At 39.5% G+C, this 144179-nt stretch overlaps 6 protein-coding genes across 8 annotated transcripts; 2 read left to right on the top strand and 4 right to left on the bottom strand.

Annotated features, from left to right (window-relative positions):
• Nucleotides 1-12401: 12401 nt before the first annotated feature.
• On the top strand, nt 12402-16376 carry LOC119885827 (14-3-3 protein beta/alpha-1-like; the record flags this gene model as incomplete). The annotated part of the gene is made up of 3 exons (XM_038696082.1): nt 12402-12552; nt 15608-15771; nt 16299-16376. Coding segments are annotated over 3 exons (393 nt in total), but the record flags the coding sequence as incomplete, so codon positions are not given.
• A 7769-nt stretch (nt 16377-24145) lies between these two features.
• On the bottom strand, nt 24146-33952 carry LOC119886013 (mitochondrial import receptor subunit TOM34-like). 2 transcript variants are annotated; one of them, XM_038696451.1, is made up of 8 exons: nt 33670-33952; nt 31869-32018; nt 31196-31295; nt 30925-31077; nt 29823-29995; nt 28612-28759; nt 27894-28020; nt 24146-26228 (listed from the first exon to the last, which is right to left on the bottom strand). In XM_038696451.1, the coding sequence occupies exons 2-8, from the start codon at nt 31996-31998 to the stop codon at nt 26127-26129; spliced, it is 933 nt and encodes a 310-aa protein (XP_038552379.1). In that variant the 5' UTR covers nt 31999-32018; nt 33670-33952; the 3' UTR covers nt 24146-26126. The 2 variants fall into 2 exon arrangements, with proteins under 2 accessions (XP_038552379.1, XP_038552380.1); XM_038696452.1 differs by lacking the exon at nt 31196-31295.
• Nucleotides 33953-36869: 2917 nt separating this feature from the next.
• LOC119886962 (protein-glutamine gamma-glutamyltransferase 2-like) lies at nt 36870-51766 on the bottom strand. Its single transcript, XM_038697978.1, has 15 exons — nt 51587-51766; nt 49121-49291; nt 48020-48274; nt 47703-47821; nt 46691-46819; nt 45472-45649; nt 44498-44633; nt 43018-43127; nt 41644-41759; nt 41335-41461; nt 41103-41245; nt 39902-40076; nt 39584-39747; nt 38904-39037; nt 36870-38444 (listed from the first exon to the last, which is right to left on the bottom strand). Exons 1-15 carry the CDS (start codon nt 51609-51611, stop codon nt 38297-38299), a joined length of 2130 nt encoding a protein of 709 aa, XP_038553906.1. The 5' UTR covers nt 51612-51766; the 3' UTR covers nt 36870-38296.
• Nucleotides 51767-54493: 2727 nt separating this feature from the next.
• Nucleotides 54494-64850, bottom strand: ccndbp1 (cyclin D-type binding-protein 1). Its single transcript, XM_038697475.1, has 11 exons — nt 64699-64850; nt 62975-63034; nt 62079-62158; nt 61617-61698; nt 61168-61264; nt 60259-60332; nt 57701-57777; nt 56921-57180; nt 56009-56069; nt 55181-55227; nt 54494-54808 (listed from the first exon to the last, which is right to left on the bottom strand). The coding sequence occupies exons 1-11, from the start codon at nt 64784-64786 to the stop codon at nt 54700-54702; spliced, it is 1035 nt and encodes a 344-aa protein (XP_038553403.1). The 5' UTR covers nt 64787-64850; the 3' UTR covers nt 54494-54699.
• An 815-nt stretch (nt 64851-65665) lies between these two features.
• On the bottom strand, nt 65666-71507 carry LOC119886860 (H-2 class II histocompatibility antigen, A-Q alpha chain-like). Its single transcript, XM_038697834.1, has 4 exons — nt 71262-71507; nt 69651-69908; nt 67941-68222; nt 65666-67195 (listed from the first exon to the last, which is right to left on the bottom strand). The coding sequence occupies exons 1-4, from the start codon at nt 71335-71337 to the stop codon at nt 67077-67079; spliced, it is 735 nt and encodes a 244-aa protein (XP_038553762.1). The 5' UTR covers nt 71338-71507; the 3' UTR covers nt 65666-67076.
• A 25895-nt stretch (nt 71508-97402) lies between these two features.
• pmepa1 (prostate transmembrane protein, androgen induced 1) lies at nt 97403-139249 on the top strand. Of its 2 annotated transcripts, none has more exons than XM_038696951.1 (5): nt 97403-97975; nt 126931-127085; nt 129508-129561; nt 129708-130066; nt 131254-139249. In XM_038696951.1, the coding sequence occupies exons 1-5, from the start codon at nt 97879-97881 to the stop codon at nt 131564-131566; spliced, it is 978 nt and encodes a 325-aa protein (XP_038552879.1). In that variant the 5' UTR covers nt 97403-97878; the 3' UTR covers nt 131567-139249. The 2 variants fall into 2 exon arrangements, with proteins under 2 accessions (XP_038552879.1, XP_038552880.1); XM_038696952.1 differs by lacking the exon at nt 97403-97975 and adding an exon at nt 123896-124144.
• The last annotated feature ends 4930 nt before the right edge of the window (nt 139250-144179 follow it).

Consider the following 144179-nt stretch of genomic DNA (forward strand, 5'->3'; position numbering starts at 1 on the left):
TCCCCTGCTTGATCCCTTCTACCTGACCAGCATCTCACCAGCATCTGACCAACACCTGACCAGCACCTGACCAGCACCTGCGCTCCTCATCGACCCGGTGTTCCCTATCAGAGCAAATACCGGCTCGAAAGGGGGGACTGTTGTAAACTCAACCAGACGCACTTCAAGAGGGAGGGAAGTTTTCCTCCCCGAGAGTTGACCTTTTCACATGCAAAAACCAGTGTTTGGTAAGGACTGGCAGAGACTCAATCAGACAGTGCGTCGCTTAAGGATTATGTATTCAAAGAGCCTTAGTGAACCTCCCTAACCGTAAAGGTGTCACTAGAGACAGTCAACAGGACAGCAAAAGGGGCCATGTGACCCCTTTCTCCCTCCCGCAGGTCACCTCCACAGAATGGCTGAGCCATAAACCACCATTTTGTTCGTTAAATGCTAATGTGTTAAGCCAGGAATGCAAAGAAAAGAGACCATAACAACCCCTGTTTGTCGAACCAAGCAAGGATTATTGTTTGTTCTGTTTAAATAATAACCTTGCTAAGTGTGCAGTGGCGTTTGCCTCTGAGTTTAGTAAGTAATGACCCCATTGTTATCCTTTTAGTGATGTTTGAAAAGTAGCAGACCCATAAGAAAGTAATCTTGAAGAGTTCCCTAACCTCTTTCTGTTTTGTCTTAATTCATCCCTGTTACTCCTTAGTAATCACTGTCTGTTCAGTATTAACTAATGCTTTAGTTAAATGTTTCATATACACTTTCCTACTAAAACATCCATTGATACGCCTGTGTGTATCACCAGCCTCTCAGTTAAAGTGGTAAATCTCACAGTGGAATTGCTACTGTTTTCTCGTGTGACCCGAGCGCCACCAAGGGGACAGGAAAGGTATAACACACAAGTGTTTAAAACTCAGCTTACACTGACAGTGATCGCTAAGTACCTATCACCATGTAATTGCATAAACGAAATTTTGCTGCCACGCTTACATCTAAATTGTCTCGAGTTAAAACCAGTAACCAACAAGTATACTGAGGACATGTAGTTAAGCTTTGTTACGTTTTATATAACCTTTTTTTTTTTTTTTAAACCTGTCCTGCCCAGCAGCCTGGTATAGAGTATAATGACCTAGATACCATATTGTGTCAGACAGATTTTACTTTAACAAGAGAGTATTAAAATACTCCTTTGTCTGTTTTATTATTTATTTAATTATGTATTGATTTGTCACCGGGCCGGACAGGGGGATGGAGGGGCACAAACAGACAGCACAGAGAAAGGACAAGACCTGTAAGAGAAGGGGGAAAGGGGGATGGAAGGTGGGGACAACAGGGAAAAGCAGTGGGAAACACCAATTGCAGAAAGCAACGAAACCAACAGACAGGGGGGCTTGGGGAGGAGAAAAACACAACAAACAAACACAAACAAAAACAAACAAAAAATAATAATAATAGTAAAAGACAACCAGCCGAACAGCAGCAATGAACAGCTGACATAGTAAGACAACTAAGAGAAAAATGAAAACGAGAAACAGTCACACACACTAAATAAGCAACACAGCACAGCCAGGAGAGCTGGAATAATAATTAATTAAAATAAGTAACTGAAAGAAAATCATCAGGAATAATTCTACCAGGGACAACCTAAATTTGTTTGTGTCTATGTTTGAGACTGATTGTGTCTGTGTGCGTGTGGGTGAATGTGTCTGTATGTGTGTGTGTGTACATGTGTGTGCGCATAAGCCTGTTAAAGAATGTAGTTGTTAGTGAGAGTGGGACGCCACGACTGTGCCACACCTACCCCAGCAACAGGCAGGCAAGAACCCCAGTAGCCAACAGGGGTGGAAGAAAGAAAAAGAATAAATCAATCAAAAAAAACAAAGACTCCCAGATGCACCGCGATGCAAACGCGGAAGACCCCGACCCAAATGCCAGTTGACAACATAATGCCGACGGAACGCAAAAAGCGTAACCCGCGGAAGAGCAGCGCCCGGACCGACCGCGGCACGTACACAACACAGACCAGTGCCCCCCCACCCAGCACCCCACCGCCGCGCAGCGAACAACCAAAATGCCCAAATGCCACGCAATCATCAACACCAATGCACAAGTGATGAGCCCAACGCGCACACTGCACGAGCACGGCGGCACCCAATGCCCAGCAGCCCCCCGCCAATCCCGCGTGCGAGGTCGGGCAAACGAGAGAGAGCAAACGGAACAACACGACAGCGAAAGCCAGAGGAGAGAAACACCAGCAGCAAACGCGCCGCACAGGTCACCGTGCACCCGCCAATAAAAGTCCGCCGTCCCCCCAACCACCCAGCCCCTGTCCGGGGATATAACCATTAACCATTATATAACCATTATAACCTTTTTCCATATTGTTTAGCCTCGTTTTAATTGTCTTTATCCGAATGTATAATTCAATTTTCAATTCAATTCAATTCAATTTTATTTATATAGCGCCAAATCACAACAACAGTTATCTCACAGCGCTTTTCATAAAAGAGCAGGTCTAGACCGTACTCTATGATGCTATTTACAGAAACCCAACAGTTCCCACCAAGAGCAAGCACTAGGCGACAGAGGCAAGGAAAAACTTCCTTTTAAGAGGCAGAAACCTCGAGCAGAACCATGGCTCAGGGTGGGCGGCCATCTGCCTCGACCGATTGGGGTGAAGGAGAGAGAGAGAGAGGGAGAGGGCAAGAGAGGAACAGAGAGAAAAAGAGAGAAATGGAAGGAGAGAGAGGGGAGGGAGGCAGCCTACACAATATACACACACAGAGGTACAGACAGTAAAGGTGATGTTGCTATAGACTAAATGAAAAATGGTACAGATATTTATAGTAGTGTTAATGGTAACAGTCGTAATGTTAATGATTATAATAACAATAATAACAATAGGACTAGTAACAATAGTCGTTGTAGCGAAGGGTGTCGAGCAGGAACATGAGGGCAGCAGGTGACCCGCAGCCACAGATCCAGACTCCACAGCTCCAGAGCCAGAAAACCTGCAGGAAGTGATAGGAGGAGAGAGGAGAGGGACGAGAAAGCACAAGACTACCAGAAAGGGGAGAAGTTGTGTTAGTAACATGCAATAATGGGATGAGGTTGCAGGAGAGAAAGTAGAGGAGAGAGGAGCTCAGTGCATCATAGGAAATCCCCCGGCAGTCTAGGCCTATAGCAGCATAACTAAGGGATGGTTCAGGACTCACCTGAGCCAGCCCTAACTATAAGCTTTATCAAAGAGGAAAGTCTTAAGCCTACTCTTAAATGTGGAGATGGTGTCTGCCTCCTGAACCCAAACTGGAACCTGGTTCCACAGGAGAGGAGCTTGATAGCTGAACGCTCTGGCTCCTAGTCTACTTTTGGAGACTCTAGGAACCACAAGTAACCCTGCATTCTGGGAGCGCAGTGCTCTGGTGGGATAGTAAGGTGCTATGAGCTCTTTAAGATAAGATGGTGCCTGACCATTAAGAGCTTTGTAGGTACGAAGAATGATTTTAAATTCTATTCTTGATTTTACTGGAAGCCAATGCAGAGAAGCTAAGACAGGAGAAGTATGATCTCTCTTCCTGGTTCCTGTCAGAACACGTGCTGCAGCATTCTGGATCAGCTGAAGAGTCTTAATGGACTTTTTCGAGCAGCCTGATAATAAGGAATTGCAGTAATCCAGCCTAGAAATAACAAATGCATGGACTAGTTTTTCGGCATCATTTTTAGACAGGATGTTCCTGATTTTCGCCATATTACGTAGGTGAAAAAAGGCGGTCCTTGAAATTTGATTAATGTGAGACTTAAACGACATGTCCTGATCAAAGATAACTCCAAGATTCCTCACAGTGTTGCTGGAGGCCAGGGCGATGCCATCAAGGGAAACTATATCTTTAGATAATGCGTCACGGAGGTGCTTAGGCCCCAGAACAATAACTTCAGTTTTATCTGAGTTTAACATTTAACATTAACAAAATTACAGGTCATCCAGGTTTTAACAACCTGAAGGCACATTTGAAGTTTAACTAACTGATGAGTTACTGATAGATATAACTGAGTATCATCTGCATAACAATGAAAGCTTATGGAATATTTCCTGATAATATTGCCTAAAGGAAGCATATATAAAGTGAAGAGGATTGGTCAGAGGACAGATCCTTGTGGAACTCCATGACTAACTTTGTCATGCATGGAGGACTCATCGTTAACATGTACAAACTGAAATCGATCTGATAAATAGGACATAAACCAGCTTAGAGCGGTTCCTTTAATACCAATGAAATGTTCCAGTCTCTGCAATAGGATCTGATGGTCAATGGTATCAAATGCAGTACTAAGATCTAATAAAACCAGTACAGAGACAAGTCCTTTGTCTGATGCAATTAGATTGTTAGTAATTTTCACCAGTGCTGTCTCTGTGCTATGATGAGCTCTAAATCCTGACTGAAAATCCTCAAATAAACTATTGCTCTGTAGAAAATCACACAGCTGTTTAGCAACTGCTTTCTCCAGAACCTTAGAGAGAAATGGAAGGTTAGATATAGGTCTATAGTTGGCTAAAACATCTGGATCAAGTTTGGGCTTTTTCAGAAGAGGTTTAATTACAGCTACTTTAAAGTACTGTGGTACATAGCCTGTTGATAAAGATAGATTGATCATATCTAGTACAGAAGTGCTGACTAAGGGTAAAACATCTTTAAGCAACCTAGTCGGGATGGGGTCTAAGAGGCAGGTTGATGGTTTAGATGAAGAAATTATTGAAGTTAGTTGGTAAAGATTGAGGGAAGCAAAACAGTCTAAACATACAGTGGGTACGGAAAGTATTCAGACCCCTTTAAATTTTTCACTCTTTGTTTCATTGCAGCCATTTTCCAAAAATCAAAAAAGTTCATTTTATTTCTCAGTAATATACACTCAGCACCCCATCTTGACAGAAAAAAACAGAAATGTAGAAATTTTTGCAAATTTATTAAAAAAGAAAAACTGAAATATCACATGGTCATAAGTATTCAGACCCTTTGCCGTGACACTCATATTTAACTCAGGTGCTGTCTATTTCTTCTGATCATCCTTGAGATGGTTCTACACCTTCATTTGAGTCCAGCTGTGTTTGATTATACTGATTGGACTTGATTAGGAAAGCCACACACCTGTCTATATAAGACCTTACAGCTCACAGTGCATGTCAGAGCAAATGAGAATCATGAGGTCAAAGGAACTGCCTGAAGAGCTCAGAGACAGAATTGTGGCAAGGCACAGATCTGGCCAAGGTTACAAAAAAAATTTCTGCTGCACTTAAGGTTCCTAAGAGCACAGTGGCCTCCATAATCCTCAAATGGAAGACGTTTGGGACGACCAGAACCCTTCCTAGAGCTGGCCGTCCGGCCAAACTGAGCTATTGGGGGAGAAGAGCCTTGGTGAGAGAGGTAAAGAAGAACCCAAAGGTCACTGTGGCTGAGCTCCAGAGATGCAGTCGGGAGATGGGAGAAAGTTGTAGTAAGTCAACCATCACTGCAGCAATCCACCAGTCGGGCTTTATGGCAGAGTGGCCCGACGGAAGCCTCTCCTCAGTGCAAGACACATGTAAGCCCGCATGGAGTTTGCTAAAAAACACCTGAAGGACTCCAAGATGGTGATAAATAAGATCCTCTGGTCTGATGAGACCAAGATAGAACTTTTTGGCCTTAATTCTAAGCGGTATGTGTGGAGAAAACCAGGCACTGCTCATCACCTGTCCAATACAGTCTCAACAGTGAAGCATGGTGGTGGCAGCATCATGCTGTGGGGTTTTTTTCAGCTGCAGGGACAGGACGACTGGTTGCAATCGAGGGAAAGATGAATGCGGCCAAGTACAGGGATATCCTGGAAGAAAACCTTTTCCAGAGTGCTCTGGACCTCAGACTGGGCCGAAGGTTTACCTTCCAACAAGACAATGACCCTAAGCACACCGCTAAAATAACGAAGGAGTGGCTTCACAACAACTCCGTGGCTGTTCTTGAATGGCCCAGCCAGAGCCCTGACTTAAACCCAATTGAGCATCTCTGGAGAGACCTGAAAATGGCTGTCCACCAACGTTTACCATCCAACCTGACAGAACTGGAGAGGATCTGCAAGGAGGAATGGCAGAGGATACCCAAATCCAGATGTGAAAAACTTGTTGCATCTTTCCCAAAACGACTCATGGCTGTATTAGATCAAAAGGGTGCTTCTACTAAATACTGAGCAAAGGGTCTGAATACTTATGACCATGTGATATTTCAGTTTTTTTTTTTTAATAAATTTGCAAAAATTTCTACATTTCTGTTTTTTTTTCTGTCAAGATGGGGTGCTGAGTGTACATTACTGAGAAATAAAATGAACTTTTTTGATTTTTGGAAAATGGCTGCAATGAAACAAAGAGTGAAAAATTTAAAGGGGTCTGAATACTTTCCGTACCCACTGTATATCTGGTTCACCAGCTGTTTCTAAGGTTCCTGAGTTAAGAGATGAGTTGGTGCCAGTTGAGGGCAGGTCTTGGTGAATTTTGTGTCTAATAGCTAGAATTTTTCATTAAAGAAGCTCATGAAGTGAGAGCTATGGGAATGCTTGGCTCAATACAGCTGTGACTCTCTGTCAGCCTGGCTACAGTGCTGAAAAGAAACCTGGGGTTGTTCCTATTTTCCTCTATTAATGACGAGTAGTACGCTGCTCTGGCATTACGGAGCGCCTTCCTATAAGTTTTAAGACTATCTTGCCAAATCAAACGAGAATTTTCCAGTTTGGTGGTACGCCAATTCCTCTCAAGTTTCCGCAATATTTGCTTTAATTTGCGATTTTCAGTATTATACTATGGAGCTAACCGTCTTTGTTTTAGTATTTTCTTTTTTAGAGTAGCTACAGAGTCGAGTGTCATTCGCAGCGAGCCTGCAGCACTATCAACAAGATGATCGGTTTGAGAGGGACTGAAATTAGCATAGGAGTCCTCCGTTACTTTGTGACTTGATAATGAATTTAGAGCTGATGGAATCGCATCCTTAAATTTAGCTACAGCACTATCAGACAGACATCTTGTATAGAAATTTTTGCCCAACAGGAGATTTAATTTTTGATTTTTGTTTGGAGCTGCCTGGGTGAAACTTTCCCCAGACCTGTTTAATCTCAGCAACATTAAATAGCCTATATTCCCGGGGCCTTGCGAACCTACGGCGAATGTGTGAGTTTATTTGATTTTGTTGTTGCAACCTCATCCGATCGTTTCGAACAACTTTGGACCAGAAACTCAGAAGCCTTCATTTATGGCCTTGAATGAATGAAACCTCAGCTCTGACGACAGAACCCGGAGTGGGTTCCGCTATAGCGACACCAAACGAACTAAGATCAGAGTAAAAGCCTGGGCTGATGGCCCGTTGCTGCAAGCGCTTCCCACAAAGGACTCAATACTATAATAGGAACAAATCCACCGGTTTCGAACTCAACTCGAAAACGCTGGGGTCGGGCCAGAACCAACTCCACAAGCCAATCGGCAGTCAAGCCTTGCTACGGGACCTATGGCAACGGTAGGGCAAAACAAACCACACTCTGTGACTCGTTGGTGTTCTCTAGTTGGCTCCATCTACAGTTAACAAACCCCTAGATTAGTCAAACTAAATCTACAACATAGTTTCGGTCATTCGTTCCCTCATACTCGTAGAATTCTCTCCCTCTACAATATAAACTGAAATTCAATCGAGCCTTACATAGGCTACCCTCTTCATTACCTCCTGGTTGTCATATTGACTGTAGTCCCTGTAATATTACCACATTTACCCCACTATTGTACTCTCTTTTGTTAGTTAATAAATTCACCTTGAGCACAGTGATGTTGTGTGTGTGTGTGTGTGTTATTAAGAATCTAGAGTCCCTATACATAGAACTCGCCCTCAGATTTGAGATTGACTGATTGACTAGAGTTTACGATTTCAGTATAACTGAACCATTAACAACTAATTAATTACTAGAAATTCATGTAATTCTCAGGCCTAAAGCCTTGGGCGGACAAGCAAATCTTTAGGTGGTGCTCCTAGTTTCGAGGCATAAATTAATATTCCCGGAAGTATTCATTTTCATAACTGTATTAAAATTATACGTAGCCTAGATCTGCTACAACATGGTCAAGGAACGGGGTGGAGATCACAGAGGGGGGTATCGAACCTGCGTTACCGCCACAACAGTGATGGGACATTCCACAGAATTTCTACACTGAGTTTCACCCCTGGGGAGAAGGATGTTTACTCTTGTTCAGTGGAGCATCAAGCCTTACAACAGCCTCTCACCAGGAGCTGGGGTAAGACAAGGAGATCTAGTGTTTGTTTTTAAAATCTCTGTTATAAGTGTTATTATTAAGGGGGGATGCTGTTAAACTTATAAATACACGTCTCTCACACCAGAAAGGTTAGACAGAGAGAACTACACACAATACACCTGTTCTCTGCAGCTGCAGGTATGTTTTCTAACTAACAGTCTCCTCATTGCCTAAAATGAGAGAAAGATTGACTGTCAGACTGTCTTCCATGTAAGTCAGACGTTGTGGCTCTATAATAATGCAACCAGACTTCCTCCCTTGTGCCGATGGTCAAGAGAATTACTACAGCCGCTAGAGGGTTTTGTTACTTGAATGTAAACAAATGGTTCTTTGGTTATAAGCAGAAACAACTGATTTTGTTTCACTTGGAAGGATGGTCACTTTAGTTAGGAGACACATTTCTAACATCTAATTTACAAAAAACTAAAAAGAAAACCAAAAAAAACATATGTACTTTAGCAATGAGCTCACTTGTAGTTGTTCATTTCGGTGGGATGCACTCACAGTTGTTCATCTGGTGTTTTTATACACTTTCGGTAAGTCCCTTTGAAAAGCTTGTGCCAATTGAATGTAATGTAGCCTATATTTTGATTCAAAAGCCTACTGTTGGTTTGAACACACTTGACACATTTTGTGTCATAAAAATCCTGAAAAACTTTTTTTGATTCTTTTTGTTCCATCCACAGTGCCGATGGAGAGGAAGAGCAGCGTGAGTCCTGCATCTTGGTTCTTCGGTGCGAGCCTTGTTTTGTGCCTGTTTGGAATCGGGACCCGAGCCTTCTTTGGGGGTTTTTACTGAGAGCAGCTCAACCAGCATTCAGCTACGCGCTGTTTTTTTTTATAAATGCATGTCCTTTTTTTTTCAAACACAGATGCTGCTAGAATTTTTTTTTACCATTAACTGAACAGGTACCCAAAACAGGCAAGCCTCTTCTCCTCAATGAGAACCAAAACCTTTACATGAACTCATCATATTTTTCAAGCATGTTAGGCTACACAGATGTCTCATGTCTAGACCACTGGACTTCTCCCACTCATAGGAAAGGTGATCAAATGTTGACTGCGTTTCTTAAGTTTATATTCTTTTTTATTTTTGCCTGACTGATATTGTATTTATATTGTGTGGTTTTTAATAAAGATAGTGTTGGATTAGATGTTAGAGTTGTTATAGGACCAACAGTAGGTTTATGTTCTTGTAAGATGGTAGGATGATAACATAAATACATATAGACATCAATTTGGTAACATTTCTCCTTTACAGTTTGGTCAAAAATTGTAATTGATACAGTTAATCACTTGATGATTTACTGTAAAATACAGCAAACCTAGCATAATACAGTTTTTATTGTTGAAACAACAACAACACAATGTGGGATGAAAACCCACTTAAAAACAGAGAAAACATGCAGACTCCACACAGAGAGAACTGGACTCGGAGGAATTGCACAGCGGTCCTTCCTGCTATACGGCTGCAGCTCCAACCACTGAGCCACCATGCTTTACATAAACGACACACTACTTCCTGCATTGGAGCTAAATGTTGCCACTAGACACAGATTGTGGCATTCAGCATCATCCAATATGCCAATACAAAAATTTGCTATACCTACACACCTGTTGTTTTCATATTCTGAAGACACTTGGGCTAAGAAAATAAATCTAAGAATGATATCCAGGACAAAAAACTGTAACCTTAATCTAGAAGCTGGCAATAGCAAAGATTTAATTTTTCCCTCCATTATATTTGTTTCATTTTGAAGTGGGGCAGATACTGTTGTTGCAATTTTCTTATGACATAGTTAACATCTGATCTGCTATGGTGGCCGAATACGTCTACTGCGAACAAACATGATACAGGGAACAACCAGAATAGGTCCAACGCTGCTAGAATGCCCCACAACCTGGTACAGACTGCTGGATGGCAAAGAGAGTGATGCTTCTGCTTGTCATCTTTTGGTTGATCACACTGCACTTTTGTTGGGCGTGTTAGCCACTGCAGACCTCTGGCTGTTTTTTTTGTGTATAGTTTGTTATGCTGAGTGGGCACTTTGGGGCAAATGACAAGGTCGAGATGGATAAAAGTGTAGAGAAAAAAATTCTGAATGAGTTTGACAAAATGGATAGATGTCTTCGAGTAGGAGCCCACTAGTGTTATTTTATTATCAAATGAATGAAACTCCCGTATAGTGGCATAAGTCAGTCCTGCTCATTGATCCAAACATTTAACATGCAATCGTGATTATTTTTGACTTTTCTTCTTGCAAAATACTGAATACTTAATTTCCCCAAAAGCTTTCATGTCCACACTAAAGCTATAACATGTGATGAGGAGTCAGAAGTGGATATTGCTTTACTTTAATGGGTCACAAGCGAAATGCTTGGGAACCACTGTTTTAATACACCCAGGATTATTAAAGGCATAGCTGACACTATAAATGGTATAGGAAAATCCGACAGTTATGATTTTTATATAATTATATAAGCCAACCCAATTGTCAGTTATGTTTGTTATGCAAATTATTTCCGGGAACTAGATCTATAATTTTTGTATTTTTTTTGATTGTTTTTTTTTTTTCAATAAAAAAGTGTTTTATGTTGTGTGCTACTGAGCAGTTTTCGCTCTGTAGATGAAATTACCTGAGGTAGTTGCACCTTCAAACATTTAGCTTGGGATCGCATGTAGGCATTGCTTTGTTTTAATCACTTGGAAGTAAAAAATATATATTGAGACCCACAGACGAAGAAAACGTTAAATATATTACCAGTTAGTATAACGCTGGAAGTACTGGCCATGTAAATTCAGAGTGAACTGAACTTGCTTTCACCAATTACAGAAAGTTGTAGAATAGAATTGTAGAACCAACCCTTTTTCCTGCAGTGTTTAAAATAATTATCTCTACAGCTAAATGGTGAAAGGTGAACAAGTTGCTTCACATAAGCATCTTCTTCGTAATACTTGCTGTTTTTAAGCCACACTATAAGTGTTGATTTACAGCTGAGTCATCTTAAACCTGGTGATTCCAGCCTGGTTTAGTGTCTACATTAAATTCCCAGGCATTTGTTATTGGAGTCTTCTCCATGGTTGAAAGGTCTAATCACTGAAATAAAGCTGGTCGGTTTCACCTCAGTCTGGCTCAATCCCCCAGCCAGTACATGAGATGGTCAATTCATCACTTATCAATTTAAAGTTGCTTTTGGACCATTACTTTGCCAAACTGTGGTTGAAGACATCTGCTTCTAAGCTAATTTAGCCTGGCTTGTAATGGTATAGTAGCTTGTAATGTTAACAACCCTTCAGAAACGGCGGTTATATCGTGAGCTTCTATAGATATTTGGGGCTGACGAAAAGCAACTTTAACTCTAAACAGAAGACACACTGGGAGAGCTTCTTGCATTGTTCTACACTAGCTGCAACACAAGTACCCACACAGTGATTCTATAGTGGCAAACATGTTCGTAAGAGTGAAAAGCCAGCTGTCATAGAGAGGGAAGAGACGCGATGTTGTTTGAAAATGTGTGCCTTCATCCTCCTATTCAGAAAGTTTCTCCTGGAATACATTTACTGAGTTGCGCTCAGACAGTTGTCATTTCATGATGCTTTATCATCTGTTAATTTAAAAAAAATATTTGTACACAAACCCAGAGTGCTTCTCACCTCGTCACAGCTGACCGATCCTGGCTTGAAGGGTGTGAATGTCAGATTTTGGGTTTCAGACAGTTACAGAAATGGTGGGACACAGTCGTTGCTACTTTTTAATCATCAAAAAGGTCTTGGGGGAGTGGGTTTCCAAAGCTATTCAACTATCTGAAGAAGCATACCGACCGCCAGCTTCCATGCCTTCCCACTGGAGACTGTGAAGCCCATCTGTAGCTGCTCATGACTGTCGCTAACCACTCCAGTTAACACTGAGGGGTTAAAGTCAGCCAGTGGTCCTTATGTGTCAGTGTTCTATTAAGCAAAGGCTGCAGTGCAAAGGCAATAATGTAGTGTAGTCAAGGTTTCAATTTACTTGTGCCCTGACAGGTTTATTTGTGTGTTACTCTGCTATTGCCGTATAAATACAAAATCTACTGGCCTGTTTTATTTTTCTGTTTATGAACCCTTCTGGTCGCCTGTCTGTTTCAGAATCTGCTCGACAAATTCCTCATTCCCAATGCATCTCAGGCGGAGAGCAAGGTGTTCTACCTCAAAATGAAAGGAGACTACTTCAGATACCTGTCGGAGGTGGCTTCTGGGGACTCAAAGAAGGGTGAGTTTCTGGGTCAATTTTCTCACTGTTCTTTAACTCTGACTTTGTTACGGAAATGAGCAAGGCTTTCTTCCCTTATTAAAGGGGGAGCAAGATAATGTAGTTGAACTACAGTGCAGCTGCCCTGGTGTTCAGTGGGATTCAATGTCTTGCCAATGGATAGTTGAGCAGAAGGATGTTTTTGACTCGGGGGCGGGGGGCTTGAACCCAGGGAGGATTTACCCAGTGTGGCACTGAGCTAATCGGAGCCTAACAGAGTGTCGGTTTTATTGCTCAAACAAAAGTCAGTTGCTGTTTGCTGTGCTGTTCAGAGTAAATACTCTCTAGTAAATACTAAACATTTTTACTGCTTGCAATAAAGACCATTTTATTGCTTAGAGCTAGAAGTTCCCTTTTAAGTAGTTATCCACTGATGCTGCTGTTGAGTCTGCACCAACCATCATCACTGGTAGATGTAAATTCTGCAAATATACAGTGGAAATCAGGGGCAAAATAATATATTGTACCCAGCCCTGACTCTGTAAATTGGACCATGCCACAACACCATTCCAGCCATGATTTATGTGTCAGGTAATGTTAAATGACTTAACCACAGACATTCAGCTTACTTTCTAGTTCAACAATACATGATGTTGTAGCTATAGCAGCAAGAGAGTTGTGAGTATCACTGTCTGGAGCTGGTGTGCTATGCTCTGGGACTGTCTCATCCTCTCTGCATGTTTGCTTCGCAGCAGCAACTGTAGCCACAGTTTGTTAACCCACAACTTCGCTAATGCTAGTTACTTGTGGTGACTTTGTTTGCTATCATGGTATTTGTCATGATACTGGATTTCTATTAAATCGTATACCCCATCTTAAAGGTTCAATGTGTAAGTTTTGGTGGTAAGGGTTGTGAATACAACCAACAACTTACTCACCCCTCCCTTTGCAAATGCGTAGGAAAAGCACACGCTCTGTTGGCTCTTACGTACTAAATAATACGTGTGGAGCTCCATTTGTCCTAATTTCTCTAAACTTCTTACTTCTAACAAACCAGACGACCACTTCTTCTTCCTCCTTCTTCTTTGTTTGTATTCAATGTAGTGACGAAACGCCCTCTGTAGAGCGGCTTGTCTGTTAAGGCTCATGTAGAAACATGGCAACTTCCATGCATATGTAGATAGAAATGTCTCATTCTAAGGTAATAAAAACACAACGGTTCATTATGTAAAGTCTGTATACACCACTGAAAACATAGTTATATAAATTGCATTTCTGACAACATAAATATTACACATTGAACCTTAAGAGGAGTATTTTCAATTCACATACCCGTTTTGAATGTTCTTATGTACTGTAAACGAATAAGGCAGTTACTGAAAAGATTTCTTTCTCTAGCAGTCTCTAAACTGCATTTAAATTGCTTGAAGGCACAAACTGAGAGAAATACTTGAGAAAAATTCAGCCTTTTATCATAATCCCAGATGGTTTAGGAAATGAAAAAGAATAAAAATTTGTATCATTTTGTTTGTCCTCAGTAAAGTGAAAAGATGGCAGAGAGGGGTTAGAGGATGCATGAAGCATCAGGGTTTATAGGAACAATCTCAGTCATGTCATTTGTTCACATTGGTCATACTGAGGTTTTTCAAGTCGGTGACTCAAATGTTCACATACAAATCATTAGAGATTACAGAAAAATACATAATTATTTCACCAATTGCTGTAAAATATATTTTTTTGCTAAAACTCCTGTTAACGGTACAGACTAATTCAGTCCGTTGCCAAGAGACAGTAACACATAATGCGTTGTTGATGGGGTTATCAATCATCTGACTCTGGTTGTCATGGCAATAAGCCAGTGCACCCATTGTAGAGATGGGGACAAAGTTAGCACTCAACTCTCTCTACTGGGTTTACTGGCGGCAGATTGACCCTGACGTGCACCAATTCTTATAAAACAGAGTTTTCATACGGTAAATTCTACCGTGGAACTAACTCCAGGTTTGTTATTGGATAGGATTTTTGTTTTGCCATGCTAGCGACAGGGCTCTAGTCCCGCTTGTTCAGTCCATGGCTGTCCAAACTGAAATATCTCAACAAATTATTGGGCTGATTGCCATGACCACCAGCTAGTCAAATTCTCAACTCAATTTTTCCACATCCACGAGACAAATTTCGCACAAAATCTGGTACAGACGTTCATGATCCCTCAGGATGAATTTAATTTTTATACCTGTAAAAGATGTCTATGAAGATTCTCAGTCATCCAGGTCATAGTTATCCAACGAAGGTTAAAATCAAGGGCAACTGGACTTGGTTGAAGATACTGGAAGACGTTTCGTCCCTCATCCAAAGGACTTCTTCAGTTCTGACTGACTGGCAGGGAAACTCAGCTATTTAACCTCAGTGGGGTCGTTATCCCGGGTCATCGATACCGCTGGTTCGTTAGTGTTCCTTGTTGCTGTGACGACAGTCGTTACAGTCGTTAAGACTACCTGTGGCCAAGACTGAACGACCATCGTTGGTATCTTCACCTGAGGTCAATAGGTTACGTTTGTTGAGTTTCCTGGGAAGTGATGAAAGGACAGCATTGTAAGTGGGGGATAAGTGGTGGCGTAGACCCCCTCCCCTGTTCAATGACGGCTTCTCAACCCTGGTGTAGATGGCTTCCTTGACACCTCTAAACAACCACTACACAAACGCATGGCTCAACACAGAAGGGCCAACTCCTCAGGTCAAGACTCTGCAGTCTACTTACATCTGAAGGACAGAGGACACTCGTTTGAGGACCACCAGGTGCACATTTTAGACAGAGAAGATGGATGGTTTGAAAGAGTAAAACTGTAAAACTGACATTGCCATCAGCCTCAGCTGTACTTTGTAGTATTAAGGCTAATTAGCATGCTAACAATGTGGTTGGTTGCTGCTGTCAGCGGTCAGTACTCCCTGCAGGTCACAGTAAACAGGGTCCCCATTGAAAGGCAGTCCCCTTTGTACTAGGTTTGTTGATTTAAGTAATTGAGATAAATGTTCAGGATCCAGCATGTAGTGACTGGTGGTTATTTGTTTTGTAAAGACACGGTGGAGAACTCTCAGCAGGCCTACCAGCAAGCCTTCGACATCAGCAAGAAGGACATGCAGCCAACGCACCCTATCTGGCTGGGCTTGGCCCTCAACTTCTCCGTCTTCTACTATGAAATCCTCAACTCGCCCGAGCAGGCCTGCGCTCTGGCCAAGCAGGTAGGTGCATAACACTGTTTGTTTATGTAAGAGCACTGAATTTTAATGTTTTATGGTAGTACAGGTTCTGTGGAAGAGGGGACAGGTGGCCACTCTTCCACAGAACAGTCTGCCAGTTAACAGTCAAGATGGAGCAGTGTCTCACCAGCTGCTGAACTGTCAGAAATCAAAACCATAAAACCACAACTAAGGAGATTGAGAAAGGCGCAGTTCAAATAGGCAGGCTGTGCCCACGGTCAGGACGTCTCTTTGTGAAAGTGGAATGTCACACTACCTGACAGAACCGCTCGAGTTGAGTGAGTAATAACAAAAGTCAAGCAGCTCTGGAATGAAAGCTTAAACAGGAACCCAACTTGATTGAACAATAACAATTAATAATAATAAGTGTAATTTAAAAATAGCTAAAAGAGCTGCTACAAATTACAAACGCCCTTTTTATTCAAGAACACCCAAAAGAGCAAACATAGAAATGGAAGAGAACATTTTCAGATAGTTGCATCTGTGAACCTCTCTGTTCCTCCCTGCAGGCTTTCGATGAGGCAATCGCCGAGCTCGACACCTTGAACGAGGACTCCTACAAAGACAGCACGCTGATCATGCAGCTACTAATAATAATAATAATAATCCTTATTTGTAGAGCACTTTTCAAAAACAAGTTACAAAGTGCTTTAACAAGTGTAAAGAATAATACAAAAAAGATAAGAGCATGAAAATTTAATATAAAATTAGTAAAATACAATAAAATAAAAGGGATAAAATAAAGTCAAATAAGATCGGGAAAAGCTCTCCTATAAAAGTATGTTTTAAGAAGGGACTTAAAAGAGTTCACCGACTCAGCCGACCTGATTTCCTCGGGCAGGCTGTTCCAGAGCCTCGGGGCCCTGACAGCAAACGCTCTGTCCCCTTTAGTTTTCAGTCGAGACTCTGGAACAGACAACAGACCTCTGCCCGAGGATCTCAAGGTACGTGCTGGTGCGTATGGGACTAAAAGGTCAGAAATATAACAAGGTGAGAGGCCATGAAGAGCTTTAAAAGTGATCAATAGAATTTTAAAGTCAATTCTAAAACATACTGGGAGCCAGTGTAATGAAGCTAAAATAGGAGTAATGTGGTCATATTTCTTTGTTCTGGTTAAAAGCCTGGCAGCTGAGTTCTGGACAGTCTGGAGTCGATCAATAGATTTTTGGGTTAAACAGGTGAAAAGGCTGTTGCAATAATCCAGGCGTGATGAGATGAAGGCGTGTAAAATGGTGTCCTTAAAAGTTAACATAGATCGAATTTTAGCTATATTTCTAAGTTGATAAAAACATGATTGAACAAGCTTTGTGGTGTGCTGCTCGAAATTTAAATTACTATCAAACCAAACACCAAGGTTCTTTGCCACAGGCTTAATGTGATTTACTAGGGAACCAGCAGATGGCAGTATTTGATTTGCCAGCGAAGAAACGGTACTGGAGGAACTCCAGTATCACAATTACCGAGCAGGTAACTGGGTCCACCGCCCATTCTCTGCACCAGGTGGTGAACACATTCCACTTTAGGCCATACATCCTTCACATGGACGCGGCCTTGGCCACGTCTGCACCATGGCATCCAGCCCTAGCGGGAGTGGAGTCTCCATTCCACAGGCCTCAGCCCCTGTCTCGACAGCAGGTCTGCTCCTTGATTCTGGGTCCCAGGGATGTACATTGCTCTAAGGGATAGCAGTCTCTGCTGGGACCACAGGAGGATCTGATGTGCCAGTCTGCATAACGGGCGCCAGCGCAGACCCCCCCTGGTGATTCAAATAGGCCACCACTGCCGTATTGTCAGTTCTGACAAGGATGTGGCGACCACGGAGGGCGGGCAGAAAACTCTTCAGAGCTCTGAAAACCGCCAACATTTCCAGGCAATTTATGTGCCAAGAGAAATGATGCTCCTCCCAGGAGTTTCTCGCGAAGCGGCCGTCCATGACCGTGCCCCATCCCGTGAGTGAGGCGTCTGTAGAAATAATTGTTCGGCGACAGATCGCTCCCAACACGGGACCTTGGGACAGGAACCAAGATTTCATCCATACAGACAGGGAACGAAGGCACCCGCTCGTAAACCGTATCAGACGGAGCGGATTTCCCCTCGGGGAGAATCCCTTGGATTTTAGCCACCACTGCAGGGCTCTGATGTGCAGTAGCCCGGAAGGTATTATACTGGATGCTGCTACCAGGAGACCCAACAACCTCTGAAAGTGTTTTACAGTGATGGCGTAGCCTAACTGCACTCTGGCCACTGTGGACAAAATGGACTTGACGCGTGCGGGAGACAGGTGGGCCCGCATCGTCATTGAGTCCCATACCACCCCTAGGAACGTAGTCCGTTGGGCGGGTGTCAGCATGCTCTTCTTGGCATTGAGCCGCAGCCCCAAACACTGAAGGTGGGCGTGGACGACATCTCGATGCCGAACCGCTAACTCTCGAGACTGGGCCAGGACGAGCCAGTCGTCGATGTAGTTCATTATGCGGATGCCCTGGAGCCTCAACAGGGCCAGAGCTGCATTTGCATTTGCATCCATGCATTTGATGAACGTGCGGGAAGAGAGTGCTAGGCCGAACGGAAGAACCCGATACTGGTAAGCCGTGCCCCTGAAGGCGAACCTCAAGAACTTCCTGTGAGAGGGACGGATGGAGATGTGGAAATAAGCGTCTTGCAGATCTATTGTGACAAACAAATCCTCGGATTGGATGTGACTGATGATGGCGGGGATGGTAAGCATCCTGAACCTGAATCTCCTCAGAGATTGGTTCAGCGACCGCAGATGCAAAATCAATCAATCCTCCGTCCTTCTTGGGAACCAGGAAGTATCGGCTGTAGAAGCCGGCTTCTCTGACCGGCGGGGAAATGAGTTCTATGGCCCCTTTCCTTAGCAGAGAGCGGACTTCCTGTCGCAACACCTGGCTCTGTTCTGCGTGTACTGCAGTCCCGACCATCCCGCAGAATCTGGGGGGTTGAACCCGGAACTGCAGCCTGTAGCCATCCACTACTGTGCGCAGGACCCACGGGGAAATGTTCGCGAGGCTCCGCCAAGCTTCCGTGAAAATCCACCAAAGCCGCCATGGATTGGCCGATGGAACGGGCCGTTTCCTTGGTCACACGGAGAGCTAAGTCCGTCGCTCTACGGAGCTCAGTCAGGTCCTCCTCAGAGGGACCTCCCCCTACGTCACAGTCCCGAAGGAGATCGGCCTGGTATGCCTGCAAGACAGCCATCGTGTGCAGGCTAGCACCAGCTCAACCCGCTGCCATGTAGGTCTTGCCCACCAAATCGGACGTCATCCGACACGGTTTGGTGGGGAGGACCGGTGTCCGGAGGGATGAGGCGAGTTTGGGAGAGAGGTAGCTAGCCAGCCGTGGCATCGCTGCGTAGCCGTGCTGTCTGATCTCCGTCATGTTGCCGTAGTCCAGCCGGGGGGACGTAGACAGCTGTGCAGAGAAAGGTTTGTTCCACAATCTACACAACTCGTTGTGGAAAAAATGGTAAGGGCCGACGCGGGGGTGAACAACATACTTTCCCCCGTTTTTACCCTCCTTGTTTAATCTTTCTCTTCCATTCCTTCTGTTCTTACCTCACTCCTCTTCCCTCCTTCCTAACATCTCAGTATGTTCTCGCACCCTCTTCCCTCTTGCTGTGTTTGAACAGCAGTGCAATTCTGCTGAGGTCTATACAGAAGGGTCCTCCTACAGGGCTGTATTGTGACACTGACAAATTTAAAAACAACAAACAAAAGTGTTCTACCTGCTGTGTAATCAAACACTCATTGTTTTCTATTTTGTTTTCTAACCATGACCCGAGTTTTATTTGACATCATTCTACATATTTCATAGTTCAGAGCTAAAACTTCAGTTCAGAGCTAAAACTGAGCTAAAATGATTAAAAGCTTTAAAAAACCAAAAGCATACATTCCATCTTAATGTTTGAGAAGATTTGACATTTTCACAACAAATTGGGACCTACCTGCTTCCTTGGATCCACCTCCTGTCAAGGTGCTGTCAAACATCAGTAAATTCCTAAGGTTGTTCATTTCCCTTTTGCGATTGCTTTTCTCTTTTTTTTTTGGGGTGTGTGTGTGTATAACCAAATCCCTTCAAAACCCTTCTTTCCGGTTTTTGAAAACTGTAAAACATTTTTAGAGCTTAACTGTAAATCTGTCTTTTGGAAAACTAAACGGTTTGTCGATGTTGTCCGTTAACACCTGCTTGCAATGAAAACCTTGAAGTTACAGTCAGCTGCTGTTTTATGCTTTGGCATTTTTGACAATCTTATTTTTGGTACTTTTCCCCCCCTCTTCCTCCCCCAACCTCTTACTCCCCTTAATTGCTTGCACTGACAAGTCTAGAATATAAAGTCCACTTGCTGCTGAATGGTGTGATCTGCCAACAAAAATGCATGTCGTCATCGCCATGTAAATCAATTCACAAGCATCAAGTGGGGAATTGTACCTTCTGAAAATTAACACTTAAACTTCCTGCTTCCTCATTTCCAAACTATAAACTGTTTTTCCAGTGACCTGATTGAAAGACTTGTCAAACTCAGAGAAAGGTGTAACCAAAACCATCAGTTCGATTCAGTACTTTTTGCAAACTGTGGCCTTTTTTGGTCAAATCCAGCTAACTTATATAAACAGTCAATCTCACGTCAGGGAAAAAAAGAAGGAAGCAGTGATTTTAAGTTTTGCCGTTGGTGCAGTTTCGGTCCACAACAGGTACGTGCGTTAAAAGAGCCAAATCTCCCGGCAGCCGATCAGCCAATCATCTGTGGAAGTGAGAACCTGTAGTTTGGATCACGGTTAATGTATTCAGGCTAGAGCTGATAAACATACTTGCGTGTTGAGTTGACCTTTGGATTATCTATCGAATGCATTTAGAAAAGAGAGACCACTCGATCAACGGTACATTTTCGGGTTTATTTTCGGATCGGATCTTTTCCAGTGTGAATATTTGAACTGGCAGAAATTGGGCTTCTTGAGAATTCTCATTTTAGACTACGCCCCGTCAGTAGCAAGATGTTCAAAAGCAATTCAAATTCCTAAAATCTTGTCCCAAATTTTAAGAAATATCATTAACTTTTTCTTCCAAAGTAGAAATAGTACAATTTTTATTTCTTCTCCACTCAGTGTCAAAATAACCTTGTCATTACCATTTCGACATTCCACTCTACAGGTGTAGAAAAGTCATGTGTCTGTTTTTTTTTTAAGAAAAAGGCAGTTATTCTACGCTTTATAAGGGAAAAAATGATGTGGAGTAGTGAATGTGGCACCGAGCCTGTCTATATATCTGGTATCTCAAATCATTTTGTTTTTACTGACCAGTATTCTGCTTAAAATAAAAATGGGAGAAAAAAAACAAACCAAAAAAACAACAAAAAAGTTTGCTTCTGTGACGGTTTTATTGCTTAGCGCGCACGTGGTTGTGAAAATTTAGACTTAGCTTAAGGACATCAATAAAAAATGAGAAAATGACACAAAAAAATCCCTCAACACCTCCCCCTCCCCACCGTGGTTGATGTAATACTAGATTTGTGTATGTCTTTTAAAAAAAATTCCAACTAGTTTCACCTTACATGTTATAAACAGGACAAAATGTAAAAGACAATTTAAAGTGAAATAAAGGTTTTATCAGTTCCGAATCAGCCCTGTTCTGTTTATTATCACCTCTAGCCTGTTAATGCCGCATGTTTTTTTTGTTTTTTTTTCTCATATTGAGTAACTTGATTAAGGATGCATGGCATGCAGGAAGTCTAAGCTGGTCTGGAAAGAAAGGAAAACACATTTAAAACACTGGACTAGCGTAAAAAACATTTGAGGTGTTGAAATTCAGAGAATCTGTGGACATGTGACAGTTTATTAAAAGGTTTGGGTATCTCCAGTGTGAACAATTCATGACATTTGGGACAGAAATGCAAATATTCAACAGGATAACAGGCGGCTGCCATGTTCTCCAGGATAACATCTTTATTTTTTAATTTTCATTTGGTTTGCACAGAAGACAAGGAAGCCGACTGAAAAGTACTAATGTGCATACGGGCTGAAGAACCTTAATATACCGTTCAGACAAACAGAGCGACGCCTCTGCGGTCTATCGCAACGAGTCAGCCCACCGCTCCTTCATTAACAGGGTTAGACATAGGTCAGATGCTGTCTGGCTTTAATGTACTAGAGTTTTTTTTTCCTTCAAGAATAAAATTAACTTAAAAGGAATGGCGCTTGAACTTAATTTAACCCACTCCCCAATTAGAAAGCACAGCCGAGAGGGTTGACCAAACATGTCGTTGGTAAAGATTCAATGTAATGAAACTGACTGCAGGCTGGAGTCTCTGCTAAAGGCAACAGTATGCTTCAATTGAACAAGCTGCCAAACACTAATAAATGTAGTTTTTGGCCCAAGACAACCTGTCGTAATTGTGCCGTGCTCCTTCTTAAGTGTGAGTGCTTTCTTCTTAAAGTTTGGCTTCCCCCCTTTGGTTTGAATTGACCAGATGAACAAGAAGAATCATGTCTGAGTGCAGAACCTCGTTTTTCACTTCGTCGCCCATGTTAACAGGTTAGAGCAGCCACTTAGCCCGTGTGCAGTGGATTATCATCTTGAAATTTACCGCGTGCGGGTCAGTGAAAATTATCGGTTGATGGTCATCCATTTCACAATAGTTTCAATGTCTCTGTAAAATCTCTTGCCAAGACAACATTTTTAATTTAACCTTACCTGTGTCCGTTTCAGATCAAAGCAACATTACGCAAGATTGGGATTTTTGTGCCGGAAACTATCAAATTGACAATATTCTAACACAGCCAAACATCAAGCAAGTGTGACAACACAAGACAGCAATATTATTTACAATCATTACATTAAGTCCAAAAGCAAGGAAGCCAGTTCAGCATCTGTCTGTCATCCTTTCAGCTCTTTTAGCTCATGGCAACTAATAAAAGCCAGTCAGATATTTACTCTGGTCCGGTCTCTTGCTCACTCTCTCTTCCTCAGACATCATTGTCTTCAGTTGTTATATAATGTAAGTATAGAATGAAAGTTCTTTGGAAGAAGCTAGCTCAGTATTCTCAATATGAATATCATGGCAGAAGGTGCGAAGAGACTGAAGACTAAGTCTGTCGAACAGAGAGTGACTGAGCAAGAGGCCAGACGAGCATAAATATCTGACTCTTAACTATACTACATAATGTTGCTTTAAAAGCCCTCTAGTGGTTATGTAGACAGAATACCTTGTTAACAATGCTTTTATTATATTTATCAAAGGCAAACTCAATGTGGATAGATAACACTGTGCATGTTGACATCACGTGTGTGAGGTAGCTGCAATAAACGTTAGAGGTAGGCAGGGTGGTCCAAGAGTTAACTGGTTTCCTGGCTCCTGCACAGAGCCACGAAAGTCTGGTATACATTACCCTGTAAAACTCAGTAGTTTTTACACTTAATCAGGTTAATTAGTGAGCTTTAGAGGTGCTGGTAGTCAGATGTAGTTCCCACTAAGGGTGCGAGAAAAAAATCTATTCTTAGATGCATCGCGATGTGGACGTGGAAGATTCTGACTCTATTATAAAACGTCAAAAAATCGATTATTTAAATGTTGACGGAACGCAAAAGGCAGAACTCGCAGAAGTGCAGCGGCCATAATGTCTGTGGCGTGCACATAACAGAAAGACCAGCGTTCCCCCCTTGTATTCAGCACACCACCATTGCGAAGTGAAAAACCACCCTACTTAAATGTCACACAATCATTGATATCAATGCGCAAGTACTGATTTTTTTTTTTATCTCGCACTGTGCAAGCATGGTGACACTCAACAATTGTGTATCCTGTGTGTGAGGCCGAGCGAATGAGAGAGAGGGAGCAGCAGAACATGACGGTGAAAATTAGCTAGTCACAGTGTTTCCCTTACTAAAAGTCTGTAGTTTCCCCAACTGCTGAAAAAGTGAAGGCTGTGCTAGCTAACATCTCCCCCATACAGCACGTTTCCGGCTGTTTATAACATTAGTTAAATTAGTAAAGAAGTATTAACACAGCTGTTTCTAACTAACCTACTTGTTAAGGGTTGAGAACATCAGGCAGAAGCTTAGTAATTATCCAGAGATCTTGTATAGAAAAAAAATAATTATGCACCGATAATCGTTTTATAATTGCATTGCAGCCCTCTGAATCTTAAACGTGAGGTGCCAAAAGATTCCCACCCCTGGTTCCCACTGGACAGAACTAGGCTAGCTGTATATCTGTTTCCAATTTCTAGCTTCGTCATTAACAGAACAGTTGTTTCCATCTTTTCACCTGTCTTGCCATCAGAAAGTGAGTAAGCATATTTCCCAAAATGTAGACTTAAATATGTAGAAAAGACAGTTAATCTAGGTCTGTATATTTCTTACATTTATTTTCAGTTTAAACAGAAGGTTGACAAAAACAGCAGAAATGTGATGAGATAAAACAAAGGATCTCAGTTTCCAAGAGGTTGTTGTCGCACTGTGCAGCTTCTTGGCTCGAATATGCAAACATGAATAAGTGCAGGTGTTCCCAAACTTCCCTTGCATGATAACTGGAGGTATGATTTCTGTGTTTGTTTTAAAGCAGGAACTAACGTTTTACATTGCAGCTGTCCAGCAGAAACTAATCCAGAGCAGCACATGGAGGATGAAGACAGGCACTTCAGGCAAGATGGAGATTGCCAGGATCACCGATGAGAATTCTCATTTCACAATATAATAAAATGGGGGGGGGGGGGGCTTCAATCACAGAATGAGACAGTACTTTGTATGTGATAACCCATTTGAGGATAGTTTCACTTGGTTCACAACAAAATGGGAGCAAACTAATACACTGATCCTAAAAGTAGTAAACAACATACATAACTCAGTGGAGTGACACACACATTTCAGATGTCTAAACCAAGGAAGGAAAGAAGGCAAAATAGGCAAATGATAAGAGACTGATGCTACATTCACGTCATATCAGAGATATCTCACCTACCAGTTTGACTTGTAAATAGGGTTCACTTAAACTCAAACTGAGAAACTCCAGAACAATCTGGAAGTGCATGAAAAGGCAAGGAAATACTGTTGCCTCATATCAGGTATCAAGTACGGTGTTCAAGGTAAATAAACTGAATTGAACATGCTATATTGCCATGGCATGCTACTTAACACTACACGACCAACTCTGCATTCATACAACCATCCTGATGTTGCCTGATGTTGACACTTGACATCTCTACCACCTGTCCCATATGACGTGAGCATGGCATGAATAAAATAAATTTCAATCCACTGAGAAAGACATTCATACACAAAGCCTTAGAAAGCCAAATATAGCATAAATAAGTCAACTACCTGAGTGTAGAACATTATGTGAAAAATGGCTGTTTACTTGTAATTCAAATACAGAATAAACCTTTACAATCACCAATGTTTAGATGGGCAGGTTTCCTGATGAAGTGGGCTTCACATTTTAAAACTGTGTGGGCGGAGCTGCAACAATTAATCGATCTACAAAATTTGGATATTTGATACAATCTCCAGGAATGTCAGGTTCCAGCTTTTCACATGTGAGCATTTGCTGCTTCTCTTTGTATGTGATAATATAATTGATAATCTTGGGTTTCAGACTGAAAATGTTACCTTGAGTTTCCAGGATACTGTGATGGCCATTTTTTCCCCCTCACATTTAACAAATCATTAGCTAATTAAGAACATAATCAGCACCGTAATATAAAGTGAAAGTAATTCCTAGTTGCAGCTCTAGTGAGTACTGAAACGACAACACGCAAAACATGACGGTATAAAAGGTAAGACTAGGTAAATTTGTCAACTGACATTTTGCTGTACTGTGGTAGTGTTCAGCAGGAGGTTCCAAATGATGGCCGATTACCTGCTGAACTTCACTTTTACAAATCGGTGATTGTAATGGCTTATTCTGAGTTAGAAATACGACGTCTGTGTTAATAATTACAGCTCTTATAAATAACCATAAATACTCAGTGACTTAAAACTGACAATAAAACTGGTGAAATCCAAACATTTCCAAAGATGAAAATGGCAGCACCCCTCCTTCCCAATACACCTTCAGTTCTCACCGATCGGAGCTGCGTTTTCCAGAAGTGTCTCGAGACCAAACTCATGTTTGTTCAGTGAGAGTGATCGGATCAAACACGTGTTCAGTGTCAGGGAGCTTTTGGGAAACACAGGCCCAGTCTTTGACTGCGGTTGAATTGTGTCACTGCTCGACTGTTTGCCGTCGCCTGACTCTTATCTAAACAAGTGATTCGTCGTCGTCCTTTCTGTAAGCAGCGCAGTGACAGATCCTTACCACCGTCTCAAGAGGCCCTGATGCGTTGTCACTTCTTCTTCTGCACCTCCTGCAGCATCTTCATGGCAGCCATGTTCTTTGGTTCCACTTTGAGCAGGGTGTTCAGGTCGTCCACACAGGCTTTGATGTCCTGCAGGAATGACAACAAAAATTTAGTTTAAAACTAAAGGTACAGGAGAACGAACAGTAAATTTGCAGGCAGATTTAGGAATTGTAGGTGCCTCCACAGGTTTGCACCATGTGTGCCCTTTTATAAATTTCTATTTATTAATTCTGTTTATCGTAAAATGATAAATCTCTCTCATGAAATACCAAACGGGTGGATCAGGGCTGTGCTTCATGATTTAATCTCAGAGAAAACATAAAGCAATAGGTTTACCATTTATTAATAATGTTGGAAAATCTATTCTTTAGTGCGCTGATGGCTCTTTCGCTCACCGCTTTTCATCCCAAACACTAAACTGAAGAAAACAAATCTCTCAACCTGACAAATGTTGCCAACTCGGAAACATTCACATTTAAATGCTTGGCAAAATTCTGATTCCATCTGCACCTGGCATGAACATACGATCTGTATCTTGATGTTATTTAGATCATTTACACCCGATATAAACAAGCGTTCTTGTCGTGACATTCTTTCTGTGATTGTGATCATTGTGATCAAATCTCAATGTGCAGATTAGGAAGGCAGCTAGCACACTTGTGGAAAACATGCTGTGACCCAGGTTAAGGGAAATGACGTTGCTGGATGGATTGTACTTAGACCTGTAGTCTACCTTCATCGATATGCATAGCGTAGACAAAATATTAAACAAACCCGTTGTAGTTGCTCAGTCTAATACTGAGGGCTACTGAGGTGGTTTAGCCCAGGAGTGCCCTGGCTGACGCACTGTACCTTTGTCTGTGTGTTACCATACTGTATTGTTTAAGAATCTCCAGGCTTTGTTGTGTTGCTGATTAATAAGTTTATTTGTTTTACCGTGCAGAGTAAAATGTTTAGCCTATCCAGTTTCAACGGCAAAACCATATCCATGCATACAATAGACTGTCAAACAAAAGGTTTCTGCGCCAATGCCAGCGCCACAGTGTTCAAAAACCCTTTGCCCTTCCGGGTCAAAAACACCTGCCTCCAACAGTTTGGATGCTACCTATATAACCTTCACCTCAGGTAATATTAGAGCGACACCCAATGTATAAACAAGAAACAACACCCAATATCAAAATGCACAAAACACCACATTTGGCTCCCACACCCATCTTATGCGATTCAATTCGACAGCACCACAAACTACAGGATCTGAAATTACTATAAAGTTGAATCAACACTTTGTGCAAAAGCTGAACAATATAACCTTCATGAAGGTAAGAGTTCATTAACAAGTTCTTTTTCTGCTCCAGGTAAGTTACCCAGATAAAGATGTGTGTTAAAACCAGGTGGAAACGGGCTGAAAATCAGAGATTAGCTTTCTGTGGCTATTGACTGTTGTGCTTTCAATAAACAAACCAGATCATAATGGCTCTTTTCTTGCCATATTTACACAACTCAAACCTCCAAACAGAGTCGACAGTTGCACTGTGCGGAGCTATGAGTGCCGAGCTAACCATGACCTTTTATGTGTGTGGGATACTGAAAAGGAAACGGTGCCTGGGGAAACATCGGCAATTATCAAGGCAGGAAATCCTTTTATTTTGTCAACCGCCCTGAAAACCTACAGACAGACACTGAAACTAACGTCTGATTGCTCTGCGTGGGAATCAGAAACTGAAGTACGGTGACGAAGATTCAGGCTCTCACCTTGAGCTCCTTGTGAGCCTGAGCCCTCCTGTAGAGAGCCTTGATGTTGTTGCTGTCCATCACCAGAGCCTCGTCACAGTCTCTGACGGCGTCTCTGTACTGCTTCACTGACAGGTAACACAGGGCCCTGATCTCACACACAGAAAACCATAAACATCAGAGAGCTTATATATTATATAAAGGAATTTCTAGACACAAAGCTGCTGGGCTGTTCCAACCGTTAACCCAAAGAAACTCACTTAATACACAGAATGATTCTGAATACAGATCAGTATTACAGCCATAATTTTTATTTACTACCTCATTGGCTATCAATAGTGTTGCTTTGATATATGATATGGTCCTGTATAAATGATATGAATATGGGAAGCTTTTAATCTGAACTCATCCCTTACATACATAATACATTCTGATCACATTACACTCACATATGGGTGGATGCCAAATTGTTTCACAGAATTTCACTAAACATTTATTTATTTATTTTTTCCATCTTCAGCCATTTTAGTTCCAAAAATACTGTATGTGTTACATAATGTGGGCAATCCCCATTATTTAATTACAGTATATTTCTCATATCTGATAAATGTATTGCCACTGAAATTTCTGATTGGCTGGGAGGTTTTAGTAAAATTTTTAAAAATGACACCTCAAACATCGTTCCAATCAGGATAACCAAGGAAAAATATATGTATGTGTGAATGAAGATCTGACCCACCGGTTGGTGAAGGTTGTGACCTCAGTGGGGTTGAGTTTGAGGCTCTGGCTGTACTTCTCTATGGCCTTCTTATGCTCTCCTTTCTTCACCAGGGCGTTGCCTTCTTCTTTCAGGAGCTGGGCTTTCTTTATGTCTTTATCACTGGGAGCTAACGTGAGGAGAAGCAGGGGGAAGAGAAGTATGTGATGGGTCAGTGATAAAAATTCTCATAAAAATGTTTTTCATAATTCCAGTTTCACATACATAGAGCTGAACACATACTGCTTTAACATTTAAAGATCTCACTTTCTAACTGGTTATCACTACAATAAATTTGCTCCTACAAATGAGGTATTTTTAGTTAAAGAGGTGGTATTATACTCATTTTCAGGTTCATAATCTTATTTAGGGGTTGTACCAGAACAGGTTTACATGGTTTAATTTTCAAAAACACCATTTAAAAAAAATGCTGCAGCTCCTCTTTTCACCCTGTGTTGAAGGCTTTGTTTTAGCTATGGAGTGATACATCTGGTCTCTAAATGATCTTTGTTGGGAGTTGCACATTCGTAGTTAAGGACTACAAGCCAATCGGAAGCAGAGAAAGGCGGGTCAGCGAAAAGCCAGTAAACAGCTTTGTTTCAGCTGTGCATGTTGCCGACCTGCTTGGCAACATGCACAGAGTTTCAGAGTGGTGAGTTATTAATCTGTAACAAATGTATCTTTCATCCATAAAGTTTTAACTGAGCTCTGTCTCTACATCACAGTAACAACTTTATGTCCATTGACTGCCTGGAGGGTAGCTAGTGTTTGGAAGGGAGAGGAGAGGTGTGTGCTGCAGCTCAGTGCTTTTCCACCGGTGTTTTTGAGGGAGTGTTGGAGCAGCCGCTTGGCGAGCATTATATGAGCCGCATTTAGCTTTCATCGTTGTGACGTGACAGGGATGAAAGTGAAACGGCTGAACTACAAACGAGCTGTTTTCATGCAGTTCAGAGCAGAGTTTTCTGTGGGAGATGGGAACTCCCTTTGGGCTGGACAAAGGTACTATCTATCATATATATACACACATACACGCTTTTTCACTTTGCAAACCCATTACATGCACAACTCAACTCAATAAAAGGAGAGGGAAAAAGCCAAAAAGCCACCTCTTTAAGTAAATATGACAAATCCAGTTAGAAATTTAAATGATTAAAATTACATTCTGATTAGCAATACAACAGAAATCTACTTACCAGGTTTGTTTGTTTGTCTGATGCCGTTCTGTTTTGGTGCAGGGTTTGATTGTGGAGCAATGACTGTAGTTTGTGAGGCTAGTTTCTCTCTTACAGACAGAGGAACTGTGGGGATGGGAGGAAGCTTTTCTCTCCATGAGAGACCGTCTGCCTCTGTGAGCGCCTTAGACATCCTGAGAAACAATAAAAATACAAAAAAACACAGTGAAAAGAAGTGGAATCCAAAACACCTTGTTCAGTCGTTTACATGCACTGAAAGATGCCTGGAAATATACAAAATCTGGCGGGTGTTCAAAGAAGTTGACAGAAAGAACCAGAAAACAGATTTTGCTGGTGTGTTGTTTAGGACTGACCCCCAATAGTCGAAGATTCAATGCTTCGATGAACGGAGCCTCATTCGACTGTCAATCTCACAGTCGAAGCTTCGTTGAGAAAAAAGGATCATGCCATTTGGCAATATGGGGTGCACAATGTCTGATTTTACATAGAACTACCAGTTTTCTTCCAATAACTTATACATATTTCAATGTTTAATGCTGTAAATAAACATGCAAAAATAATAAAAAACTTTCAATAAATGTTTTTAAAAGTGGCTAAATAAATCCAAAATTGTAACCCTAACCCTGGGTCGTCAGTGCGCATGTGTAGGCGTAGCATGTGTGTGGTGGCGGAGGAGGAACACTTGCTGAAGAGACTGAGCCCCGGCTTCACTGGTGTTATGCAGAGTTGTCCGCAACCTGTGGGACTTGCGGGTAATTTATAACCGTTGAAGAACCACACAAAGAATATTTTATCGTTTTTAAATAGCCGGCTACTTGAAATAGACCCGCGAGGAACCGCAACATGCATGTAGTTGTCAGCAGCACAGCATGCACGCAAAACTCACACAAGACCGGTGAATGACAGGCGAGAGAGAGAGAGAGAAAAGGGTATTCAAAAAGCCTCAGTTTAGCTGGAAATTTACAGTGTAACTTGAATGAATAGAGACGGCAGCTCTGCAGCTTTTTCAAGATTAAAGCGGAGCTACCGTGTGTAACTCCCACCTTCCCTATTCTGATATTTGACACGCCATCAGCACTCAGTCTGCCTACAGCCCAGTTACCTGTTGGTGCCGTCGTGAGCAGCTGCTATGTTACAGTCGATCTGCAGAGCAGTCTTGTAGTCTACGTAAGCCAGTCTGTAACGCTCCAGAGCTTCATAGGCAGAAGCGCGACGAAGCAGAGACTTCACATTGAACGGGAACAGCTCCAGAGACCTGAGAGACAGTATGTACAGTTTACACGTTAAAGTGATATTTGAACAACAAAACTAAATTTAAGACAACTGCACAGAATTTAAAAATCAATCAATAAAAAATTTAAAAACCCACTTACATATTACAGTCTTTCACACATTCCCCACAGTTGCCATCTTTCAGGTAGCTAGCTGCACGGTTTGAGTACAAAATGCCCAAATCCTCTGGGTTCTTCTTGCCTTAGAGGAAAAACAGCATTTCACTAGTAATATAGTCTCAGTCTAAAATCATTCTGCTATGTTCATTTAGAAGACACACAAAAGAGAAATAAGAGAAGAGTCAGGACACATAAAATTACACCAACAAAAAACGGTGGTATCCATGATAGACAATAGTTTCACTATGAAATACTGTGAAACTGTTGACAGTGACGTCTGTGTATTCACTGGGAAAATGTTGCTAGAAAGACACGTTGTTGCTTGATACAGCAGATGTTGGTGAGAAAATGTTTGAGGATTTGTTTGCAAAACACATTTTTTTGTCTTTGTTTTAATATGTTTGATATCAATGCATTATCTACTACTGAAGGAGTAGCCACTCGGTGGGTATCCACAGAACCTCAAACGTATCGGCTTACATACTGTTGTGGTAATAGCTGTTTAAAACATCTTCTATTTAAATGTGTAAATTGAAATTAGCATGCAGACCTTTAATTGATGTAGTAGTTCAATAGCTGTGCACCTACTGTACTGTGCAGTCAATATTTCTCAAAGTGCACTGTATGTATCCACAGGTTATTAAGTAACACTTACTGGACTTCTCCAGCTCTTTGATTGCCTGGCTGTAAAGATTGGTGGCCTCTCCATACTGGCCTGTTTTGAAACATTCATTTCCACTTTGTTTCAACTCCATCCAGGACTTGGACTTCTGTTTCTGAGGCATCTCTTCTTTTTAATGGTTATCTGAAAAGATTAAACGCTGGTTACCATCTGTACATGATAATAATCTTTGAATCCATTTGGCACTGTGATCAGCTGACAGACATTTACCAGAGGAAACTTCATATACATCCTTTATATGCCTCCTTTTAAAGTACTCAGGGTCTCTACAACAAACCATGTTCTGGCTCCCAGCAAAGAGGATTGTGGATCTTCTTTAAGTGTTTGTCAAGGATTCATTCTGGTTGAAAACAACTTGTTATCCCCTGACACCAAAATCTGAATTTGTGTAAAGAATTTAATATCCTCCATTTGCATCCATAAACTTTTGCACTTACAAAACCGAACTGTGCTAAGAACAATTTCTCAGGTATCTCAGGGACACCTTAAGAGTTGAAAAAACATTAGGGATGCATAAATTCTGAATACGTGCCGATACCAAGAACAACTACGACACTGGTGCTTCCCTCTTCCCATATTTAAATACCGCTACCTCAAATCGTGGAAGTCATTCAGATAACACCTATGTAAGGTAATACGAGACTGTAACTTCAGATAACTCATTTACTAAAGGTGGAGATGTTTATAGATTATTTTAAGGCTTATGCAAATGTTATTATATTTGATCTGATCAGGTGGATGGGATCTGTGCATCCAAGTATATGGATACATCAAAACATGCGAGCAATAATTGTATCTGTAGATGTTAAAGAAAATCTGAACACCCATACATTAGCTGTCTTGTTACAACAGCTCCACTCCAGCTATGACAAATGTTGTGTCCATCAAATGCAATGTGTGCTCCTGAGCTACACACTGAACCCACACCTGTCCCCTCAGTTCAAACTGCTCTGGATGACACTATACATTAAGGACATCTCAACATGGAAACTGCAAGTCATTCTGACTTTCTGAGCTGTACCTTAAATCGACATCAGACAAAAAAAAATGGTGGTTGAGGGAAAATCTGGATTCCTGATTAAATCTGCACAAAAAACATTAGACTCTTTGGATCCAGTTAACTGGGTGGTTTTAGTTACAGAGCTGTTAATTTCACCTTTACGGTAATGTTCAAGGCTGTAATTTGTGCTACTACCTCTCACTGCGTTACTGAGGTGTTTCTAACATTTAGTAGAAGTTAACAACAAAAACTAAATTCATTAAAAGGGTATCATTTCTTGCCAGGCTGTTGTATTATACTGATTCAGTTTTGGCTAGGTGGACTCAATAAACTCACAACTGTCAGTATAAAAAAATAACCAATGTATATGCTAATGATATCCACCCACATCATTTACCAGCATTAGTCTTAAATCAATTTAACTCTATTTTACCTACAGCTTATCCTAAATCCATGTTAGCTTAACTAACAAGTTGTGCGGTCGCCTGTTACCTTAGTTAACCTAGCTAACTAACTAATAGTTGCTGCAGCAGATTACATTTTTGACACTTAAAGTTTAACGTTAGAATAACACCGAGGCACACCTGGACTACGTTCTCGAGTTTGTTTTAACAGGCGTTAACTTCCACCCTTTTTGCTGGTCAAGTGCTAAGTTAGCTCGCTAGCTAAGTTATGCTAATACAAGTGGAATTTGAACGGTGTTTTAAAATAGCTAACTTAGCAAGCTAACCACACCGCCACTGCTAGCTATGCTAACGTTAGGCAGCTTCTTACCGGGTGATGATTCTGATAGACAACAACGCAGCAAGGAAGTCCTCCTCTTCACAACACCAATGACTTGGTCGAAACGTCTGAACGGCTACCGGCACCTAAAACTATCTGTACCCGTTAGTACGTTATTAATACTGTGTACTTGTTTTCTCCTGGCTGTTCAGACCCACGAGGTTTTCATCTGCCCGTGCGGGGGTATTTGAGGTAAGGAACTTGCCGGCCGGCTCTAGTAACTTCTCGGTCTTGTTCTTAGGGGGGCTACGGTACCGTATCGGTTTCGCTTCGTTTTTCACGCCGCGTTCATGTACTGAGGAAATTATAGGACTTTGGAAGAACGTAGTGCGCCCTCTGGTGGTCAAATGGGATTTATGTTAAGCGGTTACAGCATGAGTCAATCAATCAAAAACTTGTTTATTATAGAGTCGTTGTGCAAATCTTACCCACAACAATACATAAATACATGCCCACACAAACACACATGCATATATACATATAAAAACACCATAGTAAATCATAATATCCAAAGAAGGTTCAAATCAAGGGCAACTGGGTTTGGTTCCTTGGATAACTATGACGTGTATGAACCGTCACAGACAACACAGAAGCCCTGAATTAATATATAGCATAATACAAATAGCATTGAAAATGTTACTTTAGTACAGTAAAATAATACAAACATAATGCCATTGTGAGAAAATTGCACTGAAAGTATCAAAAGTAAAAGTAAGTAAGTCATTATACAGCAAAATCACTCCTGTCAGTCAAGTTTTATAATGATTCAGTATACAAGTGGATTGTTTTTGCTTTGGAAAATCCACAATACTGGAAAAAAAATTGGTCCATCATCAAGCAGTGTTCACTGGTTAAACGCAGAGAAGCGTCTTCAATACAATACATGTTAGGGTGCCACTCAAAAATAAAGTTTCTAATTTTCATCTGCTCACCCCCCAAATGTGTTAAAAAACTAAGTTTCCTAATAATTTTTACTGGTAGCTCAACACTGACAATGTTTTACAATATTCAACATTTTTCCAATTTTATCATGTAATATTAACTTTAATATCACAAGTTAGAATAATAAGTGTCCAGAGAATGACTGTATTGCAGCTCAAAAAACAGCTGCATGTGTTTTGTTGTAGGCTAGCTCTCCAGCTCACAGAGTAGCTGCAGATTTCTATGAAGTGGACAAAACACATGCACATGTAAACCAGACAGACTTTCAGATAGACCTTAATTATGAAAGTGGCATAAGTGGGCGGCTTTGACTCAGGGTAGAACGGTCGTCCCCTTAAAGGAAGGTTGGGAACCTGAAATTGCTCCTGGTGGTTGTGACATCAGTGTGTGAATGAGTTAATTTCTGTTTCTGATGAGCAGTTGGGTCTCTGCTCATAGGTGGGTGAATGCGATGTAGTGTAAAGCACTTTGAGTGGTCGAAAAGACTAGAAAGGTGATATACAAATACAACCCATTTACCATATATGACAGGTCATTCGGAATTGGGGGCGAAACCGGAAAATTTTCAGACTGTAGCCGCTGAATCACTGAACCCGGTGGAAAGCTCTGAGAGCCTAAATGTGTACATCTGCACTGCGCTCCAACAAATAGAAGTGACAGCTGCAGAAGAAGCTCTTGTTAAGTGACTTCTCTCGAAGTGTCCTTCTTTACTGTACCAGAAAATAACATATATATAAATATATAGATTAACATGACACACAGATGTGACATGGTGGTGCAGTGGTCAGCACTGTCACCTCACAGAAAGAGGTTCTGTGGATCGAGGTCCAGGCCTTTCTTTGTGGAGTTTGCATGTTCTCCCCGTGTCTGTGTGGGTTCTCTTCATGTTCTCCTGCTTCCTCCCACTGTCCAAAGACATGCACAGGTTAATTGGTGACTCTTTGCCCTTAGGTGTGAACCTGTGTATGACTTGTTTGTTTCTGTGAGTTAGCCCTGTGATGAACGGGCAACCTGTCCAGGGTTCACCAATGACAGCTGGGATTGGCTCCAGCCCCTTCGCCACCCTGCCCTGAGTTAACTATACTACTGACTACGGCTGCAATATTGCTAAGCCAAAAATATTATTCTGATTACATGGTATTTAAACCAAATAATAACAAATCAGAATATGAAAAAGAGCAGTTAAATGATATAAAAAATTACAACAATACATACTCAAGGATTAATTTAGAATAAATTAAAAGAATAATTAAAGAATACATTTTTAAATTTTGAATTAAATAACATTTTATTGCAATGAAAGTAAATATAAAAACATTGAGCCCATTGAGCTACCAGTAAATATTAATATATCTGAATGAAACTTCTCACAGTAACTATGCATCATAAAAGGAACAGAATGAGGAGGTGGGACCTGGAAAATGTTGAAAAAAACATTGGCCATTACATTGAGTGGCACCCTAATACAGGTGCATCTCAAACAAAAAAAAATTAGCTGCACCTGTAAGTCTAGGCATTCATCAAACTTTGCAATCGGATTTCAAATCCAAATTAAATTCGTATGTACATCCTACTAGTTACAGAAAATGTGTTTTCTCACAAACCAGACCAAAAAAACTACCTTTTCTCAGAAAAAACGTTTGAGATGCACCTGTACTTTGTTTAGTTAGGGGTTGCATGTTTTATTTTCGAAGTGAAAACTCCCACAGCTATGAACACATCATTGGGCAGAAGTCCATTGGTTTCTATTTTAGAGAAAGGAGGGTCAGACTGACAGACTTGTGATCACTTTCTCTTTTGCACTTTCATGTCCATTATTAGGCTACATTTGGGGCAACTTTTTTTGCCTATTTTGCTACATTTATTTAAAGTTGATTTTGCTTTCATTGTCTTTCTTTTGATTTTTTTAAGGTTGCTCGGATGCAAGCACATTGGAAGCGAAGCACTTTGAATTGCCTCTGTTTGAAAGTGCCATTGTATCTATGTTTCCCTAAAATCCAGCACACTGTATCTCCAACTTAACTTAACCAATAAAGGTGTTTTTTCGCCTGTTAGTGACTTTAGATTTGTATGAACCCTCATCACACCTTAGTGTGGACAGGAGTTTAAACCAAAGAGCTATTTATCCATCTTGGATTGTTTCTTGTGAAGGTAAAAGTGTTTAATATTTTGAAATTTACAAGACAAATGCAATAAAATAAATAAAACCATAAAACAGTGCAAATAAAACTGACCACACACAGTCCAGATTACATAGCATTTGGCCTTTTATTTTGTTTAGCCACAAGGACACACTTTAACACCATCTCATTTCCTCACAGGGGCAGTAACAAGCATATGTAGAGAATTAATGGATGGATTGATGGATTGATTTTTTTGGTGCAGTTCAAGCTAAGAGTTAAGAAGACTGCAGGTTCAATTGTAGCCTGAACATTCCTCACAAATTGAGAAAACAGTTGTCTGTGTGTATCAGGTTTAGCTGCATTCTTCTGTGATGCAAACTTTCAATTTCCTGTTAAGACTTTGAACCCAAGGTCAAAATGTAAAGCAGGCTAATATTGGTTTATTAAATATTTTCTGTCGACAAAACTGACAAGTAAAATGTAAAAAAGTGTATGTAAATATATATATAGACAGCTTCAGCACTACACTGTTTCTGCAGCAGATTCCACTTTCACCTGGAAACCACTGCAGCATATACGAGCTTGTGGTGCAGCATCATAACTATGGAGATATTTGTGAAGAGTCAGGTAGGAATTTTTTTTTTTTCAAATGAAAAATGTCCTGATTCCACTGCATATCTTTGGGATGGATCACTTGTTAATGATAAAGATTCTGAAGACAATCTATAAAAGTCATCAGTACCAGATTCAGTGTCAGATGGTCTCTAACTCAGTTCTTAAAGAAACAGCCACAAATATTAACAGCCTCACTATTCAATCAGTGCCTCAAAATATAGTCTTATTTATTTTAGCAAATACAGCGTTGTCTGATACTTAAGTGGCCATTGTATGCAACATCATTACAGCAGATCCAACAGGGCAACAAACATGAGCAGTCAGACGACCAGAGAGGTTGTAAACACACCATATTATATCCAGATATAATCCAGATTATCTAAACCACTTTATTTAAAAGCAAAATAGAACGTGCGCCTGAAATGTTCGTAATAATCTCTTAGTGGACAGAAAAACTGTGCATAACTACAGTAAGCAGAAGAGGTCAAAGTCCAAGCAGGAAGTGTTTTGAGTGTTTACAACGGACAGTTTGGCTAACAATTTTACTGTTTGCTTTTCTTGTCTAAATTTGGCTAACCTGGAGGTTTGTTTCCAATCTGTATGATCGTCTGACTCGTGTTTCTTGCTAACATCAGCTTTGCCAAATTCACTATTTCCATGACTCTGTAGGGATGAAGGAAATGGAGAGCATCACTCCTGAAGTGGCGTCCTTTTGTCACTTACAGGATTAGTTTGGTGATATTCTATATTTTTCGTCTTGCAGGTAAATCTCATTAAAAGACCAAAAGCAACAATGAAGTGATTTTACTCAAAAAGGATTATTTGGTATGATTTTGTCCCAAGGTTCCCTATCTGAGGACTTTTGCTTTTGTGTGTTGTTGTGTTTTATTACAGAAAGTGTATGAAAACCATGATTCTTACTCAGCGATACTGAGAATTTACAGCCTGACATTGACACTGCAGCTACCCTTGATGTGTCTGAAAGTGGAACAGTCGAAGTTGGCCACCAGAGTCTTGTCGCCAATCTTGTTGGGAACAAAGAAGAACTTGACGCGTATTCCGTTGTTTGGCTTCAGATCTGGAAGCCTGTGGGTAACACAAAGAGTAGTAAGAATAACAATAGTTTGAGGGTCACACTGTATATTTATATTGACTGGTGTTACCCAGATTTTGGATGGCAGTGTTGTGCAGTAAAATGTCTCAACTGTATTGAACCACAATAACATATTGAAAACTGTCAAGTACCAAAAGCTAGTTTCCAATCTCTCATTAGATTCATAATATTGTATGCTTATTCTTTGATCTCAGTTCCTGATTTAAGTCAAATTTTTACTTTGGGAAATTCTGGTTGCTTATCAGACCAAGTTGAAATTGAAGTCATCACTTTGTAATTATTGGTGACATTTTATAGACTGTAAAATTAATAAAGATAACCCACAGACTGATCCATTGTAAAAACAATTATTTGTTATTTGGACCTACTGTAAGCAGCATAAAACTTTATACAGGATCATCCCCATGACGTTATCTTAGACACACACTCACGTGTTTACAATCTCCTCTTTCAAAAGGCCACTTCCAGTTAGAGTCAGGGTGCAGTCCTTCAGCGTCTCGTCAACTGGGTTCATAAAAACCACTTCCCCAGATGCCTCACAGTTCCATCTGGTTGGACTGGAAACCTGGAACACACACATTTTAACAGATAATTCAAACACACTCAGTCAGGTAACCAAAAACAATTAACCTCATTGCAAACATTTTTTTGTCAGTAATGCTTTATACTATTCTGGTTCTTAGTGGGACTAAACTTATTTTCATAAACATAAAGTACATGTTTCTTTGTTTATGTGTGTGAGGGCAAACCCTGCAGCAGCACACTGATTTAGCTCACACACTGAACACATTGCACTTACATAATAATCTTACCAGTGGGGAAAAAAATATCAAAAAGTAAGACAGCCTGTAGTTTACAGGTAAAACCAACACATATATTAGTAAAACAGCAATCAAAAAAATACATCATCACAGAGCTGCGCATGGCTGTAGAGTCCTGTTATATGGTCTTGTTTATAAATTGTCTTGTTATATATATATTTATAACTAAGACCCAGACTTTGAGTATGATAAGAGATACTAACAGCTCTAACTAGTGTAACAGACACCTGAACAAAGTCTGATGACAGGTGATAGATAGATAGACAGAGAGACAGAAGTTTTCTACTGACGGTGATGGAGATGGGAGGGTTAAGCAGCACAATGTCCTGCACAGCCAGGTATACGTTATTTGGCTTCTGTTTGTCCGTGACCATGACTGAAACCTTCATGCTTTCACACTTCACCATGTGTTTATTGTAAGCCAAGAATGGGACCAGGATAGGGATGGATAGATCTTCAAGAGACAAGAGGAAGAAAAGAGAGATTTCACATCGGTTCAGTTTCACAAAAACATACAGTACTTTGAGATATCTGTCTTTGAGAATTCTGCATCCAAAATTCAAAAGCAACATCTCTGTCCAGAGTAATATCTACAGACGAAGATTCACCTCTCCCAGGCTGCAGTGTCTCCTCTTTCACCTCAGTCTGAATGGTCACAGCTGGTGAGCCGTTGTACCTCATGGCTTGGACACTGATGTTGATAGACAGCGGCCTGGCAGCATTGCCCTCAGTGCCCAGCACCAGCTTTAGGCTCACATCCCTGCCGTTCATCGGTTTGGACACCTGAAGCACCCCACAATGAGAAAAATAATGAGGTACTGTCATACACAGACCTATCCTGTATACAGGGATATCACCCCATTGAAGCCTGTGTGAGCCAGTACTATAAACAATTTTCAGTATAGTATAAGTGACTAATCATCTGCTTTATTTACCAATTTATTTTAACCAAAGTCCTAACCAGTGGGTTGCAGAGATTCTTTGAGGGATGGTGGCAAAAATGAAAAAACGGCTCCAACAAGGACACTAAAAATGATCAAAGGAATAATTTCTACTGGGGATGGGGGAACATGTGCACCTCACTTTAAGAGTTTCAGGTTGGTTTTCTTATTTTTTCTCTTTTTAAAAAAAATTAATTAATTTTTTTACCTGTCCTGCCTCTTAACATTGGCTGTCTGTGGTGCTCCAGAGTATGCTGAACCACACTTCAATGTAATTTGGCATAATTAACTGACCATAAGTAATGCTGAATATATGCCAAATAAATAAATAGATCCCAGCAGCCTACGCACTTCTCAAATGTCACAAATTTTACATCAAATTTATCTTCAATAAACAGTGGTTATGATAAAAGTAGTGCAGACTTCAAGATGCAATAATTACGATGCTCTTAGCTTTTGACTAGTGGGAATGAGGCACTTACAATCATTTCTAAGAGCATCTTAAGTTACAATGCTTCTGGTAAACACTTATGAAGTCTGAAAGATGAATTTTATAATCTTCATAATTATTTAGGGAAATGCTGCCCCATTGAAACAAATGTCTCTCTCTTTGAGGAGTTACTGTAAAAATCACTGGAAGGATAATTTGTGACAGTCCCCCCAAAGGCTCCATTGTCTTTTGTGTTCATCATCTACATGCAAAATCTTAAACTCCACCAACTATACAACACTACCACACATACATAATTACAGTTATAACACCAAAAAGAAAAACTCAGAAACTAAGAAAACATTATTTCACTTAAAATAAGATATAAAACATCCTGTTCAATAACTCTAAAGGGAAACTTTGGGTACTGTGACGAACCTCTTCAAATCGTATGGACAGTGGAGTGATGCAGTCTGGGGTTACTTCATCATTCACCTTCATCGGTCTACTCTCGACTGGCTTTACATTGGGGGAGAGTCTGCTGACAGCGTATTTGAAGACAGACCTCTCCTTCTCTGATCCTGTTAGGGTAGTAATTCAGTCAATTTCCACCGTTCTTCAGTTGCTACAGCTGAAGTTTGTGTGTGATCTGTTTGTCAGATGAACCCACCCTCTCTGTATTTGTAAGAGTCGGTGATGTCCATCCTCCTGTTGGAGCCAACAGACTTGGTGGAGATATTCTTACCAACTCGTTTAGTATCAGACAAGATATTCACTTTTGAACCGTCAGCTTTGATCTGACATGACACACAAACACAGACAATAGAAACAAAACATCTGAAACACAATTAGCTTTTTGAAATTTGCTGCAGACCTCAAATATATATTTGATCTATCTCTCTATCTCTCTATCTATCTATCTATCTCTCTATCTATCTATAGATATAGATATAGATATAGATTTGAGCTGCTCACTGACCAGCCAGTCAATACAGTCGGCATTGACCTCTGCAAAGACAAATGGTACGTCATATTTCAGGTCTGTGTCTCCGTTAAGAATGGCTGTGACCGAGGCAGGACCGCAGCAGTATACACCTACAGGAGGACAGACAATTAAAATCATAAAATGGAGTAACAAACTTCTCAACTGACATTGAAGGTTTTTGTTCCACAGAACAGTTTTCATCCTGACCTATTGTGTAATGCGACTTTAAGCCACTATCTGTAGGATTTAAAATGTTCTTACTTTGGTGCCACATGGTGGTCGCATGATGAAAGCTGTGTTTGACTTTGATCCAAACAAAAACCTATGCCTGTGCCATCATAACTTGCTGTAGTCACATAGAGCTTGTAGACATAGTCCTGTTATACAACAGGAGTACTATGGCAAATCAATAAAACGGGCAGCGTAACTGTAAGTGTAGAGCTAAGAGGATTAGTCGATTAGTCATCGAGAGAAAATTTATCCACAACTATTTTGATAATCGAAATATTGTTTTAGTCAAATACCAAATATTTGTTCCAGCTTCTCAAATGTGAGGATTTTGGGCTTTATTTGTCCTACATGTAAGCAAACAGGATAAGCAAGCAGGATGATGTGGGTGTGTTGTTGCAGGTGAAATGCAAAACAGCAAAATCAGTTTGAGCATTCTTTTATTTATACTCCTTTGTTCAACCCTGAACCCTTTTTATGTGTGCTTGTACATATTTGATTAGCCACTGCAGTTTGTTTGTGACTTTGTTGCACTTCCTTGCATTCACTTCCCCATGTGTTCTGCAGAAGCAATGATGAGGAAGCCAGAGTTTTTTGCTGCAGTGATGTTAATCTTCACTACTACTTCTATCCAGTTATACACATGCTTTGTTTCGTATATTCATGCCCCCCAGAGGATCATTGTAATGTTTTCAATGATTCCTGATCTTGATAGCACCATGAGGTCAAAGTTTCCTCTTGAGCACAAGAAATATAAACATCTGTCAGGCAGATTACCCTGATATTTTCTGAGAACAATTATGAACCCCAAAGGATGAAACCTTTTCATTCATCTCCATGAGCTTTCTGCTTGTGCCACCAAAATGTTCAACTGTTCACACAAGACATCTGAAGTTAAATCATTATTAGAAACTAAGAATATGCTTCTGGAAATGTTAATTTGCATGAAAAGATAAAACCTTTTTATTCTGAATCCCTATTTGGATGAAATTGGATTTATTGAATTTAATGGATTTATTTTACATCAATAAAATCTCAGATTAGAAGGTCAGCATGTACAAATAGGACAAGAAACAAGGTCATTAGAACAGGAAATATGTACCAGTTTAAGTTTATGGAGATAAACAAGTGAGTCTGTACCATCGCTCTTCTCCTGTGGTGTTGGGTCCAAAACTTGCCAGCCGTCATATTTGCCATCTTTTGCCAGGTCTGGCCGCCTCATCCACCCCTCCACCCACACGTGGAAGTTCCTAAAACAAAAAACAATAGTCTGATTCTGCAGCAGTGCAGTAGGCTGAGACAATCTATCAGGAGCAGCTTCATCTGCTCAAAGTACAACACTGTGGTCATTGTAACTCTAATATTTTGGTTTGAAAGACGTGTACATACTACAGCACCTGAAATTATATTCAACAATAATACACTTTCTTTAAAGAACTGCTCCGAACATGTTTTAAGACTTAAAAATACATTGAAAAATAAGTTCTGCCCCTTCAGCAGATGAATGTGAAACAGTCTTTTAGTGTCAAACTCTGCACATGCATCATTCTGCACAGTGAGGGTCCAACATCAAGTGAATAACTATAAACAAAACACATTTAGGATGTCTGGGATTATTGTGAAAACTATTGAAAACGTAATCTAATTTAATCAATATTTTTATATTGACAATAGATCACATTACTGCTTATATGTAAAAAAGGTCACTTGTATTTTTTTTGGTTCACTCTCACCACTCTCATAGTGTCGTTTCCAGCCTCAGGATGCTGCTGTTTTTGATAAAAAAATAAATAAAAAGCTCTTAAATCCCCTCTGTACACTACCTGCTCTGCACCAAACAGCAGACATAGTTAGCTGTCAGCTGGAGAAGAAAGTGGATAATTTAGCAGCTAAAGAGCCAGATTAGTTTGTGGAGACCAAACCGGAGCTAAAAGGAGAGAGAATTTGAATAAATGCTAATATTGCACTGTGCCTGCTGGATGCATGTATGCAATGCATGTATGCATTCCTAACACGTTTGTCAGTTTTGTGATTACAGTGTTTTTCCACTAACACAAATATTTGCTCTTCTCCTTAATGGCAGTAAAGCATTACCTTCAACAGTCCTCATGCTGCACATAAATGACTTTTAAAGTTCACCTAATGTTAACTTGAGGCTTCAGCAGTCTGACTTAAGTGAAGATGCCTACTTGATTTGTTGACTCAGACTGCTAGAGCATTATATTAGCTTCAGCTGAAATGCATTTTTGCACAAAACAAGGAAAGTAAGACAGCTACTTTGGGAATATGGGTTTTTTCACAGCCAGTATTGACAGGAGGAATGATAACAGCGACCAACTCTTTCAATGGACATATGGCATGTGATTATTATCTATTTTATATTTACTACTACTACTACACATATGTTCCTATGGATATATCAGTCACATGACAGATGTATGTATGTATGTAACTTCTATAATGAAAAAGGAAACAAAGCAAGCTAACCGAAAGTGTTTGGTGAATAAAACAGAGTGGTGCACTGGAGTTGTGCAAGTTTGATGGACTTGAAGCTCACACTGGTCTGCATCTTGCCATCTGTGCATTCTCAAAGTAAGAAATTGTAGATTCTTTGTCTCACCAAATACTGTCAGGGGATTCTTTCTCTCTCACTCCGTAGTCGGCGTGGTACACGTCGATGATCAGATTGCTGTTGTTGTCATGGGCTGACTCGAAGTTGGAGACCACACGGCAGGGGATGCCCAGCAGGCGCATTACTGGAACCACACACAGAGATTTGAGTCATTCAAATAAGTTCATTTAAAGTAACTACAGCTGTCACATAAATGTAATAAAGGTAAAAAGTACAATATCACTCTCTGAGATGTAGTGGAGTAGAAGTGTCATGAAAAGAAAATACTTTACTAATAGTAAAGTACAAATACCTTTTTTTTTTTACTTAAGTACAGTTCTTGAGTCAACATACTTATTTGCTGTCAATTTTTCAATTCATTTCAGCTACATATAAATTACAAAACAATTAATTTCATACATTTCATTAAATAAGTAAATAAATCATTAAAGGTGTGTGTGTGTGTTAAATAATAATAACAATAAAATAAAATACATAAAGTAAAAACAAATATTAAAAAATAAACATAAATAAGTAAAACAGTAAGTGTGTGTGTGTGTGTGTTGCTAATTAATTTCATATTGTTCATCCAAATGAATGAAATAAAATAAATAAAACAGTAAAATGCAGCTGTTATTTATGGATGCAAGCTGTTACATCCAGAAATCCATCCAATCCAAGTGTCATGTGATCAGTGTCAAAATAATGACTTAATAATAGTAATAATTACTTGCATTGCCCAAACAGTCCCAGACCCACATACATTCAATTTGAAGCAATAAAAAACAGAGAAAAGCAGCAAATGCTCACATTTGAGAAGATGGTAACAGCCAATGTTTGGGATTTTACCTTAATGAATGGCTTAATTAAACAATCCATCAACTGACTATATAAATTATTTGAGTAATTGTTTCAGAACTAGCATTTATCTTTACAGATGTTGTTCCAGGTGTGAGGACCTGCAGAGTCAGATGTTACTGTACCTGAGCACATCACACCGGCGAACACCCAGCACTGCCCGTACTTGACCGGGCGGCAGTCAGTATTTATCCACTGCTTAAGAATGGCATGACTGCCATTCCACTGAAAGGGTGGGACCCCGTCCCAATATGAACCGTCCCAGCGTCCCAGCAGGACACCACGGTCGTCATTACAGTTGATCTGAGACAAACAAGGAAATTATCATAAGGTGACTTTTTTCTCAAAATTACATTTTCATTCTTCCCCTCCCAAGAATGACCCAAACACACCAAACACTTGCCATATATATTGAGGATTACATCTTAAACTCTACCTCGTCACTGTCCTCTCTCCTTCTGTCACTTTTTGCAGGTATTTCTACCTCCGGAGCTGTAGAGTCTGGATCTGCGGTTGCAAGCCACCTACCACACCTAATCTTCCTGCACTATACCTGCTGCTGCAATTGTTATTATTAGTCCTATGAAATGCTTTATATTTTTTTTCATATTTGTATTATTGTCACCATTACTATTAATGGCGGCTGTGGCTCAGGAGGTAGAGTGGGTTGGCCGTTAATCGGAAGGTCGGCGATTCAATCCCTGTCTCCCCCAGGCTGCATGTCGAAGTGTCCTTGGGCAAGATACTGATCCCCGAATTGCCACTGGCGGCTGTCCGCCAGTGTATGAATGTGTGTGAATGTCAGTTTCTGTTTGAGCACTTAGGCTCAGTGTATGAATGTGTTTGACTGGTGAATGCAGATGTAGTGTAAAAGCGCTTTGAGTGGTCGAAAAGACTAGAAAGGCGCTATACAAATATGGAGCATTTACATTTATTATTTTACATCTCTATGTGGAACCTGCATTGTGCTACTGTGTGCTCTCTGGCCTCTTTCTGTACTGCACAGCATTGATTTGAGCTAAACGCTGATCTAGGCATGCTAACATGCTCACAAAGATAACTCTAATATTTTAAATGTAAAGTTGGTATAATGTTTATCATGTTCACCATCTTAGTTTATGTTAGAATGCAAACATTTGCTAATTAGCCCTGAAGAAGTTAAGCTGAAAATCTCACTTTTACTGTCATCTAGCGGTGGAAAGTTTCATCGCATCATTGCTGGATTTTGGTACTCAAAAAACTCAAAAATGTCCCTTAAAAAAAGCCCATAAATATCTGTGAAACATTTCTTTGCTGCTATAAAAGGTTTATTGAGGTATGTTTAAAACACACAGTGTGACCTACCATGGCGCTGACCACACGGCTGACGTAGATGGGGTTACAGCGCGCAGAAACATCGTCAGCTGGGTCATTCAAGTGTTTGTTGTTCATGTCCAACATCTTCAAACAAATGTCCACCATGTTGTCTTCAAACTGGGCAGAAGGAGACAGGAAAAGAGGAGATGCTCTTATATTGTATTTTATTTATGGTAATACATTGGTATTAACTGCAGATGTTTATAGTATCAACTGCTCAGCAGTAAGTTACAGTAAGTTGGTTAGTTAAAACTCCATTCAAGCAAAACATATTACAAAACAGTTTCCCTTGTAGAAACTGTTTTATATTCAAATTGCTCAAATTCAATAAGCTGAAGTTAAGTCAGTAGCTCAAATTGGCCAGGTAAAGGTCAGAAACTAAAATATAAGACATCAAATTCTAAATTGAACATCTGGAATACTAAGGATACCCCTGTCTGGGACATCAGACAACAGATAGATGGATAGATAGATAGATAGATGGTTTTTCAAAGTGTTTCCATGATATACCTTTAATGGCATTTAAATGTCAACAGAAAGTATTCAATAGTGATTCAATTTTACAATTAGGTATTCAATTCCTTATAAGCATAAAATCTTTATGGCCATTACGTGCTTCCAAAAAACTCTTCACAGGATTGAAGATGGGGAGAGGTCTGTGTTTAGGGGATGAAATAAGCAAATTGGCTTTCACAACCTCGACAATCCACTATGTAAAATAAGTATGAAGTATGATAATAGTTTATTTTATGATGCAAGAGCGCCACTGGCCACAAAATTACCTATAAAACATTAAACTGTGCTGGCACACTCTGGGTGCTCTGGATATGCCGTACCTGATTGTGATTCATGCCACACGTGTTGAAACGTAGAAGAAGAAGAAAAATGTCGTTGATCAACAACAGTGTTACTAATGTGGCCATTTTGTGGTCTGACTGTGCATTGGGTTTAACGTCAGTCAGTTTTGTCTATGTATGTGTGTATATGTGTGAGTGAGTACCTGTCCGTAGTCCCAGCTCATAGGGGAAATGTAGCTGCCACTTCCTCGGTAGATGATTCCTTGTTCATTCATTACATACTCCTGCCTCTGCTCCCCATTAGACAGAAACACCCAGTCATCTGCAGAGAGAGTGAATTAATTCAGACAGACAGACAGACGATAGGTCAATAGATTAGATAGTATATATGTTATAAGTTCAGATCTTAACTTAAGTAAAAGTACATCATCAGCAAAAGGCACATAGATTATCAAAAGAAGATATAGATAGCAATATATATCAAAATAACAATCTATATAACAATAGACTGACATCTTACCAGGACACCAGGGGTTGAAGAGCACCACCGGCGTTGCCAGTAACATTTTCTCATCCCTGTGCGTCACATACATCAAGTACTCCCCTATGGGGGTGTCGGCCGGGGGCGTAATGGTCAGGTTCAAGAGGCCTGTTAGTGGGGAGGAACTCTTGTGAAGCGCTATCTTCCACACTGCCTTTGCTGATGGTGAACCCTGCACTCTGTCTGGGACACTGAAGAATGACATCGTCCCCCGAACATCGGATGGGTGTTTTCCTGAGGAGAGGAGACACAGAGGGAGGCAGACATTCATTTACTGTTGTAACAAAACCATCTGTTGGTTTTTACTGACTGTTGGTTTTTTTTATTCCCTCATGGTCAACAAATCTCTTAAAAAGGCCACACCCGGAATACTTACACTACAAATAAGTATTGTTTATTATATTGTTGTTACTGTGTCGTCAAAGCCTGACATAGCTGGGTTTTCCTCTATGCCTACTGCTCTACAAAGGCAGAGAGCGTTGACTGCAAAAGTATGCAAATTGAGTACAAATAATGTGACGTTTTCAGGCTAGTGAAAAGTACACCTAAAATGCAGAACTGCCATTGAACAATTACCAGGGGAAACATAGTATCTACAAACTAAATGTGTTCTGTGCAGACAGGATGCCGAATCGCTGTGAGACCATGCAAGTCACGTCATCTGAACACCGAATTTGAACTCATGTCCAACATAGCATGTTATGAATGTGTCACATTTATACTCTCAGGACTTCACGACCTGTTCCTAAACACTTGAAGGCACATTAACTACATATCGTGACAATGAAATTGTCTTGTATCTGATAAAACTCACTGTCAGTTTAAACAAATTATTATTCTGAGTGATTGGAAAGTCTACTATAGGCATTAATCGGATACATTCTTTAAAAAATGTTTTGATGTATTTATTTACTATTCCTTTTTTGGTTTTAAATGTTGCAAGTTATTTTGTGTGAATGGACTGGTGTCGGCATAATATAGGATTTTTGTAAATTGCATATTCACACAAATTGTCATTCTTTGTTCATTATAATTTAAACCAGAAAAAACATTCATTCATTCATTTAATAAAGGACCAACCTGTCATTGCGACGATGTTGAGCGGGTAAAGGTCCGGGTTGAAACATTGCGTCAGTTTTAGGGTCAGGGTGAAGGGCTGGCCTCGCCTCACAATCAGCCGATCCACAGAGATTTCACTGGTGTGGTGTTCAGTGTTGTTGGTCTGACAGTGGAGGTCCACTCCCTTATAAACTGAAAGAGATTAAACATACAAACATTAACAAGTGACTAGAAGCTCTTAATAGAATATGAGTACATCAGGTTACTCAAAGAGAAAGCAAGCTATGAAAAGTTCATCAACTCTTTAATATAAAATTTATTTATTTATCACTTTTCTTATAAATAGCAAATCCCCAAGTAGAAGAAGCAAAGACCTTGTTCATCCGTGACAATAAGAAATCATTTAATTAATTTGCTTCGATAAAATGCAATTTTTATGATCTTTTTCATGTTCTGAACTTGTGTACAAGGGAAACATATCAGATATAATTACTATCATTTTTATGGTTACCCACAGTGGTCATGTAAAAAAGTATGTTAGTCATACTGTAAATTATTAAAATACCATTAAGTTGTCATTCTGTCTGTTAGTACAACATGTTTGTAAATATTATTTATTACATTATACGTTCAAATCTTTTATTAAATTATAGGTACAGACACAGTGCACATAATGAGTTTGTATTACATTTTTTAACACAACCCCCCCCCCGCGCCACCTACCCCTCAGCGCCACCTACCCCTGACACTTTACACTCTGCTGACTACTACTTTTAACCACCTGATACTCTACCTGCCCTGCCCCTAGTTTCTGCCACTACTGCTACAGCATAGTAACCGTTAACATGCCGAGCCAGTTTGCTGAGGCGAGTCCAGGTCTCTGCACATCCTCAGTTGAGTTAACTGAGCGTGACCCCTCCCAGGCTCAATACAAGGGGCATTGAACTCAGTATCTGTCTGTCTGAGACAGATTTTAAACCACGCCATTGTTAATTTCTCCATTTTACATTTTAAGGGGCATTAAGTGATCTGTGACCTTGTGGAAACTCATTGTGTAATAACGTTATGCAAATTGTATGTCATTGTCTGTAACATTGTACCCAGTATAATGCATAATTTTGATCACTTGCAGGTAAAACATCCAGACAAACATCCAGACATACAGGTTAAAAAGGTTTTAGACAGAATAGAAGAGAATACAACTTTAGAGTGTAAAATGGTCTTTGTCTCACCAAAACATAAAAGCAGCATGAGCACAGGTAGGCTAACATGTAAAACCAGTGACCTATCAACTGAGACAAGGCTAGAGTACAATACAATACATAAGAAAGAATATAGATAAAAAGAGTGCTGAGTCCAAAACAGATAAAAAAGAACAGATGAGAATGATTTGTTAGACTCCTTTGTCCTGACAGTATGCATGATCATATCTTAAATCTTATCATCCCTGGTCTATATATTGCTACTTTTGCATGAGAAAAACCACACCCTGAGGAGCATCTGTAGAGAGCAAGTCAGACATTGTTTCTCTGATACAGACTCTCTGTGGTCAATTAAATTAAGTCACCATTAATCCAAAGATCGACATGTCTTTGTTAAAGGACATGTGCATTTAAAAAGTTAAAAGCTTTGAGAGACCCAGGTTCAATCCCACACTGTGACCCATTCACCAGTGTGTCCATGAGAAAGACACTTAACCCCTAGTTGCTCCAGAGGCATGCGACCTCTGACATTTATAGCTATTGTAAGTTGATTTGGATAAAAGCGTCAGCTAAATGAATAAATGTAAATGTATATTTCTGTGCAGTTAGTAGTGATTTACAGTGAAAAATTGTCAAGTTAAATGGCAACATGTAACCTAGACGTTCTTCAACCTGCATATCATCAAATCACTGCTCATAGTTGCAGACACATACTGTAATGTAAGGAAATTAATTTTCCAACACATCAGTGCAGCTACATGATACTGGTACTGCTTAATATTTTCAATTTTAAAACACAATGCCTTTACATGCATCATTATATTAAATGGTAAAACATTAAAGAAGTGAATAATTCTACATACTTTACTGTCCCATAGCTTATTTTGCATAGCGTTTTATCCCATATTTACCCACAGGTCAACATCAGACATTTGGCATTTTTAGCATGTTAAAACATCTACTGTAAAGCGTCCTGCTCATCACCAAACAACCAGACAAAGTTAGCAACTAGCTGATGAGAAATGTAATCTTACAACATTTTTTAAATTTAATTTCAGTCCACATTGACTCCTAAAATATGAAATTTCTGCTCACTAAGGAAAAGTGTATACTTCTGCCCAAACATATGTAACCAAACACAACATTAAGGAATTCATTCATTCACATACAATGTATGCAAGCAGGTTGATGGTGTCTCACTGAATGCAAAGACCCACACAAGACAAGATATGATGATAAAGTTACTTAAATCAGATACCCATATTAAAAATTCTGGTGTACTTACCATTTTTTTTCATGTGGGCTGTCATCTTTCCAGAACTTTCTCTCTTAAAATAGTAGATGTAAAGACAGGAAAATGCACAGTGACAGGTGACTTAGTGCTGATTGATTTTAAAGCATCGTCCTGGCCCAACCCCTTCTCAAATTAACATATAACAGGTCTTGCAACCTGCATTAATTTCCTAGGAGCTTAAGTGTGTGTGTTTCGACTTGTTACAGATGAATCAATCAAGTTAATACCACCATTGCAACCATTATCTCTCAAATGATGTGACACTGATGTAACATCTCTTATTACATGATGCTGACTGACGTGATGACAGGTGTGGAATGTGTCTGATAGATGTGTATGTGTGTGTGTGTGTGTGTGTGTGTGTGTGTGGAGGGGGGGGGGGGGGGGGGGTGTTGTTGAGGGTTGAATTGTTTGGATTCTGAGAAAAGCAAGACTCAATGATTTATCAGGGAGTGTTATCAGCCGTTGGTGATGTAACTGCTGACTAATAATTCTCTTTTGCTCTTTAGAAAAGTGATTTATAAATCACATTAAATTACATTACGCTGTACACACCCTAAAAGATGCTTTACCGTTTCTAATGTTTCACAGGACCTTTTCTAACACTGGTTTTCCTACGGATCTAGAATTTGGTGTAAAGACTAAAAAACTGCAATGGATATTGCATTGTGCAAGTAGTGTGATATTAATTGCACTATACAATATCTCACAAAAGTAAGTACACCATTCACATTTTTGTAAATATTGGATTATATCTTTTCAACACTGACAAAGTGACACTTTGCTACAATGTAAAGTAGTGAGTGTACAGCTTGTATAACAGTGTAAATTTGCTGTCCCCTCAAAATAACTTAAACCACTGGCAACAAAAGTGAGTACACTGCTATGTGAAAAGTGTCAATATTTTGTGTGGCCACCATTATTTTCCAGCATTGCCTTAACACTCTTGGGCATGGAGTTCACCAGAGCTTCAAAGGTGGCCACTGGAGTCCTCTTCCAGTCCTCCATGATGACATCACGGAGCTTGTGGATGTTAGAGACTGGTTTCTATCAGATCATTTTGTAAGTATCGCAAGTTGGGTCCATCATGTAACAATATACGAGAAGAACACACAAGGCTGAGCGAATGTTCCTTTATATTTAAATAAATAGAGCCAGGCTCAGCTTTCTGAATTAGAAGTTGATTAGTCATCAATCTTTCGTCATAAAAATAAAGGTTGCATCTTATTTTATCATCTTTTATTTGTTCAATACATTGTATTTGCACTTTCATTTCATTGTGAAATACTGTAGGTGGACATATTTTGAGCAACAATGTCCTAGTTATTAATTTAAAAGCTTAATATTCTCAACAGATACTGGTCTCTTTTTTCCCCCATCTTTTCTCTTTGCATTCTCTCTGAAAGTACAAAGTCATGGTTAAAACAGAAATTGAACGATCTGCTCCATTTATTGAGCACAACTTTCTGGAATGATTTTGTCCTCAGTCCAGCCAAGCCAAGCTGTATTTTCTTTTCACAAATCCTTTTATTGCAATAAATGCCCTTTCAGTTCTGCCTTCAATTCTCATAGAGTTATTATTTATAATGTATTTAAAATAGATGCCGTATATAATGTCTCAAGGTAATACACACATACTTATTGTACAACAAAAAATGTATTACTTCCAGCTAATAATGAATTAATTTCCAACAAAAAATTCTTAACTCAGATTGGCTGGAGGGGACACCTTACACTCAAGTTTTTGATTGTCGTCCTGTTCCATTCATTTAGAAATGAGAATTATTATTGTGCGCAGCAACCAGTAGGAAGCAGTGGTGTGCTAAGTGTTAGACAGCTTGTTAGGCAAGATGCTTGCTTTTACACCCTGACTGGTTGGACGAGTGATTAATGCTCCGTGACAACAGACAAAGGACTACTGAGTAACTTTCCAGTGAAACAAGGCAGAACATATACACTGCATATTTTACTTATCAAACACATGTCTCTAAGTTTCAAAGGTAGGTGGACTTACAAGACCTGGCTCTTAATCAATAACACTCACCAGTCCTTTTGATTTTAGTGTACTTTGGAACAAAATTCTGCGTCTGTAGCTCAACTTCTAGAATAAATTCAAGATAAAAGATGAATGTGTTTGTATGTCTGCAACAAAGTTTCTAAAGCATGGCCAAATGAAAAATTAACAGCTTTAGGAGACAATAATGACATCCTACACACAGAGTGGCCACTTAATTAGGTACACCTGTACAATCTAATTACACTGTCATAGACGTGTCAATTCAATTCTAAGTTTTAGCATAGAGATCTTTCAGTAAGTGATGGTTTTGTAGTGACTGCATTATATTGAGAGATTTCTAATATTATGAAATATATTGTTATACTCTGGAATTTACATCTATTTGTGTCAAAGTCTGAGCTTGCTGCTGACGTACAACATGCTGCCAAAAGTTGTCTTTGGCTTTGTTTATGGCTTGTTGTTTTTGATCTATGATCTGTGCTTTTATGTGTCTGTTTTTGTAAAATTAAGAAATGTCTGTCAAGCTCATCCAAGACATTTCTTACACTAAAAACAAGCCATCTTTATACAACATAAAGATGAAACCAATTAACAAGCACAACAGTTATTATACTCATTATCTTCACTGTAGTTTTACTGTTAAAGCTTAAATTTGTCTCTTAAATGTATCTGAACTCATCTTTGTGGAAAGTCTTTTTCTTGCTGTTCAATTCATCTTCATGAACCCACAATTCAAGACAATATTTAAAAGATTTGCTCGTGACTTTAATCAACCCAGTCGGTACACTGCAACACAACTGTTGCTTGAGCATGTTGCGAGTATTTGGTAAGCAGTCGAGCAATGGCATGCAGAGTTACATAATGAAACTTCTTTCCACAGATAACTTCATGTACAATGTCCTTTTAATTCTTATATGTTGTACATGCATGTGCTTGTAAACTCAGTGATACTCTCTTCGAAACCCAAATCTCTTATATGTACACACACACACGCACACTGTAACCATTCACTCCATACATTGGCACATCAAACCCCACACAGACACACTTCTAATTGCAGAGAAACACACACACACACACACACACATTAGCTGTCCTGCTGAATAAGGTCTTTGGCTTTTTGCAGGTTGTGATCGACGGCTCCATCTAAGAACTGAACCCAGGTCAGCTGTGATTCCCCACACACATGACTGGATCTGTACAGGTTGAAAAGAGGGGAGGGTTGTGAAAAAAATGGCAGCAGCAGGACAGCAATAAGCACAACCTAACTACCTGCGCACACTCTGTCCTTGCACCCATCGTGCATGAAAATTTTGGGGGAGCGTGTGATTTTTTCTGTTGGAGACTTTCGAAATCTAGCTTTCTCTTTATAGTTTCTCCGTTACCTAGCTTTACCTGATGACATGTCAGATTTACAGACACCACAAGTTTCTCAAACTGATCTTTTTGATCGGTCCACTTTATCTCAACTTCAACACGGGGGTTCCTTCATGATTTGTCGATGTTGCCCAGTAATTACAAACTGAATTTACAGAAAACCCACCGAACTGTAGGTGAATCAATCTTACCTGATGATCTCCAGAACTTTCTTTAACAGTGCTGCCAATTTAGAGACCTGTAGAGAAACACACTTTTGTTTATTTGTTATATATTACTGCATTTCATTAGCTCTGTACCTGTACTTTGCATAATGACAATAAAGTTGAATCCAATCTAATCAAATAATTATTCATTTAAAAAAAATATTTGACAGCCTGGGACGTGTAACTACATTTTAAAAAAACAACATAAAATTGTGTAATTTACTCTATGAATTGAAAAAAGTCCAAATGTCCATCATAGTTTCCAAGATTTTTCAGACTTATTTTGTTGGACCAACAGTGCAAAGATATTCAGTTCAAAATTTTTCTGTCATGTCCCCCCTTTAGAGGACCCAAAAAGTTCAAGCTGGGCAACTTAAAACCAAATATTCAGGTTAGCAAAATAGTCTTTCTTGCAAGAACTCCAACAACACTGGTACTTTTAGTAGCTGGATTTCCTGTGCAAACTATGAACTACCATGATCAGAGATTGTGATGCAGCACATAATGAGTGGTTTTCTGTAAGAGAGGAACAGCAGTCAAAGGCATTTACTTACCTTGATGACACGCTGGAGTTTAGACTTCACACAAATTTTATTGACCAATCAACTCAAGTTCATCATCTAACATCACTGTGGTTGCTGCATGTTTTGTTCCTTCACTGCAATATTTTTCTCTTAAATAACATTTAAATTAGTTATCAAGTTGTAATTTGAGTAACCTGTACAACACTTCTGGAGTCAAAACATACTGTCAATGATACAAGCAACTCAATGAAGCTATTTTTGTATGTACGAGTGTGTGTGTGTGTCTTACGTTGGTCTCAACTCCACTGTAGTCCATGGGCGGGTAGAGACAGAGAGCCAGATCATCAACACTGCGGAAAAAAGCAAGAGGCAGAGATTTGTTTTTATGACTATATTAGTTTTTAAACTCACTGTAAAAATTTATATATTTTTTTAAATAAAAACCTTTAATAAAAACAGCTTATTGAACAAAGGGGTGGTAAAATGTCTCATTTGAACATTTGTGCAGACAAAAAATAAATGGCATGGGAAAAATATTTTTGATGCCTTAATAATAATAATAATAAATTGAATTTGTATAAGCGCTTTTCACGAACTCAACGTCGCTTAAGAACACTTGAAAACAGCCTGCTTGCACAGAGTCTGCACTTTAATTTAACTGTTGAGAAGAAATATTTGAACTATTTTAGTCTATCATGACTTTGTTAAAACTGTTGAGAATTTGGTTACCACATTTACAAGTTGAAATTTACCCATTCTGTTTGGTGAGTAGACACCAATAAAACCAAGAACGTTGTAATTTATTCTAACTACGGTATTTTCTGCTGTGATTTAGTGCATTTCACTTCCTTTCAGTTTTCAAGTTGGCAAACCAGTTTCTAATAGTGCAGTACAGATCTAAAAAAAAAAGACATCAGCTCACTTGATAACACGACAGTGATAACAGTGTGTGTGTGTGTGTGTGTGTGTGTGTGTGTGTGTGTGTGTGTAAGGGGTCTATACATGTATATAAATAACTGTATATATTGTTATATTTTATTTTTACCATATTTTATTATACACTTAATTATTATATGTTAAGTTGTGTGTATGTAGCATGAAGGGACTACAAACTTCATTTCGTTATACAACCTTGTGCTGTAAAATGACAAATAAACAACCTTATACCATGCACCGTGTGTGTGTGTGTGTCTGTTCCTACCCAGGGCTGATATCCTTGACGATGTCAGCCAGGTCGTCGAGCTGAGCCAGGTTCTGAGGTGTGGTAACGTCACCGTTGGCTTTGACGGCCGACATCAGCTTCCTCAGGCACGCCGCTGCCGCCTTCATCAGCCCCTGGCATGGACCGATCACGCGCCGGTCATTCTCCGACCAATAAGTGTCCTGGTTGCCTCGAGGCTCACCCCCTTCCTGGTCATCGTCAAGGACGTCGCTGAACGGGTCGTGGGCCTCGGATACAGCCTAGGTGGGGGTGCAATAACCTTTTTGTGAGCAAGATTGCAGCCAGGATTTCGAACTGCTATAAAATTTGTACATAAAATCATAAGAGCTGTGGATTGTGGATATTAATGATAAAGCTGCAACTAACACATAGATCAATTTCATTATCGATTAAAGCATAAGGCTGATGATATTTTATATTTTTCTTATAGTCAACAAATCCCATGACAAGACCAAAACCATCAATGGATGTTTCTCAGTAACAAGTATTGTCTGTGTATCCAAAGCCTGATATATCATATTCCTCTGAGCCACAGAGCTCCACTGTTGTCCAAAAAAATATTACAAACACACCAGTAAGCCTCAAAGTTGTACTGGGTGACATATTCCTTCATTACTGTGAACACACACCATCCTGCTGCTGGAAATACTCACCAATAATTTATTAATCTGCAACTATCCTCTATTGGAAATAAAGGCCTGGAGATACATACAGATTAGCCCTGGCCACCATTTCAAAATTCAAGGTGTGCGTGTGTACCTGTTCAATTTCCTCTATGGCGTCTTTCACAACTCCAATCTGAGCGGACAGAACCACGAGCACAGCTGCCTTATTGTCTGTTGAACACACATGCATTTTTCATTAATAAACGTGTAATTAAAATTTTGCAATACTCCAAGACAAAAGCATAGATATAAAATACAATTTTTACTTAAAGGAGAGTGTAAGGACACAAAAGAGGAGCCTCACATTTTTCAAATCCTCTTTGAAATAACTGCTGATTCCCACACCAGGAGTAGGTATGAAGAATCCGATTCAGCTGTAGAAATTAGAATGTGCCACACCTAAACACATATTTAACATTACATAAACTTATTTATGTGTGTAATGACTCTACAACTCTACAGCAACTATAAGGAAGGGCTGCAAATAAAAATACTTAATTAATTAAAGCTGCAAGCAGCGTCGGGTGGGCCCTGGCACTTGTAGCGCGTCTGGGTGTGAGCCGGCCGAGTTGCATAATCTGGAGCTCTGCCAGTGCAGCTGTGAATTTGCTACGCGGTTCAGATGCCGCATGAAGGTGTTATATGTCTCTTCCTGTGTCACCTATGTGAAGCTACATAGCACTTGCCGCTATGAATATAAATCGGTATTGGTGTGTAGATGTCTGCGGGGTGGGAGAGTTATCAAGCACGTAAAGTTTATTTCAGATGTGAGCACGTACACTGAAGTTTTTCCTGTGTCATGGCGAAGAGTTGATCTTTGACGCCACGCCACAGACACGCCCATTGACGAAAACTCACAGATAGCACAACTTTTCATCTTCAATGCCTTTAGAAGGCACAGCAGAAATTTGAAGTCGGTCGGACTAAATCCCTCGGAGGAGTTCGTTAAAGTATGGAGTGTGTAAATCATCCATAAATTGCTGTAAAATTCAAAATGGCCGACTTCCTGTTGGGTTTAGGCTATGGCTCCAAGAGACTTTTTTGTGCGTCTGGACAAGATACACGTACCACAGAAAATTTGTGCACGTAGGTGAAACATGCGGCGGGGGCTGCTTCGTTAAAGGTCACTTCCTGTTGCCAGCAGGTGGCGCTATGACTGTGGGTGAATGTTGGCATGTACATGTGTTCAGGGTGGGACTCTCATCCTACATGTACAGTTTGGTCCAGATGTGAGCATGTACACTGAAGTTACAACAACTTCCTGTTTCATGGCGAATCATCGACGCCACAAACACGCCCATTGACGAAAACTCAAACTAAATCCCTAGGAGGAGTTCGTTAAAATACGAAGTGTGTAAATCTTCCAAAAATGGCCGTAAAATTCAAAATGGCCGACTTCCTGTTGACTTTAGGGTATGGGTTCTTGAGGCTTTTTTGTGCGTGTTGATATGATACATGTCCCCAGAAAATTTCGTGCATGTAGGTTGAACGTGAACGAGGGGCTAATTTTTTACAATATTCTAGGTGGCGCTAGCGAGCCATTTTGCCACGCCCATGCGCAAAACCCATAAAATACAAAATGTGTGCAAAGTTTGGTGAATTTTCAAGTATGTTTAGGTCCCCAAAATGGAGCTTACATTGCAGATAAAAAAATAAAAATAATAATCTTTACAAATTCAATAGGGACCTTACACGGTCATGCTCGGGCCCTAATAATCTTTACAAATTCAATAGGGACCTTGCACGGTCGTGCTCGGGCCCTAATAATCTTTACAAATTCAATAGGGACCTCGCACGGTCGTGCTCGAGCCCTAATAATTAACCATTAAACTGTTGGCTGTTAATACTGGTATTATGAAGTCTGCACTGCCTGAACATTTATGTAGACTTATTGCCTCCATAAAGAGATCACATCTTTGAGATTTTAAGTAGGCAATTCATTCAAGTTCCATAATTTCAAGGAGATGAAGGAGTCAGCAGTACACAACTTATTATTATTATTTAGTAGTGATCCACTGTTAAATATTTCACATTTGTACAGACTCGTTGTCCAGTGGCTTCATTAGCAGTGACCAGTTCACTATTAATTAACAATAATGTTTTTGTTTATGGAAAAATAGAATAATTCAAAATGTAAATATAGTGAGTCAAATTAAAATTACAGCCCTACCGATAAATTGCTGTGTCTTGCAGAAAGTGCATTTATTGTATTGAAGAAAAAGTAAATATTTTCTGTTTTTTCCTATGTTGTCCTCTGGCTGCTCTGCCTCAACCCTGTGATTTATGAAGTTTCCTGAAAGACAGATTGTTGCTAACACTACAGTAATCGCTAGCTGCTGCTGTTATCAGCTGGCTCTGCCTGAGCCAGCAGTTCAAAGCTCTTTTACTAACGTTATCAAGGAAAGTTGAGGCAGAGCTGGCGGAGAACATCAGAGGGAAAACCAGAAAATATTTACTCCATAAAACATCACCCAGTTTCACCAAAATCTGTAAACAAAGTTATAAAGTTGTGTTTTTGTGTAGTAATCAGTGAGGCCTAGTCTCGCTTAGACCAGCCCCATCTCCACACATCGATTCAGCATCGCTGTGCCAAATGGCATAAAACGGGACCTTTAACACTTTTTCTTTTTTAATCTTGTCAAGTCAACTGACCTTGTGGCAGATGGGTAAACTGGTCGCAGGCTGACCACACACCCCCTGTTGTCGTCAACTGTTCCTGGGTCAGACTAACGGTGAGCAGAAGATGAGGAAGGGAGGAGGAGGAAGTCAGATTAAAAGAAAACAGAGAGAGAAAGAGGGCAGACAATTTTCCTCATAATGTACAGTTTGTTTTGATGAAAACTGAAAAGAGTCTGAACAACATGTCTTAAAGTTTACTGTAGATGCTGCATGATTGCCTATAAAATATATCAAGTTCATGTTTCATAGTTTAAGAACTAAATCAAAAGTAGATTGATTTAAATATGGCTTTTTTGATCCTTTAATGTCAAAGTGAAAACAGATCTCTATCAAATCTAAATTCATAAAATACATGTTTGTGTAAGTAGTCACCACTTCCAAGTCAGTATGTAGTAGATTTCTAAAGCCAGTTAGAATAATAATTTAGGTGTGTCACTTAACACTTATGCAAACATGTATTTTGTATTTGTAATTAATTTGTCTGTTTTTACTTTGACATCAACAGGAATTTTTCTGTTGATCAGTGTCAAGAAAGCCAAACAAAAAGTACTTAAACTCATTGTAAAACAATAAAAGATAGGTGAATACTTTTTTTGGTACGATATGAATAACGATGTGAAAAAGTGTTAACAATGACGCCAGAACATTGACACAAATACAAAATGTATGATTTCATTACCACATACTGATACCACAGATAACAGAAGAATCCAGTAGATTAGATGTCAGAGTTCAGAAAATTCAGTACAAATTTCAATTGTATAATAATAAAATGAATAATAAACTACTAATTAAAATTTCAGGTAGTATGACAACACTAATGAGCGTCTGTATTGTTACAATGCTACATTATATTAACTTTGTGTTTGTGTGTGCATGTACCTCTGTAGCGGTGAGCTCAGTATGGCCTCCACAAGCTGTGTGACTCCCTCCAGGACCTCGACTGTGGCGTCTCTGACCTGTCGGCGCAGACTGATACCTGAGACAATAGAATCACAGAGACGAGATACTGACAAAGATTTTACATCTATTCACACAATCTCAAACAGCAGACACAACAAGCTTTGGGCAGCATGTTCTTGGTAACATTAAGTCTAGTCTGAGCTTCATTGGAGAGTTTTTACACCCTGTGAAAAGCTATCGTCTTTTATTATAGTTATTAATACTGAACTATCAATCCAACATGAATGACCCCAAAGTATAGAAAAGGAGTTACTGCAGCAGAAGCAGAAGACAAATATTAGCAAATATTTATATAAATGAGAACAGAGGAAACACATTGTTCTTCTGAACTGGCTGAAATGAGCCAATTCCTGGACAGGTGGCATTACCTTGGCTCTTAGGTAGCCAGTAATACACTGTAGACAGAGTAAGGACACTCTTCAGGATGACCTCTGCTAGCTTCTCTACATCCTGCAGAAAGGAGAAAAAAAGAGAGACAGAAAATGCATACATGTGTTGGAACTTTGCAATAGAAAGTTTATGAGCCAATTTAAGAGCGTGGGAAATGTTCCTAATGTGATAGTCACCATGAAGGTGGTGGCACAAACTGAATGAGTGATCAGTAAGGCTAGTCTAATAGATTAGACCAATGAACAGCACACCACGCTTAATGTTTGTATAATCTTTGTATATACTAGTTCATATTCTAGTGAAATTCCTCTGAGTGTCTTTATGTTGTTTGTTTTGTGATTCTATCTATTTTAACTCACACTCACTCTCACTTGATTTTATCAAGGTGTTTTGTTGTGGATCATACCCATACAACATTATGATATCAATAATAATCTGACCTGTTGTGATGGCAGCGGGGGTTTGGAGAAGGCCAAGCTGAGTTTAGTGGCTTCCTGGGACACTGCCTTCACTGCCTGGTCTGAGGATAGAAGAGACAGTTACATCACATCAAAGGTGGGGTAAGATATTCTAATCCAGTACAAATACAAAGAATTTTTTTGTCAAATTTAGTGAATGTCTCCTCATGTCATGCTAGCTGTCCATTCTGTGCATGAGCTGAAATAAAAATCCGGTGTTTGTACACAGCCCTGGCTCTGTAAATGGGAGACAGACAAAGTGGCTGGCTCCACGCCATACAGCACTATTCCATCCATGATTTGTGTGTCAGGTAACATGAAATGACTTGCCCACTGACTTTCAGCTAACTTTCTATTTTGCTAAGACATGCTGTTGTTGTGTTGTTACCAATAGTTGCAGGAGAGTTGTATGTATCGCTTTCTGGAGCGGCTGTGCTTCTCTGGGACTGTTTTGTCATCTCTGCATGTTAGCTTTGCAGCGGCAACCCACAACTTAGCTAATGTTGCCCACCTTTAAACGTCCGACTAAATAGCTTTGAGATAGTGGTTTAATTCCATGGTGGCTTGATGTGTTTCTGTGTTGAACATGAGAGCGATGGCATTGGAACTTAATATAAGAAGGAATATAAATTAAAATAGATGAAATAATATTTGTCACGAAATATTGAGTTATTGGAAACAGCACCCTATCTAAATAAATAAATAGAGGTCACAGAAACAAGTACATCATTATTATAAAAGGCACATGTTTGACATATAAGAGACTTGTAATGGCTTGTAGCAAAACAAGATATCCAGGCTAACAGTGAATTTCAATCTTAACAGATGCTGGAGAAGGAACAGGACGAATAGGAGGATCATGAAAAACTATACTCAACTCAGAGTCTCCCAGAAGTTGGAGAGGTTGAACGCTCCATCTGACTCATTAGACTCTCCATCTGTGGTGGAAAATGAGCATTCGTTAGGAAATCTTCCCCCTTCCAGGTTAAAATCAACTGTCATAATCCTGACATCTAAAAACCCAGATTTTGTAATTATTATAATTATTAAGAAAAAATGAATATTTTTTATATCTGAAGACACAATTTGTGATCGGCATTTGTATCTGTTTTTGACATTTAAAAAAATGTATTGACAATTATAACTGACCAATGAAAAAAATGTTTGTTGGCTACAGGCTGCTCTGGGTGGCATTATGGTATTAATAAGTTGTAAAAACTTAAGCATTTATGAATTTTTGTCAGAATGGCGATATTGTGTTCACTTGACGTTACTCCCCCTGTATGCTTGTCTTTTGTAGGTTTCTTAATTATTGTTGCTTTTGATCACATACCAGTGTTATTATGTTGGCCATTATGTGTTCTTTTGTTTCCAGTTTGGATACAGAGATTTAGCCAAATTGTTTACACCATAGTGTAACATTATTAAGCCTGTATGTGCTATAATTGCATCATTGTAGCAAATGTTTCTTAATTTCTCATGCATTTACTTCACCGGATTAAACAAAAAACAGGCATTTCCCTCTGGTCATAAAAAGTTTTCCTCATCAATATTATATATATTGTATACAAAAATTACAGCAGATTTGAGAGAAATTACACTCTCAAACTTCAAATGCACACTCAGTGGCCAGTTTCCAAACAGTTGACAAATGACAAAACTAGGGCTGACAACACACGTTTCAACAAGTTCACACGCCACACCTGGTATTTCTCATGCTGTGAGGTAAGGGATGACGTGCTAAATTATTATTGACGCATTTCTTTATTTTGGCTCATTTTCATTGTCCATCATGACTGTGAAAATGACTGTTTAAGTGAAGTGGGAGACATCAAAATACAAACAAACACACACACACAGCTTGACATGCATGCATGCTCAGAGTTCTGCAATCCTACTCTATGTGTACAGTATGTAAACTGAACAATGCAGATATACTATAAACAACAGGTAAAATTTGACTACAAGCAAGAACTAGGTGGGGCCGCAGGTATTTGAGGAGCTCCTCCCCTAACAGATGTAACTTAATCTCACGCCAAACTTTTAATAAAACTTGCGATCCCTGCCAAACTGTTTATAGAACAACTTTAATGTCATGTGAGGCTGCAGTTTTTGCTGTTGAAGTGCATTACCATATACTGCGATGTTTCAATCCAACAACACCACAAACTAAAATGACAGCCTCCAAAATGACCACGCATTTGAAGCAACGTCTTTAAACAGTTGCTAAAACAGTTATATTTAACTAACCTTGTGCTGTTACCTTATCTATCGTTAGATTTTAGCTGAATGTAAGTTAGTGTTAGGTGTTTATGTTGACCTGTAACAGAGACTAGTAGGAAATTTGACAACGTGTTTACAGTTTAGCTAACAATCAGGAAAGCAAAACTGTAGCATAAAAGTCGTAAGCAGATAACACAAACGATTTAAAAACAAAAATTCACAGGGAGAGACCTTGTTAAGCGTATGTAAAAAAGCGTTTAGTTTGAGTTAAAGCAAAAGTTAGCACATTTAGCTTGGCGCGAGCTAGCATGCGTATAGCTGGATTAGCAGTTAGAGGCTAACTATTTGTGCTTCGTTTTATCTAACGTGTCTTATTTACCTCTGACTCGGTCTCTAATACACTGGATGGAGTTCAGTAGATTTCGTAAAGGCACAGACACATTTCCACCACAATTATCAGCACTCATGACACCAAAGCTTTTGGACAGCTATATACATGCGTGTTGTGGAACTACAGAGGGGAAATATGTTGATCCGGGGACAATTATAAAGGAGGCACCGAAACCGCAGCCAGGTGTTATGGCAAATTTTGCCTGCCTGGCGAGAATTAAACGCTATAATAGTCTTTGTGGGGTTCATCAGTGGTGTTAAATGATTCGAAGCATATATTTTAGGAACGTTTACAGTCTTTAATATTTTAATACACTTAGTAGAAGTACCATTCCTTGACATTCAGTAAATTTATGTGGTAATAACGCCGTTTGATCAATGAGCACAGGAAAGTGTCTGAAAAGGACCTAAAGAGGTGGATGCAGAATTCGGCAGATCAAAATTTGTAAGCTACCTGCCGAGATTTGCATCCACCTCTTTTCTCAGCATAAATGACCGTTATCACCCGCGAGGTGCATGCAATTCTCGGGAGGCAAGCAGAATTCGGTACAACACCGGCAAAAACAACATTTAAAACGTTTCAGTGACACCTTGTGGTGAGACCAAAGTATTACAGGCAGAATCCGATTTCACAAGTCAAAAACATCTGATTTGAGAGTGGTGGGCTTATATTTGTCAATTTTTCCCCCCTCGTAACAACTTAAAAATACATTTTAAAAATCTATTTCTTACACAATGAACCTCAATTTGGATATAACAGTAATAATACTGGAGGGGGAGAATCCCCACAGAAGTAAAAACAAAAAAAAAGGTAATATTGATTTTGGAAACTTAATTCAAAAAAATAATACCCAGATCTTAAAACAGTATAGCATACCAAAATCATTTTGAATTGGCCTTTTAAAAGGAGCTTTACACACATTTATATTAATAAACACTATTGTAAATGCACCGGAGTTAGCCAAATGTTTTTTTAATTTGTTGTCTGTGGATAGATAGACAAGTTTACTGCAGAGTAGTAATAAAAAGTTAATATTGTTAGTAAAGATATCATACAGGAAATCATTATGCTATACTGTGAAGTACTAATTAAAACATGTCACACACAAGCAGAGGCGTCGCACAAAAATCTGGGCCCTGTACATAAGCATACTATATGGGCCCTTTCCCACATCCATGGCTATTCATTCTAGTATCTTTGTGGGCCCTCCTCATTTGAGGGCCCTATATACTCATGTTCCCTGTCCCTACAATTTGTCACAGCTCATTTCATTGTTGTACATCTCTTCAGAGCCTATCAGAGGCGGAGGACTCAAACAGTCTGGCTGTCATTTTCCAGCATAGTGTTAGCTGGTTTCACTGGTGAAGAGACAGCAGCAGGAGAGGGCTCCCACTCACCTGAAACCACAGCAGTTCACAGCAGGTGATTATTTTTTCTGACCTCTTATACACAATAGCTTTACTGTACCATCCTGGTATATGAGCTCTGTGTGGTCTATTGTGCGCAGGGAACACTTTCACACTGAATTAGGCTAGTCGGCCAATACGGACATCAGATTAGAGACTTAAAGAAGGGTTATCATTCTTAGATTTATTTTCTTAGCCCAAGTGTCTTCAGAATATGAAAACAACAGGTGTGTAAGCCAATTTGTGTATTGGCATATTGGATGATGCTGCGGGTCACAATCTGCGTCTAGCGGCAACGTTTACCTCCAGTGCAGGAAGTAGTGTGTCATTTATGTAAAGCATGGTGGCTCAGTGGTTGGAGCTGCAGCCGTATAGCAGGAAGGACCGCTGTGCAGTTCCTCCGAGTCCGAGTGTGGAGTCTGCATGTATTATGTACTGCATTATGCTAGGTTTGCAGTATTTTTCAGTAAATCATCAAGTGATTAACTGTATCAATTACAATTTTTGACTGAACTGTAAAGGAGAAATGTTACCAAATTGATGTCTATATGTATTCATGTTATCATCCTACCATCTTACAAAAACATAAACCTACTGTTGGTCCTATAACAACTCTAACATCTAATCCAACACTATCTTTATTAAAAACCACACAATATTAATACAATATCAGTCAGGCAAAAATTAAAAAAAAGAATATAAACTTAAGAAACGCAGTCAACATTTGATCACCTTTCCTATGAGTCGAAGAAGTTTTGGGTTTTGGTTCCCAGAAAACCAGCCTCACTGAGGAGAAGAGGCTTGTCTGTTTTGGGTACTTGTTCAGTTAATGGTAAAAAAATTCTAGCAGCATCTGTGTTTGAAAAAAAAAAGGTCATATTGTATTTATTTATTAAAAAAACAGTCCGTAGCTGAATGCTGGTTGAGCTGCTCTCAGTAAAAACCCCCAAAGCGAAGGCACTAATTTGACCGCCTGGTTAAAAAGAAGGCTCCGGTCCCGATTCCCATCAGGCACAAAACGAGGCTCGCACCGAAGAACCAAGCTGCAGGACTCACGCTGCTCTTCCTCTCCATCGGCACTGTGGATGGAACAAAAATAATCACAAAAAGTTTTCCAGGATTTTTATGACACAAAATGTGTCTGAAGTGTTCAAACCAACAGTAGGCTTTTCAATCAAAATATAGGCTACATTACATTCAATTGGCACAAGCTTTTCAAAGGGACTTACAGAAAGTGTATAAAAACACCAGGTGAACAACTGTGAGTGCATCCCACCGAAATAAACAACTACAAGTGAGCTCAGTGCTAAAGTACAGTTGCTTTTGTTGGTTTTCTTTTTTGTTTCCTGTAAATTAGATGTTAGAAATGTGTCTCCTAACTAAAGTGACCATCCTTCCAAGTGAAACAAAATCAGTTGTTTCAGCTTATAACAAAGCAAAGACAGAACAAAGAACATTTGTTTACATTCAAGTAACAAAACCCTCTAGCGGCTGTAGTAATTCTCTTGACCATCGGCACAAGGGAGGAAGTCTGGTTGCATTATTATAGAGCCACAACGTCTGACTTACATGGAAGACCGCTTGGTTTCCCCAACTGACAGTCAACGTTGGTTTGACAATCTTTCTCTCATTTTAGGCAATGAGGAAACTATTAGTTAGAAAACATACCTGCAGCTGCAGAGAACAGGTGTATTGTGTGTAGTTCTCTCTGTCTAACCTTTCTGGTGTGAGAGACGTGTATTTATAAGTTTAACAGCATCCCCCCTTAATAATAACACTTATAACAGAGATTTTAAAAACAAACACTAGATCTCCTTGTCTTACCCCAGCTCCTGGTGAGAGGCTGTTGTAAGGCTTGATGCTCCACTGAACAAGAGTAAACGTCCTCCTCCCCAGGGGTGAAACTCAGTGTTGAAATTCTGTGGAATGTCCCGTCACTGTTGTGGCGGTAACGCAGGTTCGATACCCCCTCTGTGATCTCCACCCCGTTCCTTGACCATGTGAAGTTGATGGTGGGGGGGTGGAAGTGATTGGCCAAACAGAAGAGAGTGTTGATCACACCATCCTCTGCCTCATACCGGGTATAGATGGAGATCTCTGGAGCTTCTGTTCAATAAAGAGAATAGAAAGTAATGTCTGACGATACTTTTTGAGGGTGTGATTCACCACAATATCACCAAACTTGAATAATCACCAAACTGAAATAATCCAATTAAATAAAAAAAGCATGTGCAACTATTTCATTTACTTTTTTAATTTGTCTTATTAATCACCAGTAATCAATGTGCTGAGGACAGCAAATTAGATCATTTTCAACTGTTGTCCCACAGATTTATTAAGATGAAGAAGAGAAGGCAGGATGAGCATGCAGGCGGTGTTTCTATGACTTCACCTTAGCTATAGTTTGAAGTCTAAAGCTGATGATACACAGAGAAACTTTCAGAGCAATGGTGCTGGGGAATGCTGCTATCAATGGTAATGAGTAAAGATTACAACCGTAATCCTCTTCCCCCACCACTCCGCCACCCGCCCCGCCCCACCGCTATCCGTTCAAAAAATAGTCCGGCTTGCCACCAGCAAGATTGCCCAGCAACACTGCTCAAAAAGTTGCCCCCACGTATCATCAGCTTTAAGACTTTACCTACATAGTCTGGAGCACAGTCACCCTGATTCTGGTTAACATTAATAAAAACATTAATTGCAAGTCTGTGATGACACTATGATCTCCTGTATTAAAGTTGCACATGGCCATCCACCACCCTCACACTCGCATTTTCCACATTGGCGTCGGATTTAAATCCTGAGGGACAGAATGGTTTAATATTTATGTAATTCAAAGTGATACTGGGCTGGGTGCAACAGACATTTAACATAACCTGCTGCAGACCTGATCTAACAGACCACTTGGGGGCAGCAGAAACAAGCTGAAAACCTTTATCTTTTAAGTTTTAAGCAAATATTTTAGCAAACAGCATCTTATTTACAAATTGAGCAGATGTGGGGGAACATTAGCATTCATGAGAGAACCCACACAGACACGGGGAGAACATGCAAACCACACAGAAAGAGGGTTTGAACCCACGACCTTCTTGTTGTGAGACAACAGTGCTAGCCACAGCACCACCCAGCAACCACCACCCATGGCAACACTATCACAAGTGTCAAATTAGTTAAATATTCTGTAATTACTTTTAAAATGTGTAATAGCTGCCTCAATTCATTTTTGACACCAGAAAGAGGGCTATTTGTTTTATCAATGCACCCCAAATCTAGTATTTGTGGTGGCTCGTAAGTAATGTAGCCAAGTAAGCCACCTATTCAGTCACCTGAGGCTACAAGTCAGAAATAAAACTGTATTATAAGAGCAATCTCTGAGTGCTTCATGTTTTCAGTTGGATCAGCTGTGATGTGTCTAAATTAACCAGCTTTATTAGGATGCTGCAGGCATCTTCATTTCTTATTCCCTCTCGCTAACCTCACAGTGTGTCAAATGTGTTGAGTGTTGGCCTGCATAAACTGTGTCATGTGCAGTACCTTGACGGATGGGAGCATCAGGATCCGCTTTTTTTGCTTTACCCAAAACGCTGTGACAGTGGGTAATGCTATCTTTGGCAATTTCATAACCCCGTTTCTTTAAGTCTGATACATATTGTGGCAGGTGAGGCATCACCCACATTATTTCTTTGTTGCTGAAATCAGCATACCCAGCCACCTCCTCATCTATAACCACATCCACCCGCACGTCAATGGATTCGTAGCACCCGTAGATGTAGTGGAAGTCATGGGAGGGCGCTGAAAAGCAGGAGACGACACCATCACAAGATGGAAACAGTTCAAAGGCAAAATTGATTTTCATGCTGCGCTGACATTAATTCACATCCTGGAAGGTGGATAAAACATTAGACAACAAGATACATAATAACTAACTTGGGCTTTGTCCAAAGTTCAAAATAATCCACCTACCTGTTCCTAAAGCTTACTAATTAACACATTATATTGTTTAACCTGGGGGATTATGTGTCAGACTGTTTCTTGGAGTTCCATGAAGTTTAAGAAATAGTGTGGCACATACCCTCCAGGAAAACTACAACAGTTATACTTTTATACTCCACTTTTTGAACTGATTGAACAAACAAGATAACATGTTGATAAGTTGAGCGCTTTACTTTTGGACAGAGCAGGGCTAGCTGTTTCTTCATTTGTTATGATAAGCTAATTGCCTGATGGCTGTGGCTTTGAATTTAGTGTGTGAGAGATATGAGATATGAGTCTGGTATTGATCTTGTCATCTAACTCTAACTCGCAAGAAAGAAAGACAATATTTCAGTGTTTCATAAAACGTTTTGCTTTCTACAAGTTAATTTTCATAATGTGCCATCATTAACAAAAACCTGGAAGTTGGGTGAAAGCTGTAGTAATTTATTTCCAACTGCGCTAATGTTATACAACACCTCATTTGTAGTTAAAGCCTCAACTAAGGTCGAATATGTGAGCAGTTTCACCAAAGACTGAGTTTCTTCTCTTAGATTGTTTGATGTGAGTAACTGTTAAAGGGAAGGTGAGGTAAACGCATTTCTCAAGAACAATGCAAGCATTTGGCAGTATGCACCCATGGCACCTGTGGCACACACAAAAGCCTAATATCTTGATATATCTATTTAACTTATTGATTTTTACTTTAATAAATCTCGCAACATATGGCAGACATATAATATGTATCTGGGATGGGACATGTTTAAATGAGCCTCCCCTGCTCCACAAAGATTACATCTTCTTACCATAAAGATAAAACATTTTCCATATTTAATCCCTCCATTAGGGGATGTTAGCATTTAACACATATTTTAATATGTCACACAGACACACTAAAGTTCAACTTCCCTTTTTTTTCTCTTTCTCTTCTAGTTTTCACACTGTGTGTTACTGCAGTTTGCCTGAAACGCCCTTGATTGGTTTAGATGTTTTTGTTTTTTTTTAATTTACTTTATTTATTTTAATCCTCTTCTGCGTCAAATCTTCTGACACATGTTAATAAACATAAACTTAACTTTGAGAAACAAACATCAAAGTGAAGCTGATTATAATTTTATACCATCAATTTACACTTGATGTGAACTCTGACACAAGCTGCAGTTCATGTCTTACTTGTTGCAGAAGTACAAACTGCTCCAGTGAAAATGCTCAGTACGATAACGGACAGAGTCATCTCAAATCCAAACATGTTGGCTGTGTTCAACGAAACGGCTGAAGCAGGAACTTGAAACAGCTGAGCTTTAACCAGCCAGTTAGATATGATTACAGCACTGTTGCTAGGTAGAATACTTTATTGCTCAGGAAGCCTCAACCAGGAAGCTGTCGGGCAAAGTCATTTGGACAGTTTTGTTTAAATTGTTAACATTCAGCATGTGTCTATGTGTGTTTCTGTGTTTGCAAATGTGGATATGCTGTTCTTTTTAACCTTTATTGTAAACGTGTCAGCTTCATAATGATGTCAGTGATTTGTCACAAAAATGAAGAAAACTTGCAGATTGTGTGGTTAAAAGATTTATTGAGTGACACTTCACCCAGACATTGGTATGCTATCATAATTGTATGTAAGGGGTGAATAGGCACCTTTTAGTCAGAATGGATAGTTATTATGGTTAAAATGGCAACCTATGAAATTACGTAGTTGGACAGTTTTTGTCTCTGTGCTTTTTATACAGTTTGTCTCTAGGAATTATAATAAAAACGAAGGGAAAATATATGCCTATTTTGTCCCAGTCATTGCTTTATCTGGGATTCTGTGCTTTGACCCAAAAAAAATCATCCTTAAGTGTGACCATGTGCCATAATGTGACCTCAATATGGACTTTTAAGTCACATAAACAGGAGATCGTTTGCTGAATGGGATTTTGTTTAAATGTTTATTTAATTATTTTCTTTATTATCCACTATGTTTGAGAAGCAAAGATGCATCCCTTGTCTTTTTGACTGCAGACCTCGCTCTGCTTCATTGCATTAGTTGAGCTTAGAGGGAGTTAAAGGGCCTTATTAAGAGTCTAATCATGGAGGGCTGCAGGTGTTTCCTGTTAGCCGATTCTGATTGTTGTGTCAACTATTTCATGGGAGGTTTTGGAGACTCTAGCGCCAAAATTTTAATGAAACAAACTAATAAAATGAAATACTTTAAATCAAAACTTAAATTAGCCTCCAACATAAATACGTATTTGCTTGTGAATGCTAAATTGATACAAAGAAACTGTACTTTATTTTACTTTAAATACTCCCTTACTCCTCAAATCAACATTACCTTAATTTATTATTTCACTGGGGTGCAATCAAGGTTTCACCTGTCTGCATCTGATCATGCTGATTCACATTAACTGCAGGCGTGTCAGGTATGTACACTCAAGTCCGGGTTAGGGTCTTGTCAGATCTCAGTTTTGTGAGGACATCACAGTTGGAGGTCAGAATTTCACAGTGGAAATGTCCGGCTTCCAACCTCAAAGCATTCCCGGTGCATGATGCCAAATGTAAACAAAAGACATCGCTGACCGTGACAAACTGATTTTTAAGTGTGCACACAATTTAAGCCTTAGCAGTGCCCTTGGTGTCAATTAAAAAGATAGCCATTTTAATAAACTCTTGTGACATGAAGATATGTAACTCGTTACCCATGTTCCAGTCTAGCTACATCGGTCAGTAACCTGCAAAAGCCAGTAATTTTTACATTATTTTAGCATTTTTAGCATTTTCCTTAATAACCATCTACATTGGTGACATACTTTAACATCAATTTACTACAGAACAGGTTTTACAGGATTTTAGGATAGTATGTATTATTTTAATTGAATACAGACAAATAAACTTTATGTTGCTTTTTAGTTGGTGGTTTACCATTTACAATAATCGCTTCCATTGGTGCTGCCATTAATTGTGATGTCAGACATCTGCCTCTTCACAAAGTCGGGGTAGATGGATTTACCCTGAGTTCACAAGAAGGACCTCCATGGCATTCAGTTGTACTTTTTCTAGTTGGAGGATGGAAAATTTTGAATTCCGAGTTGTCTGGAACGCAGCAATAAATCCACAATCTGGGTCAATGTCCTGTTACGCCTGAGTTACTGAAATAGTAACAGAATTAGTAATAGTCTTTTAGTCCTAGCAGAAGCAGGAGCAACAATTGTCACAGTAGTAACATTACCATTATTAACGTTCTGCATATTAACATGCTGCATACCGCTGTAGACACCCACCAGGGGCTGATCATGTAGTCAAAGTCATCTAAGCATCATTTGGATGCAGAGACATATTGGACATATTGGTGAGAGACCCGGGTTCGAATCCACTGTGAGACACCAATGTGTCCCTGATCAAGAGGCTTAACCCCTAGTTGCTCCAGTGGTATGCGACCTCTGACATATACAGCAGCTATAAGTTGCTTTAGATAAAAGCGTCAGCTAAATGAATAAATGTAAAAGTAACACGGGAGTACAAAGTGACTGTGGCAGCGAAAAACAGGCTGGAAGACAGCAACATGCACCGTACAAGTGTATAAATATTATTTGCACATTGCAAAATATTTTAATAAACATACCAAAAAAAAACAGTCAGTAGCATTGTGTTTTTGCTTTGCATGACTTATATACCAAATTAGCCAAATATATATTGTTTGCAAAGTCCTTAATTTTTGCATGTCCACACTAAAATACGCTTTAAAACGAAAACGGCGTCAGCAGCGTTTTCAAACTAATACGTTTTAGGTGTTTTTGATGACTGAGTGTTGGGCTCAAGTGAAAGACTGAGTAGCTCTGTTCAGAATGTCTGGAGTTATATCAAATAATGAAAAAGACACAACTTATTTTTAATGATGATAATCCCTAAAAAGTTAGCTCAGACATGTCTCTTAAAACTGCAGGACAGAGAGCACCTAAAGCTGTAGATAGCGGTAGAATCGGATGCCAAGCTGTCTTAGAACATGAAAAGCTCCAATAAAATGCTTCATGTTTTCAGAAACATATATGAAAGAAACACTAAATGAGACATTGGCTCTCTGTGGTGGTCAGTTGGCAGTAAACATGCTAGGAGATTAGCTTTCTAGTGGTAATATTAACCATCAGGTTGTAGTGGTCCATTGTGAGTCTCCTGTTGGTTCCTGCGGGTGATGAGGGTGGGGTTTCTCATCCAAGAAAGTGAATAAGCATATCTGCTAAAATGTCGAACAATTCCTTTAATGTGCATTTTTCTTTATCTAGACAGATATCCAAATACAGATTGCATGTCATGGTAACATCAGAGGTAAATGTGGTCAAAATGTTTTAACTTTCCAAAAATGTCCTCACTCTAAACGTCTAGGAAAGTGTTCCTCACAAAGATAGAAGTACAAGAGAGCACACACACACACACACTCATCAGAAAATCAACCAGTCTAGACTGTACTGAACAAAACTAATGAATGTATTTCAGCTGCAGTTTCTTCAAGGGACAGTGTGTGTGTGTGTTGTTCAGACCCTTTTTCTTATTTTTTCTTTCTACCCTTGTTCTCTCTCTCTCTCTCCTTCAATCAGTGTGTTTATGTCTCAGACTGCTTTTCCTCTCAAACACTTGGAGAACTTAAGGGGAGGGGAAAAGGCAAATAATTTTAGCACCTCTTTTCTCCCTCTCTCTTGTCTCATTTCCTCCTCTGTCTTTCTTTTTCTCTGCTCCCTCCATCACTCTCTCTCTCAGGTGTGATCTGTGTGGGGAGTTTCTGTCTAGACAACCGATTATACCGAATAATGAGGGAGAGGGAGGGAGGGGCGTAGATGGACCATGAAAAGGGAGAGAGAGGGAGGAGGATGTGATGTGAAGGAAAGAGAGGTGTAGTGTCAGACAGAGAGAGGGGGAGAGGTGTAAAGGGGAGGAAGGAAGGATATGCAGACATGAGGGAAAACAGGAGGGAAAACAATAAGCAAGGGATTAGAGATGAGAGAAGAAAAGGATGGAAATAAACATGACAGAAGAAATTAAAGGAGGAAAGAAAAAGAATGAGGAGAGAAGGATGGGGATGAAAGGAAAGAAAGATTAAAAAGAATGAATGAGGAGGAAAGAGACATGATAAAAGAAAAAGAGAGATGGAACAAACAAAAGAGATAAGGAAACATAAAATGAATAAACAGTAGATGGTAGAGGGTAACGAGGAAAGGGAGGGGAAAAGAAAGAAAAAAATGAACAGAAAAATGAAACGGGAAAAGAAAAATGAAACGAATGAATGAGCAGAAAGTACAAAGGGGAACCAGCATGTCTCGCGCACACACACATACACACACACACACACACACACACACACACACACACACACACACACACACACACACACACACACACACACACACACATACACACACACACAGACTAAACACCACTGAGCCAGAACAGAGACACAGTCTGATCTGCTGTGTTAGGAAACCCTATCAGTCACACAGGCTTTACTTTCTGTGTGTGTGTGTGTGTGTATGTGTGTGTGTGTGTGTGTGTGTGTGTGTGTGTGTGTGTGTGTGTGTGTGTGTGTGCGTGCATGTGTGTGTCTTAGTTTGGTGATGAGTGATCAAGAGTCCAAAAACCTCCCAGACACACACACACACAAACAAACCGCCTGTAATAAGCTTATCCAGTGCAGCAGTTTCAGCTTGAACTAGGATTTTTTTTCTTTGCTGTTTGCGATGAAAGAATATTTTTGTATCTGCTAAAACAATATTGATTTTTAAAGAAACCTTGCTACGCACGCGCGCGTGTGTGTGAGTATATGTGTACATTCTTGGTTTGTCTGGATTCATAACTGAAACCAGAAAAAGGGAGATGTAATTAAGACAAGCAGACAGCAAGACAGACAAACTATCAGAGAGGCAATGAGTCAGCAAAAAAGTTTGATGGAAAGAGGTACAGACTGACAGTTTAGTAAGTATGTTGTAGACAGGCAGTGAGACAGTCAGCAGTCCAACCAGACAGTGAGATAGGCAGTCATTTACAGTAACCAAAGAGACAGACAGGCAGTAGGACTGTCATAAATTTTCTGGAGGTTATAAGGCTGCAACTTTTGCACTGTGTGAGAAAAACAGCCATCTCATTCATTTCAATGAGGTATCTGGCAAAAAAACAAAAAAACACTGTGTCTTCTGGTAAAAAAGTTGAACCAGGCTCAGGTTTTGCCACAATGTAATGCAACGTGTCATTCAATGCGCTGCAGTGGCAAATGAAATATTATGCGAACGCACGCTCCTTTGTAATTTGAATGTTTTCTTCTACTGTTTACCTGGCGATGATGATGAAAGAAAAAATGGCCACCACAATAACTTCCCAGAGTTTTAAAATCCTCTTTCTCTGCTAACAACCCCACAATGCAGTGCATCTCACTTCATAGATGTGAAAACAACCATTGTGTGTTTCAAAATATGTCAGTGATGACGCAAAAAAATGTAGATGAATAAGAGTCTCAATGTATCTCAATGTACTGCTTGATATAAAACTATGGATATCAGAGTAGTGAACAAGGGAGTGATTTTGGACACAGCCCTTGTACAGTATGCAGTGTTTTGGCATCTTCAAGCTCCATGTCCTTCTTAAAACAACTATTTCTGTCAGTTGTCACGTGTACAGATGAGTGCAACACTATGAATGTGACTGTCTGAAAATGTGTAGTTTTCCCCATATTTAAACTCATTATGTCTTCCCTCTGTATGATAGTATAATTTTTACTCTGCCTGCAGTGTGGCTGTCTAGAAACAACAATAAACACTTTTGCGTTCCGATGTGGTCGAACAACACGTCATGCGAACTAGTTCTTTTCAAGCTTAAACCGACCGTCATTTCTTTAGAAGGACAAACAACCTGTCTGTCTGCACATAAGACGGACAAACAGTCAGCTAGACAGGCAGACATACAGACAGATAAGAAACTGAGAGGCATAAAATCTGTCACACTGTAATCAGATTAGTGTGCTAATACAATGACATCATTAAATCCATTACACACACACAAACACACAAACACACAAACACACACACCAAGTGAAAATAACCTACTCTGTGTGTGTGTGTGTGTTTGTGTGTATTCTGAAAGCATGTGTTATGTGTGGGTTTATGTGTGTGTAAACACTGTCTCTGTGCTTCTGTGTGTATCTAAATGTGAATGTGTATTTTACCAGCTTGCCTGCTGTTTTTAATTTTCTAGATTGAAATAAAGCACACATGATGTGTGTAGGTGAGTGTGTGTGTGCGTGTGTGGGCAGACTTCTTTTCATCATTTTAATTGGTCTCGCCTGCTTTCTCTCTGCTTGCTTTGTTTTTCTGCCGTTAAAGGGAAATTTCACCACGAAATGCCATCTTTACACCCCAACATACACCTACATAAAGATAAACACACACACACACACACACACATCATATGCTGTGACCTCCCACATAGAATGAATTTGCAATTTTGTCTGAAATTAATAGAAAGCTGAAACAGTATGTAACATTTTAATGAAAAAGAGGGAGAGCAACAAGTGATTTTCTCAGTGCTGGCATCAAAAGTAATAAACACACAGCATGCTGTGTTTGAAGTTTTGTCCAATTTTTTTGGGATCACTTGGTGTCTTTAATAGTAGTTCACATCCATAATGAACTTTAAGCAGTTTACTGTAAGAGTTGCCCCCGCTAACATCAGAAAACAAGACAAAGAGTGAACCTCCATGCTAGAGGCTCTGTAAGGTTGAGCTTCAGCAGTACTTTGACTTAAATATGTCAGCATGCTTACAATGACAATTCTAACATGCTGATGCTGGTGTAATGATTACCATGTTCACAATCTTAGTGTAGTGTGCAAGCATCACCAAGGATCAGCAAAGTTAACACAGGTCATCCTAAGGGGGATATGAATGTGTGAGCCAAATGTTAAGGCAACCCAACAAGTATTTCACAAAATAACTGAAAATCTGACTTGCTGGTGGCGCAACAGGGAAAGTGAGGGGATTACCAAAGTCACTAAACTTCATCCTCTGGGTACCCTGCATATCTGTGCCAAATTTCATGTCAATCCATCTAATAGTTCCATCCATCCATCTTAACCAACTCTGACTGCTCCAAACGTCATAGGTAGAAGGTATACTTATTTGTCACAATACAACAGGGTTGTAAAATGAAATGAGAATTTCTGAAAGAAGATGTGATGAGGCTAAATGCAGAAAATGTTAGGTGAAACTTGAGTCCAGCTGGTGATTATCACTTCACCCTGGTATCTGCAATGCTGTCTGTGCTCCTCTGCTTGTGTGAAAAGAAATGTCATAGGTAACACGAAGGAGGCTTGTTAGGTTTGTTTTATATTAATATTGTGGCTTTGTCATTTTCATTTTTTTTGTTTTATGCACAAATGTGTGAAAAATATTGTTTTATAGTTAGCTTGTAACATTGTGCAAGAATTTTTTGTTTCTAATTTAATTCATTTTTATATTTGTTGAGTTGTAAATAGACTAATTTACATTTCAAACTTTTATAAATCCAAAAGACTGTGCAGAGTGATAAACGTTATAAGACAGTTGACTCTCACTACAGTAAGTTATTAAATGGGCACAGGTTTTTTTGTACTTTTTGGTCTCTGTCATGAGTTGGTCTCCAGCCTATTTTGAGTCAGACTTAACCCCATTTGGACTTGACCACTCAGTCTTGAAATTACTCAGACATAGACTCGTCTCGGACTTGACTTCAGTCAATGTGATATCATGGAATGGCATATAAATAGCACCCCACTTTTAAGGACATTTCGGTATGCCATGTGAACGCATTTTAAGCTTTTCTCATGTAATTTCACGCCGTTTAGATTACATTGACTTCTATTGTGCAGAAACGCTGTATCATTTCATGCTGTTCCGTTCCTATAGACCTAAGCACGAAGGAGGTTAACCTTGCATATATATTTAATGATGGTTTAATGATGGTTTAATGATGGGGGGGGGGGGGTGTCAATGCTAGCATCTTTAGCTAACTAGCTACTTAATCTTACATGTAGCTAAATGGTATGGTAATGGCATGGTAACTTACGTAACGTAACCGAACGTTACGTAACTAACATAGCAACGATGTAGCACGGTAACTTACGTAACATAAATAAAAACCAAAAACTGATGTTGTGTAAGTATTGTATATAATTGTATCACTTGTGAATCAAACGCCGTTCTCCTGGGTCAGGGACCAACTTATTATCCACCCAACCACCTGACAACCCCTTAGTGTAAGACTTTCATGGCTATTTACTTCCCACACACGCTGATTTTACCTGTGACAGTAGGCATAAAATGTTACGCCGTTTCTGCACATTAAAAATGAATGCAATCTAAACGTCATGAAATGACACGCGAAATGCAAAAACTGTGTTGGTATACCCCGCCAAATGACTTAAGAAATCGGCGTGTTATTCATGCACCTTTTGATGGTACCAGGCTGCTGGAATGGAATGAAAGAAACAGCCAAATGAACAGTTCCCATCCCACCCATGCAGGTTCGCTTAGGTGCAGCACAGAGAAACATGTTCGAGGCTTCAGATGAAGGCAATGTCAATGTAAACCTCACAATTCAGGTAAAAAAGGTAAATTAATATGGTAATATGAAAATGGCAAGTTTATGTTCAATTTCACTCTTTCCTCTAGTTTCTTTCTTGTCTTTCGATTTTATTTGGTTCATCTTTCTTCTTTTCCATGCGATTTCTCTTCTGCCTGTTTCCCTCATCCTCTCTTTCTCTCTTTGTTTACAACACAATCTCTTCTCGACAGAGGACATTTTTAATAGTCTACTGCGTCTAGCCTCAAACACAAGCGGGGGAGTAGGGGGCGGGCAAATGAAGAAAAGATGAGTGTAGACAGAGGAGAGATAGCGACAGAGAGAGGGAGGTAAAGGTGGGGGGCAGACAGAAAGACAGAGGGTGAGATAATGAGATAGAAAAAGGATGAGAGAGAGGTGGATTTGTTATTCTTGCAGGGTGTTGCACAGACACAGACAGACATTACCTCACACAGCTGCTGCAGTGAGAGGAGAGGGTGACAGTGTGTGTGTGTGTGTGTGTGGATGCAGCCAGGCGTAAACCTGTTTATAATATCCTGAAGCTCAGATTTTAGTCAAATGTCAAGCTTTTATCAGAGAGTGCTTTCTCAGAGAGCAGAAACTCAACTCTTATTTTTATAGCTTTGGCCATTGTCATTTTTCACAAAATGTTACTTGCTATAACAAAGCCTGACGGGGCAAGAAACACAAGCAGTCAGATGTTGTAAAAAACTTTCGTTTTTGATTATCTAAATCATTTTATCTGTCAGTAAAAGCGAGATTGAGCAATAACTCGTCTCCGAAAATTGAGTGTCCACAGTAGGAGTACAGTAGGTCAGTTGAACCAATGATAGATGTATCGTTGCAACTCGGCACAATGGTCCTTTATTTGATTACTTGTTATAGAAGCTACAGCATTCAAATGAATAGTAAACATTTTTTGGGAAAATCACAGTATTGAAACTTCAAACATAAACTCTTTGAACTGAGATGATTATAAGTTGATATTGTTTACATCAGTCAAGTTAAACAATTAAAAGTACACTTTGCTAATTCAAGTCATTTTAATGTAATATACTTTAATGCATCATCCAAAACCAAGTACAGTGCCTTGCGAAAGTATTCGGCCCCCTTGAACTTTGACCTTTTGCCACATTTCAGGCTTCAAACATAAAGATATAAAACTGTAATTTTTTGTGAAGAATCAACAACAAGTGGGACACAATTATGAAGTGGAACGAAATTTATTGGATATTTCAAACCTTTTTAACAAATAAAAAACTGAAAAATTGGGCGTGCAAAATTATTCAGCCCCCTTAAGTTAATACTTTGTAGCGCCACCTTTTGCTGCGATTACAGCTGTAAGTCGCTTGGGGTACGTCTCTATCAGTTTTGCACATCAAGAGACATGAAATTTTTGCCCATTCCTCCTTGCAAAACAGCTCGAGCTCAGTGAGGTTGGATGGAGAGCGTTTGTGAACAGCAGTTTTCAGTTCTTTCCACAGATTCTCGATTGGATTCAGGTCTGGACTTTGACTTGGCCATTCTAACACCTGGATATGTTTATTTGTGAACCATTCCAGTGTAGATTTTGCTTTATGTTTTGGATCATTGTCTTGTTGGAAGACAAGTCTCAGGTCTTTTGCAGACTCCATCAGGTTTTCTTCCAGAATGGTCCTGTATTTGGTTCCATCCATCTTCCCATCAATTTTAACCATCTTCCCTGTCCCTGCTGAAGAAAAGCAGGCCCAAACCATGATGCTGCCACCACCATGTTTGACAGTGGGGATGGTGTGTTCAGGGTGATGAGCTGTGTTGCTTTTACGCCAAACGTAATGTTTTGCATTGTTGCCAAAATGTTCGATTTTGGTTTCATCTGACCAGAGCACCTTCTTCCACATGTTTGGTGTGTCTCCCAGGTGGCTTGTGGCAAACTTTAAACGAGACTTTTTATGGATATCTTTAAGAAATGGCTTTCTTCTTTCCACTCTTCCATAAAGGCCAGATTTGTGCAGTATACGACTGATTGTTGTCCTATGGACAGAGTCTCCCACCTCAGCTGTAGATCTCTGCAGTTCATCCAGAGTGATCATGGGCCTCTTGGCTGCATCTCTGATCAGTCTTCTCCTTGTATGAGCTGAAAGTTTAGAGGGACGGCCGGATTTGCAGTGGTCCGATACTCCTTCCATTTCAATATTATCGCTTGCACAGTGCTCCTTGGGATGTTTAAAGCTTGGGAAATCTTTTTATATCCAAATCTGGCTTTAAACTTCTCCACAACAGTATCTCGGACCTGCCTGGTGTGTTCCTTGTTCTTCATGATGCTCTCTGCGCTTTAAACGGACCTCTGAGACTATCACAGAGCAGGTGCATTTATACGGAGACTTGATTTCACACAGGTGGATTCCATGAAAAGTTCAAGGGGGCCGAATACTTTCGCAAGGCACTGTATTTTATTGTACTGATAACTCATAGATATCAGTACAATAAAATACTTGGGTTTTATGGTTAAGCCCCTACAGAAAAGCACTCTCTTTAACATTATGTTAAAAATTAAACTTGTTCACAATCAAGTGGGAAGCTTCCGTTCAATAAACTGATGCAGTCCCTTAAACCTGCATTCTATCGAACGACCAGCAGGGGGCGACTCTTCTGGTTGCAAAAAGAAGTCCGGCTCCATTTGAAACAGTAGTACATTTACATTTACTCATTTGGCTGACGCATTTATCCAAAGCAACTTACATTTGAGGAACAACATACAAGCATCAACAGAGCATCAAATACAGATCTACAACTGTCAGTATATACTAGTAAGAGCAGCAATAAGTACTAGTAAGAGCTCATAGTTCATATCACATCAATGGGGTAAATACCTAGGGAAGGAAGTAAGAGTTAACAAAAAGTCCAATCAATGCAAGATAATTGTAGGGGATAGAAGAAGAAAAGCACAGGAAGTGCATGTAAGAGGTTAGGAGTTAGAGGTGTTATAAGAGGAAGTTTTCTCCGAAGAGATGAGTTTTCAAGAGAGGCGTTTGTTGGAGGAGCGTAGCAGGCGAGAAGGAACGTAGGTTTGTATTATGAAGTTTAGGTAGATGGGTGCAGACCCAGTAGTCACTCTGTATGCAAGCATTAGTGACTTGAATTTGATTCTGGAGGCCACGGGGAGCCAGTGGAGGTCACTGAGTAATGGAGTGACATGAGTCCTTTTGGGCTGATCAAAAACCAGACACGCTGCTGCGTTCTGAACCATTTGTAAGGGTTTCACTGCACAAGCTAGAAGACCTGCTAGGAGGGCATTGCAGTAGTCAAGGCGAGAGATAACCATAGCCTGTACCAGAAGCTGGGTGGCGTACTGAGTGAGGTAGGGCCTGATTTTCCTTATGTTGTATAGAGCAAAGCAGCATGACCGAGAGACAGCAGCAACATTGTCTGAAAAGGACAGCTGGTCATCAATCATGACACCCAAGTTTCTCACCACCTCGGTTGGAGTGATGGTTGAGGAGTCAATTTGTAGTGTGATGTTATGGTGGATAGATTGCTTGGCTGGAATGACCAAGAGTTCAGTCTTAGAGAGGTTTAGTTGAAGGTGGCAAGCCTTCATCCATGCAGATATGTCCAAGAGACAGTCCGTGATCCGCGCTGAGACGGTGGGATCGCCTGGCGGGAAGGATAGGTAGAGTTGCGTATTGTCTGCGTAGCAGTGGTAAGAGAAGCCGGAGAAGTATTTATCACATGAGTGATTGTCGGGACCACGGTAGGAGATATGGCTTGGAGGAGATTTGTAGGAATCGGGTCCAGTGGGCATGTAGTTGGACGGCTACGGATCAAGAGTTTTGATACTTCACTCTCTGTGAGAGGAGTAAACAAGGAGACTGAAGAACCACTGACCTAGGAGGGCAGAGGAAAATATGTAGTAGGACTGATACAATGGTTGAGTTTGAATGTTTCAGAGAATAACTGCCTGTGAAGAAGGCAGCAAAGGTATCAGCAGACAAGTTTGTGGGTGGTGGAGGTGGAGGAGGATTTAATAGCGCTTTAAAAGTGGAAAATTATTTCCTTGAGTCAGTGGCACTGCTAATTCTGTTATTATAGAACACAGTTTTGGCAGCACTGATGCTTGGTGAGAAGGAGGATAGGAGCAATTGGTAGCTCTTAAGGTCGGCGGGGTCTTTGGTTTTTCGCCATTTTCTTTCAGCAGCTCTGAGATCAGTACGAAGCCCACGGATGGTATCATTTAGCCACAGGTGGGACTGGTTTGGGCGAGCAGGCTTGGTGGATAGAGGACACAGGCTATCCAGGCACGAGCTTAGTGTAGAGCACAGACATCGTGTGGCATCATTGACCTCAAGTGAGGAAAATGTGTTGAGGGAATGTAGAGCGGAAGCTACCACTGAGGCAAAGTGAGCGGGAGACAGGTTGCTGAGGTCGCGGCGGTGTGAGACCAATGGTGTTGGAAGAATGGGCTTTTCCTGTAGGCGTACCGTGAACTGAATGAAATAGTGGTCAGACACATGTAGAGGTGTAACTGCTAGGCACACTGTGGCACAGTTTCGGACAAGAATGAGGTCAAGCACCTTGCCAGCTTTGTGGGTCGGGGGGCTGAGAGTGTTAGATCAAAGGACTGAATCAGAGACAGGAAGTCTGCTGAGTTTGAATTGTCTAAGTGAATGTTCATGTCACCGAGGACAAGTAGGGGACAGTCATGCTCTGGGATTGAAGACAGCAATGTGTCTAGCTCCTCTACAAAGCTACCCATTTGTCCTGGTGGACGGTATATGACAATCACAGAGACCTTTACTGCAGCGGACACAAAGACAGCATGGTATTTGAAGGAGGCATATTGATTCGGGGGTAGCAGCTGTGTGAATTTCCATTTGTTGGAAATTAAGAACCCAGTCCTCCAGCAAAATGACTTCTTCTCAGCTGAATAATTACCTCAGTAAACACTTTCCTAATGAGTTTATGGTCTCAATCACTAGTTGTGATGTCTTCTTCAATACAACATGATGTTCATTCAGTAAATTATGGTCTCATTTACAGGAAAGTAGACCATAAAGCAGAGTATGCTACAGGGCGGGATTATCTATGATTGACAAGTCGTTACCATGCAACCTCAGTCAGTCAGGCTAGAGTGACTCGTACCCACGGCACTGTGTAAATTTAACCAGCGCCGTTGAAAAAGCTTATTAGGAGTTGCTGTTACCTTTCTCTGGTGAGTACATTTAGTTTTAAGACTGTTGTTCGCTAGACAAAGTTGTCAGCCCTGTTAAAATGACAGTTAACATGAATTACAGATGCACCTAGCTAAGCAAGCTAGCTAGCGCCGCACACGGTCGTCAGCTCCACTGTCCTGTATGGTCACGTCCGATGCCACTGATTGAAAAAAAATCAATATGGCGGCGCCCTATCGGCCAAACTCGAGGCTTCAAAACGGCAGTCTGCAAACCAACGGGTGACGCCACAATGACTACGTCCACTTCTTATATACAGTCTATGTTCACAGTACCATACACAGATATAATGGACTGTGTATTTATCATCTATTGATATATTTGTTTTTAGTTAGTTATAATCCTACCTCAAAAACACATATGAGAAAATACATGAATAATATAATTTTGCTTTACATTTCTATCATAATGCTTCACCTGCAGGCCTGTCACTGATATAAATCCACCTCTACAAAGATGCGCTCCCATTAGCTGTCTCCTTCAGCTCTTTCTCTTTATAGGTTAGACTGCATATATCAGTAGCGTAAGGTAGTAACAACGGACCCCAGTGCAGGCTGTTATGATGGGCCCTTGAGCTCCACAGTTACGAAGCGCATTCTCACACACACACTGCGTTCGTGTCTCAAATTGTGTATGCATGGTTTAACAACTGATAAGATTAGATGCAGTAAATACCTAACCTACTTATTATAAAGCTCCTTAAATCGATTTCTTTCCATATTAACATATTAAATTCAACAATTCTCTTTGTGTGTGTCTCTCTCCAACACGCACACACACACACACTGCTGCTGCTGCTGCTGCTGCGGCTGCTGTGGCTGTGTTGCATGTGCCTGGACGCAGCAGTCTAAAGTAAAATACCATCATGTGATGTTTTTTGGAGTCCAACTGTGTCTCGAGACTTAAAGAGACAGCTGAGTGCAGGGGGAGTCCACTGTGCTGAAATGAGGAATACTTTTTAGAGATAGAGATTTTGGTGAGAAAGAAAAGTGGCCTAGTCATAAACAACACCATGTCCTGAAAACAGGCCAGCTATGGCGCACATACAGTTTAACACCCACAAGCACATCCTCACAAACAGGTGCTCAGAGGCCCCGAAATGATAGCAGCCATTTAAACAGGGGCACAGCAGCCACACCAAATCCACTGAAAAAGCACTTGCAAAGTTACTCACCAATTAGAATTAACGCACATGTGGGCTACGTGACATGAATACCAAAGAAAAAAAGACTAAATTCATTCTGTGGAATCTGTGAAATTATTTTCTTTTTGTATTTCACCGTATACCTTATAGCCTACTGCTTGCTACAGACACAAAAGTCTGTTGTGTCAGACACTATGGCAAAGGGGGAAATGCACATTTGAGTGTATATATACCACTTGATCTCCATGGAAGCAAACATTTTGAGGTGATCTAGGTGTCTACTATGAGTTGATGAGTCTAGTTGCATTTTTACCATGTAACTGACAAAGTCCAGCTTGTAACCTGGCGGGGCCACTCCGGTCACAGGCTCAGTGCAGCTGCACTATCTGCACTGTCTATACCTACGCCCCTGGCCAATATGTGCGCATTGTTCGGAAGTACTTGTGTAGAGATTTTTTCATAGTGTGTCCCTTTGGTTATACCATTCGTCGTTAATCATTTCCACAACTTCAAAGGACGCACTCATAAAACTTTGGATGATATGGTGATTTCATTTAGTCTGATTTTTGCCTTTATTGGGCTACTTGTATTTATGCAGCCTAAAGCATAAATAAAACATTTTTCTCTCCTCCAGAGGGGCAGCTCAGCCAAAGAGGGCAAATAGGCTTTTGCTCTGGGCAATTTTAGTCCGGCCTCTTGTACGTCCTTGTTGTTCTTCTTTATGTTCTCTTCCAAAAACTGTGGCCTTGTTTATTTATTTGGTGAATAAACAGTGGCCAGCAGCAGTTTCAAAAGACAGATAGGTCTGTGACACTAGCAGCATAATGGATTTAAGATTGCTTATGTGCTGCTGATGCTGTCTCATGTCTGGTGTGAATTTGAGGGTAAGCAAGTAAAGTCTTGTCTAATGTTTGTCGAAGGCATTTTGTCAGGGCTCAGTAACATTGTGGAGTCCCAGAATACTCAGGCTAAATCATATAAATTACAATGTTCTCTCTAGTACATTTTTACACATTTTGGATAAGGTATTATTATAAGTTTTGCCAGTGCTGTCATTGATTACATACAGAAGTTATCAAAATATTTTAGTGTAATTTAAGACTAAGAATTGTCTACTCTGATCTATAGTATGGTGTATTGAATACACAATATTATTTTCCAGTTTTATGAAGATTACACACAGCTTTATTTCTCTTTTGACCCCACCAGTAACAACCAGTTAATCACTCTCAGGGCATGCCTAAAAGAAAGTCAGATCTGGCTCTCGATTAAATTCCTTCAACCAAATTTAGACATAGGCCTATGATAGACAAATCATTGTCAAAGGCCCAGACAACACACACAATCACATCTCACCACAGCTGGTTTCATTCTCCACCAGTTTCGCAACTTTCTGCAGAAATCTTGGTGTCATTTTTGAGAACAATTTTAATTTCATCAGCATGTCCAAATAATTGTCCAGTCTTGTTTTACCCACTTATGCAGAATCTCAAAAAACCCTGGAAATTGTCATTCATGCATTCCTCACATCCTGTCTAGACTACAGTTAACTCACTCTACTCATGCTTAAGCAAACACAACCTTTCCAGAATTCAGTTAATTTAAAATGCTGCTGCCAAACTCAAGAAAAGAGTATATATAAGCCCGGTCTTAGCTTTTTTACACAGGCTACTGCTTTAGAAGTGATTTAATTAGCACTTATAAGGCCCTGAGTATATCAGTGAATGTTAAATGCCATATGAGCCTAAGTGCTGCCTGAGATCCCCCGGTGGGTACCTTTCAGAGATTCCACGATCTAGACTGTAGAATTGACTGTAACAGACTGTTATATTTAGCTTCGGCAATATTGTTGTTTACATTCATGCCAATAAAGCTGACTTGAATTGAATTTACCAGGGTGACCGAGCCTTTGCCATCAGGACCCCCTCGCTCTGGAATGATTTGTCTCTTTGTGCTTTTACTTAATTAATTCCTTGCTATGTATGTCTAATAATCAATTCTATTGTTTTATCATTTTAACATCTCATCGTATACTTTATTTTAGTTTATACTCACTTATATGTTATATATTTTGCTGTTGTAAATTGATGAAAAGTGTTACTATTATTACTGCAGAGGCTGCGTAGTGAAAGTAGCATGTCAGCATGTGTCTCAGGTGTCCTCCCAAATATGTATTCATATTTATACGTTTGTCAATACTATACTATGTTGGTCTATTCAGTACACACAACATCTATTGCATGTCTGTCCATCACGGGAGGCGAATCCCTCCTCTGGAGTTTTTCCTGAAGTTTCTTCCCTTTTTTCCCCATTCAAAGGGTTTTCTGGGGAATTTTGCCTCATCTGAATAGAGGGCCTGAGGACAGAGAGATTTAAAAGCCCTTTGAGCCAAATTTGTGATATTGGGCTATACAGTGGGGGAAATAAGTATTTGACCCCTTGCTGATTTTGCAGGTTTGCCCACTTACAAAGAATGCAATGATCTATAATTTTAATCATATGTACATTCTAACAGTGAAAGACAGAATCCCAAAGAAAATTCCAGAAAATCACATCATATGAATTTATTAAAATTGATAACCATCTGATGAGGAAAAACAAGTATTTGACCCCCTGGACAAACAGCATGTTAATATTTTGTAGAAAAGCCATTATTGGCCAGCACAGATGTCAAACGGTTTTTATAGTTGGTGACAAGGTTTGTGCACATTTCGGCAGGGATGTTGGCCCACTCCTCCCTGCAGACAGCCTCCAAATCATTTTAAGCTCCCTCCAAAGATTTTCAATTGGATTCAAGTCTGGAGACTGGCTAGGCCACTCCAGAACCTTGATGTGCTTCTTCTTCAGCCACTCTTTTGTTGCTTTGGCGGTGTGCTTAGGGTCGTTGTCGTGCTGAAACACCCATCCTCGACCCATCTTCAGCTCTCTCACTGAGGGAAGGAGATGTTGGACCAGAATTCCACGATACATGGCCCCGTCCATCCTCCCCTCAATACGATGGAGTTGTCCCGTCCCCTTGGCTGAAAAGCACCCCCAAAGCATGATGTTGCCACCACCATGCTTGACGGTGGGGATGGTGTTCTTTGGGTTGTACTCTGTGTTCTTTGCCCTCCAAACACGACGAGTTGAGTTGAGGCCAAAAAGTTCTATTTTGGTCTCATCTGACCACATCACCTTCTTCCAGGCCTCTTCTGAGTCGTCCAGGTGGTGAATGGCGAACTTCATGCGGGCCTGTACATGTTTCTTCTTGAGCAGGGGGACCTTGCGTGCGCTGCAGGATTTCAATCCATGACGGCGTAATGTGTTACCAACCGTTTCTTTTGTATCTGTGGTCCCAGCTGCTTTCAGTTGATTCATCAGTTCCCCCCTTGTGGTTTTGGGATGATTCCTCACCGTTCGCATGATCAGGGACACCCCACGAGGCGAGATCTTGTGTGGAGGCCCAGACCGAGGGAGGTTGGCGGTGGTGTGGTGCTTCTTCCATTTCCTGATAACTGCACCGACAGTTGATCTTTTCTCTCCAAGTTGCTTTCCGATTCTCTTGTAGCCCATCCCAGCCTTGTGCAGATCAACAATCTTGTCCCTGATGTCCGTAGAAAGCTCTTTGGTCTTGCCCATGGTGGTGATGTTGGATGCTGGTTGTTTGGGTGTTGACAGGTGTCTTTTATACAGGTAACGAGGTGAGGCAGGTGTATTTGATGTAGATAATTAGTTGGGATTGGGGCTGTGTCTTAAAGAAAGACTAACTGGCTTGTAGGAGCCAGAATACTTGCTGTTTGGTAGGGGGTCATATACTTGTTTTTCCTCATCAGATGGTTATCAATTTTTATAAATTCATATGATGTGATTTTCTGGAATTTTCTTTGGGATTCTGTCTTTCACTGTTAGAATGTACATATGATTAAAATTATATATTGTTGCATTCTTTGTAAGTGGGCAAACCTGCAAAATCAGCAAGGGGTCAAATACTTTTTTCCCCCACTGTAAATAAAACTGACTTGACTTGACTAGCAGACCTGCAGCTTCGGTCCTCCATCAGTGTCTACACAGTATGTGTTCAGCCACAGTGCTGCGACGTAAATCACCTAGCTTTGACCCAACACGTCCTCATACCTAAAGGACACAATAGGTTGTCAAGAATAACATGTATGAGTGTTAGCAAGTACCAGAGCTTCAGTACGTTACATAAAGTAAGTACATCAAGTCAGTCATCTAAAAAATGTTATTTAACTTCAAACATGTCAACTTTGACTTTCTTTCACATCGAACCTCAGTCGACTGCATGAAAGTCTTTAGTTTACTTGACACATACATCCGATACCCCAATACCCTTCTTACAGAATCTTTCTCGGTCGCTGTATACTCACCTGACTTCTTCTGCCACTAGAGGTCGTGGCCTAACAAAAAACATAAATATCTGTAGAGTCCAGAAATATTTATTTTTAATAAGAACGCCAAAAAAGCTCCTGTGTAGGCATGATGTTACAAGTCCCCTAAACTGAACAACAAAGTAGACTGTTTGTCAGTGATTCTTTAAAAAAATGCAAACACATATGTTTTCTGATCTGACGTCCCTGTTGGCAGGTAGACTTAATTTGTCAGTGGGTTGTTAGAAAAACGATTCTGACTGTTTTCTGCTTTGCCATTTCTATGGTTAAGTAAATAAAGATCGGAAGGATGCACATAAACTACTACAGAGACGACCAGTGCTGATGTTTTTCTTATTGTCTAACATCATCTAAAGAGTAACAGACTGCAGTTAAAAAAAGGTGCCACTGATTCTTTGCTAAAATGCAAATTTCTGGGAATGTTTTAAAATCTCTTCTTTGATTGTGTGTTTATAGATTAGTTTAGCTGAATCCTAATATAATTGTGGTTTTAACCCTAAATTCCAATCCTAAACTGACACCTTGTAGAAGTCAAGACCTCACAACAGTGTTGTTGTTTTTTATTCCCTCACATTTCTGTACTTCAGAGGACATTTGGTTTCCAGATATGTAAAAGCACAAAAATACACACATACTGGCACCCACTAACACATACACTACACAGAATGCAGCCGCAGAAGAGTGGGATTGCTCAAGCCCGCCGTTTTTCGGTGCAGGGCTAAAGTCAGATTAGTGCTAGTCTGTCTGTCTGCTTTCACGGAGAAACATGCTTAATCCCTGTTTAATCCCACCTGCAACGGGATTGGCCACCGCCTAAGACGGCTATTACCCCAAACACAGGCACACAGACTCTCATACACCTAGGCCGAGAGACCTAGACATGGATAGAGAAAAAAATAATTGTTTTGGCAATTCTTCATTTGTGGAATTGAACTGAACTGAAAAAGAAGAAGAGTAAGATTTGGAGACACGAAAAGTAAGACAATTAAAGAAAAAGATGAAGGAAGACCAATAAAAGTAAGATCCGAAGAGAAAGAGAGAACAGTGACAGAGACAAGGAGGTAGATAAACATGCACATATGCATGCAAACACATTATAAAAAACGAGATGACAAAGAATGAGAGACTGAAAGAAACAAAGAGAGCACTGTGTGAAGAAAATGCAATTAGTTTATTTCACAAAACAAGACGGACATCAAAGACGACACAATAAAGTCTAAAAACTAATTTCCAAAGGGCACAGAAGACATTTTGAGATAGCTAAGAAGACATGTAAATAATTAAATGAATGATGGCTGAATTTCATTTAGCTGTTTTGGTGTAGTATTGTGCATGCTGGCTGTACTGTAACAATGGCCATGTTTCCATCCAAATTTGGCAAATTTAAACACATGTTCAGAAAATCTGCAAAAGAAGCTGCGAATTAAAGTGCATGTCTATTCACCAATTTTAGGAGTAGAGGGCACATCGATAAAAACAGTTGGTTGCACTAATTCTCCAGTCAAGTGCCATTAAACCATTGCAGAAGAAGAGGACGTAATTAAAACAGCTCAAGTCAAATCCCAAACTAACAAAAGTGAAAGATGGGGAAAAAGTAACGGAAATAGTGCACTTTTTGTTTCATATATACATTTCAGGGAGGTTACAGTCACAGATCTGACGTTTTCGTCAGGATTCATTCGCTAATCTTTTTTTATTGCACTTTGTCATATGTAGTTTTTCCATGTAGGTTTTTTTATGCACAAATTGAAAATGCCCATAAATGCAGGAGGATGGAAACACACTTACTGTCATGACTCACTGGATATTAGTTAGTAACAATCTACAGTAAGTCAAATGTGTGCAGTTTAAAAGGCTTATAGTGGTCTTTAATGTAAAGATAGCAAAGTTGCAAATGTCCAGGTAACTAGGCAACATCATACTATAAATAAACTGACCAACTGTGGCGATAGAACAGTGGAAAACACACATGCCTTTGGTACAAGAGACCTAGATTTGTTTACAACTGCGACACATCCACTGATGTGTCCCTAAGCAAGACACTCAACCTGTAGTTCCTCCAGAGGTGACTCAGACATATATAGCAATTGTAAGTCACATTGGTAAAACACAGTAATTAATTTCAATGAGACCACTGCTTCGGTGGGGTTTCAATGCAGAAGGTCTAGCATTTGTTTTCCCTGCCACTTCTGCCAACTTAAACATGATTAGTGTTTTTATGATTATGTTAAGGCAACTTAGTTAAGGTTTGGGAAAGACATTTTGGTTCAATATAAAAAGTAAACGCTGACTTTTCGATTTTTAACCAATCCACAATGAAGGGAAACAAAATTAATGTGGCTTATATTATCGAATATAATGCAGTAATCAGCAACTTGTTTTTTTGGACAAGGCAGATCTGTTTCTTCTATATTTACATTGCATTTCATGTTTTCCTATTGTGCAAGTAAACCTTTCTAATAGATTTTTTATTTAATATTTAACATTTGTTGTTGCAAGCAAATTTTCAGAAAACCTTTTGAAAATGCTATCAAAAAGTGGTGGGGAGAAAATCACCCATTTCAAAAAGTGGTGGGGACATGTCCCCAGCGTCCCCAGTGTAAATGACACCTATGCCACTATGTAACATCATAGTTCTACAGCTTATCTCGCAATCATCAAGGTGTAGGATAAATTGATTGCCACCATGATACATTTCCACGGTTGTAAAAATCATAACCATAGTGTTATAAACAGCTATGCAGTTTTTTTTTGCGTCTGATGAGCCTCCAAACTCGGGGATCTATTACTCAAACTGGCCTTCCTGGATTGTATTTCACCTTCTTACCAGTTCCCGAAACAACCCCCCCACAGTGCAAAGTTCAAAGACAATGATAAATAGATACACTCATTCTCAAAGAGAGTCAGACGAACCGAGATGTAGCAAGACCTCAACCCAATGATTCACCCAATTCAATCTTCAAAGACTGGGTGCGATAAAGAAAGATACAGAGCAAGACAAAGAATGACCACACCTGGGTGTCCGTTATGGTGACTCAGCCCCTTCAGACGGTAAACTGACTCACTGCCAGCTCGACTATCATTGTCTCAGCCTGCTGCCAAGGCCTTCTACAGACGACACAGACAAATAGAGGAGCTCTGTCTGTTTGGCTTTTACTACATTAAAAATTATTTGAGAGATTTGCAGTAAACTAACAGTATGTGTTGAACACCAAAATCCAGTTAAGTTTAGCAGGGCAGACGATGCGTCAAGTGCCCCTTCTGGTTAGTGCTCTAATAAATTGTTATTATCTGTGTGCAGATGGTTATTCTCATATAAATCCCCAAATGCGTATGACTGCAGTTTGTCATCTTTTCAAAATGGGACATTTATCACGTTTGTATGTTGCCTGCTAAAACATGTTAATTGACTTTTTTAGCATGTCGACAAATATTAACATAGTATGACTGCAAGTATGAATTAATAATCAATAATATTTTCAAAATGGGACATTTTTCACATGTTTGTATGTCTCTATTTTAAAACTACAAATGTTTGTTGGCCTGCTAAATCATTTTAATGGACTATTTTAGCACGCCAACAAATATTAACATGGTAATATGGGTATGTAATGCAATATTAATATTAATGTAATCCTGAATTTGTTTGAACTCTAAAATACAGGACATGCTAAATGATGATGAATTTTTCTGGTATTTTCTGGTATTTTACGTAGCGACAGTGTATCCACATATAGAACCACAATCACAAACAACAAAGATTGATTGACATGGTTATTATGGTTTTCCCCAAGATTTATTGTTAATACCTGTGTACCCACACATGTATGGCAAGTCAAAGTGCTTTGCACAAAACATAAAAGCATTATTGTGTAAATGTGTTTAAATTACCTTAAATGGCCCTAATAAAAATTTTTGGCATGCTAGCAGCATAGCTCTTGGGATGGCAGTATTGTCGGTTGGGCCACAACCTTGGTCCAGACTTAAATCAACCTGATGGATTGCTGTGAACTTTTATACAGATCATGTTCCCCAGAGGATGAAACCTACTGAGTCTCAGATTGCTCCTCTAGCATCACCATGCTGTTGCCATTTTTTTGTTTTTAGTTACATTTGTTGGCGACATCGTCAACCAATGTAACCAAAATCAAAAACATTTGTTGACCACCCAAATGTCCCTTTGCAAGACACTTAACCCCTAGTTGCTCCAGAGGCGTGCGTCCTCTGACTTATATAGTAATTATAAGTTGTTTTCGTTAAAAGCTAAATGTAAATGTAAAATGTTGTTACAACTAATGGGTGGACTGCCACATAATTGGGTACAGGTGAAAAGCAGACCAAGTTGCCCAGAGGATTCTTTGTAATGACTCAGCTAAATGGACTTTTCCTGTAGCAACACCAGCAGGTCAAAGATTTCACTTATTCTGTGAAATATCTCAATCACTACTGGATGGATTGGCACAACATTTTGTACAGACATTCATGTTTTATGCTAATTAGTAAATGTTAGCATGCTAACACGCCAAACTAAGATGAAAAACATGGTGAACATGTGTATGAGATAAGATGTTCAGCCTTTATCCAACTATGCAACTACTGAGTATCCAACTACAGGCAGTTCAGTACTTGAAGACAGGAGAACAAGGGGGCAGTGGTACCATTATTTTGTCCAGCCTCTCTGCACACTGGTGTAATTTGTGTCAGTGTTCCCAGCAGAGGGCAGCAGATGCTCTACACACTATTTTACATGTGTGTATGGTATATATGGTGAGGATAGACTGCTACCTGATTGAAATGAATGGTAATCAGGTTGATAGGTGGACCTGAGGTTGCTTTATCATCTTTTTATGTTTCACTACAAGGTGATAACATAGAATTCTACTTAAATCATTGGTTTATGAGATTTCTTTGTGGTGCTTGATGGTTTTAGAGTTTAATAAAAATAAAAATAAAAAGTGTTGGGTCTTTCCAGAACCAATGTTCTGTTTACAATGTGTTTATTATATAGTTTTTAAAATATCTCAAAGGTGACAGGATTGACTCCCCCAGCAGTTGTATGCCCTGTGGCAGCTCTGAATCAACTGTTCTCAATTACTTTTGATCCAATTCAGCAGGTTGTAATATGTTGCAATAAGTTGCTTTCCTTGCAAAAGTTAAATGTTTTTTTAATGTTTTATTTTCTGTATGCACTGAAGTATAATGGTGTAATATATATATATATATGTTCTTTCTGCAAAATTAGGGCTTTGGTGAGTCCAGCTGGGCAATAAAATCACTTTAACATGCAGCTATAAACTCACAAGCAGACCTAAATTAAAAGTTGACTCAGATGAAACATGCTTTTACAGTCTCACCCAATTGGTCCCTGGGGCCTGTCAATCATGGAAGTGATGTAATGCTGTCTGGCTCTGTTGATTCACTCCACACACACACACACACACACACACACACACACACACACACACACTACACAACACCAATATTCAACATTTCAAGTCAGCTTTTATAGCAATCTTGGGTTTATAAACACTTTAAAAGTTATGTGGATGTGTTTACTAAGTTCTTCATCATTTTTTTTTTGCACATGTGTTAAATAAGCACATTACTTTATCAGAAGACTAATGTTCATTTCAAACCCATTTGGGCCTTTCATTAGTGATTGCCATAAAATAAGGGTGAATATAGCAGCAAGACACCAGTGGAAGGCTTTCACTGTGAAGCGGCTGCCAAGAGTGTTTTAGCCACAAGGGTTAGTCAATGAAGGCGAACAACTCATTGCATTTTAAAAGTTGTCTTAATCTAGATTTAGTTCGGCCAGCTATAACACACAGCTGAATCTGAAACAGCTGCACTGTATTACCACATATAACCCAAGAGGAAATAAAATTAGATGTCATATTCACTCCGAGCAGCATGTGTCGACTTACAGTTTAATCCCGAAAAAGATATTATATTTCTTTAACTGTTGTTTGAATGAATGATTTCAAGTAAACTGTTATTTCTGCTCTAATTAAGTGTCTACCAATTAATAATTAATGTCTAGTCCAGCCCAAATTAATGTCTAGGATCTGAAATTGTTGTTGTCAGTTCATAGATGAAGGCTGTGGGATGCGTCTGACAGCTCCATTAAAGCTAGTACGTGGAAGTTGAGTTTAAATTATTGGAACTTATAATATTGGCTTTTTCTTGTTCAACACATACATGTGTTAAAATATTAACATTATATTATGTTATGTTATTTTGTGAGCATAAATGATTAATTATTCATTTACATGACTGGAGTAATTAGTGTGCACAATTTACTCACAGAATTAGTGATTTGTGCCCATTTGTGTTATTATGTGAGCAAGAAGTTATTTGTGTACAATTTATTAATACGTGAGCACAAATTTAAATATGTGTGCACAGTTTATAAGAATTAAGTAACCTTTGAGCATGAATTTGTAATTTGTATGGACAATGTATTATATTTTAGGGGTGAAATTAGTAATTTGTATGCAAAATGTGTTAATTCAGTCCCAGGAATTTACAATACCTGCACCCAGTTTCCTTTCAGGACATCTGGAGGGCTCCAAAACAAAGAACCTTTAGGTAAATGTTAGGTAAACATCAAAATAATATTAATAGTAGAATATAGTTTGCTTCTTTTATGAATGAATGCAAAGCTGTAGGTTAAATGGTTTATAGGCCTATGTCATTTTGCCATTAGTAGCCTACATGTCCAGTCTCTTCTAAGTTAACCTATGTAATTTTGTGATTTGGGTCTAAATAAACAATATTCGACTTATCATCGTCTTTGTTTTCTCTTCAACTGCTGTTTCCTCCTCTCTGTGTGCTTTGGCAGACCTGTGATGTGCCAAACTGAAAAAAGAAAAAAGAAAGCAAATGGAAATTGGAAATGAGAGACAGACACAGACTGTGTCACCGAGAGAGGGAGAGAGAGAGAGAGAGAGAGAGAGTCACTTAGAAATCCCTGGAGACAGAGGGAGAGAGGGGGGGTGAGACAGAGAGAGGAACAGACAGGACCAGACGGACGTCCGTTTGCAGTTTAGTCGCCGGTCACTCAGCTGAAAACACGGAACCATTAAACCTGATTGCTAACGGATGGAACCGGACATTTAAACTAGGCTTAATTAACTGCATTTAGCTACGTTCAAACTACATTTACCCTGCTGTACCGACACTTCTACGGTACGCCAATAGATAGATAGATAGATAGATAGCGGAGGAAGAGGAGGAGAAACCGGAGAAGCGAGGAGGAGGAGAGAACCGAGACAGAAGGAGGACGGACGGACCGGAGGGGAAGGAGAGGAGGCTGGAGAGAAAAGGGAAGATTTTTTTGGGGGGGGGAGAGTTTGGCGTGGTGGTTTTTTGGTCTCCTCTCCTTCTTCCGATCGCTTTCTCTTCTCCAGCCCTTCCCCGCTTTCCTCGTCAGGAGTACTTATGTCTGGTTTCAGGAGGCTTTAAATGTTGAACTTGATGGGTGTTTTAAACGCCACAGCCACCAATGTCTCCTGTACTTGTAACTGCAAGCGCTACACCTCCCTCCAGAGCATGGAAATCAGTGAGTAACTTGCATTTCGTTACTTTTTTTTTTTTTTAATGTTTGCAATTCAATTCTTCTTCTTTAACTGTGTCTTCTATCGCGCCTGCGAAGCGGACGTTGCACACACGGTATTTTGGATAAAAGTCAAGGACGCTATTTTTTGTTTCATCGGCTCGTTGTTCAGATTTAACGTAAATCGCACAAGTGCAGAAAGGAGAAACATTGCTTCCTTTGATAGTTTGTGGAGTGTTAACTGTCTGTATTTCTAACATAGGTCATGTTGTTCACAAAATATGGTCACTCTGTCATTTTGAATATATTTAGGCTAATGCCTGTGTAAGTTGGCTAGAAGTTGGGCTGTTTTAACGTTACAGACCCTGATTTTTCCTTAACAAGACAGTTTCGTCGGTTAACGTTAATTATGCGATTATGCAAAATCGCTAGATAAATTAAAATACTCACGTTTTCTCCTCCTGTGAACCTTTTACCCCAGTTCTGACTAACGCTTGATTTTGAACTTGAACCAAATCCGCAAGCTTCCTATCGCTTTCCGCAAAGCCGGAAAGAGCCTATAATTTTCGGCTTTTTTGTGCCGTTGTATTTGCTACGAAAGCTGCATTTGACAGATATTGTGATTTTTAGGTCGTTGGTGCTGTGTCTGCTTTTGATCTTTATCTTTCTCTATTTGAATGATCTGCCTTTTCGCTTTTCGTTTTTAAACGACACAAATACGACTTAAAGTGTTTTCAAACGTAACAGGAAGTTTCCGTGGAGGACACTGAAAGCTTGATATCGAAGGAAAAGGTGGGTTTGCTCGGTGGAAAAGGGGAGAAGTTTTGTCGCCGCTTCGTCATTCGAGCAAAGCCAGACGTCTGTCTAGCCGTGTGCTTGCGTGCGCGCGTGTACGTGAGCGCGCGCGTGTTCGTGTGTGGTCGTATCCGGGAAATCCCTGTGTTTGCATGTGTGTGTGTGTTTATATATTCCCGTGAGTGGACTCTTATGTCTTGGTGTGTTGTTTGGTAAAGCAAGGCGCTAAACCTTCCCCGGGTTAGGGGTTTTATTCCTACTGACTGACACCCGTGCTGGTAATGTGGGCTATACAGTCATAATAGGCTACTGAACGGTAATTTAGATGAAAGCTGTGTGTGTGTCCTGCTGAAGTCACTAGTAGGGCTGACTCAGACTGCTCCAGAGCCAAAGCAGGCTCGATTAAAAGGTTCAGAGGAAGACGAAGCATGCAGAAAAAGTTCAAGAAAAGCCAAAGACATTAAGTTTACAATCTTAGAAAAAAAAAAGCAAATATTTGCTCTTGAGACAGAGAGAGAATGACTCAAAATTATTAATTGATTATCAGGGTTGTTGCAGATTAATTTCCCTCAGATTGACACATCAATAGTAGTAGGCTACATAATAATAATTGTTTGGTCAATAAAATCGTGAAAATCAAAAATTTTAAAGCCCAATGACACATTTTTAAATGTCTTGTCCGACTAACAGTCCAAAAGGATAAAAAAATCCTTTAGTTGTAATCTTTAGTTTACGATCAAGATAAAGTAAAGCAAATCCACCCAAACAATTAGCCTACAAATGGACTGTACGGTGCCTTTCTGGTCTAGCAATTGTATCAATGTAATAGAGCGAGTATTATTTGCAAGGGTAGTATTGTTAGTAGGAATAGTGGTAATAGTAACAGAAGTAATAGCAATTGAACTAGTACCAGTACAGTGACAATGGTTTTGGTACTGTGCAGTTATAGCTACAGGAGTATTAGTCAGTTCCCTTGCAGTATCCATAAGTATTCGTTGTGATTACATTACCAAAAGTATGTGGACCCTCAAACATTACACCTATATGTGATGTTTGAACAGATCACTCCAATGCCATGAGCATTAATATGCTGCTTTTAACAGCTGCCACGCTTATTGTTTTTGGTGGTTGAAGTCAGGGCTCTGTGCAGGCCAGTCAAGCTCTTCCACACCAAACTGGGAAAAACACTTATATTTTGACCTGCGTGTGGAGACACTGCCATGTAAAAACAGGAAAGGGTCTTGAATTCCCTCCATTGGATGTAATGTACTGTACATATACACTTGTAGACACACACACACACACACACACAATTCCTCTGTCTGAGAACAGACATGATGTTTAGTCTGGAAGACAGAGGGAGGGAAACAGATAAACAAAGGAGGAGAGAGAAACCTACCGAGACAGAAGGAAGGGAGTGAGAAGAATATGTCAAAACTTTAGGAAAAAGGAACAAGGTGTCAGCAAAAGAGAAAGGCAGAGAGAAGAAAAATCGAAATAAGCAAGAAGAGAGAGAGACTGGTGAGTATATTGTGTAGAAGTTGGTAGAAACTAAATTTGGAAACTAAAAGTGATGATGCATTGGCCTTTATTTAAAAAAAACAAGATTATGTTTAAGGCGTGTCAGCTGTACTGGACATTATGCAGTGGAGTGTGACAGGAAAGATGAAAGACACAGTGGAAGAAAGTATAACAGGATTATCCAAGTCATGCACTTGAGATGTGATGATCAAAGGACGATGTAGACGTGATAGAAAAAGCCGGGCTTCCCTACATTTTTACTTCAGAAGGTCAGTTCACTTAAATAAAAAACATTTTTAATTATATTTTTTTCTCTTACATCTAGTAGAATCCATCAAACATTGGTTTTATTTGTTTAGGTTTCAGAAAAGTTATTTTGGATGATCTAAAGACCTCATTGGGGACTGCTTTCAGTGGAACTGCTTTCTATTGAATCAATCAGCCTGTCCACACCAGAAAAACATCCAACTATAGGTCGACTGTGTGCACGCACCTTATTACCACCCATATTTACATTTATTGTTATTCATTGTTGTGTCTGTAGGAAGTCACAGGTGAGGTAGTATAAAAAGCGAGGACGTCCATGTTAGAAGGTGGATAGGGTGGATCGATGGGTCAAACTAACACAGGACTTTCAGCCTGGAGGCCGGGTAAAGTTTTGCGTTATGTAGGTGACTCATGTGACTTACGTTACTTACGTCACATGACTAACATAATGTAACATACTTATTTGAACCCAAACCACAAGCTTTTCCTAAACCTAACCAAGAAGTTTTGTTGCCTAAACTTCACCAAACAGCGACTGTTTCACAACGTTAACCACATGTTTGATCGTCATGTGACTCATGTCATGTGACTGACATGACATATTCTGTCATTTAGGATGTGTTGCAGCAAATAGTCCCTATGAAAACTGTTGATAGTGTGTTCTTTCGGCTTATATAGAGTAAATGGGACACTGCTTCTGTAAAGAGATGTTGCAGTTTTTAAATGTAATTTTTCAATATTTTAGGTACCACTTGTGAAATTGCATTTAGGGTATTAGGTTGGTGGCAGTAATCTCAAAAAATGGCAATTAATCCAAAACTGTCTGCAATATTAAGTGATCTTTCAAAACAAACTGAAAACATCACCTGCAACTGTGCTCTCTATTTTATTAAATAGTCCTCTTTACACAGTTTCTGTATGCCGTCCTCTACAGAATGACATTAAAGTGAGATTAAAAATGTGATTTGTTCCACCAGAGGACCGATTGGTGTGTCCCGCTTAGGGTTGGGCCATCGTCCATCGGCGATGGCTGACAGATGGTTGAGCAGTCATCGTGATTGTAAAACCCCGCCCCCTGGCAAAAAAAAATAAAAAATTATATTCACATAATACCGCCATGTGAAAGCGGGTTTTAATCACCACGAACATTATTATTATAAATTTTAAATATGCTTCGCACCTTCCTCGGAATTCTCCCCACACTCAGACACACATACACACAAGAAGCCTACACCTCAGTTAAACACACCGGCTTGCCCCGCCTCTCTCTGTCTCCCCCCTCGCTCGTCTACTCCACTTTCTCCATCAGCAGTACGTTTTATGAAGTTGCCTAAAAGACACAGAACTCTTCTGTATTCCATATTTTTCCACCCGCGATCCGTTATCACGGCAGCAGGTGAGCCGCTTGTGGGCTTGTTAATGACAAACAAAAACAACCAAAACCAACATCTGCACCCTGTGTGTTTACTGCTGCTTTACCTGGTCTGTGCTTGTAAAATTTCCACCACGACTTGTAACGTCATAGGCTACCAAGTTTTTAGCCAAGTAAAGTCTATGCGAGTGAACACATGCACATAAGACAACCGCTATGGTCCATCCCAATGTTTCAATGTAGACTTCGTCCAATGGTAATTTTGTGGATTTTCAAAATACCAATTACCCCTTCACAGGGTTTGAGGTTGCACCTGTAACAGCTGGATTTTAATAGTTTTAAGTCCCTGAATTCTTTGTAAAGGAGCTACAGAGACCCTGACTCACTTCAACTATCTTTCATCTGTATCTCTGTCCCTCCCGCACATCTTTCCACATCTGGATCTGTGAAGTTGTAATTGTAGGGTTACATATACCTGTTACACCCTTGGACATATAAGAGAACACACACACACACACACACAGGGACACACATATGCAAAAACACATCTGTTCTGAGTGGCAGACATTGCTAGTCAAAGCACATGATATCAGCATTACTCACAGGATAGCAGTGTGTGTGGTGAAGTCATTGCTGGTATCAGCTTGTAATAATCATTTCCTACTAGCAGCTTGGTTTCCCTGTAAATTTGTTACAACATGTCTGGCCGTCTTAACACCAACACCTCCACCGTCTGTCTGTATAGCCAATATAAATGTCACCCACAGCGTTTGTCTGAGTGTGTGTCTGTGTGTGTGTGTGAGTTCAGCTGGAGGGTAGTGGTACTTATTTTGGTTATTGAATTTGAGGAAAAGAGTCAGAGTGTTCCAGGAGATGACTGCAGCATTGGGTAAGGGAAGGAAAGGCTGTATTTGTCTTCTTGTCGACAAACATTCCTGCAACTGTTAGTTCAACAACAACCCGTCTACCTGTGAGGAAGATGCAGAACCCCTAACTTCAGTGTTGTAGGGTTCTTGTGTTGTTGTTCAATAAGATGTTGATAAAATGAGTGCCAGTACTCCACTTATTCATATGTTGGCCATATTTAAAAACAATATTGTTTATTTGAGAGTATTTGGAACATTTCAACAGCAGTTTAACAAATAAAACCGTTTTCTGATATTAGACCACTGTGTTTAACATGTGGTGAGGTTTAGGCACAGTTGTTAGTATATTATATTGCTTCACCTCTGATACAGTTGGATGACACAGCAGATATATATGAGCAGATATATATACACAACCAACATTTATAATTTTTGTAGGTTTTGTTCCTTCAGTAAATCCTTGTGCAAGACAAATGGTCTACAAGTACTAACTCTTCAATAATCATAACCATTCATGCTTAACAATGAGTTCTGAACTTTGCTGGAGCACGTCAACTTTTTTTAATGTCCCACCCCCATCCAGGCTGTGTGTGACTTTATGAAAAGTTGAACATGTCTGCACAGAAGGCACTCGATAGAGGTGCAATGAAATCATCTGGCCAGGATACGTCTCTTCTCCCTACTCTGTTTCCGCCGACATAGAAAATAGCAGGAGAGGATGAGCATAAATTGCCCTCTGGGTAATGCAGATGACTAGCAGCTTGTGAGAGACTTCAAGGACTGAATATGATGTTACGGTTAAGGTTCGATAGTATTTTATCGAATCTGCATATCGAATACTGATATCTTTCAAACCTCTTATCGAATTCATTTGTGTTCAGCCTTCAACATTGAAAAAAAGCTACAACTTACATATTCAATTGAGATTGGAGTGTTTGTTAGCTGAGTGGGGAGAAACACAACACATAGATACAACCTGAATATATAATATGCTAATTATAGAGAACAGGGATAGACAAGAGACTTATGAGCCTCGGAGCTGAGTGAATCCAGGTACTTTATAAACCCGAAACACATCCGGTGGAAACAGCGATACTGTAGTGAGAGATGTGATTTCATCTGAAATGGATGTTATTGTGATAAATAAATATTTTCTAGCGTAAGCAACATCACAGCTGAATGAGATCATTTTCAGCACAAATTTGGCATTTCCAGCTACTGCTAGTGAACTGCTCATGTCTTTATCTGTTTGGGTGTCTTACAAACTATTTTCTCTGAGACAACATCAGCCACTTCTAGTTTATATAAAATGTGTGTACAAGAGCACCAGCACTCAACAATGTTTACTATATTTTTAGCTTGACAAAAGTCCCTCTTACATCTGAAATCCATCTGTGTGACTGCCATGTGTCATTCTGTCATTGTCATGTGTCACTTTGAACAAAATAATCACTCCCCACATCCTGCTCGAGCTGCAGCTCCCATGTGACACAGAGATGATGTTTACTAATCAGTGTAAAAAACAACAACAACAACAAAACCCACAGCATTTTTATCCAATTCTATTCCTGACAGCATATGTGTGGTACAAAACTACATCCTGAGGCAACATGCACGCCACTTTGTCTTTGATCACTCGAGCTGTAATAGTTGTAACAGAAGAAGCCTTTTACACCATTTAACTGAGATTACTCATAAATGTGCTGTCACAGGAGACTAAGGTTGTCACGATAGCAGAATTTTAAATTTCATACAATACTTGTATAAAATTATGATGCCTGCTATCTCTTGTGATACCACAGCAAACAAAAAAGTTGATCTTCTTCCCTCTGGATCGTCTGTGCATCATTGGATTAGAAGGCTGCACAGATAGATGTGTTTTTTTTCTTTATAGTTTTGGTACTTTCGATACTATCAAATGTATAATTAAGGGAGATTGTATACATTTAAACACGTGGTGTCGAAAAAGTATGGAGGTAGTCACATGTTTGACAGTCTCAAGGGAGGCACAACAATAGAAAGAAACAGTCGACTTCATCAGTGTTTGAGAAGACACGTCAGTTCAAGCACTCACTTTAACTGAACTGTGTTGGAAGTTTTGTTTGTTCATGCTTCTCTGTATTATATACAGTACATTATTGTCAGTTTATATTATATAGTGGTATAATGTTTGTGATCAAAACGTCCAATTTAAACCCTAGCCCTGTGATAGACTCCTATCCCTTTTACTGGCCTTGTGTGGCTACAAGTTTTTATAGAGGTTCTCTGGGTGTATAAAACCTCTTGAATCCCACCAGGTGACCTGCTTTAGCTTAGCTGTTTCGATCGTGCATGCTAATATAAATGTTTAAACCTTTGCCAATATGGAAGTGCTACACATTGTTATATCGGTTAGATTCTCCACAATTCAATCTTATAGTTCATTTTATGGAAACAAAGAGCACTCAAGTATTATTTTTTCAGTTGTACCGGCACGGTAAATTAATTAAAGGCCTGTCCAATTTAGACACCTTTTGCATATATTGGCAGGGTGAGTTCTGTGATTTAAGCACATAAACATCCTGGCTATTAAAGAGAGTTTTACAGTATTCATATATAAATATATCAGTTACCCAAAACGAGATATGAGCAGCATCTAAGTGGTGACTGTGGCCTACGGGAGAGATGTTTCAACAAAAAACAAACAAAAAAATGAAATAAGAGTTAAATTCGGTCGTATTTTCAGGCAGCGTCTTTCTTGTCTCTGTCTCTGTTTAGTCCTCATTGATTGCTTTTCTTTCTTCCCTTCTGTCTTTCTCTCATTCTGTCTCTTTTTTTTTGTCTCTCACTCAGTGAATCATGGAAATTAAATGATTGAGTCTGTTCTGGCTGGCCTCCTAGACTTATTATGTAAACCTCTCTGTCTGGCTGTCTCAGTACTCAGAGTGAGTGTACGTGTCCGCGTTTATCTATTCATTTCCTGTCTGCGTATCTGTGTGTGTACGTGATGTTGTGATAGTCAGTTGACAGAGGATTTGTAAAATTATATGTAATAATTTTGTTCTACATTCGCGTTTTCTTGCAGTAAAGAAAAAAGGTTGATATTATGTGTGTTTTACAGAAGCCTGTGTGGATCAAACTCCGCCTTTTGTGTTTTTTTTTCCTCCTTTGATTTACAACTGGCATCGTCCCAGAACCAGAATTGCTTTAATCCTTGTGTACGATAAACAGACAGCAATTTGTCTTGGAAGAAATGATTTATCCACTCAAAGTCAACTCAGCTGCATCCTTTGTTTGCCTGTTCCATATAACGCTTGACACTGGGAGCTGCCCAGTACAACCACAGTCTCAGTGGAGCAGTTGCTCAAGAGCACATCAGTTGTAGCTTTTGATGCAGGAAAGAGCATTTAGTGTTGACTGTACCTCCCCAGTTGTTTGAGTCCTGCTGACAACCCGCTGCCCTTCTATCGATGCTACCTTCATCCTCCTTTTCATCCTTCATTTCTGTCTTGCTTCCTTCTGTCATCTCTTTCATTATAGAGTTTGAAGTTGGAAGGAGCTGTTTCAGGGTAAATAAAGTCCCATTCATTTTTATTATAGATAATGTTACTCTACTCATAGCTGAAGCACTTATGCGGCTTGAATGGGCATGACAGTCTCCCGGTTGAATCATCAGTACAAATGATTAATAACTACAATATCTAATGAAAAGTCAAAAGCACAATCCTGTGTACATAAAAACGTAACCTGTGAAGTTAACTATGACTCCCAAGGTGAAAAGAAACTTCCAATCACAGAGCTTCAAATTTAAATGGCAAGTGGAAACTAAAGATTGATTTGATGACAAAACTGACAAAACAGAAAAGACAATTTGCAGCTTAAATCAGTTCACTTTTAAATTCTGGTTCAATTGTGGAGAATTCAGCAACAAAACTCAGCAGTGTTGTGTTCTTTCAACAAAACGTCCAACTGAATTTTCTGCCACTCTGATTCACGCCTTTTACTGGTTGCTTCTGCTTGGCACTGGCAACACAGGCTTATGGGTATTGTAATATTTAGAACCACCATGCCAAACCAATGGACAAACACCAGGTTTCTCTGAAACAATGAAGAAATACTTAAAACTGTTTTCTATGTTAAGAAACACTGAATAAAAAAAACATTTTACAGAATTACTTTTTACTGTCTATAATTTTTTTCCACCTTTTTTTCCACCTTTTAACCTGCTTCCTGACCTCCTTCCTTCTTTGCTCACATCCTTCTTCCTTGCTTCCTTCCTTTCTACTTCCTTCATGCCTTTCATTCAACCTCTCAGCACTTCATTGTTTCTTGGTCTAGACACAAATAGCGCACACACACAGAAACCAGAAAAAAAAGACATCATCATGGTCTCATCATGCATATATGTAGATGCATGCAGCATGTGTGTCAAGGGGCCAAGGTCAACGCCACTTTGGGGGTTGTGTGTGTTGGTGTGTGTGCTTTCTGCATATAATCTGCATACAAGACGGTGTTCAACTGAGGCCCTTGTAGTCTGTTGGACCCATATTCTCCCATTAATTAGTCTAAAGTCTGAGACTATATGTCTGTCTCGCAGTGTGAATAAATCTATACTGAGACTGTCTGAGGACCAAGACGCTGCGCTATAAATAAAGGCAATGACTGTCTGCCTGCTATATGCATAGCCTGTCATGGGACAATGTGGAAAAGATTGTCTCTTGTTTTTCATTAATTAGTCTGAGGCAGAAAAAAACTCTGTATGGCTGTCTGGTCTTCTAAATACTTCACTTGTTATCTGTTTAAGTAGTTCAGAACAACTATGTCTTGTCTTTCATTAATTAGTCTGACCCAAGGGAAGCTGGCGTAGGATTGTCTAGTTTCTAAATGTTCACATTAACATCTGATTACACATAAAGGAAAAAAATGTCTGGAAAGGGTCTTTTGGCTTTTGTTAATTAGTCTTGTTTTATAGTATGATACTGAAAACAAATCCTCTTTCATACCATACTTTGAACCAAAGTGAATTGAAGTGGTTAATCTCTAACAAATGAAGCAGTTTGTAAACGCTGCAGAATTAACGTTTAAGAGTACAATTTTTAGTAAATTTTGCTGTGGGTGACTCTCTTGAGCAGCTTGAAGGACCATCTGTTTTTCTTTCTCACCTAACTGATTTTAACATTGTGCAAGTAGAAGGTGTTTTTAGATGATATGGAAAGAAATGTAGGCATTTAATTAAACATATACCTGTTTTAATGTTATTATGTTATGCCCAGAAATAAGAAACAATTCTACATCTCTAAACAGAGATCAGTGAACAGTGTTTCAGTCTGCACACGTATGTATAGCGTATAATTTCCATTACAAATTCAGATATTCAGATGTATGTATGCAAATGCTTGTTGTGTTGATGGGGGATTTTTTTGCATATGAAATCAACATTGCTCAGCATCTGCAGGGAGAGGGGGTGAAGTGAGGCAGTCTGGCGGGGGGGGGGGCAAAGGTCAAGGGTCAGGTCAGGAGAAGGCAGGGAGGGGGAGGGATGAAAGGTTCATTGTCACATAAGTGGGGCTGTATGTATTTGTATTTAAAAATATTTTTGCTGCAGTTTACTTCTAATTGCTTTTGCCATTTTCATTTTGTTGAGCTAATTATCTCATTGTTTGTGTAAATAACTTACAGCACCCCTTCAGGTTATCAAAACGTGCACGTTTTAAACTTCATGATGTCACTGAATTTATTGATTGCAGAAATTACTTTGGTTTAATTTGCTTGTTTTATAGAGTGCAGATATATTAAGGATTGTGATGAGGCCTTTGATGATGTGTTACTGATTAATCTGTCGCTTCAAAGTCATCAAGTCACAATGCTGCCAGTAAATGTGTAATATAGCAACTGAAAGCTGAATGACAGCTTGAGAGCTGATTGGCTGTATCAATGTGCTGATTAGGATGTTGTAGCTTATCAGTCAGAAAAGTCTCAGATGACAAAGTCAGAACAGTCTTGGTGCAGTTGAACAGGCTCCAATTATACATGTTGAGTTTACGTTTTGATAGCTCTGGGTATTGTTTGAAATTTCAGTGCCATTTTTTCTTTGATACCTTAGTTTAGGGAATATCAACCTTTTTTCTTTTCATTTAACAAAATATACCAATGAATCACTGGTAAATAAAGAACAAGAGAAGAAAATATTGTCAACACTGCTTCTGTGACACCTACAACTGGAGGCTGGTGTGTAAACAGATAATGAATGACAATACAGCAAAACACAGCTGCAATAATATAAAAACATGTCTTCATAGGAGAGTCTATAATATCCTTAGATCTGCTTGCAACTACATTATAGTGTGTAACCACACCTCATTATATAATTACATAACTACATTATGTAGCAGGGACTTAAGTAAAGTGTAACATATCGAAGTTCAGCACCTTTTCCTATATTTGAATGCTGTTTTTGTGCATGATTTCGTATTGTGACAGAAAATAAGATTTTCATCAAATGATGTGGAGTCACAAGAGTAATCCTGACATGTTCCTGACATCGTGATATACACATTGTTCTTTCAATACCCTATACATGTACCTTACATCATAGCACATCACTAACTATCTGTGACAGAGTCTTCTGTCAAAGTCCACTGTGAGACACTAAAGCTGAAACTAAACTGAGACACTGAAGCTGAAACGTCACTCAGTAGCTGAGTCCTGACTGCGAGACCAGGTCTAGACAATAGACACTACAGTCTGCACACCCCCTCCCACACGTGACATAGACGTTCATGAACATGGTCTTGAACCCCCCCCCCCCCCCCCCCCCCACACACACACACACAAACATCTAGGGAGGACTGTGTCTGCCTCACTTTGCCCTTTGCCCCATAGGAAACAGCTGGGACCACATCATTTGCATCCACAAACACACACACACAGACGCCACTCGGGCCCTTTCTGTTTATATTACTAAAAATGATCATTAAACATTCAGCTATTCAAACACACAGCCTCAATGCACAAGCAATTCTTATTATAAGAACCCAGCCTGGCACAAACCCATCTCCTCCTCGATGACAACAACCCCCCCACCCCCCCACCCCTCTCTGGCTATCACAAACACACACATACACACAGAGGCTAGACTAAAGTTTGTCTAGACAGAGCGGCAGGTTAGAAAAGCACACAGACACAGTAGTCAATTTTATTTGCACACTAATGATTTGTATTTTGGGCAAAAAGGTGAGTAATGAAAGCCTGTGTAAACATCAAAATTAAATTTCTTCCCAATAATGCTGTTTGTTGAAGTAATCATAGTTCTGATTATTCACATTTTTCAGATTTGGCCAGGATTACATCCACACTAATCTGGCTAAATCTGAAAAAAAAAACCCACATATTTTATACCATTTTGGCCTGTGATCCACACAGTTGTCCCAATTTTCTGACATTTTAAAAATAAAATTACAAATTAATCATAAAAAACATCAGATTTAAGTGGCTTAGTGCAGATAGTGCACATGCATTGTCCTCATGGTGTTACGTGTAAGAAGAAGAGAAAGTGTTGTCAAATGTATATGGTGGTAGTATGTTAATTTACTTAACCTAAACATACCCATTTTGACTCCATTAAAGTCATTGCAATGACCTTGAATGTGTTGGCCAAGTAAGCGTGGGAACCACAAGAACTGATGGTAAAGGGAAGGCGTGACGATTAATGTTAAGGCCAAAAATAAAACATTTACGTCTTGCAGTTTTCATCAGATTCAGGTGTCTGATCAAACTTTGTACGTTCAATTTTTCTATTTCTGACCTTGAGTGTCATGCTGTTATCGCATGAGACTCCACCTTACCCCTTTGTTGCTTTGAGCTCAGTGTCTTGGTCCAGTCCAGCCTCAGAAAAAGAAAGGCTTATCTTTTTAGAGAGTCTGTAGAAGAGGAAGATATGGAGGAAAATATTTAATTTTGAAGGTTTGAGGAACTGTTTTTCTGCATCTGAAGAATGCGTAGACCAGTAAGGATTGTCTTGCTGCAGGAAGTAAACTGTGAGCCAACAAATTTCTTAAAAAACTCCCAACACACCTGAGTTAACAGATTCTTGGCAACATCAGAAACACAATTGCTGCTCACATTGTGTCCAACAACCTCCCGCACCTCGTTCAGTGAAGAGATCGTAGACCTTGCCAGCTGGCACACACATATATATGAGGCCCATATCGTTTTGTGCTCCGTAGGCACAGAGCCAGTTTCCCAGCTTGTTTGCCATCTATCCACCCATTAAACCTTCATTATTCAACAACAGGTCTGCTCATGGTAAACATTTGTGACGCTGATGCTGCAGAGAAATGTTGACAACATTGGTCACTGTCAACTGTGAACTTGAGTACATGGACATTTGTTCTGCTCACTTTGACACAGAGACTGTGATAAACGTTGACTTGAATATTTTTCCGACCAGCAGAAATGTTTTGTTTTTAGTATATGAACCACTGAAAATCCAACATGAAATACCCAGACAGTTAAATGTTTTCACTGCAACTCCCTCCTTCACTCAGTCTTTCCTTTTTTTGACTTTCCTTGCTATGCTTTGTTTGAATGGCTTTGTCACAGTGATCTTGTTTGGGTTTCTTTTGGAGATTTGTTTTGTCTAAAGTAGAGGTTATCTCTCTCTCTCACACACACACACACACACACACACACACATACACTTACACAAAAGCGAGGGCGAGTTGATTCACGCGGAGGATCATCATTTGAGTCTTTCAGTAAGAAAAGATCTTTTCAAGCCAGGTGTTTCTACTGTTTCTACTGTTGGCCACTGAGCCTCTCTGGTAAATCTTCATTATCTTGCTCAACAGAAAGTGAATATTAAAACAGAGGAAGCACGAAAGCAGTTATTTCTATATTGATATTATTCTGCGTGTGGGAAGTAAACATGGAGGTAATTAACTGTAGTATTATTATTATGACACCCACAATTACCGTGGTTCTCAGCCTTTTTTGCTTGAGACCCTTTAAAATTAAGCAATGTCCACTTGTGTTGTGACACCTCATCACACATTATCCACCCCAAGTTGGGAATCACTGGTCTATTATGAAATGACCGGACATTTATCTGCTCTCAGTCTCATGTAAGTGAAATAAACCTAAAACGGACAACGATGACAACATATAACAACATCTCCTAATGTCATCATTATGCCATTTAAAGCTGCATTAATTCATTTGTGTTAGCAAACAGTTGAATATTTACACAACCAGCAGACACAGATCAACATTACTATCACCCAGTTGTGTTTCTGTCCATGTTCAAGTCTCAAGTTCTGCATCATTATACTTTTAGCTCTGGTTTGGCCTCCACCAACTTTTGAGAAAACTATCTGGCTGTTGAGCTGCTTGGTGTGCCAGTTTCTTCACCAGCTATTTGCTAAATTTGCTGCTTGGTGGAGGGCAGGAAGTGTACAGTGGGTTTATCAGAGTTTCATAGAGAGCTTAAGTCCGCTTCTGCTTCCACCTTATTTCGTAAAAAAATATGTACGAATTAAACACATTTGATGTTTGTCAAATTAAAAGATAATTTTGTAAGTCAGGAAAGGTGCAGCTCTTCGTAAACAGTAATGTAACACTTAGTTTTGTGTGAAACTGCTCAATGAACTACATCTCCCGTCTTGCATAATATACATCACTATCATGTTAACGCTGTAATGCTAGCTAACATACATTGCTTGGTTGCTACTAGCTAGGTAACTTAGTTATGTTTGACACACAAATGTATCTCAGCTGATGTGTTTAATCTGGTACTTTCTCATGTAAGTTCTTTGACATTAGCTTCAGCAACGTTAGCGTCAATCATTGAGATAAAAAGTTAAGATGTTACATAAGCATTTTGGCTTGTGGTATTTGTAATTATGTATTTTCACAGTCTAACAGTTTTAGGACAAAGTGTGACTTTCTTGACTTGCAAAATTATATTTTTAATTGGCAAAGTTTACAAGGGTAATACAGGGCAAAATTCAAACTGTCAATCAAAAAACTTTTTTTCTTTTGCAGTTGACTACCATACATATTTTTTCAGATTTAAAGTCCCATGGTGGTCCACCAGAAGGGGAGGGACTGAGGCTCTCTATTGTTGAAAACAGTCCCAAAACTATGAGCTGGAAGAGGCTGGAAAGCTCAGTAGAGCTGTAGAGTGGGTGATAAATCTCTGTGGGTTCATCACCATGAGCAACCCTTTCACATTGGATATCTGAGTGTACATAAACTCTTATTTATCTATGTCTATTATTTTTTGTGTATTTTTGGATCTGTTGTGTTGTCTTGTATCTTGAGCTGCTGTAATAAGAATTTCCCCAGCATGGGATCAATATAGTCTATTTTATCTTAGTCATTTGATTCAGTGTTAATATAAAGCATTGCTTAGGAGAGCTTTTATAATGAGGCTGTGTAGATGCTAGCTCAGGGGAAACAGCCTGTTGAATGACATGACGCGCACACAGTTTGAACACACATAGTGTAGATGTCCATGCAGACATTAGCATTATTCATAATGTTGACCTGTTTTCCACACACATTCACATAAAGTGTAGCCACAACTACATGTGCTTTCAATTCATTACCATTGTTTATTAATGTGGAATTGATTTTCCCAGACACACACAAACACACACACACACACAGGGTCAGACATTCAGCAGACATTGTTGTGTCTAGCCAGGTGTGTGTGCGTGTTTGGTGTGTGTAAGGACCGGCTGAGCTGGTTTTGGTTTGGCAGCAAAACACTGTTTGGACAGCATGTCTGGCTCGCACACATACACCCACACAACCACATACCCACGCACCCACCCACCCACACACACACACACACACACACACACATACACACACACACACACACACACACAACACACACACACACACATTTACCCACATCCCCCCTCCTTTGCATGCTTGATCTCACATTCGCTCACACAACTGCATTCACTCTACCTAACACACACATACACCTGCAGTTTCAGCACAACAGGTTTGTCCTTGAATATTTTTTAGACAAAATTTTGACCCCCATCCAAACTCTGTGCAAGTCCTCACTGCTAAAATAAACTTTGTCAGGTTTTAAAATTGTTTATCTGAAAAGGAGTTAGATGCTCTAAACCAATGTTAAAAATATTACCGACAGAGTGAATTTCTTACCAACCTAAATTTACTTTCACTGCAATTTTTATTTTATATAGAGTCTAGATGCCATATAAATAAACTGATAATAGCTATGACAAACAAGGGCATCTAACCAGAAAGCTCAGTCCACAAGTCCAGAATTTTTAACCTGACAAACAAAAACAGCAAACTAAGTCAGCACATGAAAGGAAAGTAGAGCTGCAAAAATTAAGTGTTTAATCGATTGGTCAATTAACAGAAAAATAAGATGATCAATCTATGATCAATCAATTGGCAAAAGTTATGTTTCACGAAAAAACATTGAACATTTCCAGTGTCTAAAATGGGAGGATGTACTAATTTTCTATTGAATCTCTTAGGGTTTAGGCTCTTCAACAGACACAGCGAGACATTAGAAAATTGGGACTTTTTTCCCTGATGTTTTTGTAAACCAAATGATCAATTGATAATTGAGGAATAAATAAGCAGGTGACTTGGTAATGAAAATAATCCTTAGTTGCAGCCCTAAAGGAAATGCCATCTACTAATGTATTAGAAAACACTGAAATTTATCCATATCAAGATAAATGTAAATTTAGATTTAGATGCCTTGGCTCAAGGGCACTTTGGCAATGTTTTGCACTGCATTCAGCAGGGATTGAACTTCCATTACTAACCTGATGCGCAGTGAATGTGTGTATGTGTGTACATATACACACACTGCAGACTGTTAATGATTGCTATTATGTCTAGTATCACACTGGATCAGAGCCATTACACACACACACACATGCACACACACAGCCCTCTGCATGTGACCTGCCCTCTGCGACTCTGTCTGACTTTCCTCTCTCTTTCACATTCAAATGAACTGTGTGTGCGTTTGTGTACGTAGGACTGTGAGTGTATCGGTGTGCGGGGGTGTGAGACGACAGGGGTAGTCTAGATCCTTCTGGCTAGAATTCTAATGAGCATCACGCCACACACACACACACACACACACACACACACTCTCTCTCTCTCTCTGCCAGACAGGCAGCTGATAATGAGGTTTGATTTTCATATGTTTCAGACAGAATGCTCTGCAGGTCAGCTAGTACACAGAGGAGCAGTGTGTGTATGTGTGTGTGTATGTGTGATTTCTGGTCTTCATCTTGTTGGACTTTACACACGCTCACTTTTTCCGTTGTTAACATTAATGACCATGTGTGTCCATGACGACACTAGGTGTGTCATTTGCTTTTGTCTGTGTTTAACTGATGTTTCCGATGTCCTCGCAGCCAGACTTCTAGTTCATTTGTATTTCTATAATTAATCTTTTTAAACCACGGCCTGACTGCTGTTTGTGGTTGCATTAAAAACCAGAAATAACCAAAACGTTCAACCTCTTTGACCATATAAAATACAACACTCTCTTGATATTTAATGTGTGACTCTGTTCTGGCTGGTTGTGGTCAGGACCAGAAGCTCTGATTGCATGTATGTCGTGGTCTGCCTTATGCATTATATATTACTTTATGTAATGTTAAATAATTTTCTATTTTGTTTTTGGAGAAGATTTTTCACACATTTCGCACTTTCATGGTCCCCAGACAATGAATAATACTATTGTGATCCCCTAACCTTTTATATAGCATTATCATCTAGACAAGCATGGCTGTAGGCTTTAAGTCTTGTTATCTAGCAAGGCAAGCAGTTATATAAATTATTTTATAGTTACCTTACTGGATTACTTTTTGGCCTTTATTTGGCCTTTATTGGCCTGATTTTTTTTTTTTTACATGAACATAAATCTAAATATAGCCTATGTATTTTTAATAGTGATCCCTTAAGTGTCTGTACTGCAATTTCTTGTTTATAATCAGTCGACAAATATGCTGATACTAAAAATTGGCTCTAATCTTAATTATGCATAGATGTGATGGGGCTAAAATGGGCATCTTGTGATATATATGTGCATGTTTGGAGACAGTTCTGTTATCAGGTTTTACTAATATCACAAACAACTAGTTTCACCTGTGCCCAAGTTGAATTTCTCAATGAAGGTAGTGTTAGCTGCTGTGCTAAACAGGTGCGTTGTCAACAAGCTAATCTGCAGCTAATTCGCTTCCTAAAAGGCTGACATGATAAAAACACCAACCTCATTGAAGTGAATAAAAGATGACACTGGAGTTCGAGCTTAAACGTTTTCAAAGGCAGAGTCTGTGAACTACTCGCTGATTGAGTTAACATAGCCAGTGTTCCAGATGGGACTCATAGTTTAACATGGGAGTTCCCTGGATTAGCACTCTAAATTTAGACTAATGCTTCACTCTCCCTCCCTGTACTCTGATCTACTCTATCTATTCTACCCTGTCCTACTCCAGCATATTATACTCATCTACTCTGCCTGCTACCTCTATTACCTCGATCAAGCTTTACACAAATCTACAGTTCTCTGCTGCACTCGATTTTACTCTGTTTGTCTCTGATGTGTTCTCTACCATAGTTCAGTTTTCTATTACTCTTATCCTATATATTCCTGTTGTTTGTTTTTTGCCCGCCCAATGTGGGAAATAAACCTTTTAAAACTTGAACATCTACCAGCCACTGACAGATAAATGTTCAAATTCACCAGCCACTCAGTAGTAAATCATTCTTTGGTGTCTGAAATCTACCAGCCACTTTCATATTGTACCAGCATTTAGCTAGTAGCTGGTGTTTATTTCCCACCCTGAGGTATTTTGTTTATTCCTGTTATATTCTGTGTATGTTGACTAGTCACAAGCCCTTTATTAGGGTACAAATAAGTGTTTAATAAAAGTGATTTCTTTTTTTTGCTATCCTTTTTTTGAGGTACATACAATATAGTACATAAATGTATGTTTATGTTTTTTTAATGTAGCAAATTAATGAGCATGAGTGATTTATGGAAATACGGTATTTAAATATGATTTATAAATCATTATGTTGAAGTACTTTCATATGTCAGGTATTTTAATTCACTTAGAGAAAATATTACATTTCGATCTAGTTATTTTATCTATAAGTAGTTTGTCAGTTTGCTTCCCAGACAATTTACAGTATCATGATATAATGTATTTCAGTATTGCACTATATCATAACATTATTTGTGATTGGCCCACTCCTGGTGAGGCGTGTCTGTCCAGTCCAAGTGAAACATGACAATGTATCGTCCCAAATGAGGCGTGTTGAAAGTTAGGTTTCCTTTTTCAGAGCGAAGAAAGAAAGACTAGAATCAGAAAGGAGACAGATAGAAAGATGAGGACGGATGATAATTGACCTCCTCAACCACACACACACACACACACACACACAAAAATACACACCTCCCTTTCTGTTTTCCCACTGTTGAAACCAGCAGTGGGAGTTTTATGGACCAAAGTTCCCACACTTGTTGGCTGCACCATGACCGTGGCTTCCAAAGTCAATGAGAGAGAGAGAGAGAGAGAGAGAGAGAGAGAGAGAGAGAGTGTGTGTGTGTGTGTGTGTGTGTGTGTGTGTGTGTGTGTGTTTGCCTGTGTGTGTTTGTGTGCGTGCCCCCCTTCCGCCCTCCATAGCCTTTCTCATGGAAATTGGCAAGCAAGCAAATTGTGTGCACCTATGACCTATAACTCTCTCACACATACACACACAGTCACGCACACACACACACACACACACACACACACACACACACACAGCTGTCTGTGCTATTTCTGACTACCCAGACTGTCGAGTCATCCAAGGACTGAGAAAGGAAGGGGGGAGGGAGGAATTAGCATGCTTCTCTCTCTCTTCCTACTCTTTCCTCCCTCCATTTGTCTCTTTCGTCTCTTTTCGTCATTGATTGTTTTTATTCTTTCTCCTTCCTTGTCTTCTTCTGTTCTCTCGCTTGTTGATCATATCTAAACTTTTTCCCTCCTGCCTTCTTGTGTCATTTCCTTCCCTTTCCTTCTACTTCTTTCTACGACTTTTTTTCCAGTTACCTCTCTCCTATGTTTTCTGTCCTACTTTCTTTTTCTTTATCCTTAATTCCATAGATGGTGATATTTACGGTGCTGAGGAGGCTGTAGCTCCCTAAATGACGCATAATAAAAACCTCAGTTAATAAAAATGACAGTTTTACCCCTTTTTTTACTGGGATGCATAAGTGTAGTACACCAGTATTTGTGGTGGTAAAGAGGTTTTACTTACTTTTTATCTGTTAATTATCAATATGTAGGGTCTATTTATAATACTGCAACTTGCAGCAGGTCAGAGCTTTTCCATTGCTCACAAACACATTGAGGTGTTTTGGAGAGTTTAGAGTTCTTCAAGTGAATAAAAGTCCAGGCAGTAAGTGAATTGCTGTAATTACTGGCGCTGTACAATATGATAGGTGATTTGGTTATAGTTCTGTATACAGTAAAACAGATCTGCTAACTAGAGGTTTGGCAAATTATTTGATAATTTGATAATTATTAATCATTATCTACAACTCCTGGAGAGAGAGATACTCGCATGAAGTAGCAAGAAAGAGGGAGTGTATGAATATGCACACAAATGGAGACACAAAACTTTCTTTTATCATCTCGCCCAACTCATGTTATCAGTAATGTCTATGAACTTCTGTACACTGCAGACTGTCATCACTGCTAACACTGACTAAGACTTTGTTGAGACTGCAGGCAAATCAGATTTGTTTCTCAGATCAGATCTTAAAGAGAGGCTGTCCGCTCTGTTATTTACAAGCGATCAGATCAGATTTGTGTGTTCATTCATCACCAACTTAACTGTATTGGTTGCTGTGGTGACAAAGTAGGGATCTGTAATTGCAAACGTGGCTTTCCAACATGGGAGCAACACTGTCAAGTGGCGTTGCAAAACACCTTCGTTACACATCCTTCACTCTGATTTTGATGTTCGCATTGTGTGGTGCATTACGAGCGACACAAAGGACACTTTGAAATCCGATTTGAACGGCCAGAGCGTCCGGAATGATCCAATTGGAATTACATTTTAAATCACCTCCAAATGTGGCTTGGATCCAGTTTAATGTGTTTTTTTTTTACTGTAGAAAGTTTTTCAAATCAATCTGGAAATAATCTGGATATGCTAAAAAAATGGATTTTGGCTGGCAGTCTGAACAGGACCTCACAGTCTGACAGCTGCCTCATATGAACGGCTCCAATGTTGATTGAATGCACATCTGTATCCGCATATATGCTTGTCTCCTGTATGAAATGGCTATACCCCCACCGCGCTGCATTATTATAAACTACTGTCTGAACTGGTCATAGGCCACAACTTTCGCCCACATGCACGTCCTGTCTCACTCCCTCATCCTCTGCTTGCAGGTATGCTTGACTTCAGTGTTGTTGCCTGTGTACTTGCTGTGGCTGCTTTGTTCACGCCTGTTTTAGTGTAAAACTCAATTCTCTGTTAAATGTTGTAGATAACTATCAGATATGAACTATCTTTGCAGTACTAATTAATGCAAAATAAATATTACTCTATTGCACCTTATCTACTTTCCTTCATTTTCCTTCCCTCCCTCCCTCCTTCCTTCCTATTTTCTTCCTCCCTGCCTTTCTGTATTTCTCTCTCTCTCCTGTCCTCAAATCATCCTCTTTTTCACTCCTCCCTCCGTCCTCCAGATCCCCCCTCTCTCTGTCTGTCTGCTCTCTCTGAGCCATCTGACTCGGCAATGACCGCCTTTGACCTTTAGCTGAATGCACGAGGAGGAGGGGGAAGAGGAGGAGGAGGAGGAGGAGGTGGATAGATGGAGAGCAGGCAGCGGATGACAAATGAGCTAATTGCTTTAGATTAACCATGGAGTGTCTGCCTGCCTGCAAGGCTTACAGCCTCCTCCTGTCTAGACAACACCCCAGAGGGAGGGAAGAGATCAACAGTCCCTCTCATGCAACATGACCGAGAAGTGAAAATGTTTTAATGGCTTTTTTGTTGTTTTCTTCTAAATTGCACAAGGCAAGTTGCGGAGATGAGGTTAGAAATCTGCCCACAGCAGGAGCATGTATATTAAAGGGACACTACTTCTGTAAAGTTTGGGGACAGATTTGAGAGAGAATGGTCAAAATCAGTGCAGGAAAAGCAGAGATATACTGACCTTTAAGTGTTTTCCTCATTAGACCTTTCAACCCTGCCAAACATTCATGTCTTCCAAATGCCACACCTCTAGTTTTAGTAACACATAGGCTTACTGTTATATATTGTAGTCTCCATGTCCCAGCTGAGGGGTAAAACAGTTGGAGTCCCCCTTTAACTTGGCCGGTCAGTAAATACTCAGTATGTCATTAGAGAGGAAAATATTTGATGAGTCAGCTCCCTGAGGATGTTGCAACGGACATACACATCAGTCCTGACTTTTGAATGGTATCTCAACTTTTCCTGCCAGTGACCAAACCAACAGGCGAATGAAATGTGAGTAAAGGAGGGACGTCCACAGTGTCTGAGTTAGAAAGACGAAAGACCTGCAACTCTGTGACAGTTTGTCACACGAGAACTCAGACCACAAAAATTTGAGATAAACTGGAAATTGTCACCTCAAAACAGTGAGTTGGAGACATGGATGCTTTAAGGGTGGTGCTTTAAGAGGTCAAGTCCTCTGCATTTCTCTTCTGGCACCAGTTTAAAAGACATTGCTAATGTTTTTTTAATTCACAGTGCTAAAATTAGACAGTTTTAGATTAAAAAATAATTATTAATAAATACAACAATTTAACATTTTTTAATTTATTTTGAGTAGAGAAATCTCTTTGAAAACAGCTTTTAGTATAATATCATGTATAGAGCATTTGAAACATAAAGCTGCTTTCAAATTAGTAAAACATTTGTAATAAGTATAAATAAAAAAATAAGTATAGCACAATAACTGAATTGTTCAAATAAATAGACAATGTCCAGATATTTTGAATATTATCTGGGGATGAAGTGCTGCTTTGATTTATAACCTCAGTATTTTTGGATGCAGCCATAAACGATCATTATAAAAATTAACTTAAGAAGGCTCTGCAATCTGTATTTTAATTGTATTTGGCATAAACAACTAGCTGTACACATTTGTGGTGTAAACATGTGACAGAAATCAGATGCAGTAAACCCTGAGTGCTGTTTGGCTCAGTGAAACTTCACTGTGTCTTCATTGAAGCATGTTTTGGCCTTAAGGATGTTTTATCACTGGTACAGCTGCACAACACATTTGTTTTAAATTTAAAATAATTTTTTTTTTTGATCCCAGAAAAGCTTCTGAAATTATAAGTTGGGGGAGGGGGTTAAGAATAAGTAGAGGGAGATAAAGAAGAGAAGAGATGGAGGAGAAATAAAATGGCTGAGGAAGAGAGAAATAAATTAAACTACATTTTTATGTTAAATATGCACACAATATGCTCAGCTGGAAATGTGCCTAGACATTGCACAATTTTTTACCTGTTTTGCTCAAATGGTGGCGTATCGATGTTATTATGTAATCGTGTCCCTTACTTTTGGAAATTCACTTACCCTGTTAGTATGAGTAGAGTGGAAGGAGTGAGGTCAGGGGTGAATTTAGAGACAGCAGGAAATGAAAGAGAAGCAAGAAGCAATACAGAAAAAAGGGAGAGCATAAAAAATAAGAGAGGACAAGAACGAGGAAGGAGGAGGTCTGCTGACAGACCTGTTGACTTCCCCATTTCTCCCCAAGAATTTTCTATGAAATATGACTCATCAAATCAGAGAAGCAGAACGGGAACAGCACATTTTTATTATATTTCTTTAACACTGCAACAGACCTGTCACAATCTGTGATTAATGATCTAATAACTAATAAAATAATAATTAAATAAAAAAAAATATATATGCCTCCTAATCTGGAAGACAACTGTAATAAAAGTGGTTCGTGTAAGTGCCATTTGAAAATGTAATGATGGCTATGTTGCATTGGCAATGTACCATACCCTTGTATGATGGCAGGAAAACAACATGCCTTTTTTATGTTTGAGTTTGAAAAGAGAGATAGACAAGAAAGAATGAGGAAAGAAAGGAAAGGAAAGGAAAAAGGAGTTGTGTTGTGTGAGTGTTTTGGCTGAAAGTTGGAGTTCAGGACCAGCTAACAGAACAGAGAGACAGACAAGCTGTCAGCAGGCAGTGTGGGTCCAGCATTTTGGTGCCCACAAAGCTGTCGGACCCCACAAGTATAGTGGAACCCAAACCCCACGAAATAAAACAAGCTCCCCCTCCCACACTCAAACACGCACGTAGTGGAGGTCTGGGTGGCTTCACACAGATGGTGAGGCTGGCATCACAGTGTGTTTAAGCGTCTGTTCCTTTTACAATGATAACAGTTCTCTTTAATAAGCAGAGGAATGCGACTGTTTACATTTCATAACTTTAGTCTGCGTGTTTATGTTTCTTTTGTGTGTGTGTTTGTGTTCTGTCTTGTGTTCCCCTCTTGGCTCCCGTCTTTCTTTTCCTCCTTGTTTTCTTCACTTCATCCTTTCCCTCTGTTTTCCTATAGCAGTAAATATAATGAAGAAGATTTACATTTATTTTTTTAATTATTTAAATATTTAATATTTACATCATTTATTAAAAAATGTAAAGTGGCAGTGTAAAAGAGGAAGTGTAAAAGTAGAAGCAGGACTATGTGACTGAGACCATAGTCAGTGTGTGTGAGTCAGAAACGTTTTCTATGGGAAACCAAGTTCTTATCTTGGTTTCCCACCAAATAATAATGTCAGAGAAACAATGTAAAATAGTCCCTGCTCATGCAGTTTACATTAAAGAAGACTCCACTGAAAGTCTAACTTTTGAGTTAGAGTTTGAGGTACTTGTGAGGTGGCTCTGAAAGGTTTATAGCTTGCTTTTTCACAGAGGACAGCAGCTGTAGTCAACTTGAATTCACAGCAGCTCTGGAGGCTCGATGTCAAAAGCCAATCAAAATGCCAATAGAAACATCTCAAACTGTGATCCGTGTGTTCAGTATCTTCCAGTCTCTCATAATTTCTCCACAACATAACAAACACGCTACTTCCATGTCACAATCCAAACCATATTTAGCAACTGACTGGCAGTATTTTTAAAGCAGAGAAGCAGATTATCCAAACACTCAAAAGATAGATTTTCAGTGGAGTATCCTTTTAATCATTTTAAATCATATTTCCTGTAAAATATGACCTACTTAGTACATGCCATGACAAGACCTCACACATTTAAAAAAAATCAGATCGCAATTATTTTGACACATAATGCAATTATGGAGTGGATGATTCGATTTATGATGGGTTCTGTACCACCGATAAGGATGTTCCCTTACAACTGGAGAATATGATGTACATGCCAGGCATCACTGTAGCACCACACTTTACCATTTATAATAGTATGTTGTGACACATTTTACCTTTATCAAAAAAAGCTCCTGCGATTTGGATATTGCACCTTGCCATATTGTGATTTCGATAATAGTAATGAACTAATGAATTAATTAATTGTTTAGCCCTACTACAGATGGTAATTCACTTGCTGGGGGCCATATTAAAACTGAACATAGTGTATGCTGTGGTGTTAGCATGACGTTTTGCTGCCGACACGTTGGAGGATGTCATTGATGTAAATATTGAGCAGATAAGTTTACAGCACATCAGTTCATTGCTTTAAATCCCCAGATTTTTCAGATATGCTAATGAGTAGTGAAGTTGAAACTTCAGACTCTGCCCCCTCCACCCTGTCTCTCTCTCTCTCATCATTATTCTGTCCGTCCCTCTGACCCATCTGTGTCTCCCAGACGCTCCCACCACCCCCCCCTCTTTTTCTCTCCCCTCTCTCTGTGCCCCCTCCCCCGCCCCCTCCCTCACATTGACCCCTTTTGTTCACAGCTATTGGGTGGTGGTGGTGGGGCAGGAGGGGGTCCAGTCAGCTGTTTCCTCAGTGTGTGTTTGTCTGGACAGTGTGGGAATGTATGTGTGAGAAAAAGTTGCAGACAAAGCTTGGTCGAGCCTCAGAGTGTGTGTGTCAGCCAGTGAGGACACACATGGTGTCAGAACATCCACAGGACATGTAGTTTGGAGTTTGGCTGCAGCGGGAAGATTTGTTTTAGTTTCTTTTACTTTTGTTGTTTTGGTTTAGTTTGAGCTTGTTAACTTGGTGAAAGGTTATCACCAGGTTATCTATGAGAGAAAGTCTTGGTCTGAGTAAAGATCTTGTACTGTGAGGAGACTATGCAGCCTTCGTCAGGGAGTCACAGCCATGAAAACTGTGTTCAGACGCAACTGTGCGGTGAGTTTCTCATCTCTAACAGAAAAGAAAATATATCTTTAATCATTTGGCCCTTTTTGGCCCTTCTCTTTGTTGATGTGTTTTAGTCACTCTGGACCAATATAGTTTTTGGCTTGAGTTGGGAGGACAATACTCCTCAAGTTGATTAATTTTTTTCTTTAAAATTTATATTGTTTAGGGCAGTGGAGTTGAATCGATTAGTTGACTGACAGAAAATGAAGTTATTAAGCAAAATTGCCAAATATGCACTGGTTTCAGATTCTTAAATGTGACATTTGCTGCTTCTGTCTCATTTGTGTCTCTATAAATTGATATTCTGTGACGTTTAGACAACTGGTCAGACAAAATAAGCAATTTAAAGGCATCTTTTCAGGCTTTGGTAAACTGGGATGATTTAAAGGAACAACTTTTGGGTTGCCAGGTAGTGTTGGCACTCATTAGTTTCTCACTTGCTAATAAGTCATCAAGTCTACAGTTGTAAATATTTAAGTTGTTAATAAATGGATTTTGGAGCACATTCTCTGCAGCAGCCCTTCTCCAGAAGTTAACTAAACTAGCTAAAACCACAATGCAAGTGTTGTGCCAGAGGAGGATAAACACTAGCAACAGAGATTGTTCAAACCCGGCAATCTAAATGTTATTATGAATAGCTTATAACTGATGTACAACTATAAGGAAATGACTTATTGCTATTAAAAAAGCTTACATTACTTATAAACTCCCAATATTTAGTGCAATAAATAGCAAATTCTATCCCAATCGCTGACACGTAGCCTTGAGTACTGTAAAACTTCTAGATGTTGACTGTTGAGATTGATAACCATGTTTTGAAATCTGGTTCTGTTCTTAAAGTCAGGTTTCTATTCACTGTAACGAATCAAGAGTTGTCTCAATCTTGAATTAGATGATGAAACAGTGAAGGTAGCTTCTAACCAGGCATCATTTTGAAGTTGGCTGTTGAAACAGGTGAAACAGTAGCAATCGAAACAAAAGCTGGTTAAACAGGAACGTGAATAAAGGCCTTTTTGAAAACTTTATTGGAACTGAAGTACCTAGACCTGGTTTGGTTTCATGGAGTGTATTAAGGTTACTATACAGGAAAACAGTATTTTAGGGTTGTTCCCGCTGCATGTGTGGGTTATAGGGTAATATGTGACTGTTTTTATTGATCTAATGTGTGTAATGTGCAGTGTGTCTGTCACCTGGTCGGTAGTGTTGTGAAGTCAGCCTCTTGTTTTAATAGTGATTTTAGGTTTTAGGGGAACTAAAAAGGTTAAATACAGGTTTGAGAATGATAAATGCAGGGTTGAAAATAGAAAAGGTTATGAATGAGTTATAAGGTCACCTGAGTGTGTGTCTCTTCATGTTGTGTAATGGTTAGCTGTTCAGAAGAACATAACGAGGATGTGAGAACTGGTGTGAACTGTCTGGAAACCAGTCTGCAATGTGTGTGTGTGTGTGTGTGTGTTTTTGCCTGTCTGACTTGGCTCTGACCTCTGCCTGCTCCCTGTAAAAAAAGTGTGAGAAAAATGCTTCGTTTGTGTGTGTGTGTGTGTGTGTGTGTGTGTGGTGGGGGTGTTGGTGGATGGAGTCGGGGGTGGGGGAGTAGAGCAGGCTGTCTTTAAACAAAGCTAGCCCTGTCTGTCTGTCTGGTCTAGTCTGGCTGTGTGTGTGTGTGTGTGTGTGTGTGTGTGTGTGTGTGTGTGTGTGTGTGTGTGTGTGTGTGTGGGTGTGAGACATCCTGACCTCTACAGAAGGACTACATCTTTGTCTGGACTGTGTCTGAGAACCTTTTTTCTCTCATACACTCATACAAAACAACCTCATTGCTGTATTGACACTTGACACTTTATATGCATTTACGATTAGACGCTACTTTATTAGTAAACTGTGGAATAATGTGTAAAACGTTTATAATTAATTAAGCTATTTTATTTAAATCGATAATTCATTATGATATTAATGAATTAAGCAAAAACGGTGATTATTGCCTGGTTCTTCAAGGATCCACTGTTGTTCTGGGTTTTATAGCGTTTTAAATGGAATATCATTTGGATCTGAGAGCTGATATTTTATAGACTAACTGATTAATTGATTATCAATGTGAGGTCAAGTAACCTCAGCTGGATTGACAACACAAAAACACATCACAACATATACCATATATCACCACTTGACAATATTGCTTCAAGTTTATTTGTCATGACCACCATAATAAAATAAAACCGTGAAGTGAATACTGCTTCTCTCGGGACCAGGGTGTAAATACCAACATAAAAACAGCAAAAGTGTACTGGTACCTCTACATACACACATACAATGTGTGTTCCACAGTGGACAGTTTACATGTGAAAACATAATTTTCACTTGGAAAATGACTTTGTCCACAAATTCAGTACTTTGAATTTACTTTTTCACATGCGACATTTGCAACAGAGGCCTAAATATCCTGACTTTTAGCCCCTAGTGTGAGTAGATTTTGAAAAACACTGTATCCTACACTTCCCATTATGCAGCAGACTGGGAAATGTCCATGTTTTGCAATCACCATGCCCCAACATGTGTAGCAAGCTTCTGTTTAAAATCTGTAGTTTCCATCGGAAATACAGATATAACCTTAAAATAACCCTGTTGATGTCATAGTGACATCATCAGGGTTATTTTCTCAGACTTGACAAAACCACAGCCTGCCACAGAAGACGTTGTACAGCTGTTTTCACAGGCTGAGTAGCACTAACCATGACAAGTAAACTGATATGATGATCTTTGTTTCTGTGTTGTTGTAGCCCAGCTGGAGTTCATCCAGATCCTGGTGATCGTTGTAGTGATGATGGTGATGGTGGTGGTCATTACCTGCCTGCTGAACCACTACCGCCTATCAGCACGCTCCCTCCTCTCCAGACATGCCCCCACACGCCGGAGACACCTTCCATTGGCCAACGTAAGTCAAACACTACATTTACGTGTAGTCTGTCTTGACAGTATCCAGCACTAGTGCAATACGATAGAACATATTGCAGAGAAAAGACTTAATGACTTTATGGGTGTTAATATTGCAATTCGCTGCTTTAAACTTTGAGTGAGTAAGTGTGACCAGATGGCGGTCTGATTATTAAGCATATTTTCCAAAGTGTAAATGTGGCCACAGTCATAGCTGGAAGCTTTGGTTTGTCAAAGAAAAAATGGTGGCTAAGAAATAGCTGCTAGAAGTTAAGCTGAAAATATATGAAATCCTGTAAGAAACTTGGGTCACATTTTTACTGCATGCAACAAGCTTTTATAGCAGATATTTAAGTGTCACTTAAATAAAGCAGGATGTTTAAATGTGGAGAAAATGGAGAGCATTAAAAATAAACAGGAGCCAAAAAATATTCAGTCAAAAACTTATGAATTTAAGAATTTAAAATGCTTTAATTAAAGTTAGTGTTAAAAATTGTCGAACATAATTAGTTAATTGTCTGAAATATTGCTAAAGAAACATACAAGTTAACTTTATTCATAATCAACAGACTTCCTACAGTGCTGGACAAGGAGAAGAGCTGTGCAGTCCATAGTTTCAGTAGTCACAGTGAGGATAGTAGTTAATTTTGTTTACCATCTTTTAATATCCCTTAAGATATTAAAGGACAGTACCCCCCCCCCCAGCCACAGTCTGTTCACCCTGCTGCATTCTGGGAAGAGATATAGAAGTTTCAGTGCTGCACCACCAGACTGCAGAGAAGCTTTTTCCCCAGCTGTCAGGCTCTTAAACTCAAATTCATCCTCAGCACTGCTCCATTAAATATAGTTTATTTCTGTTAACTATTTTTATAATTGCTTCTATATTAATGTATATTGTCTGCTACATGGCAGAAACTCAATTTCACTCTATAACCTGTTGTAATGTGACAAAATAAATCTACCTACCTACCTACCTACCTAATAAACGATATAATCAGAAGTATAAGAGTTTGAGGAGTCCTGAGTGACAGCATGTGATCATAGTGATTAAATACTGCTGCAGGCTAATGCTAAACACTGACTCATTTCTTCAATAAGTGCAACAGCGGCCAGCAAAGACTATTTCAAGAAACACACACACGCTGCCTTACACCTGAGGCTTTTACAAACATATGACTTCACTTGTGCTCCCTGAATCACCTGCTACTGAATCACTTTGTGTGTGTGTGTGTGTGTGTGTGTGTGTAGCTTTATTCTACAAGTTAGATATGAGTAAAGGATGAAGCACCCTTGTGCACACTTGTGCACGCACGCACACACACACACACACACACACACACACACACACACACACACACACACACACACACAGAGTGCTCCTGATAAGCTCAGGGGAGTCATTGTCCTAGTTAATTTGGATTAGCAGACAGACATACTGCCACACATACAGTCAGACAGGCAGACAGGAAAACTGTCACCAGAGAACAAAAAACTTGCACAAAAGTTGGAAACGTTTCTTCCACACAATGTTAGTTAAGAACTGCGTGTGTTGATTTGCACAAGAACAAGAATTAAACAAAAAATAGATTGAATAGAGTGAAATTTTGAGAAATGTTATACATATTTCTCCAGTATTACCAAGATGACTGCAGGCTTCATTGGCAGATTCACTGACACATAATGACAATACCTTATGAAAATATGGAGACATTTAAAAAAGTTCTAAAGCAGTGGGTGTTTGTTGTACACCAGCGGAGCCCTCTAGTGCACAAAAACGGAATCAAACAAACAACAAACACATTTTTCTATGTAATTTTTCACTCTGAAAAAATAACACAAAGAACCGGGCTTAAAAGTTTCAATATCACGCTAAAGCTGCTTGATTTCAAAATGTGGTTTTGACGCACTCAGTTGTCCCATAGTGCAACATGCAACATAAACATAAGAGCTACAGACAGCTGGAAAGAAAAGTGGAAATTTGTCCGACTGTATTGCTACAGCTTCCCTAACAGCTGGAAAGACATAGATATAAACAAATGAGTCCTGTAAAATATATGTTTTACTTCACAAAGTAAAAATGTATTTGAAAGAAGTTTAAATTGTCTGGTTATGTGTTTTCTGTCATAATTCAACATAAAAACAAAAAGATGCAATGAAATACTAAGTTCTATAATAAGCATCAACAGTAGTGTATATTATACACTTAACAGCATAATATTACAACTCTCTGTTTCTCTTTTGTCAGTTTTATTTAAATCATCTTTATTGACATGAAATACAATAATACAAAAAGGTATTATTTGACATAGCACAAAAAATGGATGACAGATATGTCAGTAGAACTGAAGATGTGTTGCATTTTTTGAATAGGTTTAAATCAAATTGAAACTACTCAATAGATAAACTCTCTCTCTCTTTCTCAGGAGGGCGGTCTGTGGTCTTCTGAGGGCACCGGGACAAACAGTGGTTTGAATGAGGTGAGTTCTTCTTTAACCAAGAAGTAACATTTAGTCGCGGCAGGTTAATTTAAACAGAAGTCAGCAAAATTAAACAAGAACTAACAGCTCTGTTTATTGTTATTTAGGATGACACAGCAGTAATTCAATGTCATTCTTCACCCCAGCACCAGGTGTATAACCCACGTCCTCCAGACAGAGGGGTCCCCTCGTCCTACCTACAGCGGGAGCCTCAGCACGCCCAGTCCCAGCCCCCTCTCCAGTCCCAGCGCTTCCAGCACACATATGCCCCGAGTCGCTTCCAGCCGACATATCCCTATCTGCCCCAGAGCCTCATCGATCTTCCCCCCACTATCTGTCTCTCAGACGGGGAGGAGCCACCGCCATACCAGGGCCCCTGCACCCTGCAGCTTCGAGACCCGGAGCAACAGATGGAGCTGAACCGCGAGTCGGTCAGAGCACCGCCCAACCGAACAGTGTTTGACTCCCACCCCCTCGACCCGTCCAGCTCCTGTTTGCAGGCTAGGTAACAATATACAAACTGTCAGTCAATTGTTGTGTTTGAAATTACTTCCTTGTTCTCATGTTGATAATTTCCTAGGCAAGTTTATTTGTATAGCACATTTCAACAACAAGGCAATTCAAAGTCCTTTACATAAAACATAAAAGCAACATAGGGAAACATAAAAAAAGACAATGAAATAAAAATTTGAAAACAGATAAATAGAAAATAAAAACAGGATAAAACAGGACAATAAAAGTTACAATGGAGTGTAAGTTATTACACTGGGGACAGAAAGCAGACCTGTCCCAGACGACCTGAGAGGTCTGGATGGTTCATAATGTAACAGGAGATTAGAAATGTGTGTTGGTCCTAAACCATTCAGTGCTTTCCTTACACACAATGAACACTCAAACAACATTCAAGATAATCAGACTAGTGTTTAAGTTGCATTTTGCTGACAAGTTGAATCGGCTACCACCTACCATGACTGAAAGGTACATCTACAATGATATGTGGCTTCTGAAAAATTGTGATTAGGCTTATTTTTTTTATTTAATGTTGGTGATGGTTGGGATTGTCATCGTGTTGTTATTTTTATTTTATGTTGTTTCTCTGATGGATGTTCTAAATGATACATTTTCTGCTTTAGTACGAAACTGTATTGAATCAAATATCAAAGAATGCTATCTCTCTCAATCAGCATCTTCCTTCCCGTACAATTATTCCTTTACTCACGTTTTCTTGTGTTTGTACACACTATGTCTTTATCTCACTCCTTATACAATCATTGGGAGGCTGAACTACATATAACCTTATTCTTAAAGTCAGTAAACATGACAGGAAATGTCTGTTCCTCATCCTGATTTAGATTCTAGTTGAAATCAGTTCTTGCTTATGGTGTAAACGAAGTTGCCAGCCGCAAGTCAATCAGCAACTACAACGTCCACCTCAATAGTTCTAGGGCCATTAGAAAGTACTACCCCCAGAGCAGGGATTTTTTCGGAGGCTAGGAATAATGGCTGAGGAATTCCTTTGGTCAAAACACAAGTATGGTTCCAACGTTCCTAAAATGCTACTGGGAAAATTCATGTGATAGAAATGGAAATGGGCTATTAGTGTTGTACAGACTTTGTAACCCTCACAGGTTTTTTGCTGGATTTGTTCCTGTTGTTCTGCAGTCTTATTTATGACCCTTGTTCTGCTCCCAGTCTGCAGGCCCCTCCTCCGAGTGTCCATCCAGGCCTCAGTGTGCTAGAAGCCCAGGAGTCCTTGTCCCGGCAGCAGAAGCAGGGCTCTCGAGTAGAAGGAGCTCCACCAGCATACAGTGAGGTGATTGGGCACTACTACCACCCGACATCCTTGACCCCCGGCCACAACCATCGGACTGTATCGTCCTCACAAACACCCCCGTCCTCGTTTATACACGGTTTGCTCCGACCTCCATCTCAGCAGCAAGGAAGTGTGGACAACAGGAATGCGAGGAATTCGAAGGAGAAATCCCAGAAGCCCCAACAGGTGTGACAGTACTGATTCATTATTATTAGCCTGCAGGAAAACCAGGATTATATCTGCTCGCCACTTGGGAAATGGTCAGTAAAAATGATGAACAAACTGGTCAATGGTAAAATCCACTCTGAAAGGTTTAAGTGCTGGTTCATGTTGGTTGTAATTGTTGCTGGCATTTGGTCAGTTTCAGTTTCCCCACTTCATGGATTGCGCCGGGACTGGGAAGCAGCATACGCTGGCTTCTCGTTAGGTAAGAACACCTGCACATTTGCAGGAGAAAATCTGGTACTTCCTGCTCCACAGCTTCTTACTTCCTGTTTGAGGAGCACTTCAGATGAACCGATGATGATGTCAGAGAAGAAGGGCTGAAGGTGGAAAGGGAAGGATGGAGACAGAAGCCTCCTTCTTCCCTCCAGATCACCCCTCCTCTAGACTGATCTAACTAGTCTCCATTCATTATAAATATTTACATGTTCTGTTTGTTTCTATAGAACTTTTTATGTCTTTGTTTGTCTTTTTCGCACTTGCAGAAGAAATTCTATCCAGGCAAATGGCGAAATGTTGCAATCTTCTTGGTTCTTCCAGGTTTTGTTTTCTAGTGATAATCCCCCTCGCTGCTTCAACTCCATTTAGTTCTGTTTCACGTTCAAGACTGCACAATCCAGCGTTGGTAGTGACTCCTGCACGAGGCTTTAGCTGTTTCACTGGGACCTGTTAGCACATTAGGATATTTCCAGAAAGATCCAAGTATAGTTAGTGTTATCTAGCTTACCACTTGTAGCACAGTGCTAGTCCTCGAGCTAAACGTTCTGCCTTATATCGACCAACCGGTGCAGGAGTTGTTGCTAAAATCCTTTTTTCAGTCTAGTTTAGTTTTAGCCTTTTTAACTTTATTTTTTCTAAGGAAGGTTTGCACAAAGTTTTTGACTGTTCACCACAGAAAAAGAAAAAAAATCTGCAATATGATTGACAAGAGAGAAAACAGAAAGTAGGGATATTTTTCTAAACTTGATAGATTTGTTTGAGTAAAAATGTTTTTTTTTTCTGTTTTTATATGTTGTCTAGTTTTAGAAAAAGAAACAAACATCAGTAATCTGTTGGGGTGCCAACTTTCACATTGAACATTTTGCTACATACATGTTGGCATGTATATACATTACATATTGAGTATATATACACACATGTATGCAAACCGAGAGCGAACTTAAAAAGCACGAATTTAGAGTTATTTATATAATTGCTGAAAAGAATTGCACTATGTTTTAGGATGCGCAGATGGAACATGTGAGAGAGACTTTTTGTTGTGAAGGAGCTCTGTCTATTGAGGCATAGGTATAACGAGAGAGACCTGAAACCACAGGGACTTACCAGAGGGTCGGGCCAGCTCAGTGCACAGCATCCAGTATCCCGATAACACATCAAGGGGAGATTCTGACTTTTGTTCAATGGACTCGGATCAACCATTATTGTACCATTGATAAAAAATTATAAATCCCTTGTTTATGCAAATGTCTGAGTCCTGTAAGCCAACCACAAGTCAGCATTCAACCTGTAGGCCCAATCAGAAACTCTGCTTGTAGTGCTCTCTCACTCTCTCATCCTATTGGCCGAATCATTAGCCAATCCCAAAGCTGGCAGTCCTTACCTCGACCAAACAAGCCAAGCACATACGAGTTTGCTCACGTTAATCAGACTTTGTCGCATTGAACAAATGTCTGAACTAATCAAGACAATGTGTAATGTAACAGTAGAGTAGAGTGAAGTAGAGTAGGATGTAACAGAGTTTTCTTTCCTGCTGTGTGTTATTTTATTTGAATGTCAGAGAGAGAGAGAGAGAGAGAAACAATGCAGATCCAGTGACACCTAACATCCCCTTTGTAGAGCACTACTCAGGCAGGAAACCAGGTCGCCCTACAGGCCCTGAATAAGGGACACACTGACTGTGCACTGCTTTGGCCTCACACGCCAACACATGCAGATGGTAGAGCAACATTTGTGGTCACACACAGCAAATTTCTTTTAAAATTGCGTTTCTTCTCACTTCCCAACACACATATACACACACACACACACACACACACACACACAGCCCCCCTCTGGCAATCATCCCTCTCTCTGCAGGCATCTCTGAGCACTTTACTGCACCAGGAAAGAGACAACAATCGTCTGTCAGCCAGCGCCGGCCTTGGCTCACCGCCACACGAAAAAAAACTTAAAAACTACGGTAGAATCCTTTTATATTCTAGGTTAGATTCCCCACCCTTTAGGGCCACACTTTTAAAAGATGCAAAGAGATGTGCTCCAAAACTTTAAATATTCTTCAAGTGGAAAACAAATCAAAACCGCACTACGTGGACTCGTTGATTTATCGTTCTGAATTCTATATGATCTGTAAATGTCATGACTAGGGCTGGGTATCGTTTTAAATTTAGAGTTTCAGTATCAGTACCAAAATTTGAGAAATATACATGTATTTTTATACAAAACCCTTCTTAGACAAATCCCTTTTAGTTTATGAAATGTTCAATAGTTTTTACACAAGCAGCAGTTTAAGAATATTGGCTAAATAAAAAACAATCTAAAATTGACAAAACTTACCAAAAAACAAATGAACTTGTGTCCTTTTAAAAGTTTTTTTTTTTTTTTTTTTTTAAACCATAGTGGATATTTCTGTTTTGGAGCAGAACTCTTTGTGCGATGAATGCAGCACAAGATGGGTTGTTGCAAACTAGACACGTTGAAGTGTTGAAAAGTGACACGAGTGTTAATAGCAACTCGTCTTTTGTCATCTTTTAATGAGTGTAGAAATAAAGGAAAAACTAGTGTCCTCAAGTAGAATATTAGAATATGTAGATGTTTGTATTTTTGTCTTTTAAGTTGCTGCTTGTATGAAAAGTGTTCAGTGTGACCTCCACTCTTTTGTTATGAATTTATATTGAGGGTATCACAGGTTGGCCCAAATGAAGCTAGTGCCCTTAAGGGTCCAGTCTTTATGCAACAGCGCCCTCCACAGGGACTGAACCAAATTTCCTGAAGCTGAGTCAGCTGAGGAGAGGAGAGAGTCAAATGGCCAAAAAAAATCATTTTATAATCCTCATATTCTATGTCTTTTCTTTCCCTCTCAAATGAATCGCAGGTGTTTCGGAGCTAATCATCTGTTTTCTGAAAGATAAATCCCTGGTGATCTTGGAAAAGACCAGAAGGTCCTTTAAGAACATGTGCCAGTGTTTTGAAGTTATTTCCAGAATTCTTAAAAAGTCATCTAACCATCTGGATAAAAAAATGTTTAGTCCGCTGTACAATAAATTATTTTTAACTTGTTTTCCATGTTGCGACTCTGTTTCCTAATCCAAACAAAGATGGTAACCAGAAGTGACAGTTAAAAATCTTTTCTATTATGCAGCAGACAAAATCATTTTTATGAGGAGTCTTTGAGGATTCTGGAAATACGGTATCTTCAAAACAGAGTGGCAAGTGGCAACGACCATCTGGGATTTTTAAAGGAAAACAGATGCTTAGACTGAGTGTATTCTAAACAGCAATGAACCTCTACATTTTTTGGGGGGGTATTTAGAAAAACAGGCTCTTCCTCAGATGAACAGTGGAAATTTTCTGTTTCTCTGCGATACAAAAAAGACAAAAAGGTGAAAAATAATCAAAATAATTTATTTGCGGTTCACCTTCCCTTTGTCTTGTTTACTGTCTCTCTTTCTTCTTTGTTCATGAGCTGCACTGTCATTTTAATTAAATACATATTAAGAAAAACAACATATAAAGAAATTAACACTTGACCCAAAGCAGCTAAAGAAGTGATGAGTGGATCAATCAAAGTATGAATCACCTTTGACCTCAGAATGAGATTATAAGTCCTATTGACCTTCCCTTCGCTTCCCTTTCCTGGACTGTTTCCTTTTTGAAATGGTTTGGTTCCCTGCAATGGAGGGTTTGCAGCGGGTATGAAAAGGCTGGACAGGCTTTGATCAGGGCGTCACAGTAAAAAATGAGATCAATGTAGGATCAATCTTTACTTCAGGGAAACCTGCGCTGGCTGACAATACAAAAAAAGACAGGAGGAGAGGAGGAAAAACTCCTTCTGAGGCTCAAATCACACATTTCCTCACACAGGTGAAATCATTTTACTAGCGCTGCTGATAACCACATTACCCACACATTCACACTGGTATGTTTACATGCAGAGAGGTGAACACAGTTGTAGTTATTCACCAGCTTTCATTGACCTTCTGCTTTTCTGCAACCCTTCAGTTTTCTATAAATTTTTGTAGTGGCTCCAGAAAGCTATGACAGACAATTTAAACCAATGTCAACCAGCTACCTAATTAGTGTTTTCTTTCAAAATTCAAATCCTGGGAACCACTGTTCACAGGATAGATTTTCTTGATACATAATCACATGCCCCTATGTTGAAGTTAATATATTCACAAATGAAAGCAATCAGGACTGTCTGCTAAAATGTGTCCAAGCCAGTAATAGTTTCTGTTTGAAGTGGTCACACATATCTCTCTGCTTTAAGCCAGTGTTACAGCAGAGTGTTTTTGTAAAGTCAGCGGACAATGTCTTTTCCCAGAGTTTGTGTGTGTGTGTGTGAGAGAGAGAGAGAGAGAGAGAGAGAGAGAAAGAGCTGTTAATGTACTCTGACTTGCCCTGGGAAAGACCTCCAGCTGTCTAGACAAAAACTAAACACACACACACACACACACAGAGCAGACTAAACAAACTAAATTAAGAACTAGACCTTCCACACACACAGGTGCACTTTCATTCCTCGACATACATTTTTTTTCTTATTGTGGACCACACAAGATAGCAAAAATAACAATCACACACACACACACACACACACACACACACACACACCTGGATTGCCTCAAGAGTTACCTCCCCCTTCCTTCTTCTTCCTGTCTGACCGAGTTCTTCCTGTTCCCTAGAGATGCCTGCTGTGCAATGACAGAGCTCCTCTCAGACTGGCCCTAGCTGGCATTGGCTGGCTGTCTTTCGCTCTCCTTTTGAAACGTTCGTTGTTTATTGTGGTTGCTATGTCGTACAAGTGTGCCTGCCTATGCTGAGAAGGGCAAAATGTGAGCGGTTAGTTTGGGCTGTCAATCATCCCAGGCCACGCCTTCTTACTGTCTCAGATGATGATGATGATTGGATGATGATTGAGGATGATGAAGATAGATGTTTTTGATAGTGATGCCGCAGAGAGCGTTGCAATACACCTACTATTTGCCTTTTTGATAATATTAGTCATATTTTAGCGTAGTGTGCTAAATGTACGTTGTTTTTTTTGTTGTTGTTGTTATTATTGTTGTTTATTCACTTGAGAACAAAAAAGGTCATTTTACTTCAATCCATCCAACTTTTTTCTTTTTTTCATTTGTAAAACCAACTTTGAGAGTGTAAAACTACTTAACACACAAAATCTGCAGATCTCTGGGAGGATGTGTAAATACAAGAAAATGTACTTAAGCTTTTAAGTGCCCTTTCCAGTTTAAAGAGCAAACGGTGCGATTTGTCACGGGGTGAAAAAGATGAATCCCCCACATTTTTACATTCTTCATTTGAGAACAGTTTATTTTTAAGATAGTCTTGTGCACCTCATTCAGGTCTGAGGTCGTTTTTAAGCACATTTTGCTCACGCACTTACACGTTCAAGTATACTTCTTTGTGCATGTAAACATCAAGTCCTGGTAAACCAATTTGCCCACTACATTCTTAAACATGACCTCTGCTCGCCCGGCCCAGCGTCTACATGTGTGCCTTCTGGCGTCCGGGTTCAACAAAGACTTCTGTCTGCCTGTAAGACACGTTATAGTGCAATGAACCCCTCAGCTACATCAATGCTGTTGCCTTGTGACACTTATCAGAAAGCATTGCAGTATCTATAAAATATTCGGCCATGATGTTTGGATGCACATACACTGCAGGAAAAGGAAAAAAATTGATTAAATGTGAGGAATGACAAAAACAGTTCACAGAAATTGAAAGTTTATTTTTTAATGAATTAACTTTTAGTCTCAATCTTTAAGTCAACAAGGATGATAAGTCCTTAATGCACCCAGAAGAAAATGTAAATGTGAACATCCACTACAAACGCCATCCTCTGAAGAAGATTGTGTGATACATTTAAAGCTCCAGGGCACCTACTGAGTGGTCCCTCAAAAATATTTAATATGATGCTACGTCTTGTCATTTTAGGTATTTTTACTTAAATCAGTCTTACTTTTCATCATTTTTTCCCCTTTTCCTAGCAAATATGTGCTTCCATAATAATGGGTATATAGATGGTGAATGTTACAACATATAAATTTTGCTCACTAGTTAGCCTACTCATGCTGCATTCCCGAGATGTCGGAAAATCTGAAATTTCGTTAACATCTAGAATATCCGCTAAAGTTGTATTTTTAGCATAGCATGAACTTCATATCATACAATCTTACTTTTTAAACTTAAGTTTAATGTGACAAGAAACTTTGACCTAATAATTTAATGGAATGCAACAGTGGAGCCAACATGGCTGCCAGGGAAATGAACAAACATGGTTTTTCAGCTACACTACAGCCCAGTTTTCTGTCCACAGCATCATTAAAGACTGAAGATTAAAGATTTCCAAAGAAAGAATCATCCTAAACGAGACTCTTGTCACTGAAAAACAAGACAAGTGTTACACCTGACTTGAACTTTTTCATTTTTTATTATCTTTGGGCAAACACTTTACTTTACAAATTCCTTTTCGCAGATCCTGTAACACTGTCCTTCACCTGTAGACAAGTATTTTTGGTACACAATAACATTAACGAGTACTTGTTTGAAAGAAGATCTTGAAGAAGAATAACTCATTAAGAAATTATACCATTAGTACTTGTAGCAGACTGGAGGAAGGCAAAATGTAAAACAAACTGTTTTCCCCTTTTGTGTTTTTGCTCATTCTGCATCGTTGTGTTCTTTACTGCTCACCCTGCTCTTTGAATCAGCGCAGCATGGCGCCTTTCCTCTGACAATGATGAAGAAAATATAAGTAAACACTCTTTTGGTTGCAGTGTGCATATTCAACAAATCATTCATATCTTACAGGACAGCGTTCTGATGCTCGTCCACCGCGGTGACTATTGTAGAACTCTTCCACTTGTTGTTAAGTTTTATCCTGCAAGCATGTTAAATGTGGGACTTGTACAATAGATCAGTTTATTCTGGTCAGGATTCCTACATGCAGCTGGTCTACACTTTTGAGAAAACTATGATAAAAGGCTGTGGTTGTGTACAGAAAAATATAACACACAAACAATGATCAGGTTTTGGAAGATCTGTGAAATCTTTACATTCAGTCAAGACCAGATGTCAGATAAAATATGTAGGAACCCTGGTCTGTTTATGTAGAAAAACGTTGAGTTCCCATTTAAAATCCAGTCTGTTATCTGTCACAGCATGGCTCACATACTTATATAGAGGCCTACTTATTCTCAATGATAATAATTGCTTATTTGTGTATTAAAACTGTTTATTTAAATTTATATTGGATGGTCTACGTGTTGCAAGGTTTGTTATGTTGTTTTTTTCTTCTCTGTTTGTTACAAACAGAAGACAATGGTTCGTTGTTGTCACAGAACATGGTATGAATCGGACACATTTCAGTTAGCCTACTACGATTTAAAAAATGAATAAAAAAGTTTTATAAATATGTCTCCGCGTCTCCTCTGGTTATTCATTTGTTTGTCCTCAGTGTTTCATTTTGGTACTGAAAGGGTGACGTGACTTAATTTTGCTTTCATCCAAAATTATAAATTTATGAACTCGCATGATGAGTTTACAGGAAATCAAAAGCTCTGGCATTTCTCTCTCCAGATGTAATTAGTACACATCCCATTTATACATCAGACAGACAGGACATCAGACATCAGACTGGAAATAGTTTTTGTGTATTGGATTCTGTGGGTTCACTTTCCTACTGAATTTGCAAAAAATCCCTCATACAAATGTTTATATTCATGCATTTATACACTAAAATTTAATTGATCTTCCTTAAAAAGAACGAAGTAAATGTAACTTAATTTTAGTATTGGAATGTAACTAAGTACATTAATCTTAAGTAGTGTACTTAAGTACATATTTGAGGTACTTCACTTGAGCATTTTGGTCTCATACAACTTTCTACTTATACGATTCAGGGAAATATTGTACTTTTTACCCCATTATTTTTTCATCATTTCATCATTTCATCATTTTACCACATTTATTTGACAGCTGCAGTTACTCGTTACTGTACAAATGAAGAGTGTTGCATACAAAACATATGAAAATAACTAAAAAAGTAGAGCTGTAATAATAAACAGCTTCACGTATGTTTCCTTTTAATTATTTTTATTTGAAAAATAATCAAAACAAGCTTTGTGAAGGTGTCACTTTGGGGTCTGGGTAATTGTGACAGTATTTCTCACTATTCTCAGAATTTTTACAAACTAAAAAATAAATTTGTTAATATACAATATATATTATATATATATAATATACAGTCACAGGGGCATTTTTTTTCATTGAGTACTTTTTGATTTTCATGATTATATTTACATACTTTTACTTAACCACCATTTTCAATGCAGGACTTTAACTTAGAATGGAGTATTTCTTACAGTGTGGTGTTATTACTTTTACTTAAGTAAATGATCAGGACCCTTTCTCCACCACCACTGATGAACAACCTGTACTTCTTATGTCAGTCAGCATCCAGCAGGTGGCACTCTTCACTTAGATTCAGAATCAGCTTTATTGCCAGGTATGTGTACACATATGAAGAATTTGACTCTGGATTGTACAATGCTCACGATGTGCTTACTCATACAAAAATGCAATAACACAATAATACAGTAATAAAATCAAAAACCTGCTACAGTATAGAGAACACATATATACACTATAAACAAAACAAAAGAGACAGATTGAGACAATGGTGCAACAGTGCAATGAGAAGATTGCAAAGGATGCAGGAGTAAATTATTATTACCATTATTGTTATTGTTATTATCATGTGGATGTGATATACAGGTGCACATACATGCATACAAACACACATGTACACAGTGTGATGGAGCTTAGTGCAAAGGATGCTGGAATAAATAAGTATTATGTGCAGCTGTTAAGTACTTGAGGTAGATGGATTTGGTATACGGTATATACAATATACAAAACGACAATATGAACAGTATGAACAGCTGATTAGAGACAGATTTACTGGGTTATTGCACAGGAATGGTTCCTGACAATGTGAGTCAGAGGTCAGCTGTTCATCAGAGTGATGGCTTGTGGGAAGAAACTGTTCCTGAGTCTGTGGGTTTTGGTGTACAGTGCTCTGTAGCGCCTACCAGAGGGGGGAAGCTGGACGGCACCGATGATCTTTTCTGCAGTCCTGACTCTCCACTGTAGTCTGTCCTTGTCCTTTTTAGTGGCAGATCCAAACAAGACAGTGATGGAGGTGCAGAGGACAGAGTGGATGATAGTTGTGTAAAAGTGGATCAGCAGCTCCTCAGGCAGGTTGAGCTTCCTGAGCTGGCAGAAAGTTCATCCTCTGCTGGGCCTTCTTGATGATGGTGTCCATGTTGGGCTCCCACTTCGGATATAGTCTATATTGGTGTTTAAATTGGTCAGGGCTCATATCCTGGAACTGCAGATAGACTGAAGTTTGCGGAGTGTGATGTTCATGGCACTTAAAAACTCTTACTCCAGACTTTAATTCATTCTACTTCTGTTTTTATCAGCCACAGTCCTTTTTCTCAGCAGACACATTGACTTGTCATAGAAGGAAAATCAGTGGTGTCACTAATAACATTAAAGATGGATCTTTTCTATTCAGAAAAATAAAAGAAATTTTTGAACATAAGAGGTCTGAAATGAAGGATTCAAGGAAGGGAAGAAGGGTGATAGATAAAGAGGTAAAGGCTTTTGGGAGGGATAAAGCAGTCATTGTGTTATATCACCTGGCATCCCACATGTCAGATGTATCTGAGCCACTTATTGATCAGATTCTGATTGCTCAACAACTTGAAACTGCATTACACACTTTCATTTTCCTGCCAAGTTTCTACGTCAGCTCTCACCTCAGAGTAAAGTCCCACACAGAGTTCATAAACCACTCACTCTACTATCTATCTGTCTGTTTCTCTCTACTATTTAGGCTACCTGTCTCTCTACTATCTAGCTGGCTCTCTGTCTTGCCACAAAGAAGGCAGTCGGCCCGCTGGACAAACACTATTTACATTTTTTTATTCTTTTATGGCTCACTTTGCAAAGGAGATGAAATAGTTGCAAGAGTCACTTGTGTTTCTTAAAATGGAGATGGAATGATGAATGAGGTTATGAAAAAATTTTGGGCTAAAATGGATCATTCAGGGATCATTCAAGTGATGTTACAAACCCTTTCCTTCATCCCTTCTTTCCTTACTGCTCAATTTTCCTAGTTAACCCACTATAACACCTGGAATTCCCTATCAGCTGAGACCAATCATTGCCCTGAACCCGTCAGCATCACTGCTGACGTCCAGTTGTGGGTGAGTGTTCGACCGGACCCTCCGTGATGTCATCTCTTGCAGCTGTGTAGTCCACTACGCAAGAACACACACACAGCTGATAAGCCCTCAGCTTTGATGCTACTGCCCGTCCACCTTTCATTGCACAACTTCCCTTCATGTTCTTTCTGTTAGTTTCTCTGGCTCGGTTCACGCTGCAGCTGAAGGTTAAACTACAGTGTGTGTGTTTATGTTAATGAAAAAACATATCATATCTTGCTCCACAGTATTGTGTGATTAACAGCTCTGAGACACCCTGCTTTTAGTTAGGACTGATTGTAGGCAGCTCCGAAGACTTAGCTCTCAGCCAGGGAGGCAGGTAAGGAGCTCTAGTGATCAGTTTCAGCCAGCATGAGAAAACTGTATGTCCCAATGTGACAATGTTATTTGCTTCTTTGGTGTGAACCTCCTGGTCTGAAAAGTGAAGCCAATGCAGAAGTGCCTTAAACCTGCATTCTTTCTCCACTGGTTGAAAAGAGAAGTCTAATTACATATAATGAATAAATGTACCTACTTCTCACCTGATTTATTACCTCAGTGAACACTTTTCTAATGGGTTTATGGTCTCAACTGCTAGTTTCAAGTCTTCTTCAATACAGCATGATGTTTAATTTGTACATTAGGGGGAAATTTAGAGTAAAATAGATGATGAAGCAGGGTTTGCTTTAGGGTGTGGCTAACTTTGGATTGACAAGTCACTATCACTGCAACCTGTCAGGTTTAGTGATGTGTAACCCTCCCCAGCACCACTATCTTTTGCAAATATGGCCACTTCTGGTACCCAAAAAACAACATGGTGACGTCCAAAAAGCCAAACTCAAGGCTTCAAAACAGTAGTCCACAAACCAATGGATGACATCAATGTGGTTACATCCACTTTGTTTATGCAGTTGTGGTCCAGACTGAAACAGATCAACAACTTTTTGATGGTTTGCTATGAAATTTGTGGTTTAAGTGAAATGTCTAGATAGATTGGATTGGATAGATTTCTATGAAATTCTCTTACTGGTGCAAACCTGCTCCACCTTTGCTCCACTGATGCAGATGGGATTTTGCCTGCAGCCATCAGCATTCAGGCTCATCTCACCTTTTCTGGAAAATGAGAAATGCCTTAAATGCTTAATGAGGACCAGGCTGCCTCGTCCTGTCTCATCATTGTTGCTGTAGAGGCCCTGTGGGACTTGTGTTCAGAATCAGGGTCGAAGAAGTGTGGTTTTCTGACCTCACAGACTGGAGTCCCTTGGTCAGAAAGTCCAGTAGTCAGTTAAAGAGGAAAGTATAGATTCAAAAGTCATCAGATTTGGTGAGCAGTTTAGAAATAGATAATAATTTAGATTTATTTTATTTGATCCAAATCTTTTAAGAAGAGGAGAAGAGTTAACTGATATGGACCATCTCACTGACTCAACCAAAACATGACATTTCAGTGACCAGTTGTCATCCATGCAAGACAGGCAGTATGACCAACATCTCAACAGATAATCACAGCAATTTGAAAGTGTGCACAATGATCAGCAGGTGAATAACCTAAACAAAAACTATGATCTCTCCAATGTCTGTCAGTCGCCTGCTGGACAAACATCACTCCGGGTGTTTAATGATTCATTTGGCAGAGGAGATGAAAATATGGTGCCAAATAAAGTAAAAATCTGATGTTCGAATGAAGAGATTAAACAATGTTGATCACCTGAACAGTGAGCTGGTTCCAAAGGTCGTTAAGAGCTGGGCTAAACAGGAATTAAGGAAGCAGGGAGCAAGGAGGTAGGGATGGAAGGGGAGAGAGAGAGAAGAGGGAAAGAGTAAAGAGTAAAGAAGAGAAAAGGAAACAATAAACTGAAACAGTATAACATTGAAAATGGAGACAATAAACCTTTACCCTGATAAGAGCTGTGGTACTTTATCAGTATATTACAGCTGATAAGTACTCCAGAGTCAGCATCGTTACATAAATCAGCTCTTTTTTCCCTCCCTCAGAAGAAGCTGCCTGCTGCCCTTCATGTTCAGAATGACAAACAACTTCCTCAGAATGAGAGAATCTGTCAAGTAAACAGAAA

Source organism: Micropterus salmoides, unplaced genomic scaffold, assembly GCF_014851395.1.
Source record: "Micropterus salmoides isolate LMB-PRFRI ecotype aquatic unplaced genomic scaffold, ASM1485139v1 Ms_hic_scaffold_4, whole genome shotgun sequence".
Classification (NCBI taxonomy): Eukaryota; Metazoa; Chordata; class Actinopteri; order Centrarchiformes; family Centrarchidae; genus Micropterus; species Micropterus salmoides.

Excerpts from the sequence above, each read along its gene's own strand:
- LOC119886013 (XM_038696451.1), bottom strand. The coding sequence starts at position 31,998 with ATGCCTCAGAAACAGAAGTCCAAGTCCTGGATGGAGTTGAAACAAAGT. Across the intron at positions 31,296-31,868 it reads CAAAGAGCTGGAGAAGTCCA|GCAAGAAGAACCCAGAGGAT; the intron begins GTAAGTGTTACT and ends TTTTCCTCTAAG. Across the intron at positions 31,078-31,195 it reads TGTGTGAAAGACTGTAATAT|GTCTCTGGAGCTGTTCCCGT; the intron begins GTAAGTGGGTTT and ends ACTGTCTCTCAG.
- LOC119886962 (XM_038697978.1), bottom strand. The coding sequence starts at position 51,611 with ATGACAGCCCACATGAAAAAAAATG. Across the intron at positions 48,275-49,120 it reads CAACATCGTCGCAATGACAG|GAAAACACCCATCCGATGTT; the intron begins GTTGGTCCTTTA and ends TCCTCTCCTCAG. Across the intron at positions 38,445-38,903 it reads AAAGAGGAGATTGTAAACAC|GCTTCCAGATCTGAAGCCAA; the intron begins GTGAGTGTGTGT and ends TGTTACCCACAG.
- ccndbp1 (XM_038697475.1), bottom strand. The coding sequence starts at position 64,786 with ATGAGTGCTGATAATTGTGGTGGAAATGTGTCTGTGCCTTTACGAAAT. Across the intron at positions 57,778-60,258 it reads GTTTACCCATCTGCCACAAG|ACAATAAGGCAGCTGTGCTC; the intron begins GTCAGTTGACTT and ends TGTGTTCAACAG. Across the intron at positions 56,070-56,920 it reads GTCAAGGATATCAGCCCTGG|TGTTGATGATCTGGCTCTCT; the intron begins GTAGGAACAGAC and ends TTTTTTCCGCAG.
- LOC119886860 (XM_038697834.1), bottom strand. The coding sequence starts at position 71,337 with ATGTTTGGATTTGAGATGACTCTGTCCGTTATCGTACTGAGCATTTTC. Across the intron at positions 68,223-69,650 it reads TGATGCTCCCATCCGTCAAG|AAGCTCCAGAGATCTCCATC; the intron begins GTACTGCACATG and ends TTTATTGAACAG. Across the intron at positions 67,196-67,940 it reads GCCTCTCACCAGGAGCTGGG|TGCCGATGGAGAGGAAGAGC; the intron begins GTAAGACAAGGA and ends TTCCATCCACAG.
- pmepa1 (XM_038696951.1), top strand. The coding sequence starts at position 97,879 with ATGTTGAACTTGATGGGTGTTTTAAACGCCACAGCCACCAATGTCTCC. Across the intron at positions 129,562-129,707 it reads CAAACAGTGGTTTGAATGAG|CACCAGGTGTATAACCCACG; the intron begins GTGAGTTCTTCT and ends TCTTCACCCCAG. Across the intron at positions 130,067-131,253 it reads AGCTCCTGTTTGCAGGCTAG|TCTGCAGGCCCCTCCTCCGA; the intron begins GTAACAATATAC and ends TTCTGCTCCCAG.